The sequence below is a fragment of the Labrus mixtus genome, chromosome 8 (assembly GCF_963584025.1).
Source record: "Labrus mixtus chromosome 8, fLabMix1.1, whole genome shotgun sequence".
In the NCBI taxonomy this organism is placed as follows: domain Eukaryota; kingdom Metazoa; phylum Chordata; class Actinopteri; order Labriformes; family Labridae; genus Labrus; species Labrus mixtus.
Window position 1 is genome coordinate 10,793,483 of NC_083619.1, and position 144,179 is coordinate 10,937,661.

A 144,179-nucleotide genomic window follows, 5' to 3' on the forward strand; every position below is an offset into this window, starting at 1 on the left:
CTGTCTGATAATTTGTTAAGAGACTACAATATTTTTTAACTGGGACTTGAATTGGAAGAGATTGTACAGACATCTCAGCAGGATATTCATTGGATATTTTTTGGGGGCTTTATGATTTTATTTAGAGGTTCGGAATAGAGTAAGAAATCGGGGAGAGAGTGGGGAATGACATGCGGGAAAGGAGCCACAGATCGGATTTGAACTCGGGCCGCCCGCTTGGAAGATTAGAGCCTCAGTACATGAGGCGTGTGCACTAACCACTATGCTACCTGCGCCCCAGGATGTTCATTTTCATAACATTAATTCTGCCTAATAAAGTAAGTGGCAAATTCGTCACTTGTTTTCTTTTTTTAAATCTTCCCCTTCCTCCTGTAACAGGCTGACAAGATTGAGTTTGTAAAGGCTATTAAGATTACTATTAGCAAATCCACTCAAGTACTGAAATCCTGTAGGAGACTACGTAAAAAGGAGCTTGTCTTTGACACTATTTTAATTAACTGAAGGATCAAATGTAACTTTTATTGAGATTAACCATATATCCTGAGAGAGAGCTGTATGATTTGAGTAAAGGATTAGGATCAGGATGAGTTAAATACAGGATGATGTCATCAGCAAATAGTGATATCTTATGTGTGTCAGGGTCAACCTTAAAGCCTTTTATTAGGATGACTTTTAATGGCCTAGTGGCTCAATGGTAAGTTTGTAAAGAGCAGGAGTAGCTGGACATCTCTGTCTGTTACCTCTATAGAGAGGGAAAGGATTAGAAATAACACCATTAGTGATCCAGTCTATTTACGGAGAAAATAAGCACAGCACTGAAACCACATTTTCCCAACACCCAGGGGAAATATGACCACTTTTCAGCTTCTAGCAAAACTATTATGAGATTAAAAAATAAAAGGTTGACACAATTGCAATTAAAAATGTATTTGAACAAAAGGGTAATCCAACTCACAAAGGGAAACACACAAAGGGAGGAAAGTCAAAGAGGAATAACTACTACAGGAAAACAAAGAATGAAACAAAAGAAAAATATAATAAAAATACACACTAGGACAGTGAAAACACAAACTGATTTGCTGTAGAAATGGGATGAAAGTCGGTTAAAAATGTAACTGAAAATGCTCTCATCATTCATATAGTCCGAATGCTGTCCAAAGTGATTAAGTAAGAAAAATATTACCAATGATCACATTGGTCAGTTATTTCAAAGTGTGGTCTGAAAAGGGAATCTTCACTTTTGGTTAATTTATTTGAGAATTTTGCCATTTCCTGTTTAACTTTGTACTTACCCTTGCCTCTGTCTTTCATTTCCTGCTCCCCGTGTTTTCCTGCCTTGTGCTCCCCTGCCCTGATTGTGCTCACCTGTATCTCGTTACCACCTGATTGTCTGTGTAATTGATCCCCATGTGTCCTCCCTCTTGTTGCCAGTTCTTGTGTCACCTCGGTCAAACATTTTCTGCTCCTGAGTCTTCAAGTATTTTTTGACCATTGTCTGCCTTCTAGTTTTTGCCTTTTGTCTGCCACGTTCTGGATTTGTCTGCACCACTGACTGTTAACCCGTGTACCCACCTGGACTGTTTATTAAAATTCTGCTTTTACCCAACTCCACCTGGTCTGCATTTTTGGGTCTGTCTGGCTCTGTTACTTCTGCTTGGTCTATTAACTGATTCCCAAAACATGGTTAGAGTATGTTTCACTTGTGGTAAAATGTTTTAATCTGTATTTGTCAATTCCAAGGACACATGGTTTAGGGCATAATGTCAACTATATACGTGTAACATGAGAGAATATTTAAAACCTCTATCCAGAATGCGTGGATTAGTGAGCAGACCCATAGGCAATTAACAAGTGTGCCCTTCTTCGCCCCGTTTACGATATGGTTAAAATGTCTTCTTAAATTAGATAGAAAAGATAAAATAGGACACAATGCATTTGAAAGTAATCCAATTATCTTTACACAGGCAAAGATAAGATCTCATGCAGACGACTGGAAAGTAACTGCTGGACTACAGAAAACCCATCTGTCTTTATCTTATCATGGTTTAGATTTAATTTGAAGAGCTTGAAAATAGAGTTTTAATCTATTACACCGAGTTTAAGAAAGATACACATCCAATACTTTATTTATGATCTTACACTTGATTAAGGTAGGCTAATAGAAAAGTGAAATCTAGGGTGCATAGCCAAAGTTTGAGAAGCTCAGGGGAAGTTAGAAAAGAGGGGTGTTTTTAGGGTGGTGATGGTGGGGGATTTGACGGGGGGGGGATGCTTTGTGCACCTTGCAAGTTAAGTTCTCCCATGTTCAGGTGACACAATATTGTCTGTGTTTTAGGGATTTATATTTGGCATCCCACTTTAAAGTTCTCTCTGCAAGAAGTTGTTTGATATTGCATTATAGATATAACCACACCATGAAATGGGGATTTAAAGTTGACCTATGAGTTCATATTCAGCCCAGTCTTGTGTTTGACAGAACACTATTGTCTGACAACTGTATAGTATAGTTTTTACGGATAGTATGCAGAAGTGAATATGGACAAGTTTTTTTTTTTTAAATTACATAATTCTTAAAAATGCTTCTTGGGGCATTACAGAGACAACAGATAATGGAAAATATAAAAGGCCTGAAGAAGTCAAATAATGACATACTGACTGAAAGGGGTTAAGCTGAATTCCACAGACAGTGTTTAATGAGCTGTTGAGGGACGGCTGAGGTCAAGTAAGATACATTAAGCTCTTCTGATGACTCATTTCCACCCACAAAGAGGTCATGTCTGAATGTCCTTTGATGAAAAAATGGGACCAATGAAAGGGGTTAAGCTGAATTCCACAGACCCCCCCCCCCCCCCCCCCCCCCCCATCATCAGCTGTTTATTCCCTGTGACTTTTATAACCTTTTGAAGACTTAAAGCTATCTAAACTGAGACAGGTCTGACAAAAAGATATTACACTTGTCAAGTCAGGATGATAAAATATATATTTGGTGTTTCTAAATCACACATAAATTGGAAGCTTTCTAAGTTGCAAAGTTTTTCTAAGTTATGAGTATTCAAACCTCCATTTCTCTGTTTAAAGAGGATTTCTACTGATCCTTTGTGAAGCAGGGTTTTCTTCCTGCTGGGTGTTTAATGAGCTGTTGAGGGACGGCTGAGGTCAAGTAAGATACATTAAGCTCTTCTGATGACTCATTTCCACCCACATAAAGGTCATGGCTGAATGTCCTTTGATAAAAAAATGGGACCAAGGCCACATGTTATCATTCCAGTGTTTTTGTTTTTCTTTCATTCAGCCTGCTGAATAGAGCCCTGATAATTAGGTGGGAAGTTATTCAAGGAAAAAAACGTTTTTTTATGAGAAAAAAATGAAGCCTGTTCTTTATAAACCCTCAAAACTAATAGTGAATAAACCTGGATACCCACCAGAGCGCACAGCATGTGGACTCCATGGAGTGCTTTTGTTTCTGGCTCCCAGTCTGTCAGAGAATATATTTTAAAATACTGCTGCTGGTTTACAAAGCGCTGAATGGTTTAGGGTCAAAATACATTAATGACTGAACCATCCCAACACGGAGAAGCAGCGTTCAGTTTCTATGCTCCTTAAATCTGGAACAAACTCCCAGAAAACTGAAGGTCTGCTGAAACTCTTAGCTCTTTTAAATCCAGGTTGAAGACTCACCTGTTTACAGCTGCCTTTCATTAAACTATTTTAATAAGATTTTAAAATTTAACTCTGCACTGTAACTTTTAATTGTTCGTTTTAGTGATTTTTAAATCACTAAAACTTTCTAAAATTTATATTTCAATGTTTCTTTTTTCCTCTGTCATGATGCTTTGGATGTCTTGTGTGAAGGACTTTGAATTGCCTTGTTGTTGAAATGTGCTTTATAAATAAATTTGCCTTGCCGTGCCTTCAGTTTAGTCTTATGTGATTACACTGCCACTGTCTGGCCTCAGAGCACTAATGCAACACATGTAACAAGTCAAGCAAAACATTGTCCCTGTACTCATTTACTTTCAAAGACTGAGTATTGACCTCTAATGTCAAAAACTAAATTGGGAATTTAACATGTCTGCCTTACTCCCATTAAAGATATACAAGAAAAAACATTTACTCCTGTTTGAAATAGTGACCAAGAAAGGAATTTATTGCAGAAATGGATGTCAAGCCCATTAAAGTTACTCATTAACATCTCTGTCTTAGGGGCACGGTGCAAGTAGGGTTGTATTATGGCATGTCCTGCAACCTTTGCCCAACAAGTCTCTTAATTTTTACCAGAAGGAGCTGAAGAGGAAACAAAAACAGCAGAAGAAGTCAGGTGAAGGAGACATACATCTGATTACTTAAAGTTCTTAAAAGGTAAGTCACTTTAGATGTATTTATTTCTTTATTATCATGATTGTTTGAATTGAAATTGGAATACTATCCTACTACACTTTGGGATTAAGACGAGAGAGTTTCTGAAAAGGTCATATGACTTGTTGATGATTGTAATGTTTCTACTGTGTCACCGTCTACATCACTAGAAACTGTTTTGCCTTCAATACCTGGGTCGAGCTGCTTTACATGTAACTGTCGAAACATGCATAATGGATACACCATGTATGTATTGGAATAAAGATTCTAAATGTATCTGAAGATAATTAACAAGCAGCTCAGGACTGTCATCACCAGCATTGCTCAACTAACAAACAGCGTGTGACATTTTGGGTGTGAAAAAGAGGACAATACAATCATAAAGTTTTTATGAGAGGTTTTTTTCTTTTCTTTTTTAGATCAGGTGATTTTTTCATCAGACTTTTTCAGTACCACAGGAGAGATATGTATTTGCCAGTTGTGCTCTACAGGAGGATTATTGCTAAAATATTAGGTTTGTTATTCCGACATGTAAAGTGTAATGGCAATGACAGGGTTAAGTGTAACCAAATCTATGAAACCAAATGTGTTAAACAGTGTATTAAACAAAGAAATCCTATGGAATGAAAAAACAAGGCCACATGTGTGCTCGTGTGTGGTATCCAATTTGCCCAACTGAACTCTCAGATTATATTGACCCTTTTATATTCCTGGGTCAATTGCAGGGGTGCGGTCGGTTTAATTTACTGGTGTCTAAATATGGAGATTAACCCTAATTTTTCCTGTTGTAGAGATTATTAGTATTTTAAAATTATTGAAGGGTTAAGAATGTCCAATCACCCCAACACTAAGGGAAGGAACATTATTGTTTCCTAAAATAACACTCACACTCCCATTACTGAACTGAAAGAGTCATAGGTTGTTCTAATTGTTCTGGCTGCTAAGGCTGTGCATTCCCAGCATCGCCTCATGATCTTCAGTAACCATTTCTGGTTTCTTTTTTTTTTTTTTAGATCTTCCCTCAGCACACAAAGATGGGACAGTGGAGCTATATCCTCTTTGTGGTGTTTTCACTTTGTGGAGCTTTTATCAGAGAATCACATCAGGCCGCTGTATTTGATGTTGGGGGACACAACAAGCCCCAGAGACATCTTCTCATGGAAGAAAACAATCTAACCACTCCTAACGGTACTCATCGTCTGAGTGAGTAAAAAAAAACAGATTTACACAAAAAACATTTTGTTTACATCAGTTGACCTTCCCATCGTCATAATTACATACATTTTCCTGCTCTCTTCTCAGGGGCGTCAGATAAAGACGTAGTACCTCCAAAGTCTCTGGAGTGGTCCTATCTGGCAGCAGGACTCGGCACTGTCCTTACTGTCTCTCTCTTCATTGTGATGACGGTAAAGTTGCGCCTCTTCCATCGCTTTCTGGCAAGCTACAGGCACTCTCTGCTCCAAGAGTCAGACGGAGTCAGTCAGTACGGACAGGAGGCGTCGTTTCCCAACAGTGTGATGGGGAGAATGGCCGGGACTGGAGGGACTCTCGGAGGACTGGATGAGGATGATGACGGGTTCATTGAGGATAACTACATCCAGACCAGTGAGAAAGACAGAGCAGAGAGAGAAATAAAGGAAGAGGAGGGGGAGGAAGATATGGAGGACAGCGACGATGATCTTGAGTTCACTATCGGGTGATATCAGAAAAAAGAAGATTCCAGCAAAACAATATTTCCATAGCTGATACTAAATGAGACTTTAAAGAAGACCTTGATTGACAATCAGCATTTAGCAATGATTTCAAATGCCTCTAGCTCTGGCCTCTTCAAATATATCAATAGGCCTTTTTCACTTAAGTGGAACTGTTTCATGAAACAGTCAGCTTCTTTTTTCTTGTATTCACACCTTAAGAGCAATCACAAGTTTTTTTAGAAATCAACTGACAAAGACTTTTCAAGCTCACACTTCAGAGTAGGTATAAGCAAAAGTGAAACCTTGATTGGCACACGAGCACGATGAAATATCAGTAACAACAATCTTGTAAAACCAGTATAGCAGTTTGTAATGTTAGCATTTAAAAAATGGCCAAAATATGGCAACTGTAATCTAATAGTGCTTACTCTCTATTCCCTGCTAGTTGTACCATGCATAATTGCTGTCAAAACCAAAGTTTTTCAATTAAAGTTAAATGAAGGAAAATGAAGAAGTGAAAAAGAAAGAGGAAAATAAAAATGAGAGCTGGTTGGAGATTACTTTTTACTTTTTTTGCCTTGGGCCCAACATACTCTAGAATGGCTACTGTGTGCAACATAAATCCACACATTTTCAGGCATGTCACTCTCAATCTTTTTGTTTTTGTCATATAAGGTGCTGTTGGCCTGCTAACATCACTTCTTCTTCATATTGGTGGTATCAATGGAAACAGAAATAAAGCCCTCTGAGGTTTCTAGCCTCAATGATCTCCACAGTGGGCAAAACCATTAGAAGGAGTGACAAATATCCTGTTACTGAGTGCTCTCAGTAAAGATGTATTTACCAATAAAGGTCTATATAATTCATATATGCAATAGCCCCGACAATACATATCTAAAGACAAAGAGGAAAAGTCAAAGGAAAATAATTTAATAAAGGAAAATGGAACTGCTTCATTTTTCCTGTTCCTGTTCAAATAATTTCACAAAGAGGAAGATTTTTTGTAAAAGGCTTTGGGGGGATCCCCGGGAACCTGCTAAAAAAGAACTTTAATTGTATGAAACATTTGAACGCTGATTCATCTACGGTTGATTCAAATTGTTTCGATAGAAAAGCAAATTTAAATTGTATAATGTGTTGACCAGTACAAATGTCACATGTCCATTTGAGTGCGGAAAGGTAGTATAAATAAGAACACAAAATCCTCTGCAGGCAGGCAAATTCAGTAAAGAAGAACACTGTTTTATAGCCCCTACACTTCAGTCATGATTGGAAAAATGGATTAAGGGTGAGGTGTATAAAAAAGTCCAAAGATGACTTGTTGACGTTGCTCATAAAAGAGAGTTTCGCATTAAACGCTCCTCAGCAACATGTTAAACAGTGTACAAAGATCTCCTGACGTTTCGTCACTTTGTGGTTTTAGCTTGCCTGTCCGATATCTTTCCTTTTCCCTCTTATCTAATCAAAAAATTGTGACATTATTTTTTACAATGAATATATGGTGAGTTCATCCACCTGCAAGCTGTTGGAGGTTGCTGTTCATACTGCGCTACTGATAAACAACCTGATTGGAGTTTGTCCATAATTTGAGTATGAGAAGTATTCACCTGTTTGATGGATTTTATGTTGACTTTGAAACCAGGATGAAAATACATAACTTCATCTTAGAAGTGATCTGAACATGCAGAGAGTTACAGGTTTAATGTTAGTGTGTTAATGTAAGATAGCAAAAGGTGTTTTAAAGCATATGAATATAAAGTCTGAAATACTTTGATTGGATATCCACTTACGGAAATTAATAAATGGTTTTTAATACCAATTTAATCTTTAGTCATTCTGTCATTTTCTTTGTCAACTTGATCATTGAGTGAGATGAACAGATGTATAAAGCAGAAGACATTTGAACTGATTTGAACTGAGTCTTTATTTTCATTCATAGCTACGCAGATATCGAACAAATTTGTTATCAGACAGTAGAAACCTGCAAAGGGTGTGTACAGCATGTCTGTTGTTTGTCACCTATTATTTTCAGGTGATGATCTCACAATAGTGGAACCTAAAGGATTTCGAAGATGCCCCAACAGTAAGACTATAACTCCAGATTTGCACCTTAACTCCTTTCTGTTATTCAGTTTTCCTTATTGATATCTGCTGGACATTTTTGGATGTGATGTGATTTTGCTAATTCTTTCCGTTCAGATAAGGCTGGTCCTGCTAGAGGATGTGTCTATCCTCGTCTGGCTCATCTGTCCTCCTGAGACACTGAACACCCTGACCGCTCGACCCCCCAGCCCCCTCGCCCTGTTCATCCTTATCATCATCCTCCTCCTCTGCTCCCTTCTTTTTTTCAGGTAGACCAGCACACTGAAGCCCACCACAGCCAGAGCCATGCCTGCCCCAGCAGCCATCAGCATCAGACTCGATGCCAACATCTCCTTCCTATCATGACCTCTGCTGCCGGTCGTGGCAACAAAGATCAGAACGGTCCCAGAGAGCATCAAAGCCACGCCAACGGCTAAGATGAGTGCCGGGTCCGCCCTACCACCGCTCTTCATCTGCTCAATCCGCCGCCTGCTGCGCACACAGTTCATATCCTGGATGGCCGAGCTGAGAAGCTGCTTGAGCAGAACAGCCAGGGCCAAGAGGCAGAGTGTGGTACCCACCCCAAGGCGCCACTCCCCAGACAGGCTGGTGGTGGTGGAGAGGAGGCCCACACCGCCAAGACCAAGTCCCAGAATAAGGGCCACTGAGGCGCAGTAACATAACAGAGAGCGGCGAGGATCTCTGAACCACCACAGCTCCACTTGATCATCAAGCACACGCCTCTGTATGAGGGTGGGGTCCAGGTAGAGACTTGTGGGGTGACGGATGACGTGGTGGGGCTGGTAGAAGGTCTGCAGCTCAGACATGGTGGTAATCACCAGAAAGTCAGCCAAACCAAACTGAAACCTTGAAGGATTGTGGAGAAATTGGATGATAATTAGAATAAAATCAACAGGATTCAAGTTGTTTTAAAAAGGAGTATATCCTTATCTATCAACCACAATAAGTATGACTGAATTTTTTATATCATCATATTCTATTGATATTGCTACAATACGTTTCTATTATCTGATTTAATTTTGGATGCTGTCTGCATCTCTCTCATCTCTCCAGTGGTGGCAGATGGCTGTCCACCAAGGTTCAAGATGCATGTCCTGAAACAGCAAACAGAAAGCACTGCACTAAGCTGCAGAATTTGATCAAAGCATTGAGAAACAGGATAACATTTTGAAAATGAAATAGGCATCAAAATGATGTAACTTAATTTTTAATCAAGTAGAAAAACTTAAATAACAATGTTATTGTGTTTACACATAGTGTAAAGCACAGTGATATTATATCATATAACTGTAAACTATTGACCAGTGAGAGAGATCTGTAGCCAAGTGTATTGTCCTGCTAGAAAAAGGCATATGTAGTTCAAAAGTCTGCAAGTTGAAATGAGTCTGTTTCTGCTTGAGGTTTCTGCCTGCTTAAAATGAGTCTGTTTTATTGTTGCCAGGGGCCTCCTCCTGCTGGATTAATGTGTGGTCTCTATCATTAGTTTACAAGTAGTATAGAAATGCTCCTTCAGTAAAATGTCATCTGAAACATGGTATCAGTATCATTTCCCGTTGAGATTTAATTTATAGTTACTATTAAGGAAAGATCGTATTCGATTGGGAACCATTACATTATCTTTGTGGGGCAGAGCGTAAAAAATAAAAAATATAATTTAAGTAAGATCGAATAAGCCGTGCAATGAAAACATGTTTGAATCCAGCAAGTAGAAGGCAGAAACCCTCGCATTTGATGAAGTAATATTTATGTATTCTACTCTGTAATATCTGCAAACGTTTCCTTGTGTTGTGTTTTTCTAATGTTTTGTATTGTGTTGTGTTTGTGCTGTGCTAGTATTTGGATTTTGTCTTTGTAGTGTAATATAAATTAAATATGTCATTCAATTTTTTTTGTATGATTGATGATTAAATATGTTTTGTTACTACTTAAATGCTGCTAATTCATTGATTGGTGTAATTTAACTTTTCAACGTTCTTGTGCTACCATCTTGGCAAGGAGATTTTGTCTCTCAGGATTAGTCCTTCTAAAACAACAGTAAAGAAAACAGATACTTACTTGGTGTTAAAAAAAAGTGTCATGTGTTGCTGTCCATCCAATCTGAAAAGCTTGATCAAAGAATTAAAATCCTTTTTTTTCAAATATCATGTGCTTGCTTTGCCTTGTTTCATTCTGCAACAGAGAAGAGTTGGAGTTTCCAGTAAAACATAAAGCAGCTTCAGGGGGCATTTTCCAGCCATCAACTTGTAGATTTGATTTTGTTCAAAAAGATTTCTAGAAGAAAACTCTCCTTAGGTTAGATGAAAAATGTATCCTGACTTCATGCTGGAGGCAGAAAAGCAACAAGGACCAAAATGTAAGTGATGATGTTGACATCCTGGCACGGTGTTGTGTCTGTCCACATGTCCACTCATCATCAACACAGTGACTGCTGTGGCGTCACACATTGATAATCTGTAGCATCGTCAGTACCAGGCAGACCACAGGACCCCCGCTCTGTCTTCTTTAACACATTGGAGCAGCACCTTGTCTGGTTAAATGGAAAAGCGACTGGTCACTCACAATAGCAGTGTTGGATCATGGTTTGGACAGATATTGGAGACATTGTCCAGTGTGCCCCCTCACAGACAATGGGCTGGCCAGTGACCACAACGACTGTGCTGCTAGAGGCGGCGGTGGTGTATGTGTGTGTGAGAAGTGTAGGCCATTGCTGTTCTGCTGCTGTGAAGGGCTGAGTGATGTCAGTGTGTACTGATAATGGTGTTTCTGTGATCCTCAGGATAGCGTCATTCACACACTGAGCTGAGCCTCTTAGATACGCCACAGTAAATGCTGCATTCCCCTCAGAGAGATGCTCTCTGGCTGGAAGCTTGCGGATCTATGTTCTCCAGAAATACACAGCTACAACTGAAACAATTTCTTGAGAACAATGGGCAAAGAAATATAGCATTTGATCAAAATATTGAGAAATACTCTTTCTTGCTCTTTGGAGGGAAATTACGTAAGAAGATCCATGTCACTCATATCTGTCTGTGAGACACATACAGACAAGAGAGGTTTAGCATATGTTTGCTAAACATAGAGCTTACAGGCCAGTGTTTCCCTTAGCCAATGACAGCATGCAGGTGAATTTAGGAGTGGATAAAATGAAGCGATTGGACGCCACTCAAACCGGCAAATATGACAGACGTGGACATGGTGACAAAGAAGAGAACATAAAATGACACTGAGGTGAGCCAAGGGAGCAAAGCAAAACTTCTTCATCCTTGTCATTGCTTAAATATGCATAGTTTTGTACTGAACTGAATGTACTAATTATTGACCTTAAACAGAATCAGTGCAACAACTCCTCGGTGTTATGAATGGTGATTTGAGTATTCCTGATGTGTTCCAGTTGTGAGTTTCCATAGCTAAAAAAATATTTACAAAATGGTGAATGGTTACCTTGGTTAACCTTGGTTAACAAAACATGAGAGATTTAGGAAAGACTGGAAATAATAATAGAATAACTAATAAGTAGTGTGTCCATACTGTTGTGAGGTGGCTGATGCCAGTGCCTCTTCCTATGTTTGATTGATGGATACATCAACTGTCTTCACATGACAAATAATTACTGCACCCGGTACCATTTCCTTATGTCATTGTATCACTTTGCATTGCCTCTTACTTTTCTTGAGCAGCATTTCTTCCCAGCACTCTCTTATTATGAAGTCCTTTTTACAATACGCCAACACTGTTAAAAGACATGTTCAACTGCTGACCTGAGCAGCAGCAATCTGTCAGAAATCACCTTAATCCTGAGTATTTTTCCACCGAGACTTCATCTCTTGTTGTTGGGTGTCCTCTTGCATCTATCATGTATGTGATTTGTGACTGCAGGTGAAAACTTTGGATTTCAGTGATCAAGGCCTAGGCTCAGCAGCAGCCAGTCAGCCACCACCAGGCCAGGCCCAGGCTAACCAGCAGCCAGTAAGCTACCACCAGGCCAGGCCCAGGCTCAGCAACAGCCAGTAAGCTACCACCAGGCCAAGGCTCCAGCAGCAGCCAGTCAGCCACCACCAGGCCAGGCCCAGGCTAACCAGCAGCCCGGCAGCCAGCTTCACCAGGCCAAGGCTCCAGCAGCAGCCAGCTCCACCAGGCCAGGCCCAGGATTAACCAGCAGCCAGCTCCACCAGGCCAGGCCAAGGCACTCTTTGGTTAGCTTGCACGTGGACAAAGCCGGCTGGCAACAAGCCAGAGTCACCATGCCACCGAAAAAGCAATCGGCGATGGAGGAAGTCGACGACATTAAGAAGTCGCTGGACTTTCTCTCGGGGGAGATTACCGCTGTCAGGCTGCAGCAGAAATCCATCCTGGACCTGGTGGCCGAGGTTAAGACGCTGAGGCTGGAGAACGAGGAGAAGGACAAGAAGATCGTGTTCCTCTGGAGAGCAGAGTGGCCGACCTGGAGCAATACACCAGAATGAACGATATTATTATATCGGGGCTCAAAATAAAACCCTGGTCGTATGCACGGGCAGTGACCGCTGACCGTGACGCCGAACCAGAGGCAGTCTCCGAGTCCGCGGAGCAACAAGTGGCAGCATTCCTACAGTCAAAGGGAATCGACTTTGACTGTAACACCATCAAGGCTTGTCATCCTCTGCCCTGCAAAAACAACACCGACAAACCAGCCATAATAATGAGGTTTGTGAACCGTAAACACAAAATTGTACGACTGAAACAAGGCAGGAAGCTGAAGGGGACAGACGTCTACATCAATGAACACTTAACAAAACGAAACGCAGATATAGCCAGGCAAGCACGAGTCATCAAGAAACAAAATAAAATACAATCCACGTGGACCACCAACTGCAAAATCTTCATAAAGCTGAACGGAACACCGGAGGAGGCCAAAGTGATGGTGATCAGAGACATTGCGGAGCTGGACAAGTTTCAATAAGGCCGAACTGGAAACACAAGTGAGTAAAAAACCTACACAATCATGACACACTCTAAAGGAAATCATTCATCTACATCTGGAGACATTATACCTATAACCCAAATGATTGCTGATAATGAGAATCTGGAACTGAAAACATTTGAATACACGGAGCACAATTTACAAGACATGGAATACAATATCGACCCGGAAAATAACTTCTTCTTAAACATCAATGACGACTGCGGCTATTACACAGATGAACAGTACAATAAGACCATTAAGGCAGATCAGAAACGATCAATCATTCATTTTAACAGTAGAAGTCTGTATGCAAATTTCCACAACATTAAGGAATATTTACGTCAATTTGCACAACCATTTAACATAATTGCAATATCAGAAACTTGGATCAACCCTGAGAAGGGTGTGGACTTTGAATTAGATGGCTATGAACTGAACTACAAGAACAGAGAGAACAAGACTGGAGGAGGTGTGGCTGTGTATGTGGACAAAAACCTTAATTGCAAGGTGGTAGATGGAATGACAACTGCAATTTATTAAAATGTTTAACTGTTGAAATCTGCATGGAAAAAAAAGAAGAATGTAATTGTTAGCTGTATTTATAGAGCACCGGGTTCCAATATTGATATATTCAAAGAATGGGTGGAAGAAATGTTCACAATATCTAATCAAAAGGTCATGTTCATCTGTGGGGATTTTAATAGAGATCTGCTTAATCCCAATAACCACAAACCAACTGAAGACTTTATCAATACAATGTACAGTCTAAGCCTCTATCCAAAAATCACCAGACCCAGCAGGATTACATCTCACTGTGCCTCATTGATTGACAACATATTTACAAACGTTATAGACAATAATACAATAAGTGGATTAATGATCAATGACATCAGTGACCATCTGCCAGTGTTTATAGTTTTCAATAACGACTACAAGAGGGAAAAACAGGAGAGTACAGTCAAGTACAGAAGAGTACGGACAGAAGAGTCAATGAACGCTTTAAAAAATGAATTAATAAATCAAAATTGGGAAATATTATATAAAGAAGAAAACATTGACAGAGCTTATGAAAAATTCTTAGGGGTATTTAAGTTGTTGTATGATGAACATTATCCAATAAAATAAATCAAAATGAAATTTAAATATTCAGATAGTCCATGGATAACTAAAGGATTACAAAATGCCTGCAAAAAGAAAAATACACTATATAAAGAATTCATAAAACTTAGAACCAAAGATGCAGAAAATAAATATAAGAAATATAAAAATAAGCTAACTAATATTATGAGAAATAGTAGGAAAGAATATTACAGAAAATTATTAGATACAAATAAAAACAATAGTAAAGGTTTATGGAATATATTAAATAGTGTTATTGGAAATGGTTCTAGACAAGTTAAATATCCACATGACTTTATTGATAATGATATGACTATTGATAATATGGATGATGCAGTTAATGGCTTCAATAATTATTTTGTAAATGTTGGACCAATACTGGCTGAAAAAATCCCTGTTTCTGTGAGATCTGACGACAAGAATTATGATTTCATAGACATTAATCTAAAATCAATGTTTCTAACAGCAGTGGAAGAGAGTGAAATTATAGAGATTGTTCATAAATGTAAAAACAAAACTTCTACTGACTATAATGACATTGACATGAGAATAGTTAAACAGGTCATTCAGGGAATTGCAAAACCACTAACGCACATCTGTAACTTATCATTTAAAACTGGTAAATTCCCAAGAAAAATGAAAATTGCAAAAGTCATACCGCTGTACAAAACTGGAGACAAACACCACTTCACAAACTACAGGCCTGTTTCACTGCTTCCTCAATTTTCAAAAATCTTAGAAAAACTCTTTGCTGACAGACTAAACAAATTCATCAATAAACACAACTTACTAACTGACAGCCAATATGGATTCAGACCCAACAGATCCACTTCATTAGCAGTCATTGAGCTAACTGAAAAAATCACAAATTCCCTGGACCAAAATAATTATGCAGCTGGTGTTTTTATTGATCTCAAAAAAGCATTTGATACAATAAATCACAACAGATTAATTCATAAATTAGAACGGTATGATATCAGGGGGGTTGTATTAAACTGGCTGAGGAGCTATCTACGTAACAGGCAACAGTTTGTGAAGTTGGGTGAATACACGTCATCTTGTTTGGACATTGCTTGTGGTGTCCCCCAGGGGTCAGTGTTGGGCCCAATTGTTTTTATTCTCTATATAAATGATATATGTAAAACCTCAAATATTCTACAATTTGTGTAATTTCAGATGACATAAATATATTTTGTACGGGAGAGGATTTGCAGCAGCTTCTGGAGTTAATTACATCTGAAATGAGCAAATTAAAAAGGTGGTTTGACAATAATAAATTATCATTGAATTTAAGCAAAACAAAAATCATGTTGTTTGGAAATTGTAATTTAAATAATGACGTAAATATTAAGATAGATGGTGTTAATATTGAAAGAGTGTATGTAAATAAATTCCTAGGTGTGACAATAGACCACAAGCTCTGCTGGAAACCTCACATAAAACATGTTAAATCTAAACTGTCACATAGCATCTCAGTCCTATGTAAAGCAAAGCATATACTGGTAACAAATCATTGCATATTCTCTACTGTTCAGTGATCTTACCTTATTTAAATTACTGTGTGGAGGTCTGGGGGACCACTTACAAAAGCTCACTGCTACCACTAGTCACACTTCAAAAACGAGCCATAAGAACAATCAATGACAGAGAGGGGGGTTATAATTTGAGGGAAAAGTTACATTTTAAGATGCTAGCTGTTCGCACGACTTTAAAAAGTCAATGCATTTCAATTGGTGGTGTGAAACTGTGAAATGGTATGAGCACGGAGCTAAAGCATTGTCCAGACATGATCCAGTTTAAAAACATGTACAAAGCAATGATTTTCAAAAGGTACAGGGATGAGGGAGAGCTATAAGAAGGAAAAAAATAAAAATAAAATAATAATAATAATAAAATAAATATAATAATAATTGGGTTTACAAGTTTTGTATACACAGGTGTATGTTAATGTGTATTATATATATGTAAATTGTACATATAGTAGCCTATATCAAATTGTATATATATATATATATATATATAGATTGCATCAAATGTATAATTGTAAACATACTATACTAAACTGTATAGATATACGGATTGTATAATATATAAATATAGTACATCAAATTGTACAAATAGATATGTATATATAGATATATGGATTGTATAAATATATAAATTATAAAAAATCATAGTATATCAAGTTGTATATATGTTTGGAAAATCATTGGATTGTAAATATCAAATATAGTATCATAAATATAGTATAGCAAATTGTATATAGATAGATTGTATATATAGAGAGCTTATAAGGAACACAGGAATTTAATTTAATAAATATTAATTATTGAGCTGTGGAAAAGGGGTAGGATTAAATAAGTTTTATACTACTTCCTACTCCTTTTCAGGCATATTGAAATTGAATATATGTAATTAGCTTTTTCTTTTTTTGTGAAATCATTTGAACATTGTTTTTTGTTTATTGTATTTTCGTGCTTTTTGTTTTGTTTTGTATTTTTGAGATGTTTGATTTTATTTGAAATCTGAATCTTATCTGAAATAAATTGAATCAATCAATCAATCAATCAATCAATCAATCAATCAATCAATCAATCAATCAATCAATCAATCACTTAAAACACAAGTTAAAGGTTGATTCTGAGCCTCTGTGGCCTTCTTTCAGAGAACTGCAAATGCAGAATCAAGCCAATCAGAGGCTCCTCACCAAAGAGATTGGGCAGGAGTCCTTTTCTCCATCTAGTGGACAAAATAACTAAGTACACAATTCAGCCTTCGAATCTCCAACAATAATGGAAGGGCAGATATAAAAGTCAAATTATGATGTTCATTTGATCAAAAAGACAGATTGATTTATGGATTTTAATCAATGGATCATTTTGTGTTTTAATATGCCGAATCCAACTCTGTAAAATATATTTTTTTTCTTTGTGGATACCTGATACTGTACTTCCAAGGACATCATTTTTCACTGACTTAAATAAGTATTTAGTTTTGACTCTTTTGTTGCCCCTCAAAGTCTGTTCCATTCAGTTCTGTTTCTAATTAGAGCAAAATAAATGTGACCCTGCCCAGGCAGTCAATACATAACATTGTTTCCCTGTAGCTGAGTGTTTACAGTCATTGGATGGACCTGGTCCATCTCACATCTTTCATCAGAGAACAAATTTTAAAGCTTGGGATACAGTTACCTCATTAAAGTACAGAACAGTGTTTTCACACATTATGAGCTCCTTTAGTTTGTCAAAAGCATCCCCATGTTGATTCTGCTCATCATTACTTTCCTATTCACTACAAATGACTGATGATGGCATTTATAAAGGTTTCACAAACTAGATGCCTTGTTGTCCATTGACATTGTCATGTATTTACCTTTATAATTCTCCATGTGAATGTGTGTTTAGTCCTTATCTGGCTGTTAGAACATTTTCTTCTCTGGGAGAATTAGGTTGAAGTTGAAGTTGTTATTGATTTTCAATTAGTTCTAGGTGACTAAAGCATGGAACTTAGTTTTGCTTTGACCATGGTATAAATTATAACCTCTATTAGTGAAGGGCCCATGACTCTATCAGAGCAGCTGTAGATCAGGTTACAGATGAAAAACTCTGAGCTGGGGATTTCAAAAATTAGATTTTTTGACAGAAACCTCAAGCAAACTCAATTCAATGTGTATATGTGTGTGTGCTAAACAGTACAGAAGATAACAGTCATGGTTGGATGATGGATTTCGCCAAACCAGAGGAGATCAGAGCCAGCGAGCCAGAACCAGCAGCTCCGAGCCTGAGAGTAGAGAGTGAATGAGAATTCTGAGAGGTCTTGAAGAAGGTAAGGTTCCACTCTTACAAAATAGAATATAGTTGTTTGAATCAAAATAGATTTGTATTGATTAATAATTGCAACTTCTCCCGTTTAAGTATTAGATGTTGTTGTTAACATAGATCAACCTGTAGAGGGCAGCAGCCTCCAAGTTTGAAAAGCAGCCTAAAGGATGCACATAAGTACAGCCAATGTACAAATTGAAGTTTTAACATCTCATTTTAGTGATCACTTTATTTTGTTGTTGAAGCTTGTTAAGGTGGTTAATTAAATAGGCTGGGCAGAGTATCCATTCTGAGACAATGTACCATGTTTTATTATCTGTTGATATATTTCCGTGATCATTTTCTATCCACAAAGTAAGAAAATATTGTCTGTCTTTCAATGAATAAATTGGAATAAAAGTTCAATATTTCCCTCTAACATTGTTGGAGTTCTGGTATAACATAACAGTTGTAAATAAGCAAGTAACAGCACAAGTATTTCAATTACTTCTTTTTAACCTGCGACATTTGACTGCCGTACAACGTTAAGTGTCTTTTATGTGTTAACAGTTATGTGTATTTTTTATATATTTTTTATTTTGCCTATTTTATTCTATTTTCCCCTGAGGGAAATTCTGGTTTACACACTGTTATGGAGAGACATGCTTCTCACACACATAGGCCCGAACTACACACATGCACAAACAGCTTGTTTTTTGAGAGTGGGGCTGCTACACACAGCTACACAGGAAGCGCACCAGAGCGGTTGGGGATCGGTGCCTTGCTCAAGGCCACCTCTGCAGTCCTCGATATTATTGAAATCCTCCATTTCATAACTCAAGTCCCTACAGACTGAGCTACTGCCGCCCAACATCGGCATATACAGAAGTATACGTAAGCACTATAAACATCTTTCAATATCACTTGTGTAAAAAACATTAACAGGCACTTCCCCCAATGTGTTATGTTGTTTTAAAGGTGTGTAGGAAGGATTTAAGTCGGCATGAGCCTTTAAAAAGTCACCATTGGTTATGGTAAACATTAAAGCAGGAGGCTGTGGGAGTACTGAGAAGAGACAGGAGCATCCTCAAACCTGCAGGAGTAAGATTTCACAGTCTGCTGTCCGTCAAACATGTGTCCAAGAATGTGTCGTGGAGAGATTTGTGTGAACAGTTCATCACTCTGGCCCTACTCTCCAGCAGCTGAATTCAGTGACAGGTGTGTGCAGACAGGATAAACTAATCTCACGGCTGCAGGCCACTAGGTTAGACAAACACAGTTTGTGTCCAGACTCAGAGCAACACTCGTCCAGTTTTACTCAACTAGCTGGTGAATGTTTGAGCAAACTGACATATTGTGATATTCTAAAGCAACATGCCCAAACTGCAGATGTTTTCTGTGGAAAGCATTACTTTAGAATAAGAAGCATGCAGTGAGAGGATGCTCGATTCTGCAGCTGTGTAAATGCAGAGCAGAGAGAAACATTGTGCATGTTCAGCAAATGTCCCCTTAAGGTTAATTAAATCAGAGCTGTGGCCTTTGTAGGAGTTACACTATTTACTGAAATAGGAGAGGAGCTGCAGATCTTTATAACTGCTGTGAATAAGGGAGGCTTTTGCATCCATAATGTTGAGAAAATGTGGCACATCATCCAGGCTGGCTACTGTGACTAATGAAAAGGATCTACTGCCAATTTCTGAGGCCCCAGGTGACATGAAGGCAAGCACAGACAAACCTTTGCAGTGTGGACTTTATACTATTCTATTTTCTACCCAACCTATACACCCCTACTCTTCATAGCCTGTTTATTCTGCAGAGACAGAGTGTAACAGAGTTACAGTGTAACTACACTTTTATCTAGAATGAAATATCTTAACATCTCAGCTGCGGAATTGAAAACATGCTAATGTGCTCAGGGGATGCTGACTTCTGTGATCCCCTGACTGTTCCTTCCATGCCTCCAGTGTGTTGTTATGCGATATTGGATGATCTCTCTCTACATTAATTGGATGAACTGCTATCACAACAGGTAGAGGTTGCCACGGTAATACATTTTCCTGTGGAAGCTTCAGGTGTGTTAACGTTTTGACATTGATATTTTGTTTATAATGTGAAAAAAAAATACAATAAAAAAAATTCACATTTTATAATAAAATAACCGTGCTCTATGAAAATACTTGTGGAGCAACTCCAGATCAATCGTTGCACACACACAAACATATTGGCCTGGACACAGGTTAAACACACACACTCAAGCAATGGAGAAAAGATATTCTGCTCTCTACCTGATGTTATCAATAAAACATTTTTGATTCTTAATCAGTATCAGTTTTAACTTGGCGTGAAGCAGCACATGGAGAGTCATATGAAAACTTTGTTTCATGTTGCATGGTTTCAGTGAATTATGTGTTGTGAATTAAACATATTTTGATGCTTTTAGATCAGTGAATATTTATGGTGTTGAATATGATAACATTGTGTATATGAAAGTATTTTGCAATGATAGAGATGCAGATGGTCTATAAACCATTGTTAGGGTTTTTCAGGGGCACATGAGTTATTTTATTGGCCTGGTTTATGAGTTGTTTCATTTGCAATTGGGCTCATTTTGTCCAAAAATGGAAACCCTTAAAGCGCTATCGTTAGTTAATAACACTCATATAAGCACTAGCATTGAAGAACTAGCATTCAAGTTAACAACATGCATGTGAGGATCAAATCCTATTTTGTTAAGCGCTAAGCATGCTAAAACTCTAAACTAACATGGTAAGAACAGGAGTACTAACATTAGCTTGGTTGTGTGTCATTGCAAGCATGTTAGCATGATGTCATTCACGTTTTGCTCAAAAGCACTGCTGTGTTTTAACCACTGCCTCACAAAGCCGCGATCGACTTTTGGTCTTATTGTAGGAACAGATGTATAGATTGATGTTGTCATTAGGAACAAGTTAGTTTGAAGAAGGTTTTTCTTGCAGTTCAAGAGCAAGGTCGGTTGAGGTTTTTAGAGACATACAGGACCTGAAGGAGGCTGCTGGACAGGGTACTGAAACAAAGCTGGCAGGGAAACTTGGCCTTTGATAAAAAAAAAAAAAAAATGCAGAAAGCTGTATCTCTATTTTCAATATAATTCATTTGATTGATAGTCTCTTCTTCTCTCCAGCTCTAAGGTTTACCCTGCCTCCTGTTTAATCTTCAGTGAGCTAAAAGCGTCTTCATTTAGTCATGACTCACTCCTCACAGCAAATTGACTGTAAATTCAATTTACTCTGTGTTATCTCTGATGGGTGAAAATCAGATTTGCTGCTAGACCAAAAACATTTCGTGCGCTTCATCAATATGCATTGATTACATTTTTACTTGAGCGAGCCAGATGGGAATGAATGATAACACATACTGTACTAAGTATGTTCTAATTGCATTTCAAAGTAAGAAAAGGTACAGTACTTTTTCTATGTCTTTTTTATCAGACTTTACAGTGTTTTTTTTCATTGACATACAGCCTATGATGATGAAAACTCAAAATCAATCACTTTATGATTCCATAGTCATTAGCCAGACTATTTGCAGTACTGGGGGCTTTATTTCAAAAAGCCATGGAGAACTGTAGCGATTAAGGCAGCTGCTTTCTGTTACTTTTATTTTCTTGTACAGCTTAACACCCAGGTCACGACTCAGAATCGGAGCCTTGTTATGGGCAGGTCTTGAGCAAACAGCGATTTAATTTTTCTTGAGCAAGCAAGATGGGCAGAAATTATAGCACATTATAAAACTAATAGTACAAAGCATAAATGTGAGCTGTTTCTCTGCAGCATCTGGTTCTGTACACATTGTATAATAGACCTATAATCGATGAAACAATATAAAATGAAACAAAACACATTTCTTTGGAATTCCTACATCATTTGCTGGGGAATTTGCAGTCTGTATGTTAGAGAAAAGAGCTTCTTCTTCCTCTGACTCTATTCAATGAACCTATACTGTAGCTTACCTGTGGCATACAATGGATACAATGAACAATGGAGCTAGTTTACAGCATGTAGAAGACTCCTTTTAAGTTTATAGATTCCTTTGTTTAAAATATATTATTTTAGTTGTTAATTTTTTATGAAATGTATTGCTTTATTGATTGTTAAGTCTTTATTAAACCTTTATTCCTATATATATGTTTTATTTAATGCAGATCACGGCTCAAAATTCCGAATTTGATACATGCAGGTCTGGAGTGAGCTAATATGAAATTGGCTGATATGGCTAACATGCTCATTTCCTGACAATTATTCCGTAACATATTTAAACACCGGTTCAACAAGCTCTTCCTATCCACTCCTGCTGCCTCAGACTTGCTGGACGGTTGCCATGCAACCATGACAACATGCCCGACTATCTATATTTTCTGCTCAGTGCCACAACGGTATTGGCTGTGAACAAACTGTGTGCACAAATAAGTGCATGTGTGCTCCGGGTTGTGTTTGTGTATAGTTTGAGAGGGGGATTAAGTTATCCTTCAGCTTATCTCCATTAAAATGACTGATTATGCTGTCAGCGATGGTCGTGGCCTACTTTTGAAAGACAGCCTTATTTCTCTGGCTGGGAGCCACAGACCTTATAAATACTACTGATGCACTTTTATCTGCACTCGAGTATTACCTCATTGTGTGTAGTGGGAGAAATAACACTGCAGTTTGGTTAATGAAAGAGGTACAGGGGGCCTTTTCCTGCTGCTGCTGCCTCTGAGAGACTGCATCGCCTGCGGTTCACCTTAGCACTCGCATAATTTACATATAAATGAGACTACATATCACATTATTGCTTTGGTGGTATATTAATAATCGGGGTTGTTGAACAGGATACGGTACTGTTAGGGCTTGTGTATTTGCTGAAACAGGTGGAGCCCAGGGTGCTGTTTCCCGCATCAATAAAGCCATGATGTCACACATGTTTCACCTCTCCATCAGCCGTACTTTACTTTTTGCCCCTCCTGTTAACATTTCTAAAGAACGGGAGAATTTGTTTCCTGCCTGTATGGATCCGTATTCCTGTGGAGGCCTCTCGCTAGCTACTACTAATATGTTTTCCAAAATACCCCCATCTCCCTCAAACTGACCACAAAAACACCACAGGGACACAAAATTGCTTGACCTCCCGATCCCCTCCTATCTGCTCTGCTGCTGGCCCTCGCCGCTGAACCACTATTACATATCTGTCATGCTCTGAAATTGATTTCACTACCTCAGTGGGTGTGACATGGACAAACCAGGAACCTCTTACACCCGCTCTCTCTTTGTCACACTTTCTCTCCCATACACACAGTTGCACCTTCTCGATTTGGCATCAGTAGTACACACAAACACACTGTTGTTTTGGATAAATGCTACATCAAACTGCTTTCCTTCTTACATTCAGTGCTACATTTCTTTTTTATTTAGCTCAACCCAACGGTCAGTTGGTTATTGTTAGCCTCAGTTTTTCCATTATAAAAAGGACCAAGGGCTTTTTTAGTGTTACTGTTGCAATGTTAAGTATATTTACCACAAGATGCACTAACCTCCAATAGTCTTAACAATCTCTAGGCAGTTGAGTAGTAGATGGTGGTTAGCTGGCTTGTTTTCTCCAAGGCACCAGAACCCTGCGACACAATGTAAAGGAGCATCACTCATTCCCTCATTTGTCACATGAAAAACAAATTTATCAAAAACATTAAATAAACAATTGTGTGTGTTTATGTGATTTTTCTTCATCAGCAAACGTTAAGTAACACCTTGGTTGATTAATACAATAGCTGTGTGCAGTGTTCCTCAATGCTTCTTACCCCCCCCCCCCCCCCCCCCCCCCCCCCCCCCCCCCCCCAGGTGATGGCAACCTGGACTGTACCAAGTTGGACTTTGGGACGGGGGAGGATGCTATGTTTTTTTCTTTATGTATATTTTTTTCAAACCTGCTCTAAGATGAACTTTAGCCTTATAAAACTGTTATAATTGAGGTCAATTTTAATGCCTGAATAGAAAGAATGACATATCTACTATTTTTAATGGCTTGTTTAAATTAACCCCTGTTAGTAGCATTGTGGTTTAACCAGGAAGTATTTAAAATGTTTGATCCACATGGTCTATGAAATTAATACAGGAGCGATACATAATGATAACATGTCTGCAGTAAATATGGCGGTTGGAGACCAATGTGAAGAGCATTTTAGAATAAGAAGAGTTTGCACAAGGGGGGAAAGGGATAGTTACATTTTTAACTGTGACTAGATGTGATAAGTAGATCTAAGATGATAATGATGAGGGATACTGGAACCTGAAAATGACAGTAATGCAACAATGTGGATACGAAGTGACCATAAAACACCAAAGAAGAGGAAGAAGAAGTAGAAAAGGAATAATAATAATAATAATAATAAGAAGAAGAAGAACACATGGCCTACACCGACTGGGGACTCTCCTTTGATGTGAGTTTTCTTATCATCTGTTTAGTACTAATGTTGTTGTATTAATGCTGGTACTCATTATATAAGAGCTCTGATCCAACTTCTTTGACTTTTATGATTATTTAGGTTTTCTTAGCCCCAAAGAACTGCAGGTCTACATCCTCCTTAATATTGTTTGAAAACAGTACCCTTACTCCATAGAAACATTCTAGGTCTGTATAGTAATGTCTGCACCATAGACTGTGGTCTGCACGCAGATGGTGCACAGTGTTAACTGTAGAGTCCCAATAACATTGACTAAAAGATGTACAGATGGTAAAATATATAAAAAACAATGTTTGTTAGCTTATTAGATCCAAAATCCCCAAAGCAATAATCCCAACTATCTTTCACTAATATTGAAAAAGAGAAAAAGCCGTCATAAGAGCAGATGTTAATGAGCTAATGTGCTGTAAGATTATTTTGAACGAACCTTTATAAGGAAAACCTGTTTCTGGTCACTATTTCTTTAATTATGAATTCAGCCTGAGATAAATTTCCACAGATTTCTTTTTAATTCTGAGTGACCCATTTTCCTGGCATTGCTGATGTTTTAAGTATTTTTTTTATTCAATACCAAAGTCCTTGAACACCATAGTCCAACTACACAGGTTTTGACATGCGGCGTACAGGTGTAATTAAAGTGTCATGGTCTTGTGCAAAATGACATACAGTCCTAGAACATTGTCAGTGTTAATGTTATTAAAAACACCGGTGGTTTTCTGACTTAAAGTAAAGATAAGGTCTATTAGACTGTGTGGGCTGTTGTTGATCAACAGCTTCAGTCTTATTGCAGGTGTGGGAAAGACAAATGAGTGTTAATTAGTTTGGCGACACCGTATAATCCACATCTTCAAACAGACAAGAGGGCCAATCAGTCAGGGTAATTGAAAACACCTGTCAGTGTGCAGGCCTTTAATAAACTGAGACACTATGGTTACCGCTTTGTGTATTGTGTAAGGGGTTTTAAGGAAAACATAATACAATTTAAGGCTGAATTAGTCTTAAAATCTTAAGTTCAAGGGTAATACAGGAAGTGCAACAAATAACACAGAAGTCAAACCAAATATAGCATACATTTAAATTGAAATAACTAAATAGTTGATTATCGGCTGTAAATGTTTAATGTTCGCTAAGAAAAAAAAAAAATTCCCCCTTACATAAAAAAATACATTATCTTCCATCGATGATAATAATAATAATGAGTGATAATTTTTTTATCACGTTGATTTGTGCATCCTTGCCTCCTCCTTCCTTGGTAGACCCAGGAAGTTTCTCCCCCTCCACCCTGGTAGAAAATTAGGTTGGAGATAAAGAATACTTACAAAGTATAGCAAAGATACAAAGGTAGGCTGTATCCTAAATGGAAGTCTCAAAGATGTGAAAGTCTTGGTGTGGATGTGCTGAAATGCTGCATCTCAGTCATAATGACAAATGTCTTAACTATACACAAGTTAATATGGTTCAATTTATGTGGCATTATAGAAATTAGTAGTTGTTTTTTTTTTTTTTTTACAGTGAAATCAACAATCACACTTGGTTGAGACAGCTGATCAGCACCTCATGAGCGCCTGACTTTGATTCTCAATTGGCAGAATTGCCTACTCGAAACTCATATCTTCTCCTTGTTTCAACAAATCGTCGAGTGGAAGATTTCAGACACAAGGAAGCAACGTAAGGTAGCCTAAGCCTTGCAGCCCCCACCCCCTTGACATAACTTTGGGCCCTGTAGGAGCCATGGGTCACACTTTGGGAATCACTGATTTAATCAAGGTTAATACGGCCAGTCAGATCTTCCCAATAGGCCCCTTAGGCTCTATGTTATGCTTACCCAACTAGGCCATAATAACCAATAAATTACCATAACTATTATTTTGTTCTTATTGAAACAGTGGTTTTTATTATTGTTAATAATAATAATAATAATAATAATAATAATAATTATTATTATTATTATTATTATTATTATTATTATAATGATGAGCGCCTTTCAAGGGACTCAGGGACACTTCACATCAATCAATCAATCAATCAATCAATCAATCAATCAATCAATCAATCAATCAATCAATCAATCAATCAATCAATCAATCAATCAATCAATCAAACTTTATTTATATAGCACCTTTCAGACAAATTAAATTGCAGTTCAAAGTGCTTTACAAGAGTGCAGAAAAGTTGTTGACAAAAAGTAGTTTATAAAATCATTGATAAAATGCACACCAATAAGAATTAAAAAAATATGTATAAAAGAACGAAAAAGAACGACACATAAAAGCAACAAGATATTAAAATAAATACATAAGAGGAAAATATTTAAAATTGTAGTAGGATAAAAAAGACAATACAGTAATGTAAAGATTTGAATTGATATAAAACACTATATAAAAGCCAGACTGAATAAATGAGTTTTAAGACTGCGTTTAAAAATCTCGATATTCTGGGCTCCTCTCAGACCCTCAGGAACCCATCAGAACACACAAACCAAGACAACACAACTAGTCCATAAACTGAGTTGAACAGGTGGGTTTACAAATTATAGCCCTCAATTGCAAGACCATTTTACTCCACTTTTGTCCCCGCCCACGCGCTGTCGTCATGCGCCGGGCAGCCATTGAGCAAGGGGAGGGGGTAAGGAGGGGGTGTTACACCGCGGAGAGGCAGGCAGCAGCGTCGCAGCGGCGCTACAACCATAGCGGCTCTCGGGCTTTGTTTTGTGGATGTGAATGAGCTCCATCACCTCCTCCTTCAGAAATGTGGACGGATATAAGGACATTGTTACTTTTACACTCGCTGCTCGTGACGCTCCATGTGTCGGAAGGTGAGTCCAAACGCCTTCTGTGTTTTTTCTTCTTCCTTGCGCGTGGGACTTGAGTGAAATAAAACATAAATCGTTATGCGCGTGTGTGATGGGATGTAGGTAAGAGACTGGCAGCGCTCCGGGTAGCACACTTTAACGTTTTAAACCAAGAGGGAAAAAAAAGGAAAATGACACTTTCTTCATCATTGAGCCACAAGTATAGGCTCTGTCTAATTTAAGGATTTGAGTGATTATTCCGTCACTCAGTGATTTACGCTGAAGCCCTCGCGCGTCTGGCATGTGCCTCGCGGCTGTGAGCATCCATACTGCATCAGAGGTAGAAGCTGTAGTAACCCAGACTGAATCTTTGTCTGTACGTTTGTGAAAAATTGTGTCCGGCAGACATGGCCTCATCTTTTCTCTCAACACTTTTTTTTAAAAATCATGGTAAAGTAGCTACAATAATTGAAAGAGAAACACACAGCGCCTCAGCCAATTGACCCGAATGAACGAATGAATGCTGAATATCAATTAGGCATTCAATTGCAAATGACAGTTGAACTACAAGCGGTTGCTGCTCAGCTGCATCCGTTTGTTGTTGCCACAGATCCATCTGGACGCTGTTTCTCCCCCCTCATGTTTGTTTGTGTGTTTTTTTTTATTATTCCCAGCCACGGATGAGTGTGAGGATGGTCAGTTTCAGTGCAACAACAAAAGGTGTATACCCACCATATGGAGGTGTGACGACGATGACGACTGCTCCGACAACAGTGATGAAGAAAACTGTCGTAAGTGTTCAAATCTGTGGCGAAATTATGTGAAAGCAACTATGAGAAAGACCTGTCCCAGTCATTTTTCCTTACATTATCGTTACATTATTATCCTAACACTTTACCTCCAAATAATATCCTAATAGTAATGCTTCAACAGCAGACATAACGTGGATTATCTCTGTTTATTGCACATTGTCTTTTTTTTTAGCTTTTGCACACTCCAGAAATTGGGCACATCGTTGCATAAACTTTACAGCTTTCACACTAAACTTTACATTTAGATTTACTGCAGATATTTCATACAATATTCTATTATTAGAGTTGTCAACGGTGGGAGTATTGCGGTTTACTTGGTCATTCGATGCATTATGTTTTGTTAACCGTTATCACAAAGAACATTTTTTTTTTTATCTGTAAAACCAACTCCAGACTGAGCCAAGATTCTGATTCCCGCTAGGAGTTGTTTCTATTTCAGGGGCACGCAGTAGAAGGTTGAATGTAGTTTCAGGCCACAGAAAAACCTTCTTTTCCAACATTTCTTCACAATTCCAACAAATCAGACCTGTCAAGGATGTGAACATGTTCCATTAAACACAAATGCTCTACATTATAGGTCATTGAAGGATTTGCTAACTGATGGAAGATTTTCAGAGAGAAAATAACTGTCTTTTTTGTATCACTATGAGAAAACCCATTGTACATCTCCCATCAGCCCTCTATTACAGCTTAATGGTGTGTTCATGGCGTGTACTGCAGCTATCTTATCTTAATGAGCTGTATTGTCTCGTAGTGTTAACAGTTATGAACCAGAAAATGCGCCCACATCCTTTGTAGCCTTTTTTATCTTTTTGTTGTGGTTTTAAGACATAACAAGTCGAGTACGAGTTTAACTAAAGGTCATATAAAATCCAGTTTTGAGTGTGGATTGGGCAGGTCAGGTCTAGTGTGTGTGCAGATGATTGAATCCTTTCTGAACTTACAGAAAACACAACAAGCATATTTAAAAACGAAAAGAAAAGAGGGTTGATTGTGTGGAACAGTTTTCAAATCATGTATAAATGAAAATCAGTCTAGCAGGGGGACAGATTGCGTGGTGCATCGGTCTGGTGCACTGAGCTCTGACAGGTATCTCGGATGTGTTGTTTTTTTAGGCGGAAATAATACAATTTCCAGTTTCCTTTTCTGACTGCGAGCCAGTGGCCTATATTTTTGGAAGAATGCTTGAGCTGATACCAGTGAAGTTGTGCCAAAACTGAATCCGAGCTCTGCGAGTGTGTAGTGCAGCGATGTTCTTTTGTGTCTGGGTTAATTGTGGCTCCAGAGGAATTCCTGCACCTTCCTTAGCCCATACTCTGTATTTCTCCTCTCTATGTCTTTCTTTGCTTCTCTCTCCTTCTCCCACAAACTCCCACGCACAGCAACCTGTTATACACCAGGTTTTACTTTGGACATGTTTTCAGTTTTGTTTTTCCTCCGTCTCTGAGACCAGCAGGACGGTTCCTCAGGCATTTGGAGCATCTTTGCTCTTTAAACATTCATGTGTCACTGCCTCGCATACAAATGCATGATGTTTGGAGGAAATCATTACTCTGCAGGCTTTGTTTCCTCACAGTTTATTTTATGAATGAAATAGGAAATTACCAGCGAGGTTTTATCACCCCCTGTGTTCTTCATCAGGCAGAGCTCTTGACACATTCAGACTTTGAGTGAAAACACTCCTCCTGAAAGTCTGCTGCGACTACTGTCAGCCCACTCATTGATTATTATGACAGTCCAGCATTACTTATTATATTAGAGAGTGGCCTTCGCTCTGTGTACGTCTCTCCTTGAGTTTGTTGCCCCTGTGTGGGTTGAAAGATAAGGTGGTACGGTGGCCGACAGTGACGGACATAGTTAATAGGACATAGTTAATAGGACATAGTTAATAGGACATAGTTAATAGGTTTTATCAAGAAAAGTATGAAGTTAAAAAAACGTCAACAACTGAAATGTGCTGAAAATGATTTTCTCAGTGTTTGAATAACATATATGCTGCATGTTTGCTGTTTATGCAATTGTTTTGACTTACTGCAGCTTTTTTTCCCATTTGCAGCACATTTCTTTCATTTGATTTAATTTTGGAATTTTAAATCTTATTAAAAACAATTTATTGGTCATCAAGTACAAGACGATCCTGGTGCAGACAAATCTGGATCTTTGCATGCCAACGTTTTGGTGGTTGACAAGGCTAAAAGTATTTCTTTATGGTGGGAATTTGGTGCACTTTTGGAAATGGGCGGCTGTGGCTCAGTGGTAGAGTAAGTCATCTATCGACTGAAAGGTCGGGGGTTCTATCCCCAGCTCCTGCAGTCCAACGTCTAAGTGTCCTTGAGCAAGACACTGAACCTCAAAAATGTTCCCGCTACTGCGTCAGTGCGCTGTCAATGTTTATGAATGGGACTGGTAAAAACGGATCCCTTTTACTTAACAGCTTCTGTCATATGTGGCATAAAAAAGTCAACATCAGTAAATAAGATGCAGACATTTAGAAAAAACAGCAAACAGGCTGCAAGTACACAAATGATGCAAAGTGAAAAAAATTGACAAATCCAAAAAACAAATGCACCGGCAGAACATTTCTGATTTCTGTTTGAGACTCCTACATGTGCTTTTGCAGAGTGTTTGTCTTGTATGCACAGAGGCAGATTTGTCTGCAGAGGCGTCCCGTATAATGTTGGACCACCAAGCGTTCAACTTTTACTCTGTTTGATTTGGAGAGGAAGTTCTCTGGCACACACAGTACTACAGCTCTTGTAATATTTAATTAATGAGTTCAAACTAAATTCATTCTCAGAGGTTACTCTTTTTTTTTCTATATTTGAGCATGCTGAAACACAGAGGGATATAGAGAGGAGAGCAGTGGAGGGTAAACCTGTACACTGCACAGAGTAAGGATTAAGCTTGCAGCACACAAATCCTGTGCAGGAATTACACAGTTAGGTTCTTGTTAACTGTGAAGTGCACCCTTTTAAGAAAATTAAGTTTCTGGCTGGTTGACTGGATAGTCGCACTGTTTATTCTACTTGTGCTGCACAATGAATTTTTTTGCAACAGATTGCCAAGCCCAAGAACTTAGTGTCTGATTGTGAGCAACAGAGCATGGTTGTGAAATATGCTGACAGGACGAAACCTTTTGCTGCAGCTGCTTATTTGTCACCTCATTTCTAACCTGACAGGTGCTTGAAGCTGAGCTGCAGCGAGCAGGTGTAGAGCTTTTAAAACACTGTTATTTCTCATACAACTATTATACCCTTTATGCACCATGATCCTCCTCCATCCTGCACCCTGTTTCTGCACGCCCCATCCCCCACCCAGTCCACCCCCAGACTGCACCCACATCACCATCCCCCCATCATCCCAACAATATTCCCCACTGACCGGTCACTCATTCACTGCACGCACCCATACATCTATTCATACATGCATAATCACATTCATAAGTATGCATGGACACAAGTATATGGGCCAGATGCATCAAGTGAGCATAAATAAATCCATACATAAACACACATGGATACATACCAATGAACCGAAAAGTTGCACATAATAGAAACTGTATATTTTGTTCACCCTCTAATCTCCAATCAAACCACTCCATACCAACTCAAAACATAAAAAAACCAAAAACAAATAGCACACACAACCCAACATTTCAGATGTATAAAATGATGCCAAACTATCAAAATGGTATCTCTTTCTAAAACCTACAGTATGTGATGCAACATATTTCTGTTCATTGAGCATGAGGCAGGGTTCTCCCTGGACAGGTCAACGTTTGATAACAGAGCTGCCATGCTGAGACAGACAACCACTCACACTTACATTCACCATTAGAGTCTCCAATTAACCTAATGAGTATCTTTGGGAGGGAGTCTAGTACCCGGAGGGAACCAAAACATGGACAGGAATATTATACTATCTCCACTCAGAAAGGCCCCCCTGTCTAGCTGGAGTATTCAAACCAGTAACCTTCCTGCTGTGAGGTGACGCCGCACATCCCCTCACCCATATAAACACAAACAGGTATGTAGTGATAGTTAGTGCCTTTGGCTATTTGAGAAGAAACGCCAAATGTATTGGTGGAGAAATCTCTATGACACTGGTGCTCTACCATCTTCAACTCACACTGCGCTCAGGTAAACCGCGTCTGTCAGCGACAGCAAATTCACCGCCGGTGATTATGTACAGTCATCTTGAGAAACAAAAATCGTCCCATAATGCCCTCCTGGATTTCACAGTCCAGATCTCCCTAGCATGAAATCTTACAGCTTCTATTAGTGCATCAAGACAGGAATTTTAAGCTGGCAGAGACCATTAGATTTTTTTTTCATGACTCAACAAGGGCTAACGCTCTGCCATGGCACATAAGATCTCTATAAGGAGAACCAGGCTTCAATTTCCTATCCCCCAATGTGTCTCTCTGACTATCTCTGACTTTCTTTTATTTATGTTTTGGCAGCAGGTTTACTGTTAGTGTATTTATTTTGGCATTTTGCAGTACATTTTCTCTTCCGGAGCTTGCTTCTGTGGTTGTATTTGTTTTGGATTGTTGTATTTAATTATGAATTTGCATCATGTCAGAATATGCAGCCTGTTTTTTTCCTAATGAAAATCTTACGTTCGTTGCAACAAGTTTTCCGTTCTCTAGTGAATAGTGGATGACAACCAGTGAGGTAAAAACACAGATATCAATGTTGGGATGTATATTTCTGGTTCTGGTTATTAACAGAAACTTCACATATACATCACAAGGCTTGGACTTTATTGTACCTGTTATTAAAAAGCTTTAGAGGATTAAAAAAACACACATGTGCTTCTGGCCTTTATGTGGTCAGAGTTATCTGGTTGCGTAACATTTCTGAAGAAGGATGAGATGCAAAGCCGCCCTGCCACTCTCCTCATCTGGAGTTTCAGGCAACAAAAGAATTTTGCTTCAAATCTCAAAGTCGAACCTGTGCCGACTCTGACACAGAGCCGCCGTTTAATCCTCGTCCTGATTAAAGCAACATATCTCCCGGCTTCCATCTCTCTGCGTTACCTTCAAAGTCCAGCGTGTCAGCTCAAGACTTTCTTCTCCATCCTTGAATGTGATAACGATTCATTTCATCTGCAATCATGAATTTAACATTTACACCTGCAGGGAGGCATTTCACATCGCAGCAAAGAGCTCAAAGTCTTCTTTTGTTTTCCCTCAGTAATGCAGAGTCAGCAACAAACTGTGAGCCTCCTCACTTTGTGATTTGATCTAATAAATCCACACGACTCATTTAGAGATATTTTTCACTTTTCAAACTTCTTCTCTAGTCGTTGTTGATGTCTATATTCCCAAGACGTCCAGTAGCTGCAACGTAATCCAAAGACACACCAAGTTTTCAAGTGCAAAAAGGTATCCCTGCAACATTTATTAATGCTGGTGTAATGATTTATTCAACAGACTTATAACCTCAGAAGTTTTCTGCTCAGCTTACATCTGACACTAGTTGAGGACAGGGTAAAACCACAGGTGTAAATCCAGACTGCATCTTTTATTTATGTCATATCAAGTCATGGTCTGTTTCTTTTAGGATATTCTTTTTCTTGTCTGTTAATTGATCATAAAAGTCACTTGAGCTTCAAATCTTATTGTTTCTTTCTATTTAGTTTTATTCCTGAAAGGAGCTCATGTCGTTGAAAGACGTCAGAGCCTTCTGTTCGCTTTTTTAGCCCCTGACTGGCTGGATTTTACTTGACTTGACTTTTTTTTTTTTTTGCTGTATGATTCCTCAGGTAGGACTTTGGCTACAATAACAGAACATTAAGAAACAAGCTTTTAAGTGTTAACTGAGAGCGAGTGGGCGTCAAATAAAAGAACTAGCATTTGGTGCAGCGGAGTTTCTTTTATGAAAATAGAATGAGGTGTGCTATTAGAAAACACTTCCAGGGCTCTTAATGCTCACTAGAAGTTATGAATTGTGTGACTTGCATCGTCTTGAAACTCTTCTTAGCACACGCATGCATTTAGCCCCTTTACTATCTGCAACACATGTAGTTTGTATGTGGCAGACTTAATATTTTCTTCTCTTTTGTGTCATAATTACAGAAAGACCAGATAACTAAATTATTAATGGATGAAGTGAAACTTGCTGCAGCATCATGCTCATATTTGGTTTGACACTTAAGGGCCATATACGCAAAAACAGCTCCAGTCAGATGCAACAATGCATCAGTTTAAAGCAGGTTAATGGACAAGTAATTTCACATTTGATTTCATTTCAAGCGAGTTTGCTCTCCACGGTTCAAGCATTATGTATGGATTTTATGCTTGTTGTCATAGTGATAATGAAGGTCTTGTGTTTGAACTTGTCAAACTAATAACGATTAATCAGTCCAAAAAAATATAAAGATACAGCCCTACCTACTCCAGTAACACCCCAACTTAACTTTTTAACTATGGCTCTGTTTTTATTGCTCTTTTCCTTGAGAACACTCCTTAACCAGGCTCGTAGACAGCATTATTTCATCTCATGTCAAGTATTGTAATTGAAGTTTGGCCACCTGCAGAGATCCACCTGTGCAAGAGAATGATAATGCAACATGTGATGACGTACTGTGTGTCACCTCTTGTTTTTGACACATCCCCGTTGAAGTCGTGTTTGTTTGTGAATGTTTTTCCCCACAGTCTGTTCTGCTGCTTCCCTGTGTTCAATGTAGAGCTGTGTTTGACAGCTGAGACGTGAGGGTTTGTTGTTGATCCAGAAAAAGAAAGAGAGAGGGATAAAATAGAGATGGATGCTGAAGTGGGAAAAAGAAATAATTCTGACCTTCAGGCTGAGTCATGGAGGTTGTTTGTGTGTGTCGATCAAACTCTCTCCATAATCTCCTCGCCTTGTTGACAGGTGTACACAGGATGGAACGGATTACGCCTTTATCTCTCCACACAATGAGCCGTGTGTTCTACCCAATCTGTGGTCAATTTGAGTTCTGTTGACTCCAAAACTCTAAGTCCACATCATCATAGAGATTTAATTAGTGTACAAGTTTTTAATAGCCTGCTCAAAATAATCTATTGATGGGAAAATGTTGTGTCTGAATTAATGAGGTCAAATGAACCTCTGTGCTCTTATCTGCACCTTTAATCTTTTCTCATTTAAGCAGGAAGCTGTGAAAGCCTGCGTTTGTAGGGAGAATATCAAGATGTCTTCAAAGTGGCATACTGAAAGAAACTTTACTTTTTGTGTAAGTAATTAAAATATATGAATGCACCTTTTTAACATATGTATTTGTCAAACAAGGGGGAAAACAACATAGGTGACTTTTATGAACTTTAACCCTGTGGAGAGCCATTTTCACAGCTTGCCAGTGATTAAAAGGCTTTTTAGAGACGTTATTGACAGAAGTGCTCTCATGTTTGTAGTTGGCATCCCACATCTAGTCCATTCATCCCCCATAACCACAATATTCTTCTCTGGTCAAGACATCCATCTCTCACCACTGGTCACCAACTTGGGTGTTAAAACACGACACTTACCTGACCTTTGAGGCCCGCATTAAACACTTCTGCAAAAGCTCCTTCTTCCACCACTAGGTTAACCTTCAAACACTCGTCCACGCCTTTGTCTCTTCCAGACGCGAGTATTGCAACGCACTTCTCATCGGGAGCCCTAGCGAGAGTATACAGAAACTCCAGTACATCCAGAGCAGCGATGCTAGGGTCCTGATAAGCTTGCAGAAACATGAACACATCACACCAATCCTGCACACACTACACTGACTTCCCATTTCACTCTGGATTTGATAAAGAAAATCATTGCTAACCCATCAATGAATACACAGCAATGTCCCTCTCTACATCAAAGATCTGCTGACCCCACAAACCTCTGATCTGCTCACACTTTGAGGGACAGAGCCTCTTACTTTTCTGCTCCACAACTGTGAAATGCTCTCCCTGACAACCTGAGGATTCCATAGACTGTTGACTCCTTTTTTTTTTTTTTTTAAAAAGGGCTTAAAACAGATTTGCTTAAAATGGTATGAAGTGAATTTTAAATAAAGTGTATGAAGTGTATTAAGTTTTGTTAAGTTAACTGGTGCACATGATTCTGTATAGTTCTGTATAGCATTGCTTTTATTGTTTTTATTTACTTATGTTACTGTGGAGCCAGCCAAATGGATGCAGTTTTTGAGTCTGAGATAAATTTGGCTACAGGGACAATAAAGCGTATGATGTGTTTTGACATGGTGAACAGTGATTCATGCTTTGAAAACTTCATCCACCAGAGGGGACAAAACGTAGCACCGCTAATTGCAACCAGTTGATGTAACGCTAACAACGTTTCTGCAACCATCCCTTACTTACCTTGTGGTCTTCGAAAAGATTCCACTGAATGGTCAAAAGTTAATTACTTTGATATTCCTTTAAACTATTTGATCTCATCAGCAGTTAAGACCAGGCCGGGTTTCAAAAATGACTGTCAGGATCCCACGGTTTCCCCCGATTTTGTCCCATTAATTACCTTTATAAATGTCTTATTCTTAGAGGATCATTCTTTTGTCCAGATTTGTATAAAAATCTTCAAACTCTATTAGTAGCACATTCCACCTCAAAGCAGCTTATTCACACTTTTCTGTTGGTTGATAGCTGACAACAAGTTAACATAAAGGGATTCATTGATTTCACCTTCATTGCACTCAGTCAAGGCAGCCTATTAATAAAAAATGTTCCCTCTCTTCAAAGCCCATAGCATTAATTTGTATCCCATCAGCTGTTTAAGACATCTGTTAGTTAATAACATTTATTATTAAGCAAAGGTCCAGCCTGGTGTTAGTATTTTTCTCAGAAAGCTGAGGCTAGCTAGCTAAGTTTACAAGCTAAGACTTAGAGCTAGTTAGCTGTTTCTGTGAGCCGTGATTCCTCATAGATCTACCTTTTTAACACCTGCTAAGCTTTTCAAAGTTTCTACACTCAGTGATGTTTTAGTCCTGCATGTTATCAAGAAGTAATGTTACGCTATTATTAGCTTCCTTTGTTTCTGTGAATCACAATTGTGCTGGTAGCAATTGACCAAACAGTCAAATGTCACTCTAAACAAATAACTGGTGTGAAAATGTCTCCCTAAAACAAATATGTCTACTCTTCAGTTATTAACAGGTCCAAACACACAATGTATTGTATATTTGAATATATTGATGTAAAAATTGCTTAACTATCATCTTAATGCAACATACAGAACAACTAAGCTAATGAAATGCAGTGGTGACCTTTCATCACTAAGCATAAATCCAGTGAGTGATGGTATTCAGTCCAATAGTTCATCAAATATGCATCAGGTTTTTAATCAGAGACTGGCTTGACCACTAGACAGTGACCAGACATTTTCTCCCAGGATGCATTAGTACTTGGTGAGTTTGTTGCACGACATGTTTAAACCACTCAGAGGGCATTGCTCAAGTCCAGCCCCATCCAAACGTTTGTGTGTGTGTGTGTGTGTGTGTGTGTGTGTGTGTGTGTGTGTGTGTGTGTGTGTGTGTGTGTGTGTGTGTGTGTGTGTGTGTGTGTGTGTTAAACTGTGTTTGGGTTGTTTGCTTGGTCTCTTGCTCTACTGGCCTACTGCCCTGAGTGTGCGTGTCTCAAAGCCGGCTCGCTCAAAGTGATCATTAAGAAGGCAGCAATTGAGCTATTATCTCAGATTAGTGCGTGTCGCTTAGCAAAGATGCTGAAAGAGAGAGGAAGAGCAAGCCAGACAGACAGAGACAGAGAGAGAGAGAGAGAGAGAGAGAGAGAGAGAGAGAGAGAGGGGGGGGGGGATTAATGTTGTGGGTATAAAACATCATTCAGCCTCAACCTCTTGCCCTCACCAATTCCACGTAACATTCTAGTGTTTAAAATGAAGCAGTTTTGCATCATTTAATAATTACACGCCTCCCAGAACTCTTTGTTCATTTCAAGTGTAAAAAGAAGATCTTTCTCTTGGGACGCTCTATGAAGTGTGGGGTTTTTTTTGTCTCATGAAAAATGCTCTTTCACTTTATCAGTGAAATACTGCCACTGTGAAACAACGGCATAAACTTTCTTCTAAGTCACACTGTGTTTGAAAAAGAATGATTTTCTGTGTGAATTCACCAGTGGGTTCTCGCCTTACATTTTAATAGTTTAAAAAAAAAAACTAAGACTCTGTGCTTTAAGTGCATTCATGCTATTTTAAAGTTTGTTAAAAAGAACAAAAAAAGGTTTCAAATGCAAGTGAGAGAGCAACCAAATGCCTCAATGATGTACCTTTTTTTTGGTCCTTTCTCACATTAAAAGCTTTTTTGGCACAACAAAACGTGTTCCTTCTGCACAGCATGGTTTCTTAAAACACTACAGTAGATGTAAAGTAAGAAATAGTGGATGCAGATGCCACAGATGATCCTCAACTACTGGGAGATGTTGTGAAATTGTACAAATGAGGACAGCCTGGGTTTGCATGTGGTGAAATATTTTTTTTTTTTTAATGAGTTGAGAGATGAGCTAGTTTTGAAATCCAGTTTGGATTAAAACATGGCTCCAGTTCGTGTAACAGTTTCTCAGTAGACGTAAAGTGAAATGAAGCCAGGTTAGCTCAAAATTCAATTTGACGCACGCTGGATGTTTGCGGGGGGCTGCCTGCTCTGTGAACCCAGCCCTCTGAGTCCACAGGCATCCAGGCAGACAGCGCCTTTCATGCAGCATTACTGTCAGGAAAAACAGAGCCACGAGGGAGAATGTTGGCACACATTGCAGGAAGTGTGGCCTCTTTGCAACTTGTGATTCACTTTTGTGAAAAATGCCACTTCATGTGACTCGACTGCCGTGCTTGTGAATCTCTTCCGACAGCTCGGGGGATGTCGTGGATTGGCTGAGCGTGGCTTTAACTCTCCCTTGATTTTGATTTATCTGTTTGTGGTTGAGTACACACACTCATCACGGCCCTATAGAGGACATTATGCCACTCTGAAGTCAGGCCAGGGTAACGAGGAGCGTCAGCAGAGAGCATGGTAGTGAATGAGAATGATGAGCAAATGCCTGTGACACAGCAGCCAAAGCCCTCAGTCTCTCTTTCTTTTTATTGATGATTCAGTGTAGCTGTAGATGAATTATGAGTGTCACCTCCGCTCAAAGAAGTAGCAACAATCCCCTCGACTGGCCCTGATACACAATGACTCATTTCATCGCCACCATCACTATGTTTGAGCCGAGCACGCAATCCAAGATCATCCCACCTGCCTGAATGACTTCACGGAAGCACCCATCACACCCATCACACCCATCACACCCATCACATCCCATGAGCCTGCATAGCCATGGCCAATGCATTCCTTCCAAAGGGCCATGTAGGAGTAAGGACAAAAAAGATCAGCTTGATGCAATTATTGTTCAAACTGTGAAGTTCAATAATTCTATATATTGTCATCCTCAATTTACCGTTCAGTGCCACAACTATTGTTTAAGTTCAATATCTGTTAACCGTCTTACTGATTTCTGTTATGGCTGATTGATCGTGAAATGTCAAAGCATTATAAAGATCACATGCTCTGTAGGCCTTAAAGCCATGTAATGTAATTTATGATCATATTAGAAATAAGTATCAACATTTTGTCAGTCAATGTTTCTGCAAGCTGTCTTGATTTTGAGCTTGAATTGGGCACTGTAAAGCTCAGACGTTATAAACACTGAACATGAAAATACTATGAATTCACAGGTTCTGTTGCAAAACAAAAACAAGTTGACACTTCTCCAAAACCTGCCAGGGTTTTAAATAACGAGACAGTTATTTATGAGTTCAAACATGAAAATATATCATTCAGAGGCTTGAATTGGTTGAGCTGCTTTTTATGAAGCCTCAGCTGAATCATGTGCTGCATGTGGGTGCAATCAAATGTTCAGAAGGTTTTAGTCTTTGTAGGAGTAAAGCTGAATTGGCTTCCCTCTACTGTCAGGGAATGATTGGTGAGTAATGTTCCTCACAAATGCAGATTTGATGAGCTGAAGTGTAATGGGGATTTTATTCTATAAAACATTGAATTATCTGACTATGACTGCAAATAAGGTACAGCCCTGGACTCATTTTTTTAGGCAGGAGAAGCTCTGAATGAGACAGGTTCAGTCAGATTATCCCAACAAAACCAGCCATCCAATCAACTGAAGCTGAATGATGCTTAATAGTACTAGTTGAAAGAAAAATGACACTTCATAACAAACAGTGTCAGGCAATATTTAACAGCTGTAAACTGAGATTTCTGCAACCTTTTCTCCTCTCAAAGCACCTTTTTATATCAATTTTATGTTGAAGGACACTTAACTCCTTCAACAATGGGATTTAAAAATGGCGACCAACATTTAAGTTTTAGTTTATCTTAAAATGTGCAGTCTTGTATCAATCAAAGGATCATGTATGATCCACCAGGAATAAAAAAAAAAAAAAAACTGTTATCACAATTCGGTTTATGTTTAAAAAATGTGCTAGGTTACCTAATTTCCTAAATCTTCTCCCAAGAATTTTGCATTTGAAATGAAATTACTTTTTCCATCATTTTGAACTTTAATCCCAGCTCAATGTGTAACTTTTAATAGATTTCTGCAGCCCCTTAAAGGGAAAAGCAGATGTCATATCAGGAATTTTAATTTAGAAAGCTTATATTTAAATCATAGACTATATAAGTATTTCATGCTAATGCAAGATTCATTCAGGCTGTGTTGTAGCTCAGTACTTGAAGAAGTTTTCTTGAAATGTGATGCTGATAGAAAGCAGAAAGGAGTGTTTGCTGGCAGATGGTTTCTCTGTGTTGTTCCTGACCTCATGTGTTTAACTGTGATCAAAGCTGCTCATCTCTGCCTCGCCATAGATGTTTTAAATGCATAGCCATCGGCCGCTCATATGCACACGCAAGATATATGCACACAGGCAGGCACATTTCCTTCACATTAAGAGTCCGACTGAACAGCTTGATTTTCACAGAAGCTCAAATGCAAAAAAAAATGTGTGTGCGTACAAAACGCGTAAAGACGATGATGTAATCTCGTGTGACAGGGATCTGTGCAGAAAGAAGAAAAGAGCGATGAAGAGTGAAGAAAAATAGAAGGAGAGAAAGAGGAGGCCCTATGGAGGGGAGCCAGGGAGGGTGTTGTTGTGGAGCAGAGGGTGGGGGTGGGAGCAGAGATGAAGAGTGCTGCAGTGTCATTGATTTTGGTTGTTTTGCAGTCTTATTGTTGAGATGCACAGCAGATAAAGTAAAAAAAAAAAAATCACCTGTAGTCTCTCCTTCAGAAAGGTCAAATTTGAGGAAGTGCTTCCTGTTTTATGCTTCCCTGAACTGGAAGTGCATGCATCATCACGCATGCACTGAACAGAAACAGAGTATTGACAGAGACATGGAGAGATCTGTTTCTACGGCGATTAAACAAGACAACAAGACAAAGTAAACTCTCACTCCTTCCAGCAAGACAACCAAATTAAAACCCATGGCACCTGTTTGGTTTGAGTCAAGATGAGCAAAGGATCTTTATGGGAAGCTCAGTCACACTGCTGAACATCTGCTCTTCCTCTCAGACACCTGGGATCACCTGGCGTACGTGCAGCTCTCCCGCTCCACTTACACAAGGCTGTTTGAAGTACATTCTCTGTATTGAACTGTCAGGCAAAGTGGAGGGAATCAAGCTCAATATCCACATTTTTAACAAGATGTGCGACACAAAAAACACACTAGCAAGCTTTATATGATGAAGCATGCTGTTCTTCACTGGACATGTCATCTTAATTATAACTTCTTTTAACGCATGAAGCCGATTCTGTAATAGAGGTTTTGCTTGATTAACCCACCTGGCTCTGCTTTGAACCACTTTATTTTTGTATTATTTTTGTCCTGAGAATTTAGTGTAGACCAGTGCTGCTTCATGGCCAAGATTTTATAAAAAAAAAAAAAAAACAGCAAATGATTCACTCCTCTCCTCTTAGTTTTAGTGAGGTCATCCGAAATGCTACATCTGAAATGCTGTAACAAATGAAGCATGCTTTTAATTGGAGCCATCTGAGCTTTACATGCATGAGTGAAAGCGTAATAAAGAGCGTCTTTGCTGTGTCACCTTCAGGATATTCACACTGACGCTCACTTAAAGAAGCAGAGTTTTCGTTCATCTTGATACAAGATGCAGCACATGATGCATACAGTGTTGCATTACAAAAAGGAAGAGTAAACTTTGACAGGATCGTGTGTTAAATAATTTACATTTTTTACATTTACAGCCTATTTCTTTTGTTTTGTTTCGGCTATGAGTCATTTTCTTTGCCTGTTAGTAAAAATACAGACCTCACTTAGCCTTCTGACCCTCAGGGCTCTTGAGTAGATTCATTGATAAAGTATTTATCTGAAATCCACCCTGCACGTTGGCTGCCTGGTGCTACGTTGCTAAAACCCAGCAGCTCTGCTGATGAGAAGAAGCCTTTAGTCATGGTGTGAGTAATCTGAGTCTGTGGTGGGTGGCTGCTGGACTCTTTTGATTGGAAAGCAGGCATATCGAGGGCCCACACTAAAGAATATCTGCACTCTCAGACTGCATCAATAGCTGTCTGTGACTTAGTTCTTCCTGTCTGGGTCCTGTTTGTGTTTGTGGGAGAGAGGAAGAAAAAACAAACAAAACTAAAAAGAGTGAAGCTTGAAAACAAATGGAAATGCAAGATTTACTCAAACGTGCAGAATTGGGTGAATGTGTGTGCGTCTTGTTTTTACATAGCTGTTGGGTTATGTTCAAAGGCAAACTACAGCTGGGACCCAAATGTGACTGTGTCTTAATTATGCTGTCTTGTTGCTGGGGGCAGATTTTCTAGAACAAGAAATTTGACCTCGGGCAGTATTACAGTTATGCTAATTTACGTCTGCAGTGGGAAATGTAAAACCCCGCTCTCCCTGGCTCGTCACACCAATTTGAGTCCCTTAGTCTCTAGGCCAGCGAGGGTCTCTGAGAAATACTCGGCCTGCAGCTGGCTTCGTTTGTCGTGTTATTGGAGTCAGGTCTTTGCAGGAAAAAGAGAGAGAAAAAGAAGGGGGAGTTCGAAATAAAGAGAGAGACAGAGATGTGGCTCATTCTTTTTGCAAGCTAAAAGACTAATCTCCCAATTCCCATTACAGTCCCTCAGCTAGTAGACAGGAACTATAATCCAGTGTGGCACACATTTCCACATACAGGAGAGCCTGTGTTCAGACTCCTCTAATGCATTTGGCTGACTGAGATTTAGAGTGGCACTGCACTTTTAACATTTATTCTTAAATCCAGACCTATTGTAAACTCAAGACGCTTAATGGAGGACTCCTCGAAAGTCATGGCATAGGTTTCAACCTTCATGAAGGCTTTTAAGGAGTATCCTTATTCATGTCTTGTGTTATTAAAAAGGAAAGTAATGACACACTTTAGAACCGTCTTTAAAATCAACAAGCATAGCAGGACACAGACACTAGTGTGTTGATATAGGCCACACTCGACTAACACATCTAATGAGATGATGAAATTAGAATCACGTTTCACCATTATGAGGGCAAAAAGCCCCTTTGCACAGCCAGTTTAAGAGAGGACTGTTTGTGGTTATTTAGTCTGACCACTCTGTTTAAATGGTACAGAGATGAAATTGGCCGAATGACCTTATAGAGTCCATTACCATAACCTCGTTCCTTTGTATTACATTTTGGTTCTAGTTATTTCAAAAACTAATCAGCGTGCACAAGACGAAAAAAAAATGCTATTTCTTTGTGGGAAGGGAATCCCAGATGATTAAAGCAGGGAAACTATCATAGTTTGGTTACATTAAGGTACCGTAACTTCTTGGGTAAGGTAGAAACATAGTTACCCATGGACGTTCTTAAGTTATATTTAAGATGAAGAAGATCATTTTTAAGATAAACTTTATCGATCTCGTAGCACATTCTAGTGCCAGATTGCTTTAGTTTGCTGTACAAAAATCACATGAATCAATAGCAAACTAAAGTAAATTGCTTTGAATTTGTGTCCTTGTCCTGGATGTAAACTCCAGTCTCATGGACTTCATCACTCATCAACGCCCTTTGGTTAGATGTTACATGTGAAACATGTAACGTTAAGACCTTACTGCCTTCCCCACATAATGCAGAGTGAAGGACTTTTGGCCATTTCACAAATTTACAATATCACTCAATTGACTGAACATAATTCAGAGTATTGTTACGATGCATACAACAACATGTAAGCCTGTTTTCACTGAACATATAAGTACCCTGACTTTTGTATTTGGCACTTTTGTACAAGCACAACCTCAAACAACTGCTTCAATCTCTATCTAACGATCTGACCCTTAACTATTTGCTTTCCGTTTTAACCCTTAACATTCCTTCCTACTTGTTTTAACCCTAATCTGGCAACGTATCTAAGGGGAAACGTACATTTCCAAGGTTGATGAATAACATAAGCATAGTTAGAACATGTTTTCCTCTTGATAATAGTGAAACAAAAGCCCTAATTTGTTTCATGAGTTTATATTGTTGTTTTATTTTAAAACTAGTATGATTCAAATAGAATTACTTGCCCTCTGGGTAGCATATCCTGCACCATGACGGATTCTGATTAACCTGAACTTAATCACGTGACCTAGATGCTATGTCCAGAGAAAACCTTCATAATGCCCCCTACAGGATATGAAAGAGTTTGTCTTTCTTGGTTCACGACACGAAGTACTTCGGTTAAATTAGGTGCCGTTTTCCCATCACAAACTAATCTTTGAATGATAGGCCAACCAGCTCTTTCACTGCTGCAGTCTTAATTGATTGTGTCCGTCTGCTCTCAATGGTGAGTGATGGTGTTTGGTCCTGGAGTAATAATTACTTTTGACAGATGGATAATGATTAAGAAGAGTGTCTCCTGTGTGCAGCTACATTCAAACTGAGAGGAGATTGTCCACATGAAGGGAGACATCACTCTGGGATTCCGGACATTCATTTCATTTCAGTTGATCTAATCGCTCTCATAACTGAGTCGCGCTTGTTCTACGCCTGCTGTAAAAGAGGGTTAGAGGCTTTTTAAGAGAAGTTCTAGATGTTAGTTAGAGCTTTGCAAAAGTGCAGTTTAAGGTTATGCTGGATGTGATTTGTTGACCCAAAATTTTAGTCTATCTTGTTAAGCTGCATGCTTAATTCAGTACATTTGTGCACCTAATGAATCATGATGAGCCTGCACTGTTTCACTGTAAACTCAAAGTTCGTATTTTCGTCTTCTCTGCTTCTGCTCGGCAAGCTAGCATGACAGAATTTAGCTGTCGTATCTTTATGGTGTCAGCTTTTTTCTGCATTTGTTTTTAACAGTGACATTCATGCACAGCGATAGCCTTGAAGATGTGGTCTTCCGAGAATAACGATTTTAGAACTACTTCAGAAAAAGTTAAACACCCGTCCTCTCTTTTCCCAAACATCTTTGAATAACTGCCTTGAGCAAGCTGTAGAGCCTACATCTGCTGCATGAAGCTGATGTTGAAGAGAAACACAGAACTTTCTCAGAATAGCAGTACGTTTAAGGAAGCGTGAAGAGTTTAAATGTGAGGCAAAGCGTCGTGAAGCAGATTATGTTTGTGCATTGAAGCTTCCCTGAATCATTAAAGAGGCTGATCGATACGTCTCTGGGGAAAAGGTTTGAATGAACCGCTGTGGCTGTGATGAGAAATGCAACACATCAGGACTCAATAGAGAATATGTAAGTAACATTGACCAGGATTGTGGTTTAAACTGCAGACTGTGGAGTGTTTCAGACAGAGTAGGAGCATCTGGCTGCTGTGTTGATTTGGAGTCATTCTCACTGAAGCGTGGAGGAGACACTCTGAGGGGAAGAGCAGCAGTGGAGATGTCTACAGTTTGTCTCAGGGACCTTTACTCAAATTGTATCTCTCCTTTTTTTTCCAGGGAGACTTTATTATCAAAACGGGGGGCAGGTGACAGACTGCAGCAACAAGCTTGCTACAAAGGAGACCTTTATTATGTAAACGTTGTATTATTATCTTTACCATATTTGACAGTGGAGCTGAGTGTTATGGCAAAAAATATAATGAAGATTTTTGTGTAACATATAGCTATATATATATATTAACAACATATAGGTTATACATATTTAGTTATGTGGGGATTATTATTTCTGTGCCCAACCTGAAAAATGCTGAACCCCGGGCCTCAAGTCTCCATTACCCCCACTGATATACTTTATATATGGAGACATTGATATTGATATTTATAAAAAAAAAAACTTAAATATAATCTCTTTTAGTTTGGTAATAACTTTCCAGTGACATGACAGTTGATGTTAGTTGGCCTTTGCTGCTTTTATGATTAAATTGAATTTGGGGTTCATATTGCTAAGAGTGCTACTTAATGTGTGGGTCAACATTGGCTACATAACTGAGGCAGTCTCTCGTCTAGTCTAGCAGTTTCAAATCAATTCAGTGAATTCTGACGAGTTTGTGCTAGTAGGCTGATTGTGGACTATGTTAAATTGTTAAATCCAGATGTGTGGTGAAGACATCACCTGTGATGCCAAACATGGAGTATAATGATGGCTATGGGGAAAATGAAGATGAGGAGTTGCATTTTTACTGTAAGCTAATGTCGTGAGCTTTAAGAAAGTTACCTTTGGCCCAATGTCAGCTACAGCCGGCAGGCAGCTGCTAGCTCGCTAATCAGCATTCTAGCTGTTTCTACACTTTTGCTTTTTCTTATTATTACCCAGCCTCAGCCAATTCTTGTTTGTTTTCATTCAAGTATTTTGTAAATACAACAATGATTTTTGATGATGACTTTTATTTTAATTGTCACTGTTCATGGTTGTTGTTGCACACCTTCTGTAGACACTGTACTCTGGGTTTTCCTTATGTCTAAGCATGATTACAAAAAGTAATTAGCTCTTTTTATGAACAATCCACCATCCCAGTTCCCTAATTATTTTACTAACTTGACGATATAATACAGCTATATGCAATTTGGTTTCAACAGTGCTTTGCTCCTTGTGCTAAGGCTTGTATTTTACGAGTGAAATCAAAGAATCATGCTTTTATTAAAATAAATCTTTTAATATGTATCTTTTCAAGAGCTGCATCCATCCGTCTAGGATATGTATATTATATTATTAGTTTCTTTTCTGTTTTTTTGGTCTGTGCTAATTTTCAAATGTTGTAGGATTTTTGGGGGGCATGCAATAGCTCCAACTGTGGATGAGGTACATATTGTCTGACCCTTGGCTTGGATTTAGAAACAGCAGTCAGGGCTGGTACCTGAAAACGCCTGCTGTTAAATCCTTTCCTGTTTCTGTCTCTGCCCGGTGTAATTAGATCCAAAATGCTTTTTCTGCACAATGCAAAAGCTGTTTTATGATGGAATCACAGAATCATTGCCCTTCTTCGGGCAGAACATCTAAGTCATTGCTGCATCTTTTTAAGCTCAAAACAAGTTGATATGAGTTGTGTCCCTGCGGTTCGTACGTGCTGCAGACTGGTAACCGTGTCTTCTCCCTCCATCATCACTCCTTCCTCCTCTGTGTGTTTCCTGTCATGTGTTTCTTCAGGCCTTTCTCTTCTAGCGATGTCTTCCACGTCTCAGTGATATGTGCCTGCTCGGCTGTGTTCTCACACCCCTGGGGTTTGATTGTGCTCCCCGCTGAATCATTAGCAGGCTGCTGAAATTCATACAGGGATCTCCCCAGAGAGCAGAACCTGCACCACCAAATACAATGCTGTAACCGCTCTTACAACAATAGTTCTGACTCAATAATGAGCCCTAATATTCCTGGCTGAATCTAGGTTACTCCCTACAGTAGTAGGATTAAATGACATTACAGCTGGGTTACATCACTGCATTACCATAAGGAGGTGAAGGAGGTACAGTTCACCCTATAATACACTTTATGTTTTAAAGATAAGCATCCTCCTTCCTTCATATTCTTACCAGTAGATCTTGGTTTTTCATTGATATGGTTTCATTGATATGATTGATAGTTCTTTGTTTATATCCTGGTTCTTTGATGAGGAAGCTGACGCCATCTTGATATGGGTACCACTTTACACCATGCATACAATGCAGAGATTAAAATAAGTGACTTCAGTTTAATGCATGTCACATTTCTATTTGCTAACTGTACTATAAGAAATGCATTCAACAAAAGGCTATGTCTGCTCTATTTGATTTATTTACATGATTTATCATTTTCCAGGCAGTTGAAATGTTATAATATTTTAGAATTCAGTCAGATTTACAAACACATAAAGTTGTTAGCTGGCTGAGGCGTTGGAAATGTGCAGGTAGTCTCCGGCAGCTTCATCTGTAAGTCCATGGTGGTTTTTCTTTCTCATATCATTACTTAAAATGATTTACAGTCAATACATGCAGTACTGCTGCAATGACGGATTGGTTTTGCATGCTTCAAAAATAAGATATTCCATGTTTATCCAGTTGAGTTTTGTAATGAGAACATATTTGTTGGGTGAGTGAACAGTAAACATTGAACCTAATATTTGTGAGATGTATAAGAACCATAACTATAATTGATTCTAAAAAAGAAACTCATAGTCTTTCAGTTAATACCTGCTGCATATGAAGGCAGTTTCACTCAACAGGGTGGATGGCTGCTAACAGTGTAAGCTATTTAATAGAGCCGTAAACGCCGTAAGCGCTGCTTAGCAAATCATCTTCCACAAAATGAAATGAAATTGTAAGACACATGTGAGACTGTCACTATAAACTTCCTGAATCTACCGTGTTCAACCCCAATTCCAAAAAAGCTGGGACTTTGTAAATAACACTGGCAGCAACACGTTTCGAAAAGCTGAGGCAGGATCATGTTTACTGCTCTCTTGCATCACTTTTTCTTTAAACCACAACCTCATGGTTAAGGGAACTAATGACACAAATTTCTATATTTTTGGAGGTGGAATGTTTTACCACTCTTGCTAAACATAGGATTTCAGCTGTTCAACAGTTCAGGGTCTCCTTTGTCTTCTTCTACGCTTGATGATGATCCATACATTTTCAGTGGGTGTCAAGTCGGGACTGCAGGCAGACAATTTAATCACCCAGACTCTTTTTCTATGCTGTTGGAATAGGAACTGCCTTGATGAAATAAGCAAGGCCTCCCCTGAAAAACACATAGTTTTTTCTGGCAGCACATGTTGCTCCAAAACTCATATGTATGGTTCTGCATTAATGGTAACCTTCACTACCCATGCTATGTTCACTTCAGTGTGACACTTCAAGTGTGCACTGACAACAAGCCAAAAGGCCCCTCTCCAAAAATCACATTTCCTGTCCTTAGTTGCAATAGTCCCAACCTTTTAAAAACATGTTGTCGTCATTACATTTGAAAGAGGCAAATTAAATATATCAGTTTCAACCTTTGACCCATTGGGTTGTATTTTGATGGCGTGAAGCGGGTTGTCTAAAGCACGTGGTACTAAATGATTTATTCTGATTCTGATGTGGAGCAACAGCTGACCACACCTCATTTTCAAACGAACACACTCTTGGGCGCTAACTGGAATGCAAGTTAATTCGCTATTTAAACAACGTGAGCGCTTTGAGTAAAAATTAAATCATGGTCAGGAGAAAAATAGGAAAGACACTTGTGCTGCCGAGACGCTTTGCGCCAGACGTACGATAGGGCCCGGAGTCTTTGTGCTATTTTCAGTGTTCTGTAAATCATCACGTTCAACTTTTATTTATTTTTTTACAGGATCTCAACATTAGTCATTTGAGGTGTAAAAGTTTTTTATCTGAAACACAGCTGTGTAAGCTATAGAGCAGTTTATGGAAAAACTTTTTGTCCAGAATCCTGAAATCATCCTGCAGGTCAGGTTTTCTTGTCGCCCTTTATCCAGCTAAATTAAAACAGAACAGTTGGCCTGTTTGACTATATGTACAGTCCCCTGTAGCTTTGACCTGCTGTGTAGCTTGTATAAGATAACATTGTGTTGCAGAAAAGATGCCAACCTGTAGGAGGACAATGTAGACATATGGCTGTATATAAACTGTATTTTGATATTTTTTTTATTAGTAATCGCAGGGGAAAGAGGAGAGTAGCAGAAGGTCAGACACATGGAGCGGGGATCATGCAGTGAAGGGCGGTGATATGTGTATGTGTTCAGATCTGAGGTCAGTGGCTCGCTATTTCTGTAAACACTGATTTGTGCGTTATCTCAGCAATATTTATAGGTATGATTTCACTATGTGGGGCTATGTCACAGATAGAGGAAGTTGACCGTCACAGCATAAATCTAAAAAAAAAAAAATGCTACAAATATTTGAGAACTGTTTGATGAAACAAGGATTCTTTCTGTCTGTATATTGCTCCGCTTCACCCTGTTGCTTCTGCAAGAGAACAGCCACCTGCATGGCTGTCTGATGTTGTTCTTTCACACCTGGGCAGATCTCCTGAGATATATACAAGCTGAACTTATGCATCTTCACTATAAATCACTCTCAGGCCGCCTCAAAGAAACTCAGGAGCTCTGCTGGCTGACTCTGCCCCGGCTCCTCCCTGGTCAGGAGGTGTTTGTGCCAATGTGACCTGACAGGGAGGTAGGGGGGGTTGAGGGGGGTGCACAACATATCTTACAGCATTCATAGGGCTTTAATTAGCCCAGTATGTGTCTTTATAATCAGTATACAAGGTCAAAAGAAATGCTGGCTAGCAACACTAAGCTGCCTCCCTTTCCTCTGGCATCCGCAGACTTTAGCTAAAGGGAAATTGTATTGTATGTAAACAATTTAGGAGTATATGTACAATTCTTTCAGCTGTTCTTGGTTTAGAATGATTTGCAGCTCGTTGCAGCAGTACTTCTGGCATGAGTCCATTTGATGATGTTGGTACTAAAGAGGGTAGAGACTTTTTCAGCTTGTCTGGTCTCTGACTTCCCTTGTATGCAGAACTGGACGAATGGATGGATTAATGGATAAAAAGATGGATGGTTGGATGAACAGATGGATGTTGGATAGAGATGGATAGATAGATGTACATCCAGGGGTCACTCCCCCTCATAGTGAGATCTGCACAGCTGAAGTACCTACACATGCTCAGTCTTCTTGTTCCTCTTCTTTTGGGAATGTTTGCAGTCTTTATGATGTCTCTTTAAAAATCTATCAGTATGACTTTGGAGCAATGCGTGTACAATAATCATTTATGTCCTGCTTGTAACCCATAAATGAACAGGTTATAATTGTGTTACATTGTTCACCATAATTGAGTTTTGTGACACGTTGATGTCTTAATTGTATTTTAGTCGGTTGAAAAATAGTTGAGAAGACGTCTTCGTCCAATCCAATCCAACTTTATTTGTTATGCACTTTAAAACAACCACAGTTAACCAAAGTGCTGTACAGAAGAATAAATAAAATACGTAACAGCTCGCATGGGTGGACCGACTTTAATTAACACCCATTACGCTCGCTTTCAACATTGTAATTGCAGTTATTGCTCACTTGGAAAACAAAAGAAACAAATACACATACTCTTCAAATGGAGTAAAAATCTGCCATACTTGTAACTTTGTATTAACATGGATTTGCTCAATTTCTCCCAAAGAGCAAACGAGTGCAGTCACAGAGAGGGATGTGTAATCTGTAGATGCCACTACTCTGTGGCTGCTAAATCAATACTCCATCAAGCGGTGCTGAGTTAGAGGAGCTGCTACATTTAGCCTGGTGTTTTCCTGCAGGTTCCTGTGGTGCTCTGCTCTCCACACAGACCTGACTGAAATGTACAGACCTTCCTTCATCAAACTTGTTGATGCTGCGCTATGCTACAATGATGTCCCATTAATTTGGGAAGGTTTCTGTGATTTACATTTTGGTTGAAGCCAACAGGATACATTATGTTTCCTGCTTCAACAACACTCCCTGACTTCTCTCTGAGCTAATGAGGCCATTTGTCTTGTGAAGCCCGGGAGAATGTGCTTATCACTGCATTACATATTAAGCCTCTCATGGCCTCTAAAGGAAGGAGGTGCTGTCATTAATATCCCTCATGACAAAGAAAAAAAAAAAGGAGTTTCTTCACAGGGTTATGTTGTGTGTGTGTTTGAATGTCAGATGACTGAAGGCTATCTGCTGCTCTGTTCTTGAACATCACTGAATGATTGAATGAGCTTGGTTTTAGGGTGCATTAAGTCCAGAGGCCTTTTTATCACTCCTATACAAACTAATATTTCACGAGTAGTAGTTTCTTGAGCTTAATAGTTTATGTTTGGTACTTGTGAAATATCACCTGAAAGTGAGTGCTGTTGTTCTGAATATCTGCACGGCTGTGATTTGATCACACAAGGCCATAGAATTGAATCAAATGTGTCTATTTACCAACACACTTGTGACTTTGTATTTTAACAAGAGTCAGACAGTTTCTTTGGTGGCCTGTGTAATTCTGAGGATCTTGACACAGTCCACTGTAAAGTTTGTTATTCAGGAGAACACGTAGCAGAATGATACACAAAAGCTGTTTTTTTTTCTAGATGATTTCAAGAAGACTGCCTCTAAGATTGACGGGGGGGGGGGGGGGGTCTCTCCTGAGGTGATATGTGACTGATCGACAAACAAAACCTGTGCACAAACATCTCCACAGAACTGATAGCATTATTTAAAACATTAAAAGCATGTTATTATAGCATCTCCTGAAGACACACGGCCTATAGCAGTTTTCACACTTTAACACCTACAGCTGCTGAGGAAAATCACAAGTCTGTCACTTCGTTGGTGAGCAGAGCTGACATCCTCATATCTGGTAATCATGTAAACATCAACCCAGATTATCTGCAAACCCACACTGTATATACCACACACACACGTCCACACTGGCTGTGTTTAAGACAGATGAAAAAAGGATTATGAATGTCGGCAACATCGGCCCCACAGGAGACGGCTCCAGGTGGGGTTGTCGGAGCGTGGAGCATCTTCTCACTGTACCTCCTCCAGGAGAAATAAACATGGCTGGATGAGCTCCCCGTTGCATGGCCCTTATTCTGTCTGTGTCACATCCCATTTGTAATGCTGCATGATAGATCAGTGACTCGCACAACACTGGAATGCTTTTGTCTGTGTTTTTTCTTTAGTTTTTCTTCCCCCAGATGTTGTTCCTGAAGGTGTTTCTCTTTGTGAAAATCTCCTATTCACAGTGTTTGTGAGAAGAGAGAGAGAGTGGGTTTATACTCATACAGTGCTTGTCAGAGGGATTAACGTTCAGTAAGTGCTATCCCTGCCATCTACAGTAATATTGCCTGTTTTTATCCACTATCACACTTTCCATTAGGCTTCCATAAAGCAATATTACTGTGCATGTCACTCCCCATCGCTGCTGCTATTACTCATGTCTGTAATTCCACCTCTTTCTCTCCAAAGCCTTCTTCTCATTCTCATGTCACTTTCCCCTTCACCCCCCACCATCTCAACGTTTTCAAACCTCTCCTAATTAAAAACACACAGTCACTCCTAGCAGATGGCACGAGCTGGCTTAGGTAATTATTGCCAAGTGAACCATGGCCCCCGTAGACCTTTACTGAAAGGAGAGGTGAGCTCAGTTTGGGGTAAGAAGCTCTGACTTTGTGGAGATGAACGGCACTATGTGTGTACGTGTGACATGCAGAGGCCATGACACAGATCTACGGGAGATTTTTCACATCTTGGTCGTGCGATCAAACGAAGTCTTGAAGACAGTCATACTGCTAAGCCTCAGGGTCTTAGCTCTCTCTCTCTTTCTTCATCCCATGGGAGTCAAATTAATTTATTAATTGAATAAGAATTTTAATGCGTCCTATCTTCCAGGATTTGGAGGGTGTTATGAATCTAATTAATCTATCGCCTTTAAAGCTGCTATTCTACCTTCACCGCCACACCTACCTAAACAAGTGATAAAAAGATTTGAAAATGTGCATGTTTGCCTAATGCTGTTGTCATCTTTATGATAAGCCTTTATTTTGAAATCCCCCTCCTGGGCCTGTTTGACAGTTTCCTCCTCTCTAAAGAAAGAACAGCTGTGTGTTGAGTACAGTATCTGCCGTTGTTGTGCTTCCTCCTTCAGTCAGCTTGCTTCCCAACTGGCCATCGTTCCGTTCGCACGAGTCCTCCGGTTCCCTCCACACAGCGGGGGATCGGATCATAAACGTTGTATACTGTATTTATGATTTGAAATCAGTATGGCCAGGATGTTCTTCCGAGCAGATTGGATCACTCTTACCATACCTCACACAACAGAGAAATCTGGTGAGATAATAAATAACCATCAAATACTCGGGTCTTTGCTTACTTTCATTGTAAGGGAAGAATTGAGCTAATGCAGAAATATTATACTTAAACTTAATCAAAACTTAAAAATACAAAAGGAGGTTATAAAGTAACACCATCTATAGTTCACATATGAAATGAAATATATAGAAACCTTGAGCCTATCAGCCAGCATCTTCACCAACAAAAACTGCAATATTATTTAGACTTTTGGAAGAATCGTAGATTTACCGTGTCTGCCTTTAAATGACTGACATTACCCCCTCCAAAAATGTGACTAAAGAAAGGAAATTGTTAGGTGGGGGTGTTCTTCTGTAATTGTTCAACAATTAAATCGTGAGACAGACTGAAGATTATCTTATTTATTTGGCTGTGGTCAGACAAATCATAGCATAACATGAATGACTGACAAAGTTTTCATGTTAACAGTCTTTCTTATGTCGTGTAAGCAGGTACAGCCTACAAGTTCCTTTCCATTTGAGTACATTTCTATAGGCTAAGAAGACATTACCTTTAACTGTCAGACATGTACATTTCTTCAGCCTGAGCAAATCATGTTTCCTTTTCTGCTCACAACATGCAGTTGGCTCTGATCCATATATCCAATATGTATTAAAGCTACACAAACCTAAAAGAAGAATTATCTTAGTATTATGATGGTAGACCGATTTTAAATCCTACATTCACAAAAGTTACCAAGATGAATAAATTCATGAAAAAAACATACTAACAGAAATGATAACACAGCCTTAAGAGAATAAAAGAGAAACATAAACAGCACATTATCCAGGTCATATGTGTTCTGCAGGAGACACCATAGTTTTTTTTCCCAAGACGTGAGCCACCACTAATGAGTTCTTACACTTGAGGGAGGTGTTGGTTAAAAGCATGTCACAGTCCCCGTTTGCTCCATAATCATCCGTCTTCACCTTTAAACAAAGGCCCACGTTCTTGCTCTCTAATGAGGACACAAGTGGCACTTAAGCTGCACTAAGGAACACCCAAAAACAATCCAAAATGTGTTTATTTTTGTGGTGAAAAACTAAAAGGCTTGGGGGGAGACATAAAGGAACAAAGAGAGTGGAGGGAGTGTTTTACTCCGTCGTCTAACGGGATCAGCTCATTACTGTGTGCAGAAAAGGCGAGTGTTAATAAAAGTACTTGAAGTGAAATGAGACTGGCCGCTGATTGTGGTGACAGCTTGAAAACACATTCATGTCCAATCACAGCGACACTGCTACACATTTCATAATTCTCTTATGATAGCATCAGCAGGCCAGTATGAGCCGTTATCGCTTTGACTTTGGCTCTTTGACACAGGAGATAATTGAGAATGAGGCAATTAAACAAGATTTAGAATAAGAGACAGGCACTCTCTAATCATAGTGCTTCGCTGTGGCAGTCCGACCTGAACTGTTGCTGCTGGACAGTGAGAGGAGGTAAAATCACATGATAGATAATGCTTAAGTGACCCAAACTGTAGATGTGATGATTAGATATCACAGGGATTTTATGTATGTTGAAGGAAAGCCAAGGAAGATTGGATTAAAGAGTGAGACACAAATACAGTTTGATCTGCTGACTGTCTTTACTGTACAGCTCACAAGGTAAGGAAAAATGTGCCCTACTAACCGATCTTGGAACCCATTGGCTATTTTCAGACAATAACATGTAGCCTTTTAAAGCTATAACTGACTTTTTAGGGCTTCAGGGGCATGATGAGAGACAAAAATGGAGTTTGAATGAGAGAAGACGGCATCGAGCAGATCGTTAGCTGCACTTTCATGACAAGTCAAAGCCACTTAGAAATGAAAAGATTTAGATTGTTCTAAGGAGAAAGAAATGTATGCTTAATGTGAGAACCAGATATTACGATTTGATAAAACGTGTGTTTGGTGTCAATAATTCATCAATCATTCTTTGATCGCTCCTGATGTATAATTTTGCTTAGGTAAGGAGAGCTGATTCACACAGAAGTGGTCATAAGTAATAGCTGCGTCATCAAAATCCTGTGAACACCCCATCCTGCTAAAAACACAGAGCTGGATGTTAACATTTAGGGGCAACAAGTTTGGACTTGTAGAAATTGACATTGTAAGTGAATGCTGTGCTATAGTTCACTCTTCTTGCTCAGCCCTGGTTTATATAATGTGTTGCCCAACCACATTGAGTGTAATGTGTTTAACACAGTTTTATGACCAAACCTTAAGAGGTAGGGTGAAAATCAGACTGACTGAGAGAAAAGCAAAACATGATAAATATACAGTAATATTGGTACACATTTTCTGGAAGTCTCTTCTAGTTGCAAATTAGAAATTCTAAATGCATTTGCGATTTACAGGGGACTAAAAAATGTGTGAAAAGAAAGTTCAAACCCTGCGTCCTCTTCCCCTTCGAGCAGCACATCAATCACTACATGAAGAGGAAGTGAATTGTGCCGTTTTAGATTTTCTTGTGTCAGAGAAATTGTCCGACATGAGTCTCTGTCAGTTCTGGCATTAAATGATATAGTGGAAGAAGGTTTACTAAAGCTTTTTATTTATTTTTATTTTTTTACCAATAACAGACATTTCTGATGAATTGTACTTGCAGTTTAAAAATAACGTCATGCTCATAAAACGTAAGCTCCTTTCACACATTGTCCAGGCAGTCTGTACGTGTGAAGGTAAACGTCTGAATTCGTCACCCAAACTTTATGCGGACTATTTCTGGCTTGTCTCTTAGGAAGTGAGCTGATGTGTGAACACAGCAGGTCGTAGTCTGGAACATTTATTTAGAGTGGGTCTTACTGCTTGTATCAGCCTTGATGATAATGTTTTCCCCCCGTTGAGTTTTGCCTGTCCCTATATGTGTTGTAGTGATTTCTACTTGGAAACATTCACTGTTTATGGAAGACTCCTCTTATTGGTCCTGCTCGCTCTTCCCATTCCCCCCTCCCTCACCTATTTTTATTTAAGTTTTGAGAGTGTCTCTGGCACAGCCAATTTAAAGTTTCTTTCTCTAAGTAAAATAGATGTAATAATCTAACTCCCCTGCTGTGTTCAAACTTGCTGAGTTTGAACCTACACTTTCACTCTTTTGCCCTTTGATGTAAAGGTCAGGAGCGATCAGGAGTTGTAGAGAGTGGGTGCAGTTAGATTAGTGTGAACAACTGTGGAATAATCACTGCCTGCTCTCTTTCCTCACAGCCCCTCAGCTAAGCTTAAGCTCCCCGCACATCTCTAAACGCTCGATCTAAATTGAAGCATCAGAGCCAAGATGGAGTCGGCTTAGGAACAGTTGTGGCAGGGTAACAACAGGAGCTGAGGGGCCTTTTAGACGCTGATTTATTAGACTGGACTGCAGAACTGGAGTAACAGGAGGAGGAAATTGAATGGCTCTGAACTCTGTGTGCTCCTGGCTCTCAGGTCCAGCTTACAGAGAGTGTGCGTTTTGTGTGTCTGAAGTGTATGTACACACAGCACGATGTGTGTAGAAACCATGATAAGCTGTCGGCTGTTTTGGGAAAGTTTTGATCGCTAAGTTTGTCTTCTTTCTGCTTAAACAGGCATTTTTCCTGACATGTTTGTGATTTCCGATTCCCGGCACGTTTGACATGTTTATCAGCCCGTGGCCCCCCCGGCTCGTAGCTCTCTGTGGTAAACAGGTTTGAGAGGTAACAGGTTTAACCTCCCCGAACCGGCAGTGTTCTGCAATCAGCATCCTTTTCTCTGCTCTGTGATGGAAAACCTGGAGGAGAGATTAGACTTTCAGAGAACAGCAGAAGGAGGAGAGGCAGAGGAGTCAGGCGAAGGGGGGAGGGGAGGGAAACACAATGAAAAGGAGTCATGAAACTAACAGTGGAGATATTAAAGCTGCAAAGCCGAGAGCTGATGAGCTTGATCTCTGCTGATGACTAGTTGATCATTGGGATTCAAATAATGTGAGCAGTTTCACCATAGGAATTAAATCCTGCTGCGTACATACTGTGCTTTTTTACTCGGTCATATTGGCCTCACACTTTCCTTTCTTAATCAAATTCTCTCTGTGCCTTTTTTCTCTCTCTCTCTCCCTCTCCCTTCTCCGAGCAGCCAGGAAGACCTGCGCCCCTGCAGAGTTTGCCTGTTTGAACGGCCAATGTGTGCCGGGACGTTGGCGATGCGATGGGGAACCAGAATGTCCTGATGGCTCTGATGAGGCCGAAGAGACCTGCAGTAAGTAGGATCCCTGTGTGTTTTTTTTTTTAAAGTATGACCATAGCTTGAGTGGAATTTTATACTGCTTGAATATTTTTTGTCAAAGCAAGATAAAGAACATTCTTTTTAGTTACGTGTGGTCTTCTCATGTGATCTTTGTGGCCTGAGTTTGCAGCAGGTCTTTTAATGTTGTAATTTAAGCTGTGATGTTTGGAGTTTTCATATCCACAGTGAGTGATGGGACATAAGCCCAATGAAGCAATCTTTTGTCTGATTTTTTTCTTAATGACATTTTATTTCTGTGTCAAGACTCCAATAGCATATGTAACCAATGAATGAAACTTAAATAAATTGCCACAGAATGCTCATTTTGCACTGCCAGCGCCCATCATCCATCGTCAAGAAGAATCTACTCACTATTGATCACATAACACTGTTGTAATTATTTAATTAAGGTGTTGTGCAAACATCAAACTATTAATTAGAGACAGGGCGATTACTTACAGCCCTTTTTGAGCAAAGCTTTCACCCATGTTTGTTACAGAGACTCTGGTTTGAGTGAAGTTAGGAACACAGCCTCATTATTGGTCAATAGACCCGAGATAAGGGATCAGGAAGTGACATAGTGGACAGCTTATAGTTTCAACAGGGACATTTTGAGCAATTATCAAAGTAGACATAACATTTAGTAATGGTGATTATGGCTTGACTTTATGGAGTCAAAGTAAAGACACTTTAACTCGGATCTGGATTTTGAAGCTTCTAAAAGAGAGATGATTGTACTGAAGCGCACGTAAGGAAACAGCGGTCTGCTTCAAAGTCTGTGGGCGCAATGTTCTTAAGATATTAAAGACAATGTCAACCATACCTTCTAATGTTTTAACAACATTGAAAATGTAAGGGGATTACTATTTTGCATATCAAAGACATGATTGTAATGGTCTTAATGATGGGAATGGGGTAATAAAGTTATAGTTAAAACTGGGCCATTTAAAATGTGCAGGGATTGGCTGGATTTCTGTGAATTCACCTGATTCAGACATTACATCCTTCTGACGGGCCTGAAAAAAAGTTATCCAAGGTATTAAAGGGCCCATATTCTTCTTTGCCCTTTAGTGTGTTTTCCATGTATCCTGTGCATGTTTAGGCACATCTATTTGCAAAAATTCAAAGTCCGCAGAAAGGTGGCTTCTCCTACGTCCTCCTGTCAGCTGCAGCATTAGCTGCATGTAACGCTCGGTTCTAGCCCCCCTCGAAAAAAAATTGTCAGTGTGACGTCTTGTCAGTGTGATATCACTGATCTAAGCCCATTGGCTCGTTGTGGCGAGCCCTGCAGCTCATGTGGCACGCCCGTTAACTAACAGAGCCGACAGGCCGACCAATCAGATCAGACTTGGCACACGTGGGGACTCTGAACGTGGGCACTTCAGAGCCTTAGAGAGAGTCAGAAGCGAGACGGTGCATGGAGCGGCAGTACATGAAAACAGACACTTTTTTTCGAACTTTAACTATTGCGAACATACTTTAAGTACATAGATTATACGAACCCCAAAAAGGGCATAATATGGGCTCTTTAACAAAGTAACGATATAGACATCTAAACCTGTGGCTATTTGATGATCCAAGAGGATGTGAGATGATTAGCTGGATACTGAACTTTGGCAAATATCCGTTTCAGCTGTATTAAGTTTTGCCTTTTAAAAACAACTTCAATTCTACAAATAGTTTTATGTCTTCAGGTCCTTTAAAAATTGTGTCAAATGAATCTGAAACATGCAGCCTGAGGGGAGGTGATGCAAATATGCCAGTTCAAACCTTTGAAACATTTTGCAACTATGTTAACAAGGATTTGTGTTGGTGTTTGAAAAGACTAGTTATGTTGGATTGCATTTACTGCTACATTGGCTTTAACATGCACGAATCACAGACTGCTTGAGCTTCTCGTTTATTATACATGTCCTGTCTCTGCAAAACCAGATCTCAGCAATTCATTCAATCTTTCTGATATCAGGGACGTAACTATAAAAAAAAGAGCCGCACTTTTTTGTGTCTATTATAAAGATTCAATTTGAACAAACATAGCTGTACTCCGGTTTGCTGATTACCCTTGTTATCCCGGCTCCGGCAGCCGTTCAGCCAACTCGCCAGCCTCCGCCCACCCACGCACTTCAGTCCTCTATGCTGTCTGATGGCGAGTGCACAGAAAGGCCTCCATTACCTCCTTGCCGAGCTTTTAAAGCCGAGAATCTCTGGCTGGATCACTCTTGGCCTGTGTCAGTCTAGCTCGCCCACACACAGCTCCTGATGGGGGTTAGGTGGGTTTACGTCGTCACTGCCAAGCAGCAGCTCCAGAGTGGGCGGCTTGAACCAGATATTAATTGTTTTCTTACTTTCTCAAATGCTAATTTCTTTCGCTACCGTGGCTGCCTGCTCCTCTCTCGGAGTCACAGACATCAGATAGAGATGATTGCTGTGCACTGAAAAATAAACATTTCAGTGGTTTAAAGCAGCACCAAAATATTCTCTACTGACTCTATCTATTAAAAAATGTGTTATATACAGAGTAAAATGTGAACAAACCATCGATTGGATCTGTAAATTAAGGGAAGGCTGGTTAAGTAAGACATGAATGCCACCTCAGGTCATCAATTCACCTGTTGGTGATCTTCTGTTCATGGGTCCTTACATATCTTCCATACAAAATCCTTAGGTAGGTTGTTTTGGAAACATACTTACGAGACATCAAAAGCATCATGACAGAGGAAAGAAAAGAAACATTGAAATAGAAAATTTAAAAAACACTGAAATTATTAAATCTGAAAATATGTTCAAACAAAAATCATTAAAATGAAATTAATTTAAATAAATAGTTGTTAAAATTATAGTAGTTAAAAGTTACAGTGCAGAGTTCAAGTTTAAAAGCTGTAAACAGGTGAGTCTTCAACCTGGATTTAAAAGAGCTAAGAGTTTCAGCAGACCTTCAGTTTTCTGGGAGTTTGTTCCAGATATAAGGAGCATAGAAACTGAACGCTGCTTCTCTGTGTTTGGTTCTGACTCTGGGGACAGAGAGTAGACCTGTTCCAGACGACCTGAGCGGTCTGGATGGTTCAGTCACTCATGTATTACAATTACAATTCACTTAGCAGACTTTTCCAAGGCGACGTACATCAGAGAGTGAGTACAACACTGCCACCAAAGCAGCAGGAGCAATGCGGCGTTAAGTGTCTTGCCCAAGGACACATCGGACGTGTTGCTAAGCTGGGGATCGAACCCCCGATTTTCCAGTTGAGAGGCGTTGACTCTACCAACTAAGCCACAGCCGCCATTTTGACCCTAAACCATTCAGCGCTTTATAAACCAGCAGCAGTATTTTAAAATCTATTCTCTGACAGACTGGGAGCCAGTGTAAAGACCTCAGAACTGGACTGATGTGATCCATTTTCTTGGTTCTGGTGAGGACTCTAGCAGCGGCGTTCTGGATCAGCTGTACTTATCTTCAACATAACTCAGTCGTACTTGTAGAACAACATTTTTTATTTCCCTGAAAACTGGCATCTTGCTGTGATTGGTTGCTTGATCTTTTTCTAGTTCAGGAGGAGAGGAAGAGAAAAGGATGTGACTCACTCTCATACACGATGTACCAAACAACATGTGAAAAGAATCTGATGACAGATGGTGGTTTGTTATCCCTGTATCATCAGAACAAACCCGAGACTCTTGATGAAGCAGTTTCATTGATACCTCAGTGGTAAACTTTTTTTTTACTTTGTTTCTTCTGAATTTTTTCTAGATTTATTGTTACGGAAAAGTTACTAAAGATTTCAAGGCAAATTTTAAAGACTGTTGTATGTTAGTCATAGTGCCCTCAGCCGCACACACACAGGCACACACATACACACACATAGACACACACACAGGCAAACACACACACACACATAAATGTCCCTTGTTTGCCCGCTAGTCCCCTTGGTGAGTGTGTAACGACAAAATCCCCTGTTAGATAGGTATGAAAGTGTGCGCACAAACACACATACCGATTACACAAATTAATACATTTTATTTACCCTTTCTGTGTCCACTTATCATATCTAAACTCGTCAAAAAAAGTTTTGAAAAGTTATTTGCGGTCACTTATTTCGCCCCTTTAACAATACTAATTGGTGTTGTATTATATATCGTTGGAAAGCCTGATTAGTTACCTTTACAGCGAGATATAACTTCAAAGGATTGTCCATTTGTGGAATGAGCAACACCATTAAATGTGTGGGTAGCACTCAAAATAAATGTGCCAAAATCCTATGCAATATTCTTCTGTTGGTAGTCTTTCAAATGGGGCAGTGGGGTGGTGTGGGGCAATATCTCTCTCACAGGCAAAACAGAATTTGTCATCATTGAAGGCCATCTCAATGCAGTGAGATGTCGGAATGAGATTCTGGAGCCAGTGGCAGTCCCATATCACCACAGTCTAGGACCTAACTCCATCCTCCAGAATGACACTGTCTCTCCCACAGAGCCAGGATCATCACAGAGTTGCTCCAGAATTTGGGAGTGAAGAGGATGGAATGGCTTGCCGTGAGTTCATTTATTAAATGGGCAAAATAATTGGCCGGAATAACGTTTCCAAACTTTTTTTGAGGAGTTTACATTAATTACTAACATTACCTTTTTAACTTTCATAAGTAACACAACAGTGTGCATTAAGGATAGTTGTATATGTCAAGAATCCTAATTTACAGTACTAACAAAAGGAAACGCCCAGCCCTAAATAGTAGAGTTTACTGTTATATAAATCCTGCTCTGACAAAGAAAATAGCCAATCATATTTGAGGACTTTGGGTGGCCTTTCAGATTTGACCCTGTGATGCCGTTTTAGTCCAGAAGAGCACAGACAATCTCCCCCAAATGTAAGAAATGTTCCTGTAAGCATCAATTCATATTAACTGGAGGACCAGCTGTATCTTATAAAATTCAAAAGCAACTACTTTTTCTGACTTTATACTGTAAGACTCAAAAGCAAAACTTTCAATACTGACTGAATAATGACATCTTGTCGGTGTATTTCATTCGGACAGCAGAAGCTGGTGAGTGATGAACATGTTCCATGACCTGTTTGAAACTGATACTCTGGCTCTTATCACTCTTGGATCTTTAAAACTCATTTTATAAGTTATTGTGGGAGGGAATTAAAATGCATCAAGCAGAGCGGGGAAATGAATCAAGGAAATCCAATCTTTCAGAGGATATTCATTCTAGTTTAGTCACCTTTCTTTTTTTCAGCTGTTGATGTGGGGCTCGCTTCCATGAATAATGGAGCAGCTGAGAAAAACTTCCAATGTCGACCCACCCCAAAGAAAGTTGAGTGCAATAAGGGAGACATAAAGAGACCTCTGAAGGATAACACATTTTTTATTGCAAATCCAATTAAAGATAAATGAAGGGAGGATTCATCTCTTGGCTGCAGAAGAAAGAGATAGAGATCTGTTCTGAGAAGAAAGCCATCTATATGGAAATCCCTTCTGTATTCATATTATGTTGTTGTGAAAAAAATGACTCCAACACAAACAGAGAACATCATATGGTGAGGTTTTTTATTTCTCACTGCAATCAGTACACAGATGTATCTTTCTTTAAGTTCTCCTTGTTATACAGTGCTGTAGACAAAACTGAAACCTTTATGCTCTCCTTCATTCAACATAAAAATCAAGTCTTAATCCAGGTTATAGTCCACACCACCTGATGAAGAAGATGAAGAATGTCAGTAAGAGGTTGCTGTACGAAGTGATTTCTAATGAGATCCACTTCATCACCATTGTCTTTGTGTTTGAGTGGATTCAACTGTTCTGTAATTACATCACCTTGTCAGAAAAGACGAGGAGAGGACTTGAAAATACTGCCAGCATCTCAGGCAACAGCAACCAACCTCAATGAAGAGCTCTTCTATCATCTATCTCAATAACCTCAATTCACTAGTAACTTACTTGTCACAAAGTTATTTTTAGATCTGTGCATCTGTCAGGGAAAACCTCTTCATGTTTTCTTATGATTAAAGCAAGAAAGCCACCTTTGAAATTCATGTTTTGCAAAATCCAGTTTAAAAATGTCACCGTTATCACCCATAACCCATGAAACCCTTCACTCTAAAGCTTTTGAAATCTTGGCTCTAAATAGTAAAAATGGATATAAGATATTACAGATGAGTTTCATTAAGCATCCACAAAAAGTTAAAAAATAATTAGTTATAACCATTATTCTCCAAGAGAGCAACGTTTCTCACAGATGTACATTTTAGTTTGTTAGCTTGATGGTAACACATAATGGAAATTGCTATTAACTGGTAACAGAACTTTCATCATTCAGTCGTGCTTATTTAGCCTTGCTAGCCCATTTATCTACCCGTCCCTGCTTATAACTGTAAGAAAAGTATTTATGAAAAAAAAACTTTCAGATAGAAGAAGCTGTCTAAAAATGTGTATTTTATACAAATTTTAGTTTTGGTCACTGAAATGTGAGTTAAAAAAATGTTGCTATTCTTTTTGTTAGTAGTGAGAATACACAGGCAATATAAGCCGAGAGGTTCCCTGTTTGATGTCATGGCTATAAATGCAATGCTAAAGGATAGCTCTGCCGTGTTAGCTAGTAGTTTATTATAAGTACCTCTCCAATGTTTAAAACCTAGCTGCATTAATATATCACTAACAGCCCGCACAAAAAAAGGACAATCACAGTCTACACTCCTATGGTCTGGGTCCATGGACAAACCTTTTGCTGGACGTAAACAGCCAAACTGCTGATACATGACTATCCTTTTATTAGTTTGTGGAATTACTTGTATAATTTTCACAATAAATACCTGAGCTTAACCACGCCTGATTCAAGCTGGATATCAATAAAGTTTAAACCTTAATTACATATTTTGAATTTCAATTGAAACTAAATTTAAGATTCTTATGTTTCTCTACATTCTCCTTAAATATCGTATTTATAAGGTTATTGTGGATTTGGGTTTCACCCCACACTAAATCTTAAAGCCTGAAGCAACCAAGCTTCATATTTATCAACTAAAATGTGCTCAAGTGACTGTGAGGCCTTTCCCCTTACAAACATGTTCAGGGAACAACGGATAGAAAAATTGCATGTTTTATATGATAGCGATATGAAACATGCGGTTATGTAAATAGCAGGGTGCAGTGGCTGCATGATAGTTTAACACGTGCTAATTACATATAGAACAGCAGCATACACCTTAATGCATCACGCTCCAGTTATGATAAGCCCGGCTACACTCTCACATGCTGCAAACCCTTGTCTTGTTCTTCATTAAGTTTGCCCCCCAACTCTCCTGTACTTTGTGTCTATTTCAGTTACACACATGCACGAACATACAGTAAGTACACACACACACACACACACACACACTCAGTGCTGCAGACATCTGTGCCACAATCATTCTGGCTCACTGAGTGGCCTCCCAATTACACGCTGGAGTAGCGTTACACTGCTGTATTAAGAATTCAAATTTCGGGCCACACTGAGTTACTCGTGAGCTCTTAAAAATAAATGACTCTGAGGAGCACGTGAGATGCCACAGCTCAGAGTTTTTGTATCAGATTAAATCATAATCAAGGAGGAAGTGGGCCACAGCAGCCAGCTGTGTTGTAGCCTCTCAGCCCCCTGGACAAATATAACTTTTTTATGCTCTGGTTCAAGTTAACCCAGTAACTTTTTTAAGGATTTAACAATGGAGGGCGAAGGATGGCAAGTTGATGCTTCATGAAAAATAATGCTGAGTTCAGCTTATTTCTTTGTGTCAGTTCATCCGCTATGCTTTGAAATTGATTTGAAAGAGTTGACAGGTGTGAGGGAACTTCACACTGTTTCATCTTTCTTTAGGTGTCTCTTTCTTTATGAGATGACATAACACTGAAATGGTGCATATTTTAATGGAGCCTTTACTCTGAAAACCTTCCTACTGTGTTTTCAATTTGCTCTTTTAAGTGTTATGTAATCTTTAAAGGATTTGAGATATTTCTTTGGAAAGGGTTTTTGATGGAAACATCCCTCTATAAGCCTTTTTGAAGATACTCAGCTTCAAACCCCCGATGAGCCTACTATGGCAGAGTCGATGATAAAGCCTCACTTTTTTTATTGACTTTACAACGAGAAGATATCTCTGGAAAGATGTTTGCATTGCTCCAGTTTTCTGTGTGTTTTGTCCTTTGGACTGTTAGCAGATACAGTTATAATATCTGTCGATGTCAACACAGCTAATAAGTGAATAGAAACACAGCACACTGAAGCATCATGCACTCTGCCTCGAAAACAGAAGAAAATGTGTTTTCTTACAAGTCAAGTAATTTGATATCTTTTTAAAATCAAATCCAATGGCTTCCTGTGACCAGATATTTCAGTCCATGGTGCAAAATAAAAAACAGTAAGATGATAATGAAATAAACATTTTAATATATGTTTTTAGTTAAATTTGTAAGTTTAATTAACTTTTTCCCTTTTTGTTTTGTGGAAAACAAACATGAGGTTATATTTTCAGCAATAATGGCACATATTTCTTTGGATCTGTAGAGATAACAATTAAAGTAGGATTTTTTACAAAGGAGTTACATGACTATAAGAGTAATTATTAAGTAACCGCCAGGTTGCAACTGATTACTTTCTTAATCCATCAGTTATTTTTCTTATAAACCATTTAGTCTTGAAAAATATCTTGTTGAATAATGTATATCACAATTTCCTAAAGCCCACAGCGACATCTTTAAATTTTCTGTCAATAACCCAGATTATGATTGCGTAAAACAAGAACACTTCTAAAGAGGCTAAAACTAAAGTTTTTTTCACTTTATTGCTCGAGAAATTACCCAAAAGTCTCCTTTTCAATGTAGTTGCCAAATTATTTTATATCCGACTCTTTTTTCTTTGCTCTACTTATGAGAATCTTCACTCCAGATGACGGTTAAGTAGGACCAGTAGAAATCACAAGTTAAAGCTATAAATTAGAAAGGAGGCATGGTGACAGTGCATAATGCTGTCCCCTAAGAGGAAGAAAGTCCTGGTTCAAACCCGCTAACCTTGCTCTTCTGCCTCTGGGCTCTCAGTGTGTGGTTGCCGGTTTGTGCCAGCTCTGTCATTGACTGGCAAAACTTCCACAGTGCACCCATCTCCCCTTGTCTGCTGTGATACAAAATGATTGAAAACGATTTAAATGTCTGGATATTAGTCTGTTTATTTAGCTGGTGAAGTCACATTCACACCGGGCAAAATACAGCATGATATCAAGCAGAGACGCATGTCATGTACATTACTTGCTTATGCACTTTACTGAAAATAACAATTTTCCGTCTCCTATTTTGCAAGCAGCAAGTGTTCTCCGCTGTACCAAATCTATAATTCAGAGAGGAGGACATGGCCGCACTAACCTGTTTAATGAAGCAGTGAATCTGAATTTGACTCATGTTATCAGAGCAGTTTGTGTCTTTTTTTAGCAGAGACGCTTATTTAACTCCTTCCCCATCAGACCGTGGACACTTACATACACAGATGGACCGGCTGGGGAACACGCTAAGCCTACAGAATACAGACCTAAATAGATGCACACACACAGTCGCAGACCTCACAACCTTCAGCTGTGACTGTTGGTTTGGAGGTTACACAATGTGGATTTAAAGGGTTTAACTTCTCGGGTACTAACCAAAGCTGGCTAAATAGTAAGCCTGTCACCACAAACAAATTCACATCTCTATTAAGCATAGTCTTGAACTGTCTGCAGGATGAATCAACACTGTATTAGATGTATTGGCAATTAAAGACAGCGAAACAGACATTTAAGTGGCTGCAAATTATAACTGAACTCCACGTTGATCCTCATTGTTGTGTTCTTTTTTTTTTTTACATCAGATCAGTTATATACTTGATGCTGTATCACAGCATTTTTTTTATATGCTGGTTGCAACACTTCACTGTCTATAACCCTCTCAGTGACCTGTAAGAATGTGTTAAATTTCAATATATATGTCAGTTTGTAAGAGCTAGCAACAGGTGAATCAAACAAACATGCAACATATTGGTTAATGTGCTGCTCCTTACATAGACTTTCAGGATCTTAATACGTCAACTGTACCTGCCGTCGTAATAACGAGCTGTCAACAAAGATCTTCGGTCTGGTGACAACTAACAAGTTTCTATACTTTTTCATAATAGTCACAATATAAGGCTGTCAGCAATTACATGGTCAGTCATCAGAATCAGAATCAGCTTTATTGGCCAGGTAGTTTATACACACACACACACACACACACACACACACACACACACACACACACACACACACACACAAGGTGACCCCAGTTAACTTTGCTCTCTATGTATAAGCCTTAAAAATTACATTTTATACTAATAGGTACAAGCATACATTGATTAGACGAAAGTGCAGCTGTGAGGAGTGTAAAGGATAAGGTCAGTCAGACGATAGAAATAAATTCTTATTTTGTACTCCAGCATTCACAAAAGCCACCTTTACTGTGAGTAATTTTGTTGTATGATGTCTCCTCCTTCTCGACCAAAAACCCTTCATCTATGTCTTTATAAAATCTAAGGTTTGCCTGATCAGTATCTGTCTGGAGAAGTCAGAACTGGAACTTCCCTGTGTAATTGCGGTGAAGGTTGGTTCTATTGTTTGTCTGTGGGAGGTTCAGCCCTCATGCTTCATTAAAGAGTCATCATTTAAACAGACAAGACAGCTCGCCCTCCGCCTGGTGGATTCAGATTCAGCTCTAGCCTTTGCTTTGCGCTTCATCCACCATCTCTTTCTACTTGGTATGGACAGCTTTGATTTCGCTTTAGGATAAGAAAGTAAAAGGTCATGCAGCGGGTCGTCTCTTCATCTCCTTCCCCTTCATACTGTATCATGCTCCTGGTGGCTCGTGCTTCTTATAGATCCTATTTTCTCCAAAGTGGTCCTCTTCATTTCTCATTTCTGTGCTTTGCTCTCCTTTCTTTCATGCTCTCTGTCTTTTCTTGTTTTATGTCAGGTCCTCACTGGACCTTCATAAGTTAGAATTCATTCATTTCACACATCATTTTCTCTCTCTTCACGATTCCACCTCCACGTCTTTTTCATCTCAGACTTTTCTAAGAAATGTTTCCTCCAGCCAGTCCGTCATTTGTTCTTCAGACAGTTACAATCGCTCATTTTAGCTTCTTATTGCTCTCTGTTTTCAGTTTTATTCTTCATTAAGCTTGTTTGCTTTCTTAATGCTCACATGTCTGGAAAGATGTGAAAAAATGTATCACAGGCAGTAATAGTCTCTGTTGCATGCATTAAATATTGAACACTGACGCAGGCAACATTAAAGACTGCCACACATCAAAACATTTTCACGCCTTGATAATACACCTTCCAAACCTCCTTGCATACTAAACAGAAACAGATTAAATGAAATATATTTTTGTATTACCTTGTTTAAGGATTTAAGGAAAGGGGGAAATTGCAGCCTTGACAGATCGTGGTGTAAGCAATTAGCTGCGATATTCCCTCTCCTTTTCTGCTGTTTTACTCTCTGCACCACTTTCACAGCAGGACATTGTTCAACACAATATGTGAATTGGCTGTGGAGTGACAAATTGTAAATAACAGTAATTTGCTTGTCGATAACCCTACATAGCAATTATTCAGAAGAACTAATAATATTTGTGGACTAAACTGTGATTGTAGGTAGAAGTCATTCCTGCAAGAGTTATACAATGGTCTCAGAGCCTAAAGTGTTCCCTGCAGTAGAAACAACCCTCTGCAAACACTGCAGTGCCCAGGACGTAGGTGTGTGTGTGTGTGTGTGTGTGTGTGTGTGTGTGTGTGTGTGTGTGTGTGTGTGTGTGTGTGTGTGTGTGTGTGTGTGTGTGTGTGTGTGTGTGTGTGTGGGGTCAGGGCCTGGCTGCATCAGCCTTTCCCACTGCTTGGTGTCCCCAGGCACCAGCTGCCTCTCCAGCCTCCTCTCTGCTGTCACCCTCTGTCACACCCACAAAGTGAAAGGGCTGAAGAAAAAAAAAAAAACCTTGAAACTTGCACGACATCCAAAAGAAGCTTACCCTGTGTGGTATTCATATTCATAACGGGCATAGCAACCTTGTCGTCACCCACTGGTCTTTTGACTGCTTATATGACGCCTTGAGTTTGGCAGATTGATGCTACAATGTTGATTTTCTGGAGCCACAAGTGACCATATTTGGAGGAGATTTGCTGAATTGACAAGGGTCCCCACAATCCAAATCCAGTATAAAATATAATCCTAACATATTACATCCATATTCACTGTTCCTAGGCAACTATAGCCTGAGTAGAAACATGACTTTCTTTCTCTCCCCTGCATTGCTGGCTTGAAACATGTTGCAGACCTGTCAGTTAAAGAATCAGATAACAACGAGTTTCATTTTTGATGTCAGACTTGGAAACAAAAGTTCTTTACCATATAAGTGCAAAAAAGACTGCATTGCACTGTATTCATAGGTATAAGTGATCTTATCACTGGTACCACATCATTGCAGTAAATTAAATCAAGCATGCAAATGAACGTTAAAAAGCATTTAGACCCAGGAACATCATAAATGAAATCAGCTATCCATTTAAAATTAACTGTAGCTTAATTGTCGTAACTCATTAAATAATTAAAACGTACTGCATATTGTATTTACATTGGATGTAAGTGCATACTTTGTAGCACGCATTTCCATATGAACAGATGTGCTTTGTTTAGAGACATGGTTTGGCTGACCCTCTCCCTGTCTGGTCTAATTATCCACCATACAGTAAATACCCAATACATTATGTGACCTCATAAATGAAATTCATTATGGACTGTGTTCTCCCTCATCAAGCTATGAATGTTCTTTCGATTGCATTGTTTGTCTGTTTGTCTGAGTCTTCTGCAGTTGCCAAGGGGGACCAAGAAAGATTGTAGAATATTTCATCTGGTTTAATAACAAAGACATTGCACTTTGATGAAAAAAACACAAAATACAATATAAGAAAAAGGCGTTTTTGTGATGGCGTGGTAGAGTTGGTCGTCTCCTAACCCGATGTGTCCTTGGGCCATGGTATTAGTTACTTCTGATGGTCACTTGAAATAGCAGCCACTGCCCTCAGTGTGTGAATGGGTAGGTGTGACCTGCGGTGTAAAAGCGCTTTGAGCAGTCAGAAGAATAGAAAAGCGCTGTACCAGCAAGTCCATTTTCATAGTTTTTCATAGTTTAAACACAGGAGTTCTTCTGATGTTTAAGTCAGCTGTTTCATTGGAATCATCATGGGAAAAAACCCTTTAAAATAGTTTTGAAAACATGATAAATGACTGAAATATATATCTGATCAATGGTCACATTCTTACAAAAGTGGACAAATTGTTGGAAAAGTAAGGTTTTGGTAATGATTTATTAGTTGAACAGGTTAGCTTAAAGCAATGGATGAAAGTTTGTAACAGTTAGCTTAAAGATAACCGATGAAGGTTTTTATAGTTAGCATAATGTAACAGATAAATTGTAGAAAAGGTAGCTAAAACAATTGCTGAATTGTTAAAAGTGACAACAACATGGTAGAAATGTTTAGCTTGAAGCATTTGGAAAAACAGTTTGAAAAGTTAGCGTAAACAGATAAGTGGTCAAAATAGTTAGCTGAGAGCAATGGGATAAAAGGTTGAAATTTGATGTTTAAAACATCTGATTAATGGTTGAAATTGTCAGTTACATGTTTTGTGTGGAGGAAATGAATAAGTTGTCAAAACAGTTTGTATACAGTAACGTTCGAATGGTCAAATAGTTAGCTTCAAGCGTTAGATACATGCCAAAAACAAGTTAAGCCTAAAACTCTAGATAAATCCTTTAAATATTTAACTTTTAAGTGTTGAATAAATTGTTGGAATAGAGAACTGAAGCAAGAAATTACTGAAAGTTGGCTTCAAGAAAGGCAGAGATATATGAAAGAGTTAACATTAAAGGAACAATTCAGTGAACGAATTGGTGAGGCAATTTGTTTATTTTTTTATAGCCTTAAATGATATAATTAATAGCTTCCAATTTAGGACCAATATAGTATGCAAGTATACAAATTTAAAACATGACAGGTTGTGCTGTTGAAGTGATTCTTGGTTTCATCGGACAGGACAGTGGGGGGTACTTGTGACAATTTTTTAAATATATAGAATTTCAAAAGGAGACAATGATAAATGATATTCCCCCTGTATGCTGACTCTTTAATCAGTTCAAGGGACTCATGGCGTCCCTGTTAGCAAATATATATAATTAACAACATGCTTCATATTAAACGCAGTGTAATCTGGATCAAACCAACCTTGTGCCAACTAGAGCAGATTGGCAAAAGAAGGAGGAGGGGGACCGGGTTGTTCTTTTGCTTTACTGCCAACTGTACATTTGCTGTATTTCATGGTCTTTCAGCACGTCTCTGTAGAAGCAGCCCAGACAGTAAAATCAATTGGCCAAAGTCGGTGGAGTTTTGGATGACTTTTAAACTGCATCATGGGGGCGATAAAAATCAAGTCCAGCGGTGGCTTGTCGTTGTTTTTGTTGGCGCCTTTATGGGACCCATAAAAACCTCTGCAGTAATCTCCCTATCTCTTTCATCTCTGCCTACAGGCAAACAGACATGTCCTCCGGAGAAATTTGACTGTGGGGGAGCCACCAACAAGTGTGTCTCGCTGTCATGGAGATGTGACGGGGAGAAAGATTGTGAGAACGGAGCGGACGAGGAGGATTGTGCGTCTGGTGAGTCTGCCGTGACAGAAACACAAACAAGTTAATACAATAACCACATTTTTTGCTGGTTTCTATAACATTTCAAGAGGGTATTTTATAAGTAGATATGACATTTGTGAAAACCGACCTTACGAGCTCACAGTCAATATAATAAGAACTCTTATTTCTCCTTTTTTGAATTGTAAGAGGTTTCATCCTTTCTGATCTCACTTATCATCCTGCAGCTGAGACATGAAAGGCACAGCAGGGAACACTCTTTGTAATTAAAAGGATTGGAAATAAGGTTTGAGTGTGAAGCCAGCTGTACTCCACGACAGAGTCCCTTTTGAAGTGGAGTGATTTTTTTTGTGAGGAGTATCGCATATCTGCAGCTTTCCGTTCACATTTCTAGGTGTCTGTCATCACATTTTGAACCTCGAGTCTTTAGCCTTTCTCCAAAAATGACATCACTTTATACTCAGCCAATCAACAACTCAACCGTGCGCTGCCCCCACCCCCAACCCCCCGCAGGGACTATCCTTGCCCTACTTCTGAGGCGCTGTGAAGAATTGGCTTCTTCTTTTCTCTCCCTCTTTCCCTCTCTCTTTCCTCTTCATGTCAAGAAAAATTGATTGAGGCAACCGAGCTGTGGGGAGTGTGGTGTCAAGACTTTGAAGATTGTCTAAAATGGCAAGTGTTGGAAAATTCTGAGGGAGGAAAAAAAAAATGCCATCTTGTTATTATCCTATAGAAATTATGTTGTTCTTTTTTCAGCTATTTGCTGCCTGATACATTGTCTGTATGTGTGGGTGTCTACAAAATGAGAGGCTGCTTTCTTAGAAATTCCTGTTCCTGTTAAGAATTCCCATAATTTTCTCTCATTGTTCTACAAGGAAGTCAAAACATTTGGCATAAAATGAAAATACAAACCTGAGCCTTCAAGGAGATACCTCTTCTCCTTGAAAGGTTACCTGAAAGGTCAGAATTTGTATGATGAAAAAGGGTAATGTTTTGCCAGATTAGCCTGCAAGTGGCTTGCCATTGTTTTCTGTCTCAGTTGCTCCACACACTTACGCCAGAGCAAGTGGAAGTGATTCCATTGACTAGGTCTAATGCCTTTCTAGCTTAGATGGCTTTTCACTTGGCTGTCCATTGAGACCCAGTCTAGCCTGCGCTAATCCTTTTTTGCAGTCTAATGTCTGTATTGATGCAGTAGTCCTAAGCCTCTCAGTCGGGACATGAGGGCGGGCAGCAGTCTAACGCCCACCCAGGCAAAGGCCTGAGGTGAACATTGACCAGGAGGGACAAGCTGAGTCTGACACCAGCGCTGCACAGAGTTAGATATGATCACAAATTAGATTAATTATGTGATGCTCAGGCCAGCTTATCTGTAGACTGATTAGGCCAGACGCCAGACTGGAAGATGATGTTTCAAACAAGGGCTAGACGTTTTTAAAGACCTCACTGCAAGTCAATCAGACACGCCCGTGTAGTGGTGCCTGAAGAAGTGGGTATACTCTTAAATTTTCCCCAAAATGTTTTTTTTAAGTGGCCCGAAGAGGATTAATGGCCTCTGTTATTAACAGTGGCAAAGAAGACTCCTCTTGCATATTAAGTCAGTGTGTACTAGCCAATTAGAGACAGAGTTTGAGGGTCATCACTTCGCCTAGGAAAAAAAATTGCAGCATACTTCTGATTTTTGTCAATCAATCAATGGTGTGAACCAGAGGGGATTTAGAAGTGGATTTACCTTATAGAGACAGAAAAATAAATCGGTAAACTACGTGGTATACCTGCGTATACCCTGCACTTCACCACTGATCAAAAGGAATCAAAACCTTAACCTGTGACCTTCAGAATAACATGCATTTTGGACATTTGGTTTATGTCCATTGACTGTATGGAAATATAGAATATGTAACTCCACCATCTTCATTTTATAAAAGTGAAGCCAAAAGAAAACACACACACACAACATGCACCTCCACACTGTGAGATGTGATGACTTCTAAATGTGTACAGAGGCCAGGAGTCTCATGCCCCTTAATGGGGTTTTTAAGGGCATTTGCTGTCATCAATTTAACATAAAGAATTTGGCCATTTTAGGACATAATTCTGACTACGGGTCCTATTTTTTTTTTTTTTTTTAAGATTTATTTTCGGCTTTTTTCTGCGTTTATTGGAGAGATAGAATGGGGGATAGATTATCAGGGAGCTAGAGAGTGGGGAATGACATGCGGGTCGGATTCGATCCTGGGCTGCCCGCTCGGAGGACTACAGCCTCCACACATGGGGGGCGCGCACTAACCACTGTGCCACCAGCGCCCCTACGGGTCCTATTCTGGCAGTCTAAAATGTGCGGTGCATAGTCAGTGTTTCCCCTACCATTATATTAGGGGGGGCTGTGGTGGCCCATCTCGACACTACTGTAAGTTAGTGGTAGAGTGCAAAGAGGTTGAATTAAGTTGCTTGATTATATATGGGTGTGTTTTAGCTGTAACATGAATCAAACCAATCGGAGTGTAAGCACACAATCTGTTTAAGAGACGGTGCCTTCAGGCTGCTGCGTTGTTATTTACATGCCGGATTTCGGTCTCTATTCTTAAATAGACCAAACTTTTTTTTCACTTGAGTTTTTGGCCTTGTGCGACTTCAGCAGGATTCTCCCTGAGCTGTAGCAGGAATCACAGAGGTAGCAGTGAGGGTATTCTTGTATATTGACATCACCAGAATAGGGTCATGACAGGATTATAAAATAATTCAATATGAATGTTACAGTAAATGTAAAAAAATATCTAACTGAGAAGGGGAGTGCTGCTTTGTTTCTAATGGGTGTAGTGGAAGTCTATTATGAACTAATTTATGTATGCCCATATTTCCAATTTGCCCTCAAAGCAGGAAGGCACTGCGTCACTTAAGACATTAGACCAGGTTTGAGGTGTTCAGAGAGACAGTCAGTGTTATGCATACTCAAAATAGGAACATACCACCTTTACACTACCTGGCTGCTGGGTGGGAAAATGACAACTGCAGCAGGTGGCAAAGACACCTGTGCTACACGCCAAGACTCAGTTAATGACTGAAAGACTGTATAAATGCAACGCTAAAAGAAGTGTATTTCACAGAATTACAGTCTGGCATAGATGATAAATTGCCTTCTGTGTCAGTAAGTCTGCGTGCTGCAACTCTTAACCACTTCACACCAAAGTCTTCAGATCTTTCACATTCACAGTCAGAGAGTGAGGTGAGGGAGAAGTGGGGGAAATTACAGATTGGTTTGTCTCAGTGTGTCTGTTCTTAGTGGGCTAGCTGCTGGCTAAGGGGCAGCTGGAGAATTCACTTCAAAGTAAAGCGGTAACTAAGCTGTATGTTTGGGTTTAGAGGGAGAGTATAAATGAGTGAAAAAGTGTATAATGATACAGCAGCCGTCGGAGCGAATCGAGAATAAAGCTAATTTATGAACATTGTATGTATGTAATTAAGTTTTCCTCCCTCAGCCAGCAAAGGCTCAGCTGCACACCTCGGTTAATGTTGCATCAAACAAACTGTGGGTGCAGATATTCAAATACTAAAGCACAGATAGACATGCAGTGTGCAAAGTGAGTGATGAAAAGCTCTTATGAGGAGTTCTGGGATAGATGTCCGATGCAAAAAAAATCCTACATACATGGCCGTTTTTCCAATCTTTTCCCTATAGTCAGACTCAACTTTCACTTCCAGGTTTTTAAATGAACCTTTCGAAATTCACAATACGTATCACACATTGACATGCAGCCAACTTGAGCTCAGTTCGGGCTGTCTTATTACAAAGAGACCAAAAGTTACACACATTGTGCATAAATAATTGACTCAATGCTTTTGGCAACCTGCAGCTCTGTGTGAATCTGCCGGAGAAAATAAGAGTTTATTCCAGTGACTGTCACATCAGGTCATGCTCTACTTCACTGCACCCCCAAATGGCCCCAAAACATTTTGAGTATATGTTGGTAATAGCAAATTGAAGTCATCTCTGCAAGTGCACATACACTATAAAACATATTTAAGTACTTTTTATCTTGTTTCTTACATTTTTTATGGCAAAATTCATGTAAAATGATGCAAGAACAGATTGAAATTGTTAAACCCTTTTTCACGTGATCTTCTATAAAGCAGTTGGAGATTGAATCCTTATATGATACACAAACAAAATGCATACTGTACATTTGTTTGATTAAACTTTAAACTTGTAAAAACTAAACAAATCTATCCTCACAATTCTGGAGTTAACCAACAAGTTTTTTAATTGAAATGCAGCGAACTGATTGTTGTGGTTGTGAAGCACCCTGAACCCCTTTCCCTTTCCTATCCCACTTGAGTTTGTGAGAGCATTCCCAAGCTTAATCCTCCGTACAATAAGCAAAAGCTTCAAATCGACTTCCCACTCTCACTTGTATTTATCCAAATGTGGGTAGAGGGGTTGCATCCCCTAAAACTGACAGAGCTTAACGCACCCAATTGGCCCCAGCGTGCTCTCGTATTAGTAGAAATTTACAGAGTGCAGAGCAAGCTGCAAGACCTTAAAAGTAAATCCTGCAGAGGCATCCTGCTAATTGAGTCATCCACAGTTTGAATTATGTATCAAGTAGATGTAGCTCCACCAGAGGAAGCTTTCCCAGGTCATCATTACATTAAGAATCAGTTCTAGTGGCTCCACAAGAAGATTTAACTCAGAGATGTGGAGATGTATTCAATGGCTTCCTTTACCTCTTACATCTCTTCTCCTGTCCCTGTCGTGAAACCTAACTGGCAGATATGGTTTCCCCCCCAAGATGAGAATGCACACAGGAACGTTCTGCTAATCGGATTTGAGACAGGTTTGTAATTAAGCTAAACGTGGAGGCTTTTTGTTTTATCTCAGCGTTCATTCCTTTCTCCTTTGCCCTCAGTTGGCCTATCAGTCACTAATGATCTGAGAGCAGAGGTTAAAACACTCCCATCTTGTCCTCTATTATCTTCTATGGTCTTTACTGTAGATGGATGACATGTTTCTTCTCTATTACAGCCCAGTTTTCTCTGTAATTGTGTGTGTGGCATTACAGGAAAGGTCAGCAGTCGAGCTATTTCCCCTGTGAGGTACCATGACCCGTCTCAACTGGCAGGCAGGCAGTGTGTGTGTGTGTGTGTGTGTGTGTGTGTGTGTTTGCGTGTGTTTCTACCTTCCCAGATTTGTCTTTGCGTGTGTGTGTTCCAGTGACCTTGCTGCAGCGGCTGCAATGGACTGTAGCTCTGCGAGTAGACAGGTCTCAACTGTCCTTTCAGTTTAAATCTATGAATATGTAAGGGAAAGCTGGGGGACGTTTAGCTGCATTGACATTGACTGATGTGCTCAGAGGAAGCTTTGTGTGTGTACAGGTTTAAAAATAAATCTGCTTCTTATTCATGCTTACACACAACCTGGAAGTTTACATTTTTTTTTCAGATCATGTTTGCTCTTAAAAGGTGCCATAAAGATAGACTTTATTTACTTGCTCACTACTTCCATACCATGCCATGCCATACCATACCATAACACATGATACCATATCATACCATAACATGCCATGCCATACCATAATATACCATAATGCAATGCCATGCCATGCCATACCATACCATACCATACCATAACATGCCATGCCATACCATACCATACCATACCATACCATGCCATGCCATGCCATGCCATGCCATAACACACGATACCATACATTATAATACACTTTATTGTCCCCATACGTACATTTTTCTTGGACTCTGATGCTGCACACAGTCAGCTTCCTCTACAGTAGTAAAAATGAATGGCAAGAAATTCCTTCGGGATTAATAAAGTTCCATCTTATCTTATCGTCTCCCTTATCCGGAAAACAAAACAAACAAACAGCAATCAACATGTAAATAGAGAAGCACATACCATTGACAACTTTCCATATGTGGAGCAAAGTGGAACAACAGACTGAGATGGCCAAGAAGCTAGCATGGTTAAAACCCTTTGATTTGAGCATTGTGTACTGCCAGATGTAAAACATAAAAGGTTGTGTAGAATAATAAGAAATACAGCCCTTCATATATGTGTTCATGCATAAGATATATCGTACATACTGTAAACACATGGATGCATACATACTGTATGGTGTTTTAATCTGCTGAAAACAAATAATTTATATAAAAAACACACAATAGAAAAAAATGTACTCAACAAACTGAGTAAAATGCCGGAGCCTTTTGCAGGTTATTTATCATTTAAAGCACACTGACTAGTACATCATTGTACGCAGGCAATCTATGTGCTCAAAATTACTCAGAAGTCTAAAATTCACTTACCCAGAGCCACCCAAAGGAGAACAAAGTCCCTCTCCAATGTAACCAGGCCACTCATGTACTTTACTAATAGCATGCCCCATGTGTCAAAATGAACATGTCTATTGAATATCCTTAATTATTTAGGGGCAGATTAGTATGGAATGAGGGTAGAGACATAACACGGACAGGAGAACATATCTAAATCAGATGGAGCTTGTTTACTTTTAATGAATATAAACTCTTTGAATGGTTTCTCATTTCAGCTGCTCTCCCAGTGTGCTGCTGTGGTAGTCATGTATGTACCAGTGAATTCATTACACACTGATGTTTGCAGTGGAGAAAACTGTGACGGTTTTACATATGGTGTAACTACATAAGATATTAATAAGGACACTATCTTGCGTCCGCTGTTTGCTCCCCCAGTTAAACTCAGCAGCACGGTGGAAGGCTTCGTTTATTCCAACCTATGAGTTTACTTTTTGTTTGCTTTCATTGTACAAACACTAAACAGCAGCTACTCGTATTGATGCCTTTGGTTTATACTTTAAACATTTTAAATTAGTTTATTCAGTTGACAATTTACTTTATTTCTTTTCAACCTTTATTTAAACAAAATCATACAAAAGAGAAAATACAACATAAAAGAATAACTAACAGACTATAACAAACAGAATTAACACAAAAAATGAATAACAGTAGATATGTGCATTAACTGGTCAAATGATCCTGTATCCTGTTTAGTAATCTTCCCAACTAATAAAACAATCCCGTTTAAGGTGACCCTTTCGGAGAAAAATGCTCAAAGCACTTTTACCAAAGAGCGCGATTAACATGTTTCCTTGTGACCATAGGATGCAGCTGCTGAGAGGTTTAGGAGTCAGTTGGGAACATAAATAAAAAGGCAGGTTATTTAAAATGCCCCTTTTAAAAGAAACATGTATAATGCTACATTGTACAGTTTTGTAAGGAGGATAACAAACTTTTACACACAAAGAAGCAATACAAGAAACAAACGACAATACCACACATTACACTGAGTCAAATATTTTCAGTGAAGCTCAGAAGCCTTACATAAAGAACATACCCAAGTCGATTAGTGATGAAGGAAAACATTGTATTATTGTATACAATAAAAACTTGTATTAGTTTTGTGCTTGCAATGGAAGAATAATAGCATTTGTTTTTACAGAAGAATCCTCATTTCTCTGAAATCTCTGGACCTCCCTGCCGTTTGTGTGTAGATATCAGATTCTGCCTCTCCCTGTGCTGGCCTCAGTACTGCCACAAGCTCACAGTGGGAGCCCTGACTCCGTTCACAGCCTGAGTGCTTTTGGCCAGACATTATAGACAGAGAAAGCTGGGAAGAGGTGGCGAGAGAATGAGAAAGGGATTTACATAAACCTCCAGGTTGGCGTGTGGAAAAAGGAGACATCAGGACAAAGTTTTCCTCCTGAAGTAAACACATTTCCAAGTAGTGAGGGACAAAGGGAATCTGCTTTCACACATATTTGGTTAGGAACAGATTCTGACTTTGTGAAACAAGTTCATGAACACTGTATTTTGCCTTGGATTGTGTTGCGACAACCAAAAAAAACACTTCAAAGACTCATGCCATTGTCGTACTCTTTGTATTTTAAAATCATTCATTTGGACCCGCTCACGTTAATCACGTCAGAAACCTGCAAATCTGTTGTAACTACAGTCGTCCTCAACACTAATTCATTGATTTGATAACAACAGAAAATGCAATTGAATTCTCGCATAAAGAGATCCTCTGATTTAATAATTGACTGAATTTTTTGGTACTTTTAGCTTTTAAATATTTTCTTAAGCGTGATCAGTAGGCAAGGTGCAAATGGTTACGTGTTCATTAAATATTGTTCATGGTCCCTTTGCAGATTAAAAAACACAGATATTAGAAGTGTAAATGAGGGCATTCATTAATGAGTTCAAATGAACCAGAATAGCAGAGTGACACTTTGATTGTTTGTAGATTTGAAGTAGTTTGAATTTTGTTTTTTTTCCTACTGTCTTGTGAATGTACCTTAGTGCTGCTGGTTCATTGTTCTTTCTCGTTTTGTCTTTTTTGTCTTTCTCTTTTTGTCTAGGGCAAATTTCAGCAATGTATGCAAATCCCTGAGAATAAAGTTTCAAAATCATGAATTATTAAGCAGTAATGTCTGCTCAGGGATGCTGTGGGCATGTCTGTTGAATGTGACTAAACCACGCCCACATACAGGAAAGACGCACCCTCTCCCCTGTCAAAACCTGCTATTCAGATTCATCTAACTCTGGCCTCCAGGGAAGACGCACATGCAGAATGAAGGCATAGCTCGCTAAACTGCAGATCATGATTTTGAAACTTGTAGTAAGTCTTATCAAGTAGAAGAACGGAAGATGCTTAAGTGCTCAGTCGTTATTCTTTACAAGGGGAGATGGATTATGTATAAGGAACCCCCATGTGTCATTGAACCCCCCCATTAGGCCCCAACTAAAGAGAAGACAAACTTTCTAAAGGTCTTAATCTATCATTCAAACATAGTTCTCAGTCTTTTCATGTTTATTGCAACTTTTTCCCAAATATATATATATTTATATGTTAAGAGACCAATTTCTGATTTAGCTTGACACAGACTTTAAATTAGTTTGAGCACTAGCATGTAGGCCTTTATTCATACAATACAGAATACCTCCTTCACTATAGAAAACAAACATAAGCCAGAGAGAAGACGAGCAAAACAAACACTCTCTACAGACAGATATCTTCTGAGAGTGAAGGAAATACTATTACACAGATCCTTTACAGAGTGGAGAAGGAGCAGCTGATGGAAGTGGGAGTTCTTTTATCGCTCACTCTACAGGAGGGAAAACCTCTCACCAGCCTTTGGTGAAAATCGCCATCATCCCCTCTCCTCCTGTCCGGCTCTCTTTCCATCCCTACCCCACTTTAAAGACCAATATTGACTTTGAGCCCTCATGAGAAACTCTATCACCCTCGCCGTGTGGGCCCTTATATTTGAAGCTAATTTAAGCCAAGAAGTTTCTCACCTCTGCTCATACTTTTTCTATTATAAAGTTACCTACAGCTGCAGCCAGTGTTGAAGCTTCATCTTTGATTAAATGCACATACAGCAAAAACTTAAACACTGGGAATCATTTTTTTGGTGTGTAACTGTGAAATTGCCTGTTACGTTAAGGTTCATTTTAAAGCCTTTAGACTTATTCATTACATTTTATTTTTCAGCAATTTGACAAGTTGTCAGAAGATGGCCAATCTGTACATTAAAATGAATCCTCTGCTTCAGTGTTTTTACAGAAAGGCCCTCACCTGATCCTCAAATTTCACATTGATTTTTCTTCTTTTCTACTTTACTCTTAGATGCCAAAGCCTGCCCGACCGGTGAGTTCATGTGTGCCAACCGCAAGTGCTTGGCTCAGGTCTTCGTGTGCGACGGAGACGACGACTGTGGAGACGGCAGCGACGAGCTCAAATGTACTTCCCCTCTCACCTGCGGGCCCAACCACCTCCGCTGTAACACTTCTGAGTGTGTGCCACTCATGTGGAGCTGCGATGGAGATCCTGATTGTTCCGACAGCTCTGATGAGGGGCCTGAGCGCTGCGGTGGGGACGGGGTCCCGTACCGCCGGGCAAACTGCACTGATGGGGAGTTTCGCTGTGCAAACGGGGAGTGTGTGCGGTTGACGTGGAAGTGTGACGGGGATCCAGACTGCAAGGACAAATCTGATGAATCTGACTGCCGTAAGTTGCTCTTTCTGTCTCATTTCTTTGCATCTCTGCAACCGTTCCCTCTCTCGCTTTCTTTCTTTCTTGCAAGGCCTTGACGATCTTTATCTTATCAAGGTCGTCTCTCTATTCACTGTTAAAGCTGTCTTTTCAGATTATATTGTTGCAGGGTAAACACAGCTCTGTCTGAAGGGGTTTCTGTACATGTGGATAAGCTGAGTTGAAGGATAGTGTCAGTACAACAAAGAATGATACATATGTAACCATGGATCTCTGAAGGACCTGCGTCTCATTTACAAGCTTATGTACATACAGTTCTGAGCAGGGTTTTCGAGCACATAGTATAATGGGAATGTTAACTTAAAAAGCAGGCATCTATACTATTAATGAAACTAGATGAGTAAATGACCCAACTCCTCTCTTGATTTGTTACCCCATTAAACCAATCTGAACGAGTGTATAATCGCAGTCGTTGGTTTAGAATCTTCTAAACCAAGGGGGCTTTCAAGGATAGAGATGTAACCGTAATGTGTATTAACCCTGACGTCCAATTGTAGTCACTCCTGGATCCAAACAACCAAGATGGCAACAGGCTCCCAGGCTTCCAAAAGCCCTCACACCCACACATGACGTCTTGGTGGCTTCTTCCACTTCTTCTATACAGTCTATGTTTGGATCTGAAAAACAAATCTTTAGAGAGAATTTGACTTCTGTGATGTTGGAAAAGAAAGTGTGATTAGTTTTGTCAACACAGATGTAACGGCAGTTACATTTTATACAGAATGCTAAATCACATAAAGTCCTTTAACCAACGCTTCAGAGAGAGCAAACTGACAATTTATATAGAGTGTGATGTTACAGATAGTGGATCATTTTAGGAAGTTGTGCTTTCCTGTTTTTTAGAAATATTTAATTTTTCTTCATTCGACCACATAGATATAAGAACCCTGTAGAGTTTTTAGAATGATTTCTTTCACACTGCTTGTTTAAAGATATCTTCAGAATTAATCAAATTCCAACACATTCGGAAGTAATTAGAAGGAGGGTCAGCTTTACCACTACATTGTGTTTGTGTGAACAGCATGTTTCGATGTCTCGAGTACTGAAGAGAAGAAATAAATCACAAACAAATAACATTTCCTTCCACCATTGAGGTGTTACTTTGTCATTTAGCACATTGTCGTCTCTACTGGGAGCTGGTGTAGGGTTTGTTTTTTTCCTCTTAATGTGTCTGCTGAAGAATGTGTTTGTGTTGATAAACACTGTGTGAAGATGGGGCCTTGAGATAAAACAGGTTTTCCTATTAGCTGGTCATGGATGGGCGAGCCCTGGAGCTCATGTCTCACTAAGCCCGAGTGTGAAGCCCAGATAGTCCCTCTATTCATTATCAAGATGTGTGCTGCACACATCAAACCAATTCTTGCTCTCTGTGGTGTCATATAAGCAGCACTTACAAGAGAGTGATGTTTTCTTACACAACGGGATCCCTGGGTTAAGAGAGACTAGGATGCTCGACTTCAAGTTGTCACACTCTCTTCCTTTACTATATTCACATACTCTAACGTAAAAATCAAGTGCACAGAGGCCGTGCATTCACATCTCCTGTTCTCTGAAAGCGAGGAGTCTAAATGGTTACAACGGTTCAAAAAATGACTTGAGGAAAAATCAGTCCTGTCTCCCTTTGTAGCTCACAAAGAAGCATCAGTATTGATTTAAGTCTGTTTCATAACCAGCTACTGTAAAAACTTAAAAACTATAAAAAAAAACAGAATTATTCATTACACTTCATTTTTTGGCAGTTTCACTCCTAAATTCTGCTCAAGTCACACAACAGTCAGTAAAGTTAAAACCTTGATTAATTATTTAAGGTAAATGGACTTGAGGCTGTATTGGACTTTTCTAGTCTTCTATCTAGTCAAAGTGCTTTTTACACCACATGTCACACCTACCCATTCACACACTGATGTCAGAGGTTGCTATGCAAACTGACCATCAGAAGTAACGAATCCGATTCATACATAGTGAAACCCCTCTGACGAAGCAGCGAGAGCAACTTGGGGTTAAGTGTCTTGCCCAAGGACACATCGGACATGTGGCTGAAAGAGCTGGGGATCAAAACCTCGACCTTCCGGTTGAGAGACGACCAACTCTACCAACTGAGTGTGAAAATGGCCAGATAAAAAAATGTTGTGAGGTCGGATGGGACCTAGGGACCACAAATTGAAAAGATTTCGTATCCCCAAGAAATTAAAGTCAATGTCATCATGATTCAGCTATATATTAAAGACATGGCTTTTTGTCTGTTTTTATGAATATGCAATGAATACATAAATATATAAACACTGTATAGAGTGTTCTCTATGTGTTTTACGTCTATCACCCCCCACCCGACCCAGCTCATCTTGTGATAACACTAAATCATATCGCCCTCAGTCATATATATTGCTTTTTAGTGTGGTTTAGAGAAGAGTTATACGAGCACAGTGGGCCCCGTTGATGAAAAGTGTGTCTGTTCTTGGGATATTAATGAAATTTGCCGTTGCTTCTTGCCGCCTCCATCTTTGCATTACTATATTGAAAATCATTCATCACACGCCCTCAGGTTGACTGTTTCTGTCCCACACAGCACCTTACAAAATCTGTGAACATGTCGAAAAGCACTACTGTATGTCATTTCATGTCAAGGATTTTCATTATACGAGCTTTAGAGCAGCATGTCTTATTAGGTAGTCAAAGGAAAGAAACTTGTGAAAAACTGATGAAGTGCAATTCAACACAAAGTCTTGTGTTGGTTTTGACCCTGGGATGCTGTGTTCCTTTTGAAGGGATTAAAGGAGATTTACATGTCCAATATCACATGTGTTTACAATTCTATGTGTGTGTGTGTGTGTGTGTGTGTGTGTGTGTGTGTGTGTGTGTGTGTGTGTGTGTGTGTTTGTGTGTGTTTGTGTGTGTGTGTGTGTGTCTGTTGCAGCCCTGTTGACGTGTCGTCCAGATGAGTTCCAGTGCGGCGATGGTTCCTGCATCCACGGCACCAAACAGTGTAACAAGGTCCACGACTGTCCTGACCACAGCGATGAATCTGGCTGTGTGAACGGTGGGTCCACCTGTCGTCTGTGTGCATGTGAAGCTGCCTGAACCTGTTCCCCTCTCTGCCTGTTCACCTGTAGCCTTCTTTCATGCAAATGTCTGTTTGAATCTGTCTTTTAATTTGTTTTTGTTTTTTGCTGCTACTTATACTTGATTTGTGAAACATTTTAAATCAAGGTCATTGTTTTAGCTTTGGAACCTCAGTGATCCGTAACGTATGGTGTAACTCAACCTCCCAGGTGAATTTGAAGTAGTACACAGGGACTTTAAGAATGTAGCGTTTCTGATATTTCATTCCTACATTCCTACTTTAAAATGTTTTGCCAGCTTGTTGCCTGAGTTAGAGTCTAATTTAAGATTGTTCAAAACAATGAAAACTTGATGAATAATAATATATACAGCGCTTTACTGTTTGGATTCTAAGGATTTAAGTTGTGGTTGATATGAAGACACCTGCGGTGACGGATGTTCCATGAGAAGCTACTGTCAGAGAAAGAAAAGAGGAACAACTGGGGTATTTCTCAGCGGCACAGCTACCAGCTTCAGGCTGTTATTGGAAGGAAGTCAATCAGAAATATAATTTTAGCACAATCTGATTTAATGCATATATCCAGATATTACTTAACAGATGTTTCTATAGCAACAGGTTGGCAATTACTCTTCATCTAACAGCTCTCTGGGCTGCTTGTCAAAACTCAACTTCTGTCAAAAAAATGTAGAAAATGTTTTATCATTTTGTATATAGATTTATTTTGTGTTGTTGTTTTAGCTGATGTGACCATAGCATTACATTTCCTAGCAGCTTCATGAAGTGCCTTATTGTCATGATTTGGTATTATTTAGGTTTGTATTTTCAGTGTTTCTTTATGTTCTAGTGTGTTTTCATCATTCTTGAGTTCTGTGTGTCTTCAGTGTTTCATGTATTTTATTTTGTAGTTGTCCTCAGTGTTTCATGTGTCCATTCCTTCCTCTGTGTATTTCCCTCCATTGTGATTGTCTTCACCTGTGTTATTAGTCTAACCTGTGTTTGATTACCCCATGTCTATTTAGTCCCTCCTGTGTCAGTTCATTGTATGTTGTATCTATGTCGTTCATTGGTATGCCTGTTTTTGCTCGTGCTCCTCTGTGGCTCCCTGTTTTTGATCCCTGTGTTTTTTGTTGTACTTTCTGAAGTGAGTTTTTGTTTGCCTTTTTGTTAAAATGAATAGTTAGTTAATTCCGCACTTGGGTCCACACTCCCTTGTTTTCCAACCGAACCGTGACACTTATTGTCTTTTGCATAAGAAAGTGGAAAATGAACATTTAGCATCCTGATAGCAATGAGCTAAAGTAAAGCTAACAAACACTGAGCTGCCTCTTGTGGATACCAAATGCATAATCATTAATATTTCATCTGTATGTGAGAGGTAGACAGTGCCACTAACAACATCTAATTTAGAAAGAAAGCCAATAAATAGCAGGATTGAACTCATTATCAAACTTAAATACATTGAATGCAGAACTTCTGACCTTAAAGAGTATCAAATCTATGGTTTCATTGTTGTAAATCTGTATGGGTTGTAATTGATTGATTTTGTGTAAATAAGTAGTGTGTGATGTCTCTGGATATTAATCATCATAAAATGAATTGCTGTATTTTTTTATTACTGGATCATGTTCAGTGCTGCTGTGCTTTTGTATCAACTCATTTCATGTTCCTCTCATCTCCCTGTGATACATATTTTTCCAGCGTACTGCAAATTACTTTGCAGGGAAATTAAGCCTAATCACTGTGAAACTGGACCAATTTAAAGTTTCTATTACACCAGGGTTTTAATGTGGGGAAATATGCATATCTGAGTTTACTGTCACTTGTTTCATGCAAGCCTTCAATAATTTGATGAACCACAGGAGGCTTTCACACTGTTTTTTGATGCTTCTTATGCAAATAAATGTTCCAGGCGATCAAAGAGTGGACGCTGATTCATCTTCTGCTTGTTTGTTGCAGCCACCAAATGTGAGGGACCCCTGAAGTTTCTGTGTAAGAATGGCGAGTGTATTGACAGCTCTAAAGTGTGTGACTCTATGAAGGACTGCAAGGACCGATCCGACGAGCCGAAGAAAGAGTGCGGTAAGAAGAGTTTTTTTTTCTTTTTAAAACACAGTTACTTACTCAGGTCAGATGTAAGTAACATATGTTGGCATTGTTTACAGTCCACCTAGCAGCTTCAGGTGAGAGAATAGGAGTTGAGAGATGATGTCGCAGAGCAGACTGCACTTTCATGAAGATGTCTGTTCATTGAAAACAATGTAAAGCATTGAAAGATGATGGCAAATTGGCCCTGGGGGTGAATTATCGACGATGCTTTCCTCCCTTTTCTTCTCCACTTGAACTGTTTCCTGTATACAGCCTTAGCTCAGCCCACTGAGACATCAGTAGTGGAAGCTACTTCTCTGACTACAGTGGAAACCAGAACACTTCCAATCACCAAAAATCCCCTCCTACTGATATTGCATTTAACTGCAGTACCCGTGAATAGAGATGAGCATCCACTCACACAAGACTATGTGGACAATGACACCCCTTCAGTCTGTCTAATGTCTTGGTCCTTCTAGAAAAGCATTAACTTGTAATAAAAAATAACACGAAAGGAAAAGTCTGAAAACTTGTTACATAAAAACGATGTGATGAAGAAAGTATCCCCTCAGGACGGATTATTTCATTAAAAAAACAGTGATAGATAGTGGTGAGTGCTATCACAACACTATGACCCTAAAGGTTTGATACCACAGAAGTCAAGTGACATGGCCTCGAGTATCATGAAGATATTGATTCCTCTCACTCATCAGCTGTTGACAAACTCTCTTTAGTTTATTTATTGCCCTCAACTGGTTTGCTTACAAGTAAAAGCTTTTCCATCATGTCCCCTGAGTAAGAGACGAGGATACTGTGTCAGCAGAGCTTTGCCTCTGCCCTGTGCAGTGAGGGGAGCATGTACACATCTATTGTAAATGGATTCAAGCAGTTAATGTAGCAGCGTAATCGTGTTTGCCATAACAAAATGTGACTACCTCTCTTCTATTACCTTGCATTTCAAAGGCTTTGAAGGCACACTTAAAATAGCGGCAGCCTCTGTTGATCAGAACATGAGCCTGCACGTACTAATTACCATCAAATAGTAGAAAAGGGTTTCTTCTTCTTCTGCTCTGTGATAATATCTCTGCATACAGTATGTGTGTATCTCTTCACCTATTTTAATGATCAAAAGTAAATGAAATTGCTGTCTTATTCCAGCAGCATAAACTTGATCTTCAGTAGACTGACCTTTTGACAGGAAAAAGACATTGCACCAAAACAGGTTTTCAAGAGTAAAATGTCCCTCTATCTCCTGCTTCCCCTCACCCTCTCCTTGTATCTCCTCCCCACTCTCCTTCAACTCAGGTCTTGTTCACAGCTCATTAAAAGCGTGTCCACACACAAACCTCGCTCATCGCTCTGCTCGCTCAACCGTTTACTCGCAAGATGTTCCCTGGCCAAAACACACAGAGAAAAAACTACAGACACAGTAACGCTGCTTGCTGCGGTGAAAAACATTTATACCTAGATGTTCCATGTGATTGCGTTTGCTGCATCAGCCTTACATTAGGGGGAAATAAAAACAATGCCACTGTGTGTGTGTGTGTGTGTGTGTGTGTGTGTGTGTGTGTGTGTGTGTGTGTGTGTGTGTGTGTGTGTGTGTGTGTGTGTGTGTGTGTGTGTGTGTGTGTGTAAACCAATGTTTCCAATCTCATTAGAAATAATGGCATATTACCGCATTACTTGGCACACCATTCATTTCTTAACTCTGACTGCACCATCACTTTTCACTTGCACAGGCTGAAAATAGGTTGTACATAACAGCCTACTATGGTGAGAGAGAGAGAGAGAGAGAGCGAAAGAGGGATAGAGGTGGAGCAGAGAAGGAGAGACGCCATGTTTGTTTGCCCGGGGGAGAGAAGGGAGTGACCTCCAAATCATGGCTGTCCTTGAAAGGGGACTGGGGAAAAAAGCTGTCACACGCGGCCTCTCCTGGGGCATCTTTGTTGCCCACCCTCTCAGAGCAACAAGGAAGGAGTGAGATGTCAAATACAGCTTCATCTCGGTCTGCAGTTAATTCTGAGCTGACATGAAGGGAGTGAGCAGGAGCGACTGTGAGTGGCAGATTGCTGTCAGCCGTCCAGCTGAATTAGAGATGGGAATTTAATGTAGTGCCCAAAGTCTGCTAGCACTTTTACAAAGCAAAGAACATTCTCCAACAAAAGTAACCTTCAGTCGATCTCTGGAGAGTCAACTTTATCTTTCTTTATTTTTGTTTCAGTAGTTAGAGAATCATTTTGTGTAGCTTTGCAAAAAAAAACATTTCTCAAAGCTCCAGAGAAAATGTAAACAGGTCATTCTACATCCCTGAAGTCTGAGTAGTTGTGTCTGTTTTGTGTCTTATTGCAGAACACAAAGACCACACAATGAGAATCTGCTTTAGCATCTCTTAACTTTAATTTTTCAGATATATGATGATGTGTTCACAGGGCCTCGTTTCAGAGATCGTCCTGTGTAGTGTGTAACACTGAAAAGACTCTAAATGACACTTTATGGAATGAGGAAAGCTTCAGTCTGAAACTGGAAGAGGTTTCAATACATGGCCAATAAGATGCAATACTATGATGTGATATAAGAACCTAAGACAAGTTACAATATAATGTGATATGATACAATGCAATGCAAAACAAATGCACAATACCAACCTAATATGATGAGGGACGATCAGATGCAATGCTATGGGGTGTGGTATGTTACGATACACCTGAAAATGTGTCTTGAACTCAAATACTGCACATATTTAGTTGCCTCCATAGTAATTTTTTTACTTACTTACAATATACAATTGTTAAAAATAACTTTTTGAAAGTTCTCTCGATGTCTTTTTATCAGTAGCCATACTTTCAATCCTAAATCTGATTTCTGATTAAGTGATCAAAGGATAGACACATTTTCCCAGGGAGAGGTCCAACAGAAAGACAAGGTATTGTTAGAAAAAAATGAACTCCAGCAGTTTGTGAAGTTAACTTTCTGTCTTTTTTTTTTTTTAAAGCCAATAAACAGATATTTACTTCCATAGGAAGAAGCAAGTAAACCTTTAGGAAGTGAAACATTAAAAGTGTCAGCCTTTACCCTTTTACTAATGTTCACACAACACTAAAGGGGCTCAGGTAATTATCCTCAAAGGAAACTGTTACAGAGTTTTGTGGTGAGAAAATAAAACAATACAGTGATGCTATCAAATGGGATTATTTGTTTAGTTAGTTTGTATAAATGCAGTCTTAAGTCTCTCCTTTGCTTCAGGCCGACCGTTGACTATCTCACACATACTGTACAGTAGTTCTGCTCTCAGTGACTGACCAAATAACGCTCACTGTCTATTGACAAATGTGTAACATTACACTGGTTAGGATGTTGATGACAGAATCAAACACTCTCGTATTGAGGAGTGCTCGTTCTCTTCCACTCCAATCCATTTCTTCTCTTTATCAGCTCTTTCCAGCTCTCATTGTGTGTCTGTGCTCAATTGTGTGTGTAAAAAAGTGTGTGTGCCGTTGAATAAAAATTCAGAAAGAATTACTTTTAGGTGATCCAAGCTTTCACTCAATGGGCCTCCCTTCTATAATTCTTTGAAACAGTAGTTTATTTTTTTCTTTTGTCGAACCAAACATACAGAGCTGAAAAGCTGCTTCAGTCCATGCAGCAAAACAAATACTAAAATGTGACTTCATGTAACAGCTGGCTCGATGATGCTTTTAATATTCTCAGATGTATTGAACCAATTTGATGAGATTAAAAAAGCCAAACCTTAAATCTCAACCCTTGATTTCAACGTCTGTTTTGCTATCAAGTGATTCTTAAACAAAAAAAAAAAATGTGCAGCACATTTACAGTATATCTAACTGCCTCTAATGTCGTCATTGTGTGCCAACCTTGTGTTAACTGCTTTGACCTACTTTCGAACGAGAGTGGTTGTGTTTTTACATCTTGGGTTCTCTTCTTTTTTTCCTCTTCTCTCCTTTCAATCTCCAGAAGCTTTTACATCTCTCAGCCTCAGTTTGAGCAATGTGCCTGATGAATTTAGACGTCGTCACTCGCTCCTCTGATAGATCCTTATGGGAAATCTCAGAATCCCAGTTCACGGCATTAATCCCCCCCACACACACACATATTTCATATCCCGGCACATGGATCTGATTTTTTGGGGTTTTAAAGGCTTACCATGTGTGATGTTGTGCCTCTTTTAGTCCTTTTATTACAATCGAGAACATCTGATAAGGATTCAAGACAGATGGAAAAGAGCCTGAGTACATGGGCAGAGATAAAATGAAGATTATGAGGTTGAAATCCATTTTTGCACCCATCCACCGCACATTTTTATACACCTTTATTGAATATCACATGCTGTTCTGCTGATATTACTGCTGTTGTTATATAGTGCAGTAAATCAGCCTTTCTCTTAATCCTTTAAAATAACCCTTTGAAAGACTGAAAGGCCTGATCTTTTCTGCGATTGGCTGAACATAACCACTTGCTGCTTTTCTTTGTCTCCCAGGCTTGAATGAGTGTATAATCAACAACGGCGGCTGCTCACATGTCTGCATGGATCGACCAATCGGCTTTGAATGTCAGTGCCCCACCGGCTACCAGCTCCTGGACAAAAAGACTTGTGGTGGTAAATAAAGAAACTTTTGACACGCAGATGTATAGATAAAAAAGACATCGAGTGACAGGCTGACTTCTGACCATGCTACAAGGAGTCTGCGTGACTGTGTTTGTGTGTTTGTGTGTGCGTGTGCATGTGTGGTGGATTGCTGTGGGCAGCTCTCGGCTCTCTAGCTGTCTGTCTTTGTTTGGCGTGCCCAGCTTATCACTCCCACAGGGAAACTAGCACAGTCACATTTCTCTCTCTCTCTCTTTCTCTCTTTCATTTCACACAAGCACGCACGCACACATACGCGCGCACACACACACACACACTGTGTCCTTCACACCCCTTCCACATCCTTTTCACACTAATGTCTTCCAAACACACCGAAGTGAAAACTATAGATTTGCTTGAAGGAAGCAGAAGAGAGGAGTCGACAGGGACACGCCCTGTCTCCCTGTCTTGTTCTTTCTTCCCATTAAATGCCAATTCCGCCGCGTCTGTGTGTTTCTCCGCCCTAACAGTCATAAATCTGCATATTTACTCATCCATTACGGCTGATACGCTGAGAATATATTGCATTGTAAGAATTTGCTTGTCTTTCTTATCCGGTATAGCTCGTGAAGGTGAACTAGTCACAATCTGTCTCTGTCTGATGTGTACTTGATTGATCACCTCTCTCTCTCGTTCCCCTCCTCTCTGCAGACATCGATGAGTGTGAGAACCCAAATGCCTGCAGCCAAATCTGCATCAACTATAAGGGAGATTTTAAATGTGAATGCTATGAAGGTTATGAGATGGATCCGGTGACTAAGACCTGCAAGGCCGAAGGTGAGTCACAATGATCAACAATGATGAGTGTTTGAGACGTTGGAGACATTTCAGTCCCACACCCACTGGAAGGGAAACAATGAATCGCTCCGTCATTGGCATTGTATAGCTTCCTCATGGCTCATCTAATATAAATGCCAAAAATGAGTCTTTTTGATTTAAAGTGAAGCCAATTTGGATGTCACAATACTGCAGGTCACCTAATGACAACTTGAGGCTGGCTGTAAAAGCCAGAGAATCTGCTATAGGGTCCCATTTTAAAACATGTTTTATAGCAGAAATCAACATGTTAACAGCCTGGTACAATAAATGGTTTTGGTCTCGATAGCCCATTTCTCTGTTGCTGTTTTGGTGTGTTTGCCAGGAGGTTATAGCCTGCCTAATCTCCACCTCCATGCCTGTTTCTAGATTAACCAAAAAGCATTTCTAATATGGCCATCGCCACCATTGGCAACGTTACCGAGACTAGCAGTGTTGTGAACAGTCTATACTTTTTGGAGACATTATTGGGTACAAGCCACATAAGACCTGACATACATCAGACAGAAGACTGGGAAAACTCTGGGAACCTGAAACGAAATAGATTGTCCAGAAAAATGATTGAGTTCGAAGCTTAGCTCTGTAAAGCCTGATTTAGATCTTCCTTCCGTTACCAGGTGATTACATCAAATAGTTGGAAGTATCATAGTGTTAATCTAATACAAACAAAGAAAAGACAAGGGGTACTGAGTCAGACCTAATTCCGATAATACTTTTCAATACACTTCATCCTCTTTGATAGATAAAGGTGAAATATGATATGTTGATAACTACATTTTTATGTAAAACATTCATTTTGTTAGTGTTTAGGCACTTGTTCACCTACTGTGGAATTATTTTTCCCCCTCAGGTAGGTACAGTGTGCACAGTATGACGTGTGGCGCCTTTCTCCAAGAGACATATTCTACGAGAAGCTCAAAATGATGCTCCATGTCCTTACATTATTGAGCAAATCAAAAAAATAATTCATTTTTTGATACATCTAGTATACTGCTTGGTTGTTTTTATTCTCAGTTGTAAATCTGCTCAAATTTTTTGTGTAGTTCTGTTGATAATAAGACTTCCTCTCAGACGTTGCTTCGCCTCATTAGTGAAACCCTCTCAGATCTCATCTCATAATAACAAACATCTTTTCTGCTGTTAGGCTCTTATCAGCACTCTGCACTGGCTCGTGTGCTTGACAAAATTGCTAAAATATTCAAACATCACCAAGACGACCGCTGAGTTTCACCCCGGCCAGATCTGCACTGTCCCATTAGACGATTTCATGAGTGGCAGACTTATGTGTTCAACCATGCTGAACGCTTATAATGAGGTATATCAGCACTTCAGGGGCACCTGGCTGAGTCACGGCGGACGCTAATTACAACAAATTTAATCTGCCGTTCCGTTAGGCTTGTTCAAAAGAGTTGTTACACTAGTGGAGAACAAAGTGAACTGCTAGGAGGCCAATTAATTTAGTTTGACCTCCAACTCAAGCCAGACGCTTTTATCATGAGGATTACACAAAGAGGCTAGCTCATATGTTTACACTTAATTTATGTTCATTATTTCATTGGCAGGAAACAGAGCGTCCGATGAGATATGTTAATTTGCTCTCAGTGGCTGTCAAATGTTGTGATTTCATTTTCCTCCATTAGCCCAAGCTGATATCAAAGCTCAGCACTCACTTTGTATCCACACTGTATATGTGTGTGCCCTATGTCTGCCCCCTGCCTCTGTCTGCACTCGTGTATTTCTCTGTGCATGACTGCCCAGTGTGTTTGCTATCAGTTTATCACAACCAGTAGAGAGCTGAGTGTCTGGCCGTGTGTCAAAAGCAGCGAAAGTGAAATCGCAGTGAAAGCAGCCGTTCCACCCGTAGGTTTTGAGGTAATGAAAACTGCTTCTGCTGCCGTGACAGCCCATAAAACCAGCAGGGGTCTATTTTCCTCTGTACAGGGGTTGGAAATGTAGTCATTGTAATGGCTGGTTTTTGAGGAACCCTTAGTCCTGAAGAGCACTGTTATCATTCAGACTTTTAGCTTGGAGAGGAAGGAAAGGAAGAGAATGAGAGAACGTGCAAGAGTATGATACTACACTGAGGCTACGACACAGACTGAGTGAAACTGAGGCAATCGAGCCATTAATGAGAGAATATCTCATCTGCCTCCGGAGATAACTGGCTGCAGCTGCCATCCTATTACCATTCAGTGTCAGGAGGAGAGAGCTGGAGAGAGCTGGATATAGATGTTATAAGACAAAGGTGGGCTGCAGTTGCTAGCCAGAGTGATAAAACCTCTCCCTGTAGGCACACACTGTCGGCGTTTCTGTCATCCACAAAAGCTTTTTTCCAGCCAGAACTGTAAAGAATAAAACAGACATGATAATAAAAATGCATCTCAGGGCCTCTGTTCAGATTTGGCTCTAATTAAAAAGCATCCTGGGTGACCTTCTCACAAGTGGACGCCTCTAAAAATAGGTGTGATGCACCCAAAATGAAACAAGGACACAGCGTGATGTCAGTGCTAATAGCTTTGCGCTAATACTGTAGCATGACAATGACTAAAACACAACAGGTTCATGAAGTAGAGGCAAGAAACTAGTCCATGGTGTCTCTTCCTGTGACTGTGTTTTAACAATGTAGCAACAGACCCATGATTCCAGCTTTGTCTTTCTTGATTTGTTTAAGTTTTTATCCAATATGCAAATATCCACTGCAGTCTTCTTTCACTGCCCTGTGGATGAAAGCAAAGATGTATTTTTAGCCTTGCTAGCAGCATAGCTGGAGGATATCTCCCTCCATCTATTTGATGGATTGCCATGAAATTCTATAAGGGCATTTGTGCTTTAAATAAGATGAATTGTAATTTTCCTGTTTTGAATCCAGTCCTCAGATTTGCCATTTTAAATGAAACATGTCCAGTGTAATTGTATAGGTTTCACGAAATCAAACTTGAGCACATGTTGCTCTTGAGCACTAGCAACATGATCTGTTGCTAGTGCTCAAAGGTAGAGTGAGTTGTCCACTAATTAGATTTTAAAATAGTTTCATTGTCAGACTACTTTCTTCTGCATGTTGATGATCCTTAAGCAGGAAACCTGAGCCCCCAAATTGCTCCCTCTGGTAAAGTCATCAGTGAGTGAATGTGTCTGAATGGGTTACCCCAGAAGCTGATTAGGGGGTAGACACCTTGCATTGAAAAATATACCATTAGTGTGAATGAGTGAATGTCACATGTACTGTAAAGTGCTTTAAGAGGTTAGAAGACTAGAAAGGTGCTAGAAAAGTATGTACCCTTTTAAACAATCCTTTTTTTTTTTACATTTTGTCCTTAGATAGTACAGCTGAAAATAGTCAGAAAATGTGGAGGAGAGAGAGTTGGGTAGGCATGCATAGGGTCATAGCTGGGATTCAGACTAAGCCTGCCCTTCCGACTGAACTTTTACTCCTGATTGATACTATAGGTTTGTAACTCTGTCAAATTAAGAATGGCCATCTGAAAGGACTTTAATTGTTATCAACATTTCCATTCAAAGGAAGAATGTGCCAACATTTTACAGCAGAAATCACAGAAATCAAGTTTATCCTATGTAAACGTCTCTGTGAGACTTGACTGTCTACAGTGAGTGAGAAGTGTGAATCTCGCCAGCTATACTGTTGTCGAGCTGTGTTTATGTCATGCTTACATGGACGGGACAGCCTTGTGTATAAAGCTGTTTCAGTCAAGGACTAGAGAAAAGAAGAATAACATACTCACTGTTTATTTGGATGTCACTTAAACATCACGGTCATTCCGTGTCAATTTATGTGCAATGTGAAGCTATGAGTTAACCAAAGTGTGCTAACATTAGCCCGCTAACACAACTATTTAGACCACAGGCAATTGCAGCTTAATGGTGCTGGTGCGTTCTAATTCATAACTCCTTCGTGCAACTCGAGTGGAGATGGTTTGGAGGTGTATCTCTGGAGGAGAGCGGTGGCTTCAGAATAACGGAGGTGTCGCCAAGCTGCAGTTTGTTTTGGTTTCATGCTGGTGCTCAAGGGCGACATCAGTTTGACTTCACTTTGTTTAAGGTTGTTAATCAGCTCTGAGTGAACGACTGCATTGTTAGTCTTTTAGTCTGTGAGTTCTGCACTCATTCATGTCTATTTACTGTGGTATCCGACAGCTTGCTCTTTAAAGAGTCACACAGCCATATGATAAGGTAGCTCTGATCTATATTTGCAAGCAGCAGATAATAAGGAGCGTACGACTTAATGATGCACACAGACACGCTGATCAATGCAGCAACTATTCAGCACTTTTTAATGAGGGATTATTGTCCCCGCTCTCTTGTTAGAGGAGGATATTGAGCTGTATCACACAAGCTGTGTTGAGTTATTTATCTGTGTTATAGATGACATTGCAAGTATCGACTGATGTTACAAATAAGCTGCAGCATATTAAGCTGCAATGCTTTAAGGAAGATTGTGAAGCCTCAGTGTTATTACTGTACAGGAATGTCTACATCATTCCCTCTCATACAGCATCTCACATCATGAGTCCAGCACAAAAACATAAACCATGCTGTGCAGAAAAGCAATATCTACGACTTGTTGGCATCTTCTTTTTTATTTTCTCCCTTTGGAGCAGAATAATGCCATTTGTTTTGTGTTTAAATTGCCACACACCTTCATGTAAAAGTATTTTTTCTTATTTTTTTATCTACTGTAAATCCCACCATGTATGCTCAGAATACAGTGAGAAGTAAATTCCCTTCATTTTGTTTCTGAATGTAAATCATATAAGGGGTTCTGTGCCTTGGACTCCACTTCTGGCTCTTCACCAAACTGTCAAAGTCTATATGGCTTATGTTTTGTTGGAAGAACATCCTAACTCCACTTACTGATAATGTATTCCTCTTTCTAACAATTCATCATGCCCTGACCTATTTTCCAAATTGCTTTGCACTCTAACTGCTCTGTGATTATAAAGGGACTGCATGCTGGACTGAAAAACATAAGGCCACAAGTTCACGTTTACTTTGCTGACCACTTAGCAAGAACGGTGCATTTATTATTTGCGTTCTGTATGTTCAGGAAAGAGCCCATACTTGCTGTTCACAAACCGGCATGAGATCCGACGGATCGACTTAGTGAAGAGGGACTACAGCCAGGTGGTGTCCACACAGAAGAACACTGTGGCTCTGGACCTGGACGTGGCCAACAACCGTGTCTTCTGGTGTGACCGCTTTCACAGGAAAATCTACAGGTAAACTATCTGTAAACAATCTGTGTTATTATGACAAACATTATTTTACTTTAGAGCAATGTCCTAAATCCAAAACTTGAGCTCAGATTTGAAAACCAAACCTGGTTTTACAGTATTGAATTGAAAATTTAAATGAATAGATTAGAACAGGTGTCCTTATTTGTGAATCGTATTAATAAAGATACACTGTTGAGCTTTTGTTTGTATGCATTAGATGCATAAAACAGGGGAAACCATTATTGAAAACAATTGTTTGATAACACCGGTTGACTGAGAGGTGTTGACAATATACACCAGAGTCTTTATTCACTGTAATAAGGTCTGACTGTGGAGACACACCTGACTTTACATTCGACTCCTTACTGATGGCTGTCTGGACTCCACATGTTAGTTATGTTGTTGTTGCATTCAAAGACATTGTATAAGTCAGAATTTTGTATCAACTGTTTTTTTTAACACAAATATTTGTTAGGTCTAATTTTATATGATTGTATTGATAACTATTTCAGTACTTCTTGTGTTGCACTATTTGTTTTAATTTATCTATTTTTATTCCGATCAAAATGCATGCATTGTTAATTAATTTTTCATTACCTGTTAGTCTTACTTGGTAGATACTTTTTACAACTTCATTGATCTTTTTCTCGTATCTTCTGATTTCAAGCCAAACAAACAAAATTTGACATTTCAGCCACTTGATGTGTCAAATCTTTAAATATTGGAACCTGAAATATTCCCCTGTACTTAATGTTCTGAGCATCTTCTTCTTGTTCAATCTTTTTGTTTTTTGAAATTTAACCAGCTGACTGGATGGCCCTGGCCTGCTATCATCCCAGATTAATTCCATCCTTCCTATTGTTATCCCTCTACGTTTTCTCCCCTGAGTCTATTCTAATTGGAGCACTCTGTTCCCTTTATAAGATGACTGTTAAAAGAAAAAGACCTCTGGGGAAACTTAAAGTGAAATTCTTGTTCAGGGAGCACAGATGCGCGGCCCTCACCTCGCACCTCTGCCGGGGCCAAATCATTAGCCAGCAGGGCAACCACTGAGTTAGGCCTTGTCTATTCTAATAAGTGATCCAGCACAGAAGGATGCTAACCCCTGGATGAACCTGCTCCGTGCATGGCCCAAGGCTACAGCTCGCACTCTAGTCCCATTCTCTACTATGCAGCCACTTCACAGCACAGGGGAGACTGGAGATTTAGAATACACATCAGTCAGGATGATATATAATCTATAGGCCATTCAATGTCACTGTCACTTTCATGTATCTGCTCATATTTCCCATCACATTTCTAACATTCAAATGTATCAGTTATTTTATCCCTGTTTATTTCTATTGCTGCTTTCACTGCTATGATTTCAACAATGTTTTATTCTATAGTTTTACTAATAGTCTTATTATCTTTTAAGTTTGTACATTCTTACACTTGTAATGTTAGACAAAAAGTTAATATTTTCTGAGAGTAAATCCTTTTAGTAGAGTGCCATAGAATAAGAAGAATAGTGGATACAGACTCATTATGACAACATAGGGCCCCACCAGGCAGCCAGCATCCCTCCACTGTGCATCGATTTTACAATAACTGCTGCCTTGCTGAGGATTACGACTTTCATATTCTCCTCCCCTCAAATTCTCCCTCCTTCCCCTCTCTGTATCTCTCTGTGCCCGCCCCCCTCAAGTGCCTTCATCCATGAGGCCAGTGACCCCTCCCAGCAGGTACCACTGCTGGATTCATTCCTGCAGACCCCTGTGGGTTTGGCTCTGGACTGGCTCCAACACAACCTATACTGGGCAGACTCCGGGGACAAATCCATCTCTGTGGCCTCAGTGGACGCCACCAAGAGACGAGTCCTCGTCAACACGGACCTGAGCGAGCCGCGGGCGATAGCGTTGGACCCCCACCGCGGGTAAGAGAAATATATTTTGCCTTTAAGCCGGACATAAAACCATAACCTCTGAATGTCATTATTAAAATGAAAACTCATGTGAAGAGTTTTTAGCTGGTAATGAAAAAATGTCAATCAATACTGTAACCTCTTCATGAGCCACAAGAGCAAACAAGATCATCAGGCACAGGATCAAATATTAGTGTATCATTTTTTTACTGCCTGAAAATGCTACTGGACCAAAACAGACTTTAATATATTCTCCACAGCTAGGATCCACATCGAGTGATACGTTTGCCTTTTAATGGAGTTTTCATATTAGGCACCATTGTTTGGTACCATGCTCGAGCGTGATTGCCTCCCCCCTCCCCTCTCCGCCGTCGGTCTGCGTTCACATTAGTAACATCGCTCCGTACCTGAGTACACTTGCGTAAGTACACAGTCTGATACAGCAGGTGGCGGTATGCCCATAGTTGCTTTGCAAATCTGCCAAGAAGCAGAAAGAATAAGAAGCAACCATGGCAAACACTTGCGTGCTATGTCAATTCTGCTTACTGTGGATGCCAACAAAAACCTTCTTCCTACCTCCACATCCAATGAGCAGCTCACATGACGAAATGGGCCTGTGCTGCACCGATACCATGGTTTTTGAAGCAACATGAGCTGTTAAGAATAAACTCATATAGTGGTCCACGTCCTTGTTTGAGCCCGAGACCACCTCTTCAAGCGGACTCAGGCACGGTACCCGAGTACGGTACAAGTACGTTTTTTTTTTTACACTGATCAAGTGAACCAGACTGTGGGGGCCAAGCGTACTTGGATCTGGACCCAGGTCCCTAGTGTGAAACCTCCCTAAAAGACAGCGGAATGAGGTTTTCTTTTAGAAAACACTCCTTCCACATATACAAGAACAAATCAGCACAGAGATAAAAGGCACCACGTTGTCCACAGGGGGAGCTATAATCAACTCAAACCAAAAGGTGCTCACAGTAGCTTCAATAATACAAATGTCAGCATCCTTATCCATGGTCTTTAAACTTTAAACTATGATTTACATTTTTAACACTAACTGCTGACCAGTTCAGCTCCTTCCTGTTTTAAGAAATATGCTCATTAGCAACCATTAGGCTGTTAATTTAATTACAGCTTAAAACATATCAGAAAAAAAAGTAGCAAACTTAGTTTATGATGCTTCCTCTCCTCTCTTCTAATATGCCGTCAGAGTACTAATTTCCTCTGCATGTATTCTATTTTAATGTAGATGATAGTCAATGGAGCCCAGATAAAGATTAGTAAAGTGAAAGACCCGAGCATTGAATCAACATAATCCTCTCCTGGGACCCTGTCTAATCATTAACATAAGAGAACTGTTGTTGTTTTGTTTTGGGAATGCAGAGTAACACGCCGGTGACCCATTTAAGCACCCTGACTCAATAGTTTTTTAGAATTTCTGTCCTAGATGATTGCTCCTAATCTGGAAAGCTTTATGAATTTGTGCCAGCCTCGGCAGCTTTTTTTTTTGTTCTGGTGATCAGAAGCTAGATGAAAACAAACATACGCAGAATTAAGTAAACGAGCACAGAGTCAGAGCTGAGGCACACACACACACACACACACACACACACACACACACACACACACTGAGATTTCCTGCATATGAAAGTCCGATTCTTATCCCCAAAAGCACAGATCTCTTACTGAGACACCAAATGACTTTTGTCTTTGAATGTAATAAACATTTACATAGAAATGACTGTTTAAATCTCTGTGTTGTTACAGTGCATACTGACTCATAATGCATGATAACCATTGAAACTACACAAAACTCATACACTAACATCTTTTGAATGTGCTGGTTTAAACATGTTGAGCCGACTGCAAACCACAGAATTAAATGGAATACATTCCTTACAATTATGACAATTTGGGCAGATTGTAAGGAAAATAAAAGGAATTCCTGCCAAATAACTTTAACTAAAGGGTGATTAAACCAATAAATGTATTTCAGAAATTAATATTAGAAGAACTACATCCTCACCAGACCAATTTACGCTGTGTGAAATGATCCGGATAATCCATGTTATCAGCTGCTAAATGCTGTGGAGAAAAACAAACCAAGCATCAGTGAGGTGGTAATGGTATTTTATATGTAAAGATGAAACTGTGATTCTGTTGCTGCATCGTTCAGCTCTAAGACGTGTTGTGGTGCTGAACGGACAGTTCCTTACAACGTTTCTTCTGGTTGTTGCAGATGTATTTGTCACTGGCTTTAATGAAGTTTATTTATATACTGGAGGAGCACTGTAGTTACAACAGGAATATGTCTTATTTCAGTCTCCCACAAAACCTCTGTTTCACATATCTTACAGAATCTATCCTCACACATCAAATCAGAGACAGTATGCTACTGCTTTATTGTTCAGTCTTTAGTAGAGAATCATAGTTTCAGCTATCATTTGACAAAATCCACATCCCCGTGTCTGGTTTTCACAGTCCTTCTACAAGACTTCTCTGAATACTGAATATTTCAAAGGCAATTTTCAGCAGCACTACTTTTCTGTCATCTTGCCCATACAGAAAGTTTGTGCAGTCCTCGTAAAAAAATATATATATATATAGAAGAATGCTATCTGAATTGCTGGTACCTCAACAGTGTGACACAAAGTTACAATCCCTTGTGTCTGGTAGCTGTGTCTTTGTTGTGTGAAAGCAGCCAGACACAGTGCAGAGCAGCACCTACACAGAAACCCACAACTTTCTCAAAGAATGGCAAAGTTCCAGACAAAATGTCGCAACCAGAGCATTATATATTCAGCAGAGCCTGTTGGCACAACAATGTGGGCAGACTAAATGACATAATAAATAAAGTGATGAAATCTGACAAAAAAACTGGGGGAGGAAAAAAAGAAAGCATCTCATTATGAACAGAATAACACTTTTGCACTGCAAGATCTTCTATTTCACATTTCCTGCTGAGCACAGCTGCATTACATGAACACTCCACAATATAACGTTAAATGTGCTTCCTTTGTTCACTCCAGCTTCATGTACTGGTCAGACTGGGGCACGCAAGCCAAGATAGAGAAAGCCGGGATGAATGGAGTGGACCGACAGGTGCTGGTGGCTGATAACATTGAATGGCCCAATGGAATCACTCTAGGTGAGAGCACAGCACTTTTTTTTCACCCTTTATCTCTTTATTATGTTACACAAGGTTTTATTTGACACTTTTTTTTAAAGCTATTTTCATTTATCTTAAATTGCCTGAAGCACAGAGTTAATGCATTCGATAATTGAATGGGAGGTAAAGGTCAGAAGTAATTAAAATAATGAGGATAAATATTTAACAAAGATGGAGAAAATGTTATCCTACTTGTTTTTCGAATGACATTTGAGGAGAGTCATAACATATAGATCAACAAAGTAAAACTTAAACTGCTGTAATAGTGAGAACCTGACATTTTAAGAGTAATCAATAGCACCTACAGGGATTTGCTGGTCGGAGTGCATCAGTGCTTACCACAAAGACAATCAATTTCTACTCAGCTTGCGAAAGTCTTATCTGTGTGTGTGTGTGTGTGTGTGTGTGTGTGTGTGTGTGTGTATGTGTGTGTGTGTTTGTGTGTCGCAGATGTAGCCAACAGGCGTCTGTACTGGGTGGACTCAAAGCTGCACCTGATAGCCAGTGTGGACCTGAACGGAGCTCACCGCAGGACACACATGTCGTCCTCAGAGAGACTGGGACATCCCTATGCTCTGGCTGTGTTTGAGGTTTGTGTGTAACACGTTTAAAAGATTTCTGTCTTGTTGTGCACATCTCATCATATCCACATCTTCCTCACCCGCCTCACGGGGGCCCGCAGTGTGACTGGGAGTTTAAAAGTAATGAGAGTTAAATTCAATTTACTGTACATTATGTGTGTGTGTGTCCTGTGGTCTGTTTGCCCCGATGGGTTTGACTAGCAGAGCATACTAAACAGAGAACAGCCACAGGGAGAAGATAGCCTACAGGCTCAACACACTTATGTTTTGGTCCTTAGCCAACCTCCCAGTTTGTGTGATATGTCATGATGGCCATCAGAGAAACTTAGATCTGGTTTTATCCTACAAATTCTTCCTATCTGGTCTCTTTGTTGTGTTTTTGGGCTTGTGTAGAATCATGCTTTTGCTTACAAACTCAGAGAAAATCAGCGTCGTTGCCACTGCAGCAGAGTCCCAGACAGCTGCAGATGGGTGCTAAATACATCAGCCAGGTGGTCGATTCCCAAGTGGGACTCCTCTCAAGGGTATCTGGTCTCAGGGGGATCAGGGCAGCAGGTTTCTTATGGCAACGGACCAGTTTACAAGCTCGGAATTTTTGAAAGTATCCCATTGAATGACATTGTTCAGCTAAATGCTCCTAGGGGGCTTTTTGAAGTCAAAACACCAACATGGATTTTAATGTCCCTCCATTGCTACACAATAATAAAGAAGACTTAGCTCTGCAGATTTGTTTTGAAAGGAGGTAAAAAGAAAAGAACCATGGCGTCTAGTCTCTTAAAACATTTGCATTCCAAATTTACTTTGAGTAAAACCTCACTTGAATCATCACCCAAATGTATTTAAAGTGTCAAAGAATATTGTAAAAAAAAAAGTGAGTCATGTCCTCATGTCCTAATTTTATTGTATTTTCAAAACTCAGGATTGACAGTTATGTCGACACAGCACAAAAAAACACAATATTCACAAATATAAGTACACAGCCGAGGCCATCCTCTCCATCTTTTGCCTGCTCCACTTTTCAGAAAATATTGACCTTTAATATATGAGTTATGCAAGTTACTAATAACTAAAGCTCATATATTCACATGTTGAGCAGCCGTATAAAGTAGCATTATTAATTAATCAATCAATCAATCAATCACCACTTTTCACTTTGCTCAAGTTAGATAAAGAAGAAACATATTTTATCACCCTTCTCTGTTGATTTTCTCCCTGTTAAATAATAAAACTGCCAATAGGGTTGAGCTGTTCAAAGCACAACCTTGTAATTGTTCTACTGTACTGTGCTGCAGTCGACTCTGCAGGCAGCACTGTAGTGTACCTAACAAAACGATGATAAATCCCCTCTGGTGCGATACATAATCGATCCAGGGCTCCTCTGCTCTCTGCCCTGTTGTGACTACAAGGTGACCTTCCTGTTTAGGATGTTCAACACACACCAGCTCTGTGTTATTGAGTGGACCGTGTTGTAGTGAACATCACATTACCATCTCGGACTGGCTCAGTGACTGACTCAACACAAACAGACACACACACACACACACACACAGACACACACACACACACTCTCATGTGGCTATATTAGGCTGTAGTTTCTACAGCAACCCCAGAATATGTCAGCTGCATTTCATTAGTTGAATAGAATTATTTCTGAGTTAAACCTCTGCATATTTATTTCCTTGATGCATTCATCCACTCATGTTATTTGCAGCGCATGTCAAATTAACACACTTTCTCTTCCACAAAAGATAATCAATGAGACTATGTGTGACACAAAATATTTATCAGTGCATATTTCACTGGCGTTAATTTTCTCTTCATTGTTTTTCCTCAAATAAATTAGAGTCGTGAGTATACGCTGAGCCTAGCATTTACAGCTGTTAGCTCTGTTTACTCTCCCACTGTGGTCTGTATTCATGATTCTTCTATTTTCACTCTTTTTCATTCACCAATTTCATGTCATTCATACAAAAGCAGAGATTTAATTAAGTCCCTTTCAAGTTGAAGGACTCTTGAACATACATGACTCTGGAAATGTACAAGCTGTATTAGTGCATGTTGCTGTACACTACGGTCCTGCATAATGCAATGAAATGTGTCATCTTTTGCATTTTGGTTAAGTTTATTTCTGATCACAACTGGATGGACATCTCAAATGCTGTCCACAGCACAAGCTTCTAATAGAGTTTGAGCTAGAGTTTTGAGCTAAATGCTAAAATTAGCTTTAGCACATGCTCAAATTGACAATGCTAACATGTGTGTGCAATGCTGGTAAAAAGTCGAAACTACATGAACCATCTTTGGTCAGAGAGTAAGTTTGCAGACATAATGCTAATGATCCCTAACTGCAACAGCCGAGGCTGCACTAAGAGACATAAAGAGAGTAGTTTTATGTCTTCTAGGTTGTGTGTCCTTCAGAGCTGGAGCTTTTAGAATTCCCTTGTGTGCCAAAATGTGCTCCTGGGTTGTAGCCTAGCAGTGCCCTGCCTGACTTCTACATTGTGTTAGTCATAATGAAAACCTAATCTTCCCTGTGTTTCAGGATCGTATCTACTGGACGGACAGAGACAGAGCGGCAGTCTTCATGGCTAACAGGTTGACAGGTCAGGATGTCCAGACGCTGGCTGAAAACCTCAACGACCCCCACGACATTGCGGTTTTCCACCAGCTCCGACAGCCCCAAGGTGTGTGTGTCCTAAATAACAGGGAATGTACATGCATGTCTGTACTGTTCACTTTCTTCCCCTCACTGTGATTCTACAAGCTGAGACGCATCTCTGTGACCAAGTGTCCCGCAGTGGGTCCATGTCAGACCGGCACATGAATAAATAATGTTGAGACGTGTGACTGCAGCAGAGTGATCAAAGCATCAGGAGCAGCCGAACATTCACACATCTGTCATAAACTCTGCCTCCAACCTGGTTTTCTTTTAGGACCATCCAGATTTGAATTTAACTGAACAGAGGTTTAAATCATGAATATGATGCTGGTGTTTCCATTCTTGCATCTCGGTTTCCATAAATATATCAGCCTTGCCTCTTTTGGTGTCTTCCCTCCAGTGAGTAGTCTATACACAATAATATTTACATCTTTCACTGTTTTTCATCACCTGTCTTTGATGGTTCATGAACAGTACTGGCTTGAACACAGTGGAGTCGTTTTTTGGCACAGCTGCAAAGGAACTAGTTAATATTTACAGCCAGTCTCTGTAAGTCGCCAGATGTTATTCTTTGTATTCTTCTAGTTTTTGTTTACACATCGTGAATGGCTTTTCTGAAAGGGAATTGATCAGTGTATTCACAGAGGAGGGAACAACAAAATGTCCAAAACATCATTCTGATTCTCTACTATCTCCAGATGTTGAAATAGTGATAATCCTATTTTTAAAATGATCACTGTGTCATTCCCGTGTCTCAGTGTCTCTCTGTGTCTTTTTGTCTGTGTCTCCAGGCCCTGACAGCTGTAATCTGGGCAGTGTGGCCAATGGAGGCTGTGATTACTTATGTCTGAAGGCTCCACAGATTACAGAACACTCGCCCAAATACACCTGCGCCTGCCCCGACGGACAGGACCTGGGCCCCGATATGAGGGGCTGTGTGCCAGGTGAGCCTGTTTATTGAGAGGAATTAGTGATCAATAACACCTAATAGGATTTGTCGGGGCAGACTGCACAGTGCTGACCGTGAAGATGATTCAATTCAGCTTCACTTAAGACAGACCTTTTTTCAGAGGGGGAACTTTAAAAAATGTCTCTACTTAAATAAAAACATTATACTCAAATATTTAAGACTTTTTGTGTTAGTGCTCACATGTGTAAGATCCTTATATTAATATTATTGTAACACTAAAACAATAATAATATTATTTTCTATGATAGATTACTTTTCTTCACAGTAACAGAGCGAATATGTCAAACTTGGTGAAGTAATAAACTAATTAGAAGAATATTCCCTAAACATAATTGGATTAAATTGGATTAAAGTCATGATTAAACATGTATGACTTGGTTATCCTGCATGTCCTGTTTATTTTTCCTTATTACAACATCTTAACCATTTCACTGATAGTGATCATTTTAAGTCTTTCATCTGTTTTCTCCTGTTTTATTAAATGTAACACTGTATTCATCTCGTTGTTTTATTAGGCTAAATGTAGCACTATATTAATCTCATTGTTTTATTAGGCTAAATGTAGCACTGTATTCATCTCGTTGTTTTATTAGGTTAAATGTAGCACTGTATTCATCTCGTTGTTTTATTAGGTTAAATGTAGCACTATATTCATCTCATTGTTTTATTAGGCTAAATGTAGCACTGTATTCATCTCATTGTTTTATTAGGCTAAATGTAACACTGTATTCATCTCATTGTTTTATTAGGCTAAATGTAGCACTGTATTCATCTCATTGTTTTATTAGGCTAAATGTAGCACTGTATTCATCTCATTGTTTTATTAGGCTAAATGTAACACTGTATTCATCTCATTGTTTTATTAGGCTAAATGTAGCACTGTATTCATCTCATTGTTTTATTAGGCTAAATGTAACACTGTATTCATCTCATTGTTTTATTAGGCTAAATGTAACACTGTATTCATCTCATTGTTTTATTAGGCTAAATGTAGCACTGTATTCATCTCATTGTTTTATTAGGCTAAATGTAACACTGTATTCATCTCGTTGTTTTATTAGGCTAAATGTAGCACTGTATTCATCTCGTTGTTTTATTAGGTTAAATGTAGCACTGTATTCATCTCGTTGTTTTATTAGGTTAAATGTAACACTGTATTCATCTCGTTGTTTTATTAGGCTAAATGTAGCACTATATTCATCTCATTGCTGTTCATTACTGGCTTAATGCATTTTATTACAGAGGTAGAGTTTGGTAGAAATTGTGTAAACAATCAATATTTTATTTGTAGTAGGTAGTAATTGATGATAAATCATGAAATATGCGACCCCCAAGCAACAAAGTAATTCAACCTCTGATGAAAAGATGGTTGCTAAGCAACACATACATGGACCACCTCTGTGTAGTTTAATGGGATTCAACACAACATCTAAAGGACAAATGCTTTCTTCTGCTCATACATTTTTAACACATTGAATTATGATAATGGTCATGGTACTTTGTTAATGAAGGAGAGGTGAGCTGATTTTAATTGGCAATAATTCCAAACAAAATGATTCTGATTCAAAGCATGATGATAGTACAGACAAAGGAAGTATTTCAATCTTAATTTGAAATGCACTGCAGCAGCTTTCAGTAAATGTACATGTTAGCACATTGATGAGAAATATATGTTTGTTTTGTCACTTTTACAGCAAAACTCAGCCAATGACAACACTGATAGAAACATCAATGAGCATGCCTATAATAAACAGTACCTGAACAGACCACAAAATAAGATATACTTCACATATAATTCACAACAAGCTTCTTATTATTCACACTAAATAAGTGTTGTTATTGTCTTATTAACTGTCTTAACTGATTTTATTAAAAGTATCGACCCACACAGTTTACTGATGAAGCACAGTGACACTAGTATGAGTTTCAACTGCAAAACCAAATCAATACTAACAGAATCTTTTATGATACTTCAACGTTGATGTTAGTTAATTTGGTTTAGTAACTAATAACATGTTTAAAGATTTTCGGATTCTACGTTTTAGTATTCAATGATAAAATGAATACCAGAATAAGAGTTAATTGAAGGGAGATCTTTTTAACCATTGAGAGACAAGCTATCCGTTCCTTTCTGTTTCCAGTCATTCTAAGCTAAGCTAACATTTCCTGACTGTAGCTTCATTTTTAAAGAACAGAGGATGTATATTTAAAATAATTTCTCTTTAAAACTATTTGCAAGAAAGTGTTAATTTCCCAAAAGTCACAAGTACTTCAAGGGTATTGAGAAAGAACAGATTTGAAATCATATTCCAGGTGCTCCAACACATCGACAATAACTTTCTCTGAAGCTTCATATTCTGTTATCTTCTCTTCTCTAATTCCAGGAGCACCGAGAAACGACACAACACCCACATATTCGCCTCCGTCTGACACTAGCTCGCTTGTTACTGAAGACTTCCCGCCTCCCTCAGGGGGGGTTTCACAGGCAGATGCCACCCCCCACTTAACCACAGCTCCCTCTGGTGCCCCAGACTCCCTTACAACCCTCTCCACCCTGAAGCCTCTTTCCTCACAAGCATCAAAGGCTCTGGGCTCCCACTCCACGGCCACCGCTATGGTCGTGTCTACCACACCAGCAGGGGACAGCAGCGTCTCTCAACACTGTGAGTGAGCTGTGTATGAAAAAAACATATGTATTCATTCTGCCTTTATTTAAAGACACTGATAAAACTACGACAAATACTTTAAATAGGTTTCCTTAAAAACTCCTGTAGAATTTTCAACTGGTCATAAAACAGACTGAAATACCGATGTCTCTTTAAGACCCACAAATGCGTTCATGAAGAAGATTGTCATTTCTTTATATGCAATTTTTATTTGCTGATATCACTGCCATGGGTTAGGTGTAAGATGAGTTGATTTTCAGCATGCCAAGTCGCCCTATGAACAGACCACTAGTGTCTTCTTCCGCTCTCAGGTGGCAGATTTTCACATTCAAGTGGTCCCTTTTAAAGGGACGCTGTCACCTGAGTGTCCTCATCTCCTGCTAGCTATCAGATCCTACAGTACTTCTCACCCTCATAATGTAGCTCACAACCTCAGCCTGGCTGTAATGATGACATTAAAATGAGGGATTGACAAGACCCTTAAAACCACGCTCAGCTGCATTTAAAAGGAGTGATGAATGTTACCTTGAAAATGTGGCCTTCTCTCTATAAATTGCTCTTTGTGTGGGCTGTAGTCCATTGCGTGGGTGATGGCACGTGTGTAACTGTACATAAGTGTTATATAAATGAGTGTTAAATGTGAAGTGGAAAAGAAGTGTTAATGAAGTGTAGAAGGTCAGGGGTAGTGTCAAGGTCACTCTGCCAAATGCCATAAACTCATCATTTTTCTCACCCGCTGTCATTTTTATTCTAACCTCTTTCTCACTATCTTCCTCTTTCTGTAAAACACTCACAGCCATGTATGCACGAACACCCGGCTGCTGTGTTTTATCTCCTCTCTCTTCTACCGGCTCTCCTGTCCTGCCTCCCCTGCTTATCTCTCACTCTATTTCTCGTGCATTTTTATATCCTGTGAGCTTTCTCCCTCTTATCCTCTCTCCCTCTTCTGTCTTTTCTCGCTCTAACTCCTCTAATTCCTCTCTCTCTCTCTCTCTCTCTCCCTCTCTCGCCCCTTCTCTCTTCAGCTGGAAGCGAACATTTCCTCCTGGGCGAGAACCTGACAGTGGCTGTTTTGGGGGTCGTCATCCCCATTGGTAAGTCACTGGGAGTCCTCTTTGTCTGTGTGTGTCCGTCCACGTCTGAGGCCCTGCAGGGCTGCGTTTAGCTGCTGTCTACCTGCACCCTAAGGCCTCTCTGTTTGTAGTCCATTCACACTGACCCTGCTGTGGCGGGATAAGAGAAGCCTGGAATACAGGTCTTCTCGGTGAGGTTTCTCGAAGTCATTTTCTTTGTGCGTCTGACATTGCTGCCTCTCTGCATTATTCACATCACGCTGTGTTGTTGTGTTGGGTTACGCTACTGGCCTGTCAGTAATCGTTTTGTCTCTCTGCAGTAAGAATACTATAATACAGAAAGAAAGCAAGGGCAGGGTTGGTGCACCTAAATAACTGCAATTTTTCTCCTTGTTACCAGCAGTATGCAGCCAACCAGACAGCTTAGTAATATGAGCATGTTAAGCCCTTTACCCCTTAGTAGTGTTATTTGTCTGTTGTTGCACAGCACTTAACAGCAGAAGATATTTTTTTTATTTCAGGATAGAGCTACAGTGGATAGTACTTGTAGTAAAAGAAGCATTTAATAACTAATATAAATGTTGTTTTCAGACAGTTCGTTCTAACTAGAGCCCGACCCATTAATTGGCCAGACGATAACATCAGCCGATTTTAGCATATCCAATGACTATCATTATCGGCCTCATTTTAAAGCAGATTTATTCACTAGTCAAATAGCATTTCATTTGAGTATCATTGTATTACACTAGCAATGAAGCTTTCTGGCTGTCACTAGCAGAGTGCTTTATGGATTACAACAAGCATCATAAACCTCAGAGTGTCGAGCGATGATGCACTAACATACGCAGTTACTTTCCAGTTGAGTGACCATCTTGTCTTAGTTATATATCTTTTCCAAAAGTGTTTGATTACTGCATTTGACGGATCAACACAATAAATGTGTAGATCTTTATCTAGCTCTACTGATTGAAGATTGATCTAAGAAAGATATCAGCTAATTTATTGGTATCAGATTTTTTTCTCTCTCAAATATCGATATAGGTATTTTTCCCCAAACTCCCATATAGGTGGGGCCCTACTTACTATATCTTCAGACATCAACGGATCAACGCAATAAATGTGTATATTTATATCTAAAAGAGAAAGACTAGTGTGCGCTCATCCAAACAAATTGCATACAGGTGCAGGGGTAAAAAAGGTATAAACTGCAGAAAAAAGGGAAAGGTCCGCTCCCAATGAGCAACTTTATCAATGGCAACATTTCCATCCAAAGGATCTTCTTCAGGCAAATGTATAGCAAGCCAAGGGAAAATATAGCTATTAGATTATAATGCTATGAAAAATGGTCTCATAGGAGCGAAAAGCAAAAAGTGTTGCTCCTAAAAGAAGAAAGAAAATGAAAATAAGACATCAATAAACCATGGGAGCTTTATTGGTGCTTTAATTCAATAATGCAATATTAAATCCCATTGCTTATTCAAGGACACTTTCTTTGAGGATGATGTTATTTGATAGGAGGAGAGTTAAAAACAAATTTTCTCCACAGTCAGCCCTCTGATGATGTTTGGCACAGCTTACTGAGAGTCTGTGTGAGAACTGTCGGTTCATGAGTGACGCGACTGTCACCCGATGTTTAACCGAGCCACCCACACACACACACACACACACACACACACACAATCTCTGTGTCACTGCCCCCTGACCCCTCTGTCCCCCCGCATGCCTGTTCTGCTCCCCTCTGTGCCTCTCATTTCACACCATGGACTTGGTCTGCCTTGTTAACGCTGCCCCCTTCCCATGTCCCTGCCGCTGTGTGTTAAACGCATGCAGTTCCTATTGTTGCCACAGTGGTGTTCGGCCTGGTGTGCACCGGAGTCTACCTGGTGTGGCGGAACTGGCGACGCAATTCCACCAAGAGCATGAACTTCGACAACCCCGTCTACCGCAAGACTACCGGCGAGGGCGAGGAGGATGAGATCCACATCGGACGGACTGACGGCATGGGACACCACGCGCACCACCACCCGTACCCACAGGGAGTCAACATGGGAGTCGTTGGAGCAGGAGGTGGCACCTGCCCGCAGTTCATAGCCCTGCCACTAGGAGGCAGCATGCCTGATCCAGGGACTCACTGGTACACGGAGCAGCCTATGCTCTCAACTACAAAGTGACCAAGAAGAGCGGAATCCAGGTGAAGACGGCCGCTCAGGCACACGCACACACAGAGAGGTCAGGGGTCACATGGACCAAGTTTCCTTGAAGGGAGAAAGAACATATCATCGAGTTTTACATGCAGCCATTCACAGCCAATGTCCTATGCCAAACTCTATTTGGAAAACAGCAGATTTAATTACACAAACATTGTTTCTTTTAAAAACACTTATCTTTTTTTCTGTGCTGCAGCTGGATTTTCTCTGGGAAAAAGTTGAGATTGGATTTGTCAATGTGTTTTGATGTGTTCCCAACATTGACCTGAACTGAATTATGGTGTTTGAACTGGTTCCTCTTTTGAGTCTTTTGCATTGATCACGAGTGAGGTGTGTGCTGTGTGCTGTGTGTCTTATATTTTGTGATGAGGCTTGTGCCAGCTTCTGTTTCATCCTCAGTGTTTTAGTTTGTGTAATTCCTGGTGGGCCACTGGGAGCTCTGGGAGAACTGTTTGGGAGAGTGAGCTCTGAAACTGGGACAGCACCTGCGTTGATGGGACAATCTGTACAGATTCATGTTTGAGTCAACCACTAATGTCATAGATGTCATAACTGGAGCTTTTTTGGGATTAACCTTTTACCCAAAGGTTTTTCTGTTTAGTTTTTAATTTTCAGACTGATTTTAAAGAAAGCTTCGACATCATGTGCTTTCTCTCTGGTTCAGGAACAAGCCTTTAAGGGTGAGTTGTCTGAGTGCAGCTTTAACACGGCTGATTTGAGGGGTTATGTTTTGATTTGACCTCCAAACCTCCAGAGATTTAGGAGAGTGCATCAGGTTTGTGCAAGTAAATGGAGGCACCCAGAACGCTCTTTGGGCCTTAGTTGTCGGGGAGCAGAGAGGATGAGAGGTTAGAGATATTTTACTTGAGACATCTGTCGTCTTTATTGTAACTTGTTTAGGTGTTCAATGGTTTGAGAAAAGCAATAGACTGCAGCTTTTAGTTGGGCTGCGGAATTATGTGGTTCACAAAACCCCCTTGAGTGTTAAGAATTTTATTTGATCACCCACTTTTGACTGTGACAAATGCACACATGAACACACACAGGGGTGCAGTGATTCTCACTGTTCTCCAGAGGACAGAGACAACTTGCACTTGCCCTCTAAAAAAACAATAAAAAAAAAACACAAACAGCATGCATGATTGCCCACCAGCTGACAATGCAGCCATTCATTGTTTCAGGCTAAACACACACATGATTGCACGCACACACAATAGCAAGCTGGATACCGTAGCCCACTGCGGTCTCCCTGAGAAGGCGGATATCTGAGCAGACAGTTTGGATGGCTCCGTGTGGGAGGGCCCAGCTGGTGGCTGCACACTGAAAAAGACCCGTTATGTGATGTAACCACCAAAACTCAAATCTGACTGTGATGTAACGAAACCAAAATGACAAATCAGAGAACATGTTTAATGCCCGTTTAGTCCAGTCGTTAACACTGTTACTCTATTTATAGACCTTTAAAGTCCGTGTGTGTGTGTGTGTGTGTGTGTGTGTGCTTGTGTGTGTGCGTGTGTGAGTTCATTTTTACGCATGTGAGTGCTGCTGTTCATCCCTCAGCCATATTTGAAACTGTTTTGTATGCTCTTTGTTGCACAACCCTCTTTGAATGCCTTCTTTATTGTGTACTGCATGGAAGAAAACAGATGTGTGGATACACAGGTGTGTAAGAGTGTATGTCTGTGTAAGTGTTGTGTGTGTGTGTGTGTGTGTGTGTGTGTGTGTGTGTGTGTGTGTGTGTGTGTGTGTATGTGTGTGTGTTTGACACTGGAGAGTTTTTGAGGGTGCTTTTTGATTCATTGATTTGTAAATATGTTTTCATAAGGTTTTTGATAATGTATTATACAATTATGTAAAAGAGAAGCTGTACATAAGATTTTAGATAAAGTGTTGACAGGTATATTAATTTATTTGTATAAAAGGAGAGCACTGCATTCCCTGATTGTAAGAAGTCTGAATCTTTCCACCAAAGTGGTTTGTGTTGTTTCTTGCTGTGCATCATTTAGCATCTTTTTCATGTGCAAACCCTTTTTTTCTTCATACACCCACGTAAACATGGTGACCCCCTCCTGAAACATGACCACCCTTTTGCCATGATTACCAACCTTAGTGTTAACGAGATGATTGATTTTTCTTTCTTTGTGCCTTTTTCGTTTACTTTTTCCATTTTCTTGAAGTGTTTTTCACGAAAAAGGACAGGACAGGGATCAGCCAACTGTACATGCAACGATGAACTGTTATTAAACCAAACTGGTTCCACCTTTTGATTTTCTGTAATGGATTACTTTTGAATATCTCTCTATATTGATATATAAAATCTGACTGAAAATGTCTTCAGTGTGTGCTCTTTTATTTCCTTTTATATCACAAGTCCATTTCTCAAACCTGCTGCTGAAAGAGGATGTTTGTGTCACTCAAGATCTCTATAATGAGACTAGTTATGCTCGACTGGGGCCTCAGCTGACAGACCTTTGTTTTATCATGTCTTCCAGATGAAAGCTGGGTAAGCTATTTAGTCTCAACAGATTTGTGTTTATGTTCTTTAAATTCCTGGAACATACTGACAGCAGTCTTAAAAAGAAGCTCTGCATCTGTGTGTCATGAGCCTGTAATACGTCTGTCCTTTCTTACCAGATGAAATAATGTAATGGAGGGCTTACCATCCTGTCTACCTGCCTGCACTGTGAACATGTTGATCAAGTATGGCAGTCTGTAAAAATATGGCTTACTCTTGCTGGTTTCTCTACATTGGCCTTCAATAGGCAAAGACTGTGTATATACTTCTGTAAAGGAGTCACATGGTGGTAGGTACTGCACATCTTTTCAGTCAACTAAATCCTTGTGATCTGTGCATTAAAAAACATGGAGACATCTCTGGAGCTTTCAGCCCCTATATTATTATTATTATTGTTTTGGTTTGTTGGGGGCAAAAAAAGTGAACTTCTTCTCCAGTCTAAAGTTAACTAAATGGACCAAACAACAAAACTAGTGACCAACAAGCAAAGATTCTGTCAGCAGAACATTTGAAGATAAAGAGCAACATATTTCCCTTCGGTCCAAAAACAAAGCTGGTGTGTGAAGACCCCCATGGTTGTGTAACTCGAACATTTTGTGTGTGACATTTTGTTCAAAGGTGTCTAAAATGAATGCAGATTTAAAGACATAATAACCTGACTCACTGAGAGCAGTGGAAGAAGACCAACGGCTGAAACAACAAACGTGTCTTCTTATAAGGTATGGCATGTTTTCTTTGTTTTACTTGAGCATGACTTGGTAACATGCAGCACAAGCAGAGCTGCAATGTGTTCTATACAAGATTGGCCAGGTACCACTGTATAAACACTCGTCCTGAATGTATGGTACCTGCTCATCGATTAAAGCTTTAGCTGATAGGATGCTGATCCTAACAGTATGTTTATTTAGAGTCCCTTCTGTCTGAGCTGCCTTTCACATTCATCCACTTACAAACTGATTCATCAGCAGACAGACCAACAGTGGTGGATAAATCCAGTCCATTATCATTATTAAACTGAAGCGGGCATAATACCTCTAGACTCTTGCTTGTCATACTAGACCCCATTAGGATATTATGTAATAAGTATTTTATTAATCCAGTGGTTCCTGCAGCAGACAAATATGTGTCACAGAGGCTCAATGCTGCAGGAAAGCTAAGGTGAGCACCTTTATTCAGTGTGGCGTTAAGGCCTGTTTGGGTGGGGGAGGGCGGGTTACAACTATATACCTGTGATATGGGCACCTACAGGTTGCTACGAATGAAAACATATTGTCAAAATGTTTTCATTCTGGGATTCATCTTTTTAAGTAAATATAGATTCGATATAGTAGTGCAGCTTTCTTTTCAGAGTGTCTGTGTGCTTATATTTCGTCTGTGACGTTTGACTGATGGAAAAGCAGCTGATTCCATCTCCATCCATCCGTCTCTGTCTCTTTCTGAGGATATATATTTGCTCAGGGTCATTAAAGCAGCAGGACAGTCAGTCAGTCGGGCTGGGAAGAAAAATCCTCGGGGGAGATGAGGTGGATTTGCTCATTCAGACAGAAATCCAGCCTCCCCCTCATCTCCTCACTCAATCCTTTTTTGTTTTTTCTCAACAACATTATTGTAGAAGAACAAAGGCCAGTCACACACATCTGCTCTCATGCTGGATCGGGCCTTTCCAGCTGCCATAGGATCACAGGTAAATCTCATGTGTGCCCCCTCTCATGGTGAAATTAGCACAATTTGGTGGGTATCATGTCTATAATTGTATGTCACACTTGAAAGGGATTAGATCTAATCCCCTGGATATGCTCATTTTAGAATTCCAGATTTATGTACATTGTTGCTTTCTGTATGTGTGTTATGTTTGTTTTGTCTGCCAATACTGTGGCTGAAATGGAGGAGCTATGCCACCTGCTGGTCAGTATTGTCACTACAATAGCAAAGCTCATTTGCACTATTTTGCAAAATTACAAAAAGTGAGCAACATGTGAACCAGCAGGAGGGTGTGTGGTGAGACAGGACTTTCAAACAGCAGATTTCAGTTTTCACCCATTTTTAACCCAATTAAATGCAGATTTATTACATTTTAGATGATCATTTAATATTTACACGAGCATTTTGTGTGTCATCAAAGTATAGTCATATCCTTTAGGTTCCAGCTCAAAACAAACACGGCTAACTTCGTGGGTTCTCCTCAAAAACTTGTTTGCTTAGCAGAAATAAAATGTAATAATTTGATGTATTTTTATTAAAGAGAGCCATTTTATACATTTGCAAATAACAGTATAACTGAATCAACAGGTTTTTCTTTCATGTGTTTTCCATGCAGCTTTATCATTTCTTTTTTATATTCCACACATATTGTTAATGAAAGGAATTGGCTGCTGTAATAGTTTGAATATAAGTATCTTACACAGGGGAACTTATCTTGAGCACTTATTATTTTATAGTTGTCAATATTTAATCTGAGCTACACCATAAACGTTTAATAAATATTCTTACATTGCATAGTTTGCAAAGCAAAGACGTTACTTTGATGTGCAAAGGTCAGACATAACTATGAACATCAGCATTTAAAGACATCAGCACATTAACTTTAGCTCTTTACTGCATCAGCAATCCCGACAGACAGATATTAGCTTAGCCTCACTCATCCCATCCAAAACTCAAGTTTATATTCCTGTTGCCTAAATGTGTCCAGTAGAAACAATAACGGAACAGCAACAGCTCAACCTAAGCAAACATATAACTGTGTTTAATATTGCTAAATATGAAAGATATGTCTGCACATTACTTCCCAGTTTTACAAAGAACTACAAAGCTCGAGCTTTAGCGTGGGCCTGCAGGAGGGCTGCTGTGTCAGTGTGGGAACCTTGCGTGGCGATGGAGAGTGCAGTTTGTCCACGCTGGGGAACAAAAAAAAGAGAAGGACAATAATGAGTAAGACTTCAGAAACTTACTCTGAATACCTATCTAGCCAGGCGCATTATACATAGGCTTACTATAAACACCCCAACCATGCTAACAATGCTGCTGTTTCCTGTTAGTCCAACTAACTATTTACTGACATTTCAGCCTAAATCCAGAACCTCATTCCAAAAAAGAGAGTGACGTTAGTTTTCCCTATAACGATGGCAGGCATAAGTCTGTAGGAAGATAATTGAGTTGTTTTAAAATTTGATTGTATTGTGAAAATACACTCAGTATTGTATTAGTTATCGCTGAATTTCATGCCGTTATTGTTAATATTGATCCCCTTTCAGCGATAAGCTGCGAATTTTAGTTGTGCCACAGCAATGATGTCAGTAATGATGGTTGGAGTAGTGTCAGAAAGTTTTTAATGTATTTATTATTGTTCTGATAAGTGCACCATATAGTTTTAGCATTTAGCATTGAGCTAAAAGAACAGCCTCAAAGGCGTTCTACTTAGGCTACAGACTCTTCATTTTGTTTATCGTTCATGTTTGACGCAAACACTTTGGCACAGCGAAATTGTATTTTTTTGTTAATTATGAGCTCATTATTAATTCTACTGTAGACCACAGCATGTTAGCATGGTCATGTTGATGTTAGCATCTAGCATGGATAGCATACTCTTGGTTTTGTTGATATAATATTTTGATTATTGCACAATAAACTTATTTGGTATAACCTTATACTTTGTAGTTCTACTGTAAACCGCAGGTTAGCATTGTATCACGGTGTAGCACTGTGTAGCCTCAAAGCGATGCTGGGGCTAAACATGAGCTTGTTTCATGTAATGACCCTGAGGTGCAATTGAAGACTCCCAGTGGACAGATTAAAACCCAACACTGTGAAAGGTTAAACTTTCATTTATTTAGTCTAATGAGTTATAATTTAATTAAGGTAATGAATCTGAGTGTGAGTGAAGGTGAAACAACGTTTTGAATCAAGATGGGACCCATGTGATTGAAGGTCTTTTTCTCTCTTTTAAACTTTAAAGGCAGATGGAGTCAAAAGCAGAGGAAACACTTTGCATCCTCTTCACTGCTCTTTTCCCTGCCTCCCACCGCTTCAGACTGGCAGATAAGGTGCTGTTAGCGGATTAACTCATCTGAGTCTCAGCCCATAAAGACTGGGAAAGCTGTATTTAGCTGCATCCAGACGGTCAGTCCACCCACGTCCACACTGTGTCAGTCAAAACATGTAAGTATTCATACATCTAAGCTCCCTTTAGTGCTTAGTTATGTGAATACAAAAGTGGAAATAGGGTAATGTTTTAAATAACACTGAATTCACTGGGGAAATGGAGTTTGAGTCATCATACAAACACTACAGTATGTTGAAAAAAGTCAATAAATGGGCTGCCTGCCATTTTTTACACTCTCTTGGAAAAATGAACATACAAAGGCAAATAGAAATCTGTACCTTACAATATTGGTTAGCGTGAAAGCAAAACTACTTGTACTCTATCTGGTTGAAGGGTTTGGGGATAAATCTAACCGTGCATTGTCTATGGGGTTTTCTGCAGTATCACCTTGTCAGTCAGTGTGAGATCACACTGGCTCCTCTCCAGCAGCAGCCTTGCGATGTGTGTGTGTCCCCTCTCAGCAGCAAACATCAGGGCTGTGTTTCCCTGGTTGTCCTGGATGTTAGTGTCCGCTCCGCAGCTCAGCAGCAGGCGAACCATCACAACTCGCCCGTGTCTCACCGCCAAGTGCAGAGCTGTTTGGCCTGTCTGTGGAGGGACAGACAATTGAAATATTTACTGAAAACTTAATGTTTCTTTCCCACTTTGTATGATTTATTTGTGCTTTGTATGTACATGATTTATAGTGCACATAACTTCCAGTATACATTTCTACACAGTGTGCAGTGTAAACAAATCAGGGGATGACCCTGTGTCAATGTAAGGAGTACATACAATTTTCTCTCAACTGCATAGAAAACTGGAAAACCTTGACATCTCACTGCTGCCATTCATTTTCTGTCCTTACTTGATGCCACTATTCACATGAATACAAAACATGTTACACTTAATATATGTTCACATCGGTTGTGTTACCTGGCTAGAGCGAGTGTGGATGTTGCCCTGTTCCATCAGCTTGCGGACCACCTCCATCCCACCAGGTCCGTCAGGTGCTGTCAGTGCGGCCAACATTACTGGCGTATAACCTGCGTTGTTCTGAAGATTTAAGTCACTCACACCTGTTGGAGAGAGAAAATTCATTTTTCTCTGTATTTGAAGGCACATTAAACTTCTCTGGCCCACACGATGCTGTTACCTGTGTCCAGCAGCATGCTGACAATGTTGTAGTTACAGTGGGAGACACTATAATGCAGCACTGTGTTGCTGTTGTCGTCAGCCAGGTTGACTAAGAAGGCCAGTAGAGAAGGGGTGGCCTTCTTTACTTCTCTCAGGTACACAGCCAACCTGCTGGCTACTGACGACTCCTCTGCTGCTGCACTGAACCAGTGCTGAAAACACACCACCAGGGCCTTCCTCTGCAAAAACAGAAGGCAACATAGAAACAATGCTAATAGTTACATTTTTGAAAGTTATTTTTAACTGTTAACACTGCATTGTTGATTTCGTCAAAAAATTGTTTGCGTTAATATGTTAAGCCACTGAAACGGTTTACAGCTAACATATACAGATCAACATTAGCATTTATTTAAAGTCCTGCCTCTGTACATCCAACACATTTAAGTCTGTTAAAACCTCAAACGCTCTCTTCAGACACACCTCCTACTCTGACCTCCATGTATGAATACTAAATTAATATTCAATATGATATTGCTTTATATTACATATTTATATTCATATACCTTTACAGCTAAGTTTTGTTCTACAATAAGAAATGCTGTAGCTCATTAGCTTGTGAAACCTTTAATACCGGCTCTCCTTGCAGCTCTGCTCTTTTCTCCAGCGTCACATTTTACAAGCTCGTAGCTCACTTTGTCTATCTGCCATCTGTTGCTAAGCAGGTTGACTTTGGAGCTGAGGGGAGTTGCAGAGTTGGGTGATAATTATCTGCCTGCATGTCAACTTTTGTGCCTTTCGTTTGGCTTTTGTGTTAAAAGTATATCCTATTCACCACAGGATATACAAATGATTATGTGAGGTTAGTTATGGTAAATGGTAAATGGACTTGAGCTTGTATAGGACTTTTCAAGTCTTCTGACTACTCAAAACGTGTTTACACCGCAGGCCACACCTTCCCATTCATACATGATGGCAGAGGTTGCTATGTAAAGTGACCATCAAAAGAAACTAATCCCATTCATACACATTCATACGCCGCTGACGAAGCAGTCGGAGCAATTTGGGGTTAAGTGTCTTTCCCAAGGACACATTGGACATGTGGCTACAGGAGATGCAGGGTTCGAGGGATCGAACCCCCAACCTTCTGGTTGAGAGACGACTGACCCTACCAACTGAGCCACAACCGCAATAATTCTGCTTACCATGTCTTCATTGGGGTTATCCATGTTGTCCATGTGATCTTTGAGGAACTGACAAGCAGCCACAAAATCCGCAGTCACTATCCCCCTAAGGGAGAAAAATAAAGAGGAAATAGATTGAAGAATTAATCCCCTTGAGATGACAGAAAACACAGGAGCTATTCCCTGAAGAGTAAACATCGGATAACATTTTCCAAACATCTCTTTAAGGTTGTAGTTCCAGTCCTCTCACCTGGCCCCAGTGGTGGTTTCTGAGCCTGAATGACCCTCCATCTGTTCTCCTGGGGACCTGGGTTTCATCTTGGCTGTTTTCTCTTGAGTCTCAGCTTTGACAGACGCTTCAACTCCATCTGTCTGCCTGGATCCAACTGCTCCTGATATCATCTCTCTGTCTGGGCTCATTTGCTTCTTTTCATCCATCCATCTCTTGCCTGGGTCAGCGTCCACCTGGACATCAGCCATCTCCCAAGGGCTGATGAGTCTCTCCTTCTGCTTGTGCTGGTTCACACTGTGCTGCCCATCCAGATTTCCTCTTGAGGTTGTTTTGTAAAAAGGCAGAGCAGAAAATGATGCAGCTTTCTTGCAAGTTCATGCCTTTAAAAATAGACATTTGTATTTTCCTGTGAAGATTCACAGACTCAGCAGTCAGCAATAAAGACAGTTTTAACATCTCCCCTCCTTAGTTGCTGAATTGGCAGTTTAGAAACAAGTAAATACATTTCTTCCAACCAATCTGACTCAGTCAGAGACAATAAAAAGGCTCATTGGACACTCTGAAAAATTACAAAACTGGAACTCAGATTTTGGGAGTCACCGCTTTTTTGTCCCTTTAATGACAACTTTAAAGGGAGTGGCAGTCATCCTTCAATGCTAAATCATTGTGTTTTTCTCAGTCAAATGACAGTAGCTAAAGTCACCTCACCTATAACTATGGTTTCAAGCAATAATCATAACTACAAAGGTTGCTAATGTCAGAGTGCTATTTACTAACCTTTCATTAACGCCCCCAGAATGTGGGCTTTCAGACATCAAGTAACATCCATCTGTCCTCATGATGGATTTAGAGGCTACATTGAAGACAAACACAAAGATTATAATGAAATATTTAACTTTTCACAGTAAAAGGTAACATGTGAGCATCATAATGTTGCCTTAAAGGCTTAATATGCGATTTTTCGATCCAGCAGATGTCGCCCTTGAGCACCAGCATGAAACCAAAACAACTTGTGCTGCATTGTTGTTTTAGCATGCTAATGCTAGTGATCTTTATTATGCTCGTATCTTCACACTGCATGTAAATTTACCTGAAATTACCGTGATCTAGAAACGTGACACTCAATTAAGCAGTGAATACAGTATGTTATTCTTCTTTTCTCTAGTCCCTCAATTAAACAACTTTTATATGCGAGGGGATGAGCCGGCCGGCCGTCCTGGAAATGTAAACAAACTGAAGATAGGACTCGGAAAGCTCGGAAAACATCACAGACAGTGGGACTCGGGTGTTACACCCATTGTAGACAGTCATGACTCACAGAGTTATTTTCAGAGGATATACTTGATTTCTATTATATTTAAGTGTGAAAAATCGCAGATTAAGCCTTAAATGGTAGCAGATCTAGATTTTCAATATTGACTTTTGTGTTCTTTTATTCATTCCAGACGTCTTTACTGTGAGACATATGTAGATATACAACTTTTAAGAAAGATTTCTGAAGAGATTCAATGTTCCTTTACTGAAATCATTCAGAATTTTTGGTTAACCAGCAGCAAAAGTCCCCACATAAATGTGCCCTTATTTGTGTCTTGGTACAGCTTTTAGGTTTCCACGGTTGTTGGCATAGGTAACAATTATAGCTCTATTTTCATCCATGACAGAAATTTGGACAACCCTTTGGGCCCCTTCATATATACTAGCTTGATCTATTTAATGATTGAATTAGGTTTTAAAGATTAAAATGGGTTTTAAAAGTAGAAATTTGGATTTCAGTCTAGAATAATCTGTGTATTTACAGTAAATATTTATTTAAAAAATGTTTTGCACTTTCAGTAAAGAAATTGCCCACTGGGTCTTGAGATCACTCGTTTTTAGAGAAAACCATATTGAATACATTTCTCTCAGAGATTCACATTTGCTATTTCAGCTAAGCAGGAAGGGATTTTGGAATCCTCAAGATGAAAGAGAAACAAAAAGATTAAATTAGTGTAAACACATGCCATGAGACAAACAGACGCACTCCTTTCAACATAAAGCTCATTGAACTTATTTATCTGTAACATGGACGACAAGGAAGTAAAGCATGTTTGAAGTTCAAAATGTGGTTTTTCAGTTATTTACAGTGATGTAAATTGCTTAATTTAAACAATTGGTTGCGGTTTGATGCTGATTTAACCTCTGAAGGGGACAGTCGATATTTCAGTGGATTTCCAGATAACTGATAATGGATATTAGTGAAAGTGTCTTCTTCTGTGTGCTAGTAACTTTAACTATCAACAATATAGTGGACAGATGAGATCTACAACCGGATTGTCATGTACAGAGACCTGTTGGTAGCTATTAATAGAAAGCTAATCAGAGTCAGAATGCATCGCCCTAAATGCACGCTTGATGACTATTGCTCTTCACTTGGACTGTTTTCCATGTCCCACCAAACTCAGCTCAAACGTGATTGGTCAAAAGAAGTAACACCAGAACTCTTCCAATCCAAAATCTTCAACCTACAGAATATCCATTCACATGAAGGTGTTTGTTTCAATAGATAAATCACAGTCCTGCAAAGTAGTCAGGATTTAATCACTGAAATGATAAAACATACATTATGTGGAGTACAATACCTCTGTGTTGACTCCTCTCATCATCCTTGTTTCCATGCTGGGTGTAATATGAGGTGAGGATGTCAACAAGTCCTATCATCTCCTGCTGCAGAGAGTTGACTTTAGGATTTGGGTGCTTTAGAGGTTTACTCTCCTCTTGTGAATGATGGTCTGAACACAAACACTCCCACTGCTGATCCAGGAGCCGCTTGATCTTCTTGATGTGGTGCATGACCATAGCTGTTTCTGAAGCCCCTATAAGTCCAACGGACTCCAATGAGCTCTTTTCAGAGGAATCAGAGTCTTTTCGTGGGCTTAGTTGTTCATTTGTAAGAACCGTTCTTGCAGAGTTTGATGCATATTGACTTCTTGACACTTGATTATTTGGTTCAATGGCTCTCACCACTGTCTCATCTCCATCCTGGTCTACCACCACTCTCTCTGCACGGACCCAAACTCCAGGATTCCTGACCAGATGCTCAATATTTTCCTCCTTTCTTCTGCTCTCATCCTGCTGCTCCTTTAGCAGTCCTAATGCTCTCTGTAGCTCCAGGCCAGTCTCATGAAGCTTCTGCTCTAGTACAGCTACCTTAGCCTGCAGGGAAGTCACCGTCAGCAGCTCATCCAGATCTGTACTAGTCCTCCACTCATGTGATGGATTGGAGCATTCTTGATGGAAACCATTATTTCTAGGGAACATAAGGTGACTTTCATGTCGTGGCCTTTTGATGTCCGATATGTCATAGTGGACTGAGTCTGTGCTACCATTAATTGAAGGAGTTCGGATATTTTTATTCAGGCCCAAACGTAGTCTTTCCCTTTCCTCCTGAAGGATACAGATCTGGGCCCTGAGCTCTGGAATTACCCTCATCTCCAACTCAAGCTCTCCCACACGTTCAAGGGCCTCTGTCAGGCGCCTCAACAACTCTGAGCAGTCCTGGGGTCGAGGGCTTGCTGGCGAGTAAAAGACGTCTTCACAAGAAATATTCCTTTCTTCAAGGTTATCCCTGGAACTTCGGAGGCTGCCAGGGTCGTCGGTGGATTCTGATCCCTGTCTCAGCAGTACTGTTAGTGGAAGACTTGAGGCACGGAGGAGATGAGGTCTGATGTGTTCACCTAAAGGTTGCTCATCAAACTCCTTGATTCTGGCTTCCATCTCTGCCAGGGATTTGAGTCCTGTAGGAGAAAGTAGCGTCCTGTGATCATTTGCCCAGGATATGTAGTTGTGATGATAGGCATCTGATAATTTGGACCTAGGGCCAAGAGCTCCAGTAGAACCCCAGGGACTCGGGCGGTAGCCACACCCAGAAGGGTTGAGGTTCCGGGGTAGAGTGCTTGCCCTTGGGCCCTTGCTTCGGCGCTGGATGGGGACTCTTTTGATTGTGTTACCCTTCTCTATGTCATCCACATATTTCAGGAAGTCCAGATCAAGTTGGAAGCCATAAGGGGTTTCTACCGAGTATGGGGGCTTCCCTTTTATTCCATTTTCCATTGGTTTATGTTGTCTCTCCATCATCTCTCTGTCTTCAGTTGTCCAAACAGTTTGCTGTCACATTATCTGTTTGGACCAGTGGTATCTGAAAAAACACATTCAAGGTTGAATTAAATCAAAAACACGTAGGAAAACTTGTAGGGTATTATTACATGTAGCAGTCTTGGTTATTACGTTATCTAATAAAATAATGAAGCCATTCATAAATTCCAAAGGGGCAAAGCAGATACATTAAGGCACTAACTCACATTAACTTGAGGTTTACTTGTGATATTTTTTGTTGGAGACTAGCTCTCAAATTTATATCCAGATGAGGGAACACTCAGTACAGCAGTCATCTCTTTTTGTACTCCAAATTGTGCCGCACAGCTCTACACAAAAACATCAAATTACACTCTCTTTTTCCCTCCCATTCTCTTTTTTTTTACCCAAAGACTTCTGTTTTTCTCACACTCTCCCTGCTTCATTTCTTCCATGCACCAAGACAGCTATTATTCAACAGTGGCAGACCCGAAGTTCCCTTGATTACAGCCTTGCCATCCAGGATGAGGGCTGAAAATAGCTCTGGACCGTACAGCCCAGCAGCTATGGCCAGCGGAGAAAAAAGTATACTCCTACAGACACAAAAACAGACAACCATTGTTGTGAGTCACTACTTTCCTCTCATTCTGCACTCCCCTTGCATCCTATTTCAAAACCTTGGTTTACTTATTAAACTGAGTAAGTTTCTTGTGTCTGTCACGTTTCTGCTTGCATAAATTGAAAGTATTTGACTATATCGTCTTCAGATACTGCCGACTCCCATTTTTTTACTTCTAGTATTCATAGTAGTTAATTCAATAAAAAGTCATTGTTTCTCTTACCTCTAAGTGACTCTCCCTTTCTCCCGCCCCTCCACCCCCCTCTCCTGACCACCAGCCTCTGTGGCAGCTCATCGTCCTCTCAAGACACCACAGCCACCGAGCCACAGCCCCAAACAATGTCAGCTATGCAGTAAACAGACAAACACCACCAAATGGGCCTGCTGGGAATTCTGACCTCCATCATTCACACACTCTCTGATGGACGGCAATAAGCAGCAAGAAATCCTTTATAAACAGACATGGACCTACACATTTTCACAAGCTAAGAGGGGTTAACACTGACATATATGTGTGTCTATTTTGAAGTAAAAGACACGTGCATTTAATGTGCAAATGTGTTTTAGACGCCTGTCCCCTGTCTAGTATATTGTCATTACTTGTTCTCAGAAAAAAGAAAACAGGTCATTAAAGACAATGATTGACATTCCAGTAACACTTAAATGCTACCTCAGGCTTCGTTATTGTTTAACATTTTGGGTTATTGTAGCCTACATAGATGAAAACCTATTCTGTTGGTACGTGGCTGAAGATTCTCAGTCAAAGAGGTGACAGACTTGGTTGAAGGTCTTAAAGATATTTCCCCTCTTGTTTCATCATTTCTTTGATTCAGACATGTTCAAGAACTTTAACCAAGTCCATCTGCCTTTGGGATTAAATTTGAATTCTCTCTGTTTAACACACTGAGATATCATGCAGTTTTATAATGACTCAACTTGGGAAACTCCACTTATCTAGTAAAATAGAACACTGAACTTATTTGTCATGATCCATAAAAGTTTTTTTTTAACAAAGCACAACTCCATCTGACTGTCTGTTCTGTTGCTGCTACAGAAACCTAATACATGTGTTATATATTGAACCTGATACAGTTTGTATGTTGTTATGCCAGTAGGGTTTTATGATGTTGAGAGGAATGTGTCAGCACTTCAGCTGACAAGTCTAAGTTTAGCCTATACATGTGGGTGTAAAGCTAAAGCGTATGCCATGAGCCAACACACATACCTTTGTTTTGATTTTACAAACTAGTATTGGATTAATCAGTTAGATGTCTTTTGGATGTACTTAGAATCAGCGAGACACAAGATTATCTTTTTGTTATGATGATAAAGGTCTGGAGGTTGTGCGATAGTTAGATCAAACAAAGAGAGTAGTAATGTTAGCAAAGGCTGTATTCAAAGCAACTTAATCAGCCCTGTACAGCAGAGCACCTGTCACTGCAGACATCTCAATAAGTCTCTGCTCAGACATGACTATGAAAATGCAAGCCATGGCTGCAGTTCAACAGAATGGAAAATGTTCAGTAGACAGACATACCGGTACTTAAGTTAAAAAAAAAAGGGGGGGGGGTTCTTGAAATTAAAAGTATACACTCAAGATTATGGGGAGAGGCACACAATAATAAATGTGGTAACATAAATGATATAAGATGTTTCCTTAAAGGGGACATATTGTGAAAAAATCAACTTTTACAGTGTTTTTGAACATATATTTGGGTAACCTGAGTGTCTACCAACCCACAAAATGTGAAATAAATCCATCCAGTCCTTTCTTTGTAGTCTGTATAAGTCTTACAACACAGAGAAAAAATATCCGTTTCAAATTTGCTCAACTTGTGATGTCACAAGTTTAATTCTGGTAAAAAATAAATAATCCCCTCCCCTCCCCTGATATCTCCACCAATGGACTTCATCCCCAGCCTAGAGCAGAACTTTTGTGCAGGTCCGCCATTTTTATTCTCACTACAGAGTAGTGATGACTACCTGGGGAAACTCAGGGGGGCTCATCGCAACAGAGCGTTCTGAGAGAGCTGGTTTATACAGGGTCACAAACCTCTGGTGCTTGATTCATGTTATATTTTGACCAAAGCACAGCACAGATGTTTCATTTAGACCACAGGGACTGTTTTAAAATAGGGCTATAATATGTCCTCTTTAATGTATAGACAATAAGATTGATACTTTCGGTAGTCTTGAAGCTAGCGCCTAGGGACAGTTAGCTTAGCTTATTTAGCATAATGACTGTTAACAGGGCAAGTAATTAGCCTCTCTTGTAATGAGACACAACCTCTCGTAAAACTTTAAAAAAAGAAGAAAAGAAAGCTGTATATTTCACATTGCAATACACACATTTGTAAGCTATATACTGCATGCTCTCACAAAAACTAAGTGAAATCCTTTGCTATATCCCACAAGTTTCATTAGTATAAAAATAGACATACTTTTAAATGTATTTCTGACCAGGTTACCACAAAGGAAACAATCTTGCAGAGTTAGGGTTAAGGCAATTCCCAAGAGTCATTGCCTAACTCTCCACATTTCTGTGGCACAGGTTTTAATTGTATATGCTTGGAGCAGTAGGCCCACCTCACAGGAAACCAAAGAAATGAAACGTAAAATATTTGCCTTACCCCAGACAGGCCCCAGCCAAACAGCACAATGCTACAGTACTGCTGCCTGTGCACACATTGAATTAAAACTAAAGTTAGGTATTGGAGAGAGTCTGACGTTTTCTCATGACAAAAAAAAAAGGTTTTCCTTTGTATTCATCTGAAGTTCTTGAAGTATTTCAGTTCAGGGAATGTCAAAAACATTTTAAGCAAACTTCATGTAACAAATCCCACAATAGCTTACATTGTCAAGTGGGTAAATGTGTCCTTTCTCACACGGACCTTTGAGCTCCCAGCATCAGCGCAAACCACATAATCACAACATCTCAATCCACAACATTCTTTACCAAAGCCACAAATTAAATATGAACTCATGACACAGAGAGATGGGCGACCTCTCAATGAGCAGTGATAAATGTTTGAACAGCAGCTTGGATGAAATAACTCATTCAAGATCTTAGTTTCAGTCAACATTTGGTTTATGGCTGATTTCTTTAGCTAAATGATTGATATCAATATAAGGATACTCATGTCAGTGGGTCAGTAAGCCACTTTGATTAAGACTATAACTGTCTCAACAATTCCTTGGAATACTATACAAAATGTGGACATTCAAAAGGAAGACACCTACAGACTTTAGTGATCACTCTCACTTTTCCCCTTCTGACAAAAGAATACTGAAGGTACAGTATGTCCCTACATTTGGTACACACATTCATGGCACCCTTACAAAGAATTATAATACTTTAGTGACTCTTTCATCTCTATTAATAGTTACTGTGTATGAATACAGAATCTGGAAGCAAGGGACTCATTTCTTTGGGTGCTAGAAGGATCCTGATTTGAATTCCGAGTAGTATAGTCCATTGGCATAAATGTTGGCATTGGTTGCATGCAGAAAAACAGTCCTTTAAGAGTGTTAATGAGGTAATTGAGTGGTTGTAATATAGTTCTGGAACCGATTGGTTATCATTTGGTGATGACTTAGCAATTAATTAATCTCCTTAAAAGGACAACAGTCCATCATGTCTTCTCTCTCTACTCCTTGTTCTCAAGTGCTGGCAGACTGTCAACAATGATCACCTCATGGAAAAGGAAGTCTTGGCCCTTTAATCCTTTACCTCTGAATATATTGCTGGCAACACCTGGGGCCCTGAAAAATTGGCCGTTATTTCATTGCCCATTGTTTCCAAGATGATGATCCTTTGACTTTTCATCAAGCATCATATTTTGAAATAAAGTGCATGGAACGGACTAATACTTGTCTCCCGTCAATTAAAAACACTTTACTCTACATGTCTTAAGTCCACACACACACACACACACACACACACACACACACACACACACACACACACACACATGCACACAGATGGCACAGCCAGGAGAAGCCATGTTTGGGTTCGGTAACTGGAGAAGCCAGGAATAAAACCCCCTGATCTTGAGTAGACGATCCACGCTACCTTCTGGCCATGTTTTGGGTCATGACTAAATGCTGGAAAAGCTAATGATATCATTAGAGTCAGCTTTACTTTGTGTTCAGTGTTAATTAGCACTTTGTGTTGGTGCTAATTAGCAAACAGCATGCTTCAGGTGTGAGGCCTATGCTTTATTTTGATAGCTATTTATTCTCTTTCATTGTGGATCCTTCACACATGAAGGCTCTGTGTGTTGTTCCCCCCTCTTTTTTTTCGCAATCTGACACCCTGGATGCCAACACAAACAGGCTGAAAACAGTAATTGTTTTACATTGTTACCCAAAGGCACCAGTGTACTAAGTTAAGCCTCAAAGAGCTGAAGAGTCCATTTTTTAAATGAATACAAAATGATTCATGAAACGTCTTCTGTGTTCTTGTTGTTCTGGGTTCACTCAGGGCTAACATGCAGAGCTGTCAGTATGTTATCTTTGTCCCAGCCACCCATATAATTGTACTGTGTGTTTTGTTTGAAAAAGTTTATATCAAAATTGTAATACGTGGATTGCTAACCTCAAGAAAATTTCAACAATTACATTTAACAATTAATTATTCGATTTTTCTGATTTTCGCCATCTGCCTCTCTTTTTTCTCAGTGCCTGTCCATCTGTCTGTACAGTATGTAATTCTACAAGTTTCCCTGTCTATGTTGTTGTTCCCGGAAAAACCATTCGTCCCCTCAACTTTTTGGCTACTGCCTGTTATTTCCTTCCAGCCCATAACTCTAAACCTTGTCTTCTGTTCAGAGTTGATTTAGAAATCGAAGCCAACTGTTTGGACTCAGATGGAGCAGCAGGGGAAAAGCGAGCCTGTCTGTTTTTCTCCTGTTAGACTCACATTTCTCACTCACTGTCGCCATAAAGACTTCTGAGAAATCCCTCAAGTTCTGTGATATTTTTTCTGCTCCAATGTTTTCATCTTGCGATTTCTGACCACTGGAGATGTCCAACAGCAACAGGGTCAGGGTTGCATTGTGGCATCTGAGCCTCATTGGGTGGTATGTGGAGCCAAAGCCTTTTGGATGAAACAGCTGCCGGGGCTTCACGCAAGGAAGAAAGCTGTGGTATGTTTACATGGCAAGGCTAAAATAGAAAGTGTGCTGCTTTGTGTGTGTGTGTGTGTGTGTGTGTGTGTGTGTGTGTGTGTGTGTGTGTGTGTGTGTGTGTGTGTGTGTGTGTGTGTGTGTGTGTGTGTTGCATGTCTGTAGCTTGCTTATAAAAATAAAGTAATTGAGATGTAAATCTGATTAAACATTTAATCTTTTTAGGGCAATGTTTTATTCCTCAAGGTCTGATTAGTATTCAGTACAGGCCCAGAGTTTCACTCTACACAATTTATAAAATCACTTACAAGTCAAAAGCTTTCCTGACCCTGAATTAAGATCAGCCCATCCCGTTATTGAAGACTTTCAAGGTCAGCATTCAGCATCTCTGCTTTGATTAACTATCCAATCCAATAGTCCTCCTCTGGCTCAGAGATTCAAGATGAATATTTAACCAGGACTTACCTTGTGACATGTGCTCAGGCTGTTTCCTCCACTCTGTCTTGCTGATGTGAGGGTGTGTTTGTCTGACAGTCTGCTCTCAGCTCAGTTCAGCTAGTCCTCCTGTCTTCTGAGGGGCAGGGAGGTGCCTGAATGGAGAGTGGCATGTCCTGGCTGTTTGGAAAGTGCCAACGTGCAGCAGCCCCTGCTGTAACAGAAGCTGGGTTTGCTTGTGTGTAAAAGAGAGCACAGTGCAGGGAGGGGTTTGTGAACATGCCTTCCTCTAGTACAATCCATCCAGCGAGACTGACAAGAAGGAGGGTAGACATACAGACGGCACTCTCCTTCAAACGGCAGCCAATAGGAGCTCAGGAGGTGTAGCCGGCTGGGTAAGACAGCAGCTCTTCTGGGATGGAGGTGACAACATGTCAAAATATGGAGCACCTAGGAGAAAGTACAAGAATCACTTTACTGTGTACCGTCCATGATCCTCTCAGATAACACTAGTGACTCATCGACCCCCCTCATTCAGAATGTGTAACCCTATCCCTTGAAATGTGGTCTCTGCCCCCTATAATCAAAGAAATAGGGGGGAGAGCAGAGGGCTTGGTGGCATTCATGGGGGTTAATTCTCTCAATGCATACCTCTCATACTTTCGGATCTTCTTTTAAACTCCTAACCAGCATCCTCCTTTGGGGCACCAGCAGCTTGCCAGAAAAGCCTTTCCTCATCTCTATATACGGGCTGTGGATAAAGGTGTTGTCATTTGTCAACAAATTTATTGTAAAGATGTGAAAATTGCTTCATTAGCCATGCTAGTGGCATAGTTGAATGAATCATAATTTCTGTGTTTGACAAACTATTGGCCATTCCATAGTTATGGTTCAGACCAAAGTATCTTATTAAGTATGGGATAGATTTATAATACATTTTGCACATTCATTTCCCCCAAAAGATAAGATTTCCAAACTTGTTCTGACACCTGTGGGCCAAAGATTTTATTTGTAGAGTCCATCTGAAAAGTTATTCCCGCTAAATTAAGTAATTTCATGGTCGCTACTTATTCTTTACAGTATAAGGTCCCCAGAAATCACCTCCAAATTTGTCCTAAAGCACTAGAACTCAACAGTCTCGACATTTACTGGTCAGTTAACAGTCATACTGACTTAAGGGACCCGAGATGATAGAGTCTAGACCCTGTTGATTTTCGAACTCATCCTGTCCACCAGTCAAATCAGAGGATAAGACACCAGTCAAGACCACCAGTCAAGTGTACTTATCGCTTAACTTTTCCTGCTGCACTATCATTGAGTTAAAGCTTTTATTTATGCAGCGAAAAGTCCCATCATTTACCAGATGGGCTCACACTAAAATGTATGAAGAATTAAAAAAAACAAAATAGGATAAAGTCAACAGACCAAACTAACCTCTAACCTCTAAACCCCTTTGTAGGTCAAACTACTTTTTCTAATAGAATTGTGTACAAACATTGCCCCCAGAGGATAAAACTTCAAGCGCAGACTCAGTTTACCAATCTCCTTACTCTCACTGGATTACCACCAGTGTGTCAAAGATGTTGTTAATGCAATGAAACATTCAAGAGTCTGAATTACTGGAGCAGATTTTTTTAGAAACATTCATGGATCCCTGAGGATAAAGACCCTATAGACCCTATAGACCGTACCGATCTCCCAGTCTTTTTTGTGGGTAGTCACCAGTGCATCAAAGTTAAGGTTTATCAAGGAAATATCTCATTATTTTAAATATGGAATTAAACAACACTTTCAGAGGATGTTCATGTTCCCCAGAGGACAAAGCCTCCGTAACCTGTCGTAACTGATCTCCTTGAGGGACCTCTGTGGCTCAAAGTTAGTTTACCAAATAAGATATCCCAAAATGAATAGATTGACTGGCTCTTAAGTTTGTAAAGACATTTCATTTCCCAGTGCCACTATTTACTGAAGCCAGTGAATCAAGGTTTTGGGTCTTAAGACAAATAACCCATCATTCACCAATTGGCCTCACACAAAGCAGCTGTAAAATTCATTGTATTTTGTAGGCCATCTGGCATTTCCTACTTTGAAAATGAACATTTTAGCAGTGTCACTGTCATGCTGACTATAGTTAGGTAATTAGTGTGATTCTCTAGCTTTAAACCATGATAATACCAGCATTCTGGCATTGGAGTTGTGAGCATTTTATCATGGTAGTATAGACATTTAAGCACAGTTCAACACAATTTAAATGCACACTTGGACCTGTTCCCTTCTTTCTGATTCTGTATGAATACAGATCATCCTTTTTTCTCTCATTCACTCCTACAGTTTGTCTTCTAGCGTGTATGGAAATGTTTTTCCCATCACGTATTGCCCGCAGTATGTGCCATACAGTGAAAACCATTTATGACAGTCTCTCTAGCTGGTAGCATCCGACTTGAGCTCTACTTGAGAGTAAAATAAACTGCGCAATTCTGAAAAGTGTAAGAAAAGATGGAGTGGGAGAGCCTCTGAAAGAACTGCAACCACCGCCTTGTGCCCAACGACGGATGGAAAAGGAATTAGCAAGAATTAGCAAGAAGTACTCCTTTTCCATTACTCGAGCAGACAACTGACTCCGAAAGGGATTGTGGTTTGACTCAAGCTACAGAGAGAAAAACAGTCTTTATTGGACCAATGACTGCTTACGGACTGACCACATACTGCAGAACACTTGGCTGAAAGGCAAAAATGTTCTCCAAGGCTAGTTTCACAGAAAGATTTAGAGCTGCATTACATTTGAAGAGAAAAGAGGGTTATAAATGTACTTTGTACATGCTTAAAATATTACTTGAGAAATGAGTTGTTAACTATGAACTCTCAAAAAATATGTTTTGGGCCCACAACGTCGAATGAATGAGGCACAAGGCTTGATGGCTGCTGGGTAGTCGTTTTTCTTAAGTGAAAGCGTTATTACTAGTGCAAGCTGCCTCCTGCTGGAAAGTATAGCTGGAGGCAAGTTAAATATGCCAAGAGGAAGGATTCTGTTGTAGCAAAAATCATGTGAGTTTTTGAGAAGCTGCATGGATTTCACTGTAGTTTCTGTTGTTGAAATAATCAGAGTATTTTACATATGCTGTTTCTCTATCTGGACAACTGTACTGACGCAAAACAGAAAGAAAAGTTCAGTAGCTGTTCAGTCCACCTAAAGGTGCCTCACAGGCCTCATCTCCCCTCACTCTGCACTGTTATATAAGTGGCTTGTGGTCAGGGGAGTTACAGGTTGGGCTACTGCGGCATTGGCCAACAGAAACAGTGAAAGTAGTCATGTAACTGTGACCTATGGATCAAGCCCATCCCTTTGACCAGAAGGCCACAGACCCTTGACAACCTGGGATTATTTAGAATTACAGATGTTTAAGTCCAAAGAAAGACAGCTGGAGTCCATACTGTCAAAGTTTACAACGAAGCTGAACTTTCCATTAGTTCATATGTAAGTAGTTAAGGTCGCAAAGTAGTTCACAAATTGAAAAGGAAATACAGTAAAAACCAAAGTGAAGAAAGAAAGACAGAGGCAATTAAATATAACCTATATACCTTAAAACTAAGGAACTACAAATACTGTATACAAATAGTCAATACAAAATGTACGTTCATTTTTGGCAGCAGCTAAAGACATAACAGAGAAAGCATTTAGTATTACAGTTACTATAACAGCTTGTTCTTTTGGCCAGGGCTTTAAAAAATCCCAAAGGTAATGTAACGAAACTAAATCTCTTAAAGTGTGATTATCGTCTGTTTTAAATGTCACTGTCATTATCTGCTTATAATGGTAGACTGCACAGGGAAATGTCTCTATTTGAAAAACCAAATCACTCCAAAGTAAATAGCACAGAGCGACCAAAGGATTTAGAAAATATTTTCCATCTCTAACAACATTGAGAATGAGCAATGTAGCTGTGAAAATAAGCCCTCAGGTGCATTTATGTTGCCCTCGAGCTAGAAGCAGCTGCTGAGGTCTGAAAAGATTCTATGACTGCATTACATCACCACAAGAGGGTTTAAAACCATTAGGTTTGGACTTCAGGTGGAATCACTTACACAATTTCTTAATAAATAAATAAACCAGGATTCTTTATTTTATGAACAAATCACTCAGAGCTCCTTCAGTTCTCCTGAAAATGTATTTCCATAACTAAAAATCACTGTGCAGTTAGACAACTTACTCTAAAGTATATTTTAGGACTGTTTTGCAGTCTGGAAAAGGAAACTATTGAAGTACCAGTATATAGGGCATTGGGGTCCAAAGAGGACAAAACAAAAGCAACAAAAGCAAATTTTAACTTCAGATGAGAAGCATAGTGGAATAGCTTTCTTAATGCTAAAAAAATGTACAATGCATTTGGTTGTTTGTCAGCTCCTGTCAGCATACATTTCAAACAGGGGTTCCAAATTGTACTAGATAATTCCTGTGTCAATACTTCCTGGTTGAGGGGGGCAGGCCAAATAAAAGATTCCTGAAACCTTTTGCCAGTCAGGTGACCTGAGGCCTCTTTTTTATTGGTTTGTCTCACAGCTGCACCCCACTTTCTTTGGCATCAAATTGGTGTCGTTCTAACGTTATGTCCTCTACTCTGATTGGACAGTTGACTTAGTCTGTCATGTTCACATATTTTTCGAACAAACTTTATTAACACAATGCCATTAATAATAACCACAGACTCGCAACTATCACTCCTGACCTTTACTCAACTGAGCAACCAATGACACTCCTGTGTTACAGACTGTAGAGATTCTAAGAAACTATTATCATCAACATATGAGATATTCCACCAGCCTTCACCGTCTAATGGTATCATAAAAATAAAGCAGTAACATGTGCAAAAGAAGCAAAATGTCCAATATTAAATGATCTAGTAAACAAACGATGTTCTGCCTTTTTCTGACGTACGCAGAATGCACAATGGTCACTGGCTCACTAACTCTCCTCCCTTTGTTTACCACACACGCCCCCTGAACTCCTCAGGGCCCCTTCACTGTATGTTTTAACTCTTTGAAATCAGGCCGCTGCTGTTCTGTCACAGGTTAACCTGATGTGCACCTACACATCTTACATTGAGCCGGGCGCCCGCTGAAGTCAGAACTGTGGACTGTCTTTGATGTGTTCATGCTAACCTGCTTTCGTATGTGTAGTTAACATTTAACAGATGAGGCCAGGAGTTAATACTAAACTAATACTGCCACTTCATAGTGGATTGTACTGGACAGTGCACTAGACCTGCCAACCATGAGACTTTAGGAATATATATTAGAAGTCTCTTCACAATATTTCTTTGTATTATGTCTTTCTATTATATTGTAGCTCTATCCTCATTTCTGCCATTCTACTGTCTTTAAAAACTTTTTGACTTGCTTGAGATCGGATTTTGAATAGTGCTCTCTAATTAAAGCTTATAATGATCAGAAGTACAAGAGGGAGTATTAGGGTTGTCTCCCAGTTTGAAGACTTAAAAAAAGAAGAAAAAAAAACACAAACTAATTTTTTTCTTTTTTTACTTTTTTTTTCTGGATAGGAAACAGATTAATAAGTGGTGAAGGGTATGTTTCCTTTACCAAACCACCGTGCGTAAGAGGTGTGTTGAACAATACATAAAGACTGGTATGAAGGCTATTCATGAAAAGGTTCCACTACAGAGATTGAAAGTGTTCATTATTTATCATTTAGAGGCAGCATTTTGAATAAGAAGTACTTCTGTTTTAGTTTTGCATTAAAAACAGTCCATGATACAACATTTTTTTACAACATTAAACCAAGTCACAGTAGCAATAAAAAACCTATTTTAACAGGCAGAAACCTTAAGCAGAACCTGACTCATGTTGAACAGCCATGTTTGGCTTGCAGAAAGGGACATAACATGACACAAAAATATTAACCTTATTGAATTAATTGAAAAAAATGTCAACAAATGTTGCGAAACCAAGTCATGAGCATCAATCTTCGCTGCAATAACAGAGAGTTTCGTTGGCCTCAGCACAGTTGACTACAGTTCAGCTACAAACACAGAGTCACAATGACAAAAAGAAACAAGTTTCAAGATTGAATCATGTTAATGTGTAGGCTATGTACTCTCAGCAGTGGTAAAAAGATTGCTAAACTAAAACAAGGCTTTTCTAAGTGAAGTTAAAAGTAGGGTGAGGGGCTCTGGTAGTGTCGTGGTTAGTGCATGCGCCCCACGTGCGGAGGCTATGCTCCTCCAAGCGGGCGGCCCAGTCTCAAATCCGACATGTTGCTCCTTTTCCCCACTCTCTCTGTTTCAGACTAAATCAAAGATGACTTTAACTAAATTACAGTCAGACACACTCCACAAAATTCTGTCAAATCATTCTGGTTCCTTTTCCTGTTAGTTTGATTATTGAACATTTTCTCAAGCGAAAGAGGACCAAGTGTTTGCTGTTTGGGCTCCACAGTTGTGTAAAGACCTGCTAGAGGAACTTCTTGTTGTCTGTTTTATTGATCAGTTTTATATGTTTTGCAATCTTGGAACCCATTTGTTATCATCTGATGATGATACAGCCTCGGGGAGTGTTGACTGATATTTTGGGGCTTCTGGGGTAGCCAGGAGACCTAATATTTACTTTCTTGTGAGTACCATTGTTTGAAATCCAACTAGAAAGTTGAGAGGTGATATGGAGTTGGAGTTGACATCTGCATGGGGTTGACAAGTACATAAACTTAAGCTGAATGGTCACTTGACTGTCGATGGTTTCCAGGACTTTATTACAGTTCTGTTTATTTTGCTCTCCACATGGAGAGTTTTCCTGCAAACAGCCAATGCCTGCTAAAATGCTAGAGGACGATACTTCTGGGATTATAAAATGGAAACCAGAACACCTCCAACACTGAAACATTAGTTTAATGCATGATTCTTATGTGCAGAATTGGTAAAAAGAGATTGTTTTAGTAGGGGTTAGAGTAATAGTAGTATAATCTAAAAGTTTATCAACCTTCAAAAGTCCATTCAGGAGGATGAAACCACATCCACCATACATTGGGTGACCATATTTTCAAACCTCCAATTCGAGAAACGTTAATTTTATTGCAAACTCACATGTATCAAACCACAGATCAATGCACATTAGTGCATCGAGGTAGGTAGTAGTCGAGGTAGGTAGTAGTCAAAGGTTTCCTCCTGAACAAGCCTGTTTAATTTTAAGTAGATCTCAACAGTTGTACTTCCTTTCTGTCTCTGGCCGTTTTAGTATGGCTTTGTATGTCAACATTTCCACCGTGGGCGACTCAAAATGGACACTTTCCATGTGTGCAGGACGCAGCATATTCATTTTTTGAAGGAAGTTGTAACTCTCCTGGAGCTCTTTGGAAAACGCTGACTTCCTTTTCAGTATGACAAGCATGGTATATTGTTTTGGGATGACTTATTGGGACAAATAAGTGTTTTATGGATATTTGTAGGGACTCAGGATAGGGAGCTTGAAAATGGGGCGGTCCCGGTCAAATTGGGAAGTATGGTCACCCTATCCATGCAGCTATTGATCAGATGAACATGTTAATCATTGACCTGACAGCAGACAGTCTATAAAGCTCAGGATACTCACTGAGCACCTGTGCGTCCTGTCACAGAGGAGCGAGGCGTCTTCCCTGACATCACCAACACCAAGCAGGAGAAGCAGCACCAGGAGAAGCAGCACCACACCATCATGAAAATAACAGTCATTACCGTGCTGTTAGTCCTAGCTGCTACCTGTGTCCCTTCCCTCTGTGGAACCACCCAGCAGCCTGACCCCCTTCCCCGAGCCCCAGCTGAAACCCGGTCCCGTTTTGCCCCTCTAGATGATGTGCGTCTCCTCGCCAACGGTCTCTTGCAGCTGGGTCAGAGTATGCGGGAGTTTGTGCAAAAGACAAAGGGGCAGATAAGTGACATCATCCAGAAGCTCCACATCTTCGACAGCTCCTTCTACCAGCTGTCGGTGCTCGCTAGTGAAATCAAAGAGGAGGAAGAGGAGCTGAAGAAGACCACTGTGGTGTTAATGGCCAACAATGAGGAGATCAAGGGTCTGTCTGTAGATATCAATACCAAAGTGGACAACTTCCTGCAGGAGAAGAGCAGTCTACAGAGTAAGGTGGAGGGTCTGGAGGATAAGCTGAGCAGTCTGACAACTGGCCTGATGACAAACAAGCAGGTGGCAGAGATCAACGGCCTCAGGGTGAGTCACCTGGTTATCGAGTTTTCTCTCTTGAGTGTTTGGGTGGAGATTACAAAATCCTGATAAGCAGGATGTTGACTCAGAGCTCTTTTTCTCAGCATCAACATTCATCGAAGTTCAGTGCAAAACACAACTCACTCCCACCCATGTAGAATATACTGAAGCTCCCAACTTTTTTTTAACTTGATTGACCCAGACTGTTTCAATACAATGTGTCAGAGCTTGTATCAATGATATAATGTCTCATAGCTGGGGATGTGTGAGGTTTGAAGCGTGACCATCTCCTCCAGATAGAAGTTATATTGTATCAAACGTTAACAGCTAATTGGGAAAAAAGTTAGTCTTCAACAAAAACAGCAACTCTAAGCTTTCACATAAATATCAATGTTTGGTGTATGAAAAAGACATCGACAATTGTTTAAATAATTTAGAAGTAATTTACATTGGCATCATCATTACCAACAACATAGACATCTTCTTGAGAGTATTGTAATCTACGTCAACATAATCTTCTATATCATTATCAATATCATCATGGTGGGGGGTGGGGGTTATATCTCTGATATATAAAACTGAAACTATTACCATCAAAATGTAGGAGCCTTCAGACCATCATTAAGAGGTCTGTTATAAGATTTACACGCCACCAGATGTCACTGTGTTGTCTGAGTCTGCCCATTACTAGATTAAACAAAAGCTTTAAATACAACATGGTTCAACTTGTGGATAATGTTACACATTATATATTATTATTATATTATATACATTATATAATAATTATCCACAAGTTGTTGACTGTACCAAGCTGGACACTTATATATATATAATATATATATATATAAGTGTCCAGCTTGGTACAGTCCAGATTGCCAACACTTGGTTTTGTAGGAGGCATTTAAGTGAGAGCACCTCATCCACCTCAGGAAACAATGACCTCAGAGACATCAATGATTAGAAATCAAAACAACAGGAAAAGAACAACTTTAATGATCACATTCTAAAGGAAGCACATGTATAAATCCAAACATCAGCTGATTAACTTATGTCCCATGACCAAACCCCACTTTTTGTAAACAGATAGATATCAGAACAGAAGTAAAGCAAGTTTGGAGGCAAACAAGAATCACACTTTCTCATTTTATATTTTAATAAAGTCCCTGGATTGAACAACTTTTGATGCTGTTTGGAATCAGTGTATGATACTCTAATCAAATAACGCTTTTTTTTTTTACTCTTCAAGTGATTCTATTATTTTCTCCCATCAGGAGGTGATCATGAGCCAGGAGCAAAGCATCACAAAGCTGCTGGAGGCTGTGAGGGACCAGAGTGACCAGCTGAGCCACCAGAGGTCAAAGATCAAGATCCTGGAGGAGAAGGTGAATGTTTGGGACTGTTGGTGTCTTATCAGAGGGGATACAAGGAGGTGTGATGTGGTTTCGCTTGCTGAAAAATATGCTCAGCCTAATTATTTTGGGATAACAGTTGACTTCTTTTTTTTTTTTTTATCTTTATCACGCAGTCAAAATGTAATGTTGCTCTATTTCAAAGGAAGATTGTAGAAGAAACATCTGTATCACCAATGTTCATGCTGTGCTCATGTCCATCAGCAGCCACAGATCTACTGCCTGTAGTGTAGCTATTTGTCGGGAGGCTAGGCTTCACGTCTGTCATTAAACTGTCCTGTTGTTTTCATTGTTTGGAATATTCTAGCTATTTGACAAGCTAGACGAGTTAGATGGGATGAGCATGTTCATGAACAGAGATATTGTTTTTGTTGTCAGTCAAGAAGACAATCCAGATATAAGTTATGCTCTGAAGGGTCTTGTACTTCCTGCCCCCTGCATCACCCCGATTATTTTCACACAGTCCCTTCATCATTCAGTTTGACTTCGATGCTGAGCAAAGTTTGCAGAGTTTTCTGATTTACTTCGGCTGCTCTTTGAGTTATTATCTGTCAGCAAAGTGCTGCTAGAAATGTAAAATTAATGAAGCCAAGTTTTTACATTGTATAAAATGTGTTTAGACAGGGCTGACTTAATGAAAGAAATGTCTATATTATTTCTATACTATTATTATGCTTTCCTCAGTGA

The 144,179-nt window shown here is 39.7% G+C and overlaps 5 protein-coding genes across 6 annotated transcripts in view; 3 read left to right on the forward strand and 2 right to left on the reverse strand.

Moving 5' to 3' along the window:
* The first annotated feature begins 4,212 nt into the window (after positions 1–4,212).
* Positions 4,213–6,607, forward strand: LOC132978892 (leucine-rich repeat-containing protein 19-like). The gene is made up of 3 exons (XM_061044241.1): positions 4,213–4,359; positions 5,370–5,559; positions 5,659–6,607. The coding sequence occupies exons 2-3, from the start codon at positions 5,391–5,393 to the stop codon at positions 6,054–6,056; spliced, it is 567 nt and encodes a 188-aa protein (XP_060900224.1). The 5' UTR covers positions 4,213–4,359; positions 5,370–5,390; the 3' UTR covers positions 6,057–6,607.
* A 1,638-nt stretch (positions 6,608–8,245) lies between these two features.
* tmem125b (transmembrane protein 125b) lies at positions 8,246–10,726 on the reverse strand. Its single transcript, XM_061044240.1, has 2 exons — positions 10,209–10,726; positions 8,246–8,999 (listed from the first exon to the last, which is right to left on the reverse strand). The coding sequence occupies exons 1-2, from the start codon at positions 10,229–10,231 to the stop codon at positions 8,246–8,248; spliced, it is 777 nt and encodes a 258-aa protein (XP_060900223.1). The 5' UTR covers positions 10,232–10,726.
* A 16,408-nt stretch (positions 10,727–27,134) lies between these two features.
* On the forward strand, positions 27,135–116,784 carry LOC132978896 (low-density lipoprotein receptor-related protein 8-like). Of its 2 annotated transcripts, none has more exons than XM_061044245.1 (18): positions 27,135–27,301; positions 27,952–28,068; positions 58,413–58,535; positions 73,164–73,292; positions 82,960–83,340; positions 86,300–86,422; positions 88,403–88,525; positions 93,027–93,146; positions 93,825–93,950; positions 99,052–99,223; positions 100,908–101,135; positions 104,156–104,274; positions 104,746–104,885; positions 107,419–107,560; positions 108,327–108,479; positions 110,890–111,168; positions 112,197–112,265; positions 114,075–116,784. In XM_061044245.1, the coding sequence occupies exons 1-18, from the start codon at positions 27,235–27,237 to the stop codon at positions 114,413–114,415; spliced, it is 2,952 nt and encodes a 983-aa protein (XP_060900228.1). In that variant the 5' UTR covers positions 27,135–27,234; the 3' UTR covers positions 114,416–116,784. The 2 variants fall into 2 exon arrangements, with proteins under 2 accessions (XP_060900228.1, XP_060900230.1); XM_061044247.1 differs by having other exon boundaries at positions 114,093–116,784.
* A 2,223-nt stretch (positions 116,785–119,007) lies between these two features.
* On the reverse strand, positions 119,008–134,189 carry LOC132978897 (KN motif and ankyrin repeat domain-containing protein 4-like). The gene is made up of 9 exons (XM_061044248.1): positions 133,915–134,189; positions 126,213–127,768; positions 124,372–124,447; positions 123,613–123,912; positions 123,384–123,468; positions 122,201–122,420; positions 121,981–122,123; positions 121,453–121,653; positions 119,008–119,860 (listed from the first exon to the last, which is right to left on the reverse strand). The coding sequence occupies exons 2-9, from the start codon at positions 127,705–127,707 to the stop codon at positions 119,768–119,770; spliced, it is 2,613 nt and encodes an 870-aa protein (XP_060900231.1). The 5' UTR covers positions 127,708–127,768; positions 133,915–134,189; the 3' UTR covers positions 119,008–119,767.
* A 7,293-nt stretch (positions 134,190–141,482) lies between these two features.
* Positions 141,483–144,179, forward strand: part of LOC132978898 (angiopoietin-related protein 3-like) — a 6,977-nt gene continuing 4,280 nt past the window's right edge. The window contains exons 1-2 of the mRNA XM_061044249.1: positions 141,483–142,089; positions 143,355–143,465. Of these exons, the coding sequence (XP_060900232.1) occupies positions 141,583–142,089; positions 143,355–143,465 (618 nt within the window). The 5' untranslated portion in view covers positions 141,483–141,582. The remainder of the gene's footprint in view (positions 142,090–143,354; positions 143,466–144,179) is intronic.

Excerpts from the sequence above, each read along its gene's own strand:
- LOC132978892 (XM_061044241.1), top strand. The coding sequence starts at position 5,391 with ATGGGACAGTGGAGCTATATCCTCTTTGTGGTGTTTTCACTTTGTGGA. Across the intron at positions 5,560-5,658 it reads TAACGGTACTCATCGTCTGA|GGGCGTCAGATAAAGACGTA; the intron begins GTGAGTAAAAAA and ends CTCTCTTCTCAG.
- tmem125b (XM_061044240.1), bottom strand. The coding sequence starts at position 10,231 with ATGACACTTTTTTTTAACACCAA. Across the intron at positions 9,000-10,208 it reads ACACTTTTTTTTAACACCAA|GTTTCAGTTTGGTTTGGCTG; the intron begins GTAAGTATCTGT and ends CAATCCTTCAAG.
- LOC132978896 (XM_061044245.1), top strand. The coding sequence starts at position 27,235 with ATGTGGACGGATATAAGGACATTGTTACTTTTACACTCGCTGCTCGTG. Across the intron at positions 27,302-27,951 it reads GACGCTCCATGTGTCGGAAG|CCACGGATGAGTGTGAGGAT; the intron begins GTGAGTCCAAAC and ends TATTATTCCCAG. Across the intron at positions 93,951-99,051 it reads TAAGACCTGCAAGGCCGAAG|GAAAGAGCCCATACTTGCTG; the intron begins GTGAGTCACAAT and ends CTGTATGTTCAG.
- LOC132978897 (XM_061044248.1), bottom strand. The coding sequence starts at position 127,707 with ATGATGGAGAGACAACATAAACCAATGGAAAATGGAATAAAAGGGAAG. Across the intron at positions 122,421-123,383 it reads ATAACCCCAATGAAGACATG|AGGAAGGCCCTGGTGGTGTG; the intron begins GTAAGCAGAATT and ends CTGTTTTTGCAG. Across the intron at positions 121,654-121,980 it reads TCCACACTCGCTCTAGCCAG|ACAGGCCAAACAGCTCTGCA; the intron begins GTAACACAACCG and ends GTCCCTCCACAG.